Source organism: Tachyglossus aculeatus, chromosome 23 (assembly GCF_015852505.1).
Source record: "Tachyglossus aculeatus isolate mTacAcu1 chromosome 23, mTacAcu1.pri, whole genome shotgun sequence".
NCBI classification, from domain to species: Eukaryota; Metazoa; Chordata; class Mammalia; order Monotremata; family Tachyglossidae; genus Tachyglossus; species Tachyglossus aculeatus.
The window spans coordinates 42,484,937-42,590,501 of NC_052088.1; the positions used below are offsets into that span (position 1 = coordinate 42,484,937).

The following is a 105,565-nucleotide window of genomic DNA, read 5'->3' on the forward strand; positions in this document are numbered from 1 at the left end:
CTAATTATTAATTAGGTTTAATAATCAATCGTATTTAATCATCCCAAGCGCTTAGTACGGTGTTCTGCGCACAGTGAGCGCTCAATAAATAGGAATGAATGAAGCCTGGTGATGAGCCTGCAGCGCTTAGAACAGTGCTTTGCACGTAGTAAGCGCTTAATAAATGCCATTATTATTATTATTATTACTGTAAAGGAGGAGAGGACTCTAATATGCTGAATTATTCATTCATTCATTCAATCCTATTTAATTATTGAGTAGATTTATTCATCTAACTTTTAGTCTAATTATTAATTAGATTTAATCAATCGTATTTAATCATCCCAAGCGCTTAGTACAGTGTTCTGCGCACAGTGAGCGCTCAATAAATAGGAATGAATGAAGCCTGGTGATGAGCCTGCGGCGCTTAGAACGGTGCTTTGCACGTAGTAAGCGCTTAATAAATGCCATTATTATTATCATTATTACTATAAAGGAGGAGAGGACTCCAATATGCTGAATTATTCATTCATTCAATCGTATTTAATTATTGATTAGATTTATTCATCTAAATTTTAGTCTAATTATGAATTAGATTTAATAATCAATCGTATTTAATCATCCCAAGCGCTTAGTACGGTGTTCTGCGCACAGTGAGCGCTCAATAAATAGGAATGAATGAAGCCTGGTGATGAGCCTGCGGCGCTTAGAACAGTGCTCTGCACGTAGTAAGCGCTTAATAAATGCCATTATTATTATTATTATAAAGGAGGAGAGGACTCTAATAGGCTGAATTATTCATTCAATCGTATTGAATTATTGATTAGATTTGTTCATCTAATTTTTAGTCTAATTATTAATTAGGTTTAATAATCAATTGTATTTAATCATCCCAAGCGCTTAGTATGGTGCTCTGCGCACAGTGAGCGCTCAATAAATAGGAATGAATGAAGCCTGGTGATGAGCCTGCAGCGCTTAGAACGGTGCTTTGCACGTAGTAAGCACTTAATAAATGCCATTATTATTATTATTATTACTGTAAAGGAGGAGAGGACTCTAATATGCTGAATTATTCATTCATTCATTCAATCCTATTTAATTATTGAGTAGATTTATTCATCTAACTTTTAGTCTAATTATTAATTAGATTTAATCAATCGTATTTAATCATCCCAAGCGCTTAGTACAGTGTTCTGCGCACAGTGAGCGCTCAATAAATAGGAATGAATGAAGCCTGGTGATGAGCCTGCGGCGCTTAGAACGGTGCTTTGCACGTAGTAAGCGCTTAATAAATGCCATTATTATTATCATTATTACTATAAAGGAGGAGAGGACTCCAATATGCTGAATTATTCATTCATTCAGTCATATTTAATTATTGATTAGATTTATTCATCTAATTTTTAGTCTAATTATTCATTAGATTTAATAATCAATCGTATTTAATCATCCCAAGCGCTTAGTACGGTGTTCTGCGCACAGTGAGCGCTCAATAAATAGGAATGAATGAAGCCTGGTGATGAGCCTGCAGCGCTTAGAACAGTGCTTTGCACGTAGTAAGAGCTTAATTAATGTCATTATTATTATTATTATTATTACTATAAAGGAGGAGAGGACTCCAATATGCTGAATTATTCATTCATTCAGTCGTATTTAATTATTGATTAGATTTATTCATCTAATTTTTAGTCTAATTATTAATTACATTTAATAATCAATCGTATTTAATCCTTAGAAATGATGAATTAAAAAAAAACCCGTTATGATGTACTAACCAAGATGAGGGGCTCTCCGGGGAAGGTCGGCGGAGGGGTGCGTAGAGAAGGATTGTGTCTCTCTATTGCTGTATTGTACTTTCCAGGCGCTTAGTACAGCGCTCAGCGCACAGTAAGCGCTCAATAAATACGATTGATGATGATGATTGAGCGCTTACTGTGTGCAGAGCACTGGACTAAGCGCCTGCACTGTACTAAGCGCTCAATACATAGGAATGAGTGAGGCAGCGAGACCGAGTGGATAAATGACAGTGTCCGGACGTAAGCGCCGTGGGGCGAAGCAGTGATTTGCTCCTGGGAGTCAGAAGGACCTGGGTTCTAATCCCGCTCTGCCGTTTGTTGGCTGTGTGACCTTGGGCATGTCATGGCCCTTCTCTGGGCCTCGGTTCCCTCCCCCGGAAAACGGAGATGAAGACCATGAGCCCTACAGGGGACGGGGACGGCGTCCAGCCCCATTAACTTGTATCTCCCCCAGCGCTTAGTAATCAATCAATCCTATTTATTGAGCGCTTACTGTGTGCGGAGCACTGTACTGAGCGCTTGGGAAGTACAAGTTGGCAACATATAGAGACTGTGGGCTCATAGTCATAGTAAGCGCTTGACAGATACACAGTTTTTATTGCCAATGCCAAAGCGTAGGTGGCTCCGCCACTTGCCCGCTGTGTGACTTTGGGCAAGTCACTTAAGTTCTCTGGGCCTCAGTTCCCTCATCTGTAAAATGGGGATGAAGACCGTGAGCCCCACGTGGGACAGCCTGATCACCTTGTAACCTCCCCAGCGCTTAGAACAATGCTTGGCACTTAGGAAGCGCTTAACAAGTACCACCATTATCATTATCCCCTCAGCACCTGTATATATGTTTGTACATATTTATTACTCTATTTATTTATTTTACTTGTACATATCTATTCTATTTCTTTTATTTTGTTACTATGTTTGGTTTTGTTCTCTGTCTCCCCCTTTTAGACTGTGAGCCCACTGTTGGGTTGGGACTGTCTCTAGATGTTGCCAACTTGTACTTCCCAAGCGCTTAGTCCAGTGCTCTGCACACAGGAAGCGCTCAATAAATACGATTGATTGATTGATTGTCTCTATATGTTGCCAACTTGTACTTCCCAAGCGTTTAGTACAATGCTCTGCACACAGTAAGCACTCAATAAATACGATTGATTGATTGATTGACTGTCTCTAGATGTTGCCAACTCGTACTTCCCAAGCGCTTAGTACAGTGCTGTGCACACAGTAAGCGCTCAATAAATATGATTGATTGATTATGATGATACAGAGGATGACCCCGTGGCTAGAGCACAGGCTTGGGAATCAGAACAACCTGGGTTCTCATCCCAGATCCATCACTTGTCTGTTGGGTGACCTTGGGCAAGTCACGTCACTTTTGTGGGTCTCATCTGTAAATCAGTCAATCAATCGTATTTATTGGGCGCCTACTGTGTGCAGAGCACTGGACTAAGCGCTTGGGAAGTCCAAGTGAGCAACACATAGAGACAGTCCCTACCCGACAGCGGGCCCACAGTCTAGAAGGGGGAGACCGAGAACAAAACCAAACATATTAACAAAATAAAATAAATAGATATGTACAATCAATCAATCAATCAATCGTATTTATTGAGCGCCTACTGTGTGCAGAGCACTGTACTGAACGCTTGGGAAGTCCAAGTTGGCAACACATAGAGACGGTCCCTACCCGACAGCGGGCCCACAGTCTAGAAGGGGGAGACCGAGAACGAAACCAAACATGTTAACAAAATAAAATAAATAGAATAGATATGTACAATCAATCAATCAATCAATCGTATTTATTGAGCGCCTACTGTGTGCAGAGCACTGGACTAAGCGCTTGGAAAGTCCAAGTCGGCAACACATAGAGACGGTCCCTACCCGACAGCGGGCCCACAGTCTAGAAGGGGAAGACCGAGAACGAAACCAAACATGTTAACAAAATAAAATAAATAGAACAGATATGTACGGTCAATCAATCGTATTTATGGAGCGCTTACTGTGTGCAGAGCACTGTACTAAGCGCTTCCAACCGTCTCCAACCTCGGATTCACCGACCCCATCCTCTCCTGGTTCTCTTCCCGTGCCTCTGGCCGCTCCTCCTCGGCCTCTTTTGCCCACTTTTCCTCTGCCTGACGGGGGGCGTCTCCCAAGGTTCAGTTCCGGATCCTCTCCGCTCCCTGGGAAAACCCATTCGCTCCCAAGGCTCCAACGACCATCCCTAGGCGGATGGTTCCCAAATCCACCTCTCCAGCCCTGCCCTCTCTCCCTCCCAGCAACCTCTCATTTCCTCCTGCCTTGAAGACGGCCCTGCTCGGATCAATCAATCAATCAATCAATCATATTGAGCACTTACTAGGTGCAGAGCACTGTACTAAGCGCTTGGGAAGTACAGATTGGCAACACGTAGAGACAGTCCCTACCCAACAGTGGGCTCACAGGCTAAAAGGGGGAGACAGAGAACAGAACCAAGCGTACCAACAAAATGAAATAAATAGGATGGAAATGTACAAGTACAATAAATAAATAGAGTAATAAATATGTGCAACCATATATCCATATATACAGGTGCTGTGGGGAAGGGAAGGAGGTAAGATGGGGGGATGGAGAGGGGGACGAGGGGGAGAGTTAGGAAGCTTGGATGACAGCTGGGATGACACCTCACGTTAAACGTGTCCAAAACAGAATTCCTGGCCTCTCCCTGTCTTTCCTACCTCCGTAGACAGCATCATTATCCTTCCCATCTCGCGAGCCCGTAACCTTGACGTTGTCCTGGACTCCTCTCTCTCCTTCCGCCCACCTGCTCGATCCGTCACCAAATCCCGACGGTTCCGCCCTCACGGTACCGCTAAAATCTGCGCTTTCCTCTCCATCCAAGCCGCTATCCCGTTAATACGAGCACTTCCCCTCTCCCGCCTGGATTCCCGCAGCAGCCTCCTCGCTGACCTTCCGGCCTCCCGTCTCTCCCCGCTCCGATCCGTGCTTCCCTCCGCCGCCCGGATCGTTTTTCCACAAAAACGTTCGGCGCGTGTCTCCCCGCCCTGCAGTAATCAATCAATCAATCAATCAATCGTATTTATTGAGCGCTTACTATGTGCAGAGCACTGTACTAAGCGCTTGGGAAGTACAAATTGGCATCACATAGAGACAGTCCCTACCCAACAGTGGGCTCACAGTCTAAAATGTGAGTAATGTTCGTAATGTTCGTGATTGTTTTTTTTTTTTAGAATAACGAATTCTTCCTTCAGTTCTCTGCTTCCCAAACCTCTGTTTATAGATTTATTACTCTATTTTACTTGTACATATCTACTATTCTATTTATTTTGTTTGGTTAATATGTTCTGTTTTGTCGTCCGTCTCCCCCTTCTAGGCCGTGAGCCCGCTGTTGGGTAGGGACCGTCTCTAGATGTTGCCAGCTTGTGCTTCCCAAGCGCTTAGCACAGTGCTGTGCACACAGTAAGCGCTCAATAAATACGATTGAAAGAATGAATGAATGAAAAGTGGCGAAACCGGGATTAGAACCCAGGTCCTCTGACTCCGAGGTCTTTCCATCCCGCTGCTCTGGTGCTTCGATCATATACGGAGCAGTGTACCACATCCTTTGAAAGCACGCCAGAAGCAAAATAATAATGATGGTATTTGTTAAGCGCTTACTATGTGCAAAGCACTGTTCTAAGCGCCGGGGGGGGATGCAAGGTGATCAGGTTGTCCCACGGGGGGCTCACAGTCTTCATCCCCATTTTACAGATGAGGCAACTGAGGCTCAGAGAAGTGAAGTGACTTGCCCAAGGTCATACAGCAGACATGTGGCGGAGCCGGGATTAGAACCCAGGACCTCTGACTCTCAAGCCCGGGCTCTTTTGTACATATTTATTACTCTATTTATTTATTTTACTTATACATATCTTTTTTTTTTATTTTATTTTGTTAGTATGTTTGGTTTTGTTCTCTGTCTCCCCCTTCTAGACTGTGAGCCCGCTGTTGGGTAGGGACCGTCTCTACATGTTGCCAACTTGGACTTCCCAAGCGCTTAGTACAGTGCTCTGCATACAGTAAGCGCTCAGTAAATACGATTGATTGATTGATTGATTGATTGTTGACCTCCGAGGGTTAAATCCCTAGACCGTAAGCTCATTAAATAGGAAAGCATCTTTGTACTGTTTTGAAATTGGCCTTCCCTCAGGATCAAGGCATACCTGCCTTGCTCCCTCTAGACTGTAAGCTTGTGTGGGCAGGGAATATATATGCCTTCTAACTCTTTTGTCTATTGGACTCTCCCAAGTGCTTAGTACAGTGCTCTGCAGATAGTAAGCACTCAATAAATACCATCGGTTGAATGAATGAATGGTTGGTCAGCTCTCTGGAAGATACTTTGATATGTATTATTCTATCTATTGTACTTGTATATATCTATTCTATTTATTTTATTTTGTTAGTGCGTTTGGTTTTGTTCGCTGTCTCCCCCTTTTAGACTGTGAGCCCACTGGTGGGTAGGGACTGCCTCTAGATGTTGCCAACTTGGACTTTCCAAGTGCTTCGTACAGTGCTCTGCACACAGTAAGTGCTCAATAAATACGATTGATTGATTGATTGATGATTGATGAAGGCTGCGAGCCCCATGTGGGACAGGGCCCAACCCGACTATCCCGTACCCATGCCGGCGCTTAAAACAGGGCCTGGCACGTAGTAAGCGCTTAACAAATTCCACAGTTGTTGTTATCAATGAACTACACCGTCCAGCGCGCTGTGTGTGATTTCCTGGATTGAGAAACAGAGAGGGTTTTCTCTGTGGAAGAAAGAATTCCCCCCGCCTCCCTCTCCCCCTCCCTACTTTCCTGGCAAAGCGATGGGTTTCCGAACATTTCGTCACCCTCTCCGCCCGACCTCGTGGAAGTTGGAAGGGGTGGAAATGTTCCGTATCAATCATTGGTATTTACTGAGCGCTTATTGTGTGCAGAGAGCTATTTATAGGAACATCTGTCTCGCCCTCTGGACTGTGAGCTGGTTGCGGTTGCCTCGTACTCTCCCAAGCGCTTAGTACAGTGCCTTGCATTCATTCATTCAGCCAGTCGTATTTATTGAGCGCTTACTGTGTGCAGAGCACTGTACTAAGCGCTTGGGAAGTACAAGTTGGCACCATATAGAAATGGGCCCGACCCAACAATGGGCTCACAGTCTAGAAGTGGGAAGCAAGACCACAAAACCAAACATGTGGACAGGTGTCAAGTCATCAGAACAAATAGAAACAAAGCTCGATGCACATCATTAACAAAATAAATAGAATAGTAAATGTGTACAAGTAAAATAAATAGAGGAATAAATCTGTACATATGTATATATATATGTATATATATATCTGTACATATGTATATATATATATATACTGGGATTTGAACCTCCTTCCCCTTCCCACAGCACCTATATATATATATATATATATACATACAGGTGCTGTGGGAAGGGGGAAGGAGGTTCAAATCCCAGTACACAGTAAGTAAAATAAATAGAGGAATAAATCTGTACATATGTATATATATATATGTATATATAAATCTGTACATGTGTGTGTGTGTGTATATATATATATATATATATATATATATATATATACACACACATACAGGTGCTGTGGGAAAGGGGAAGGAGGTTCAAATCCCAGTACACAGTAAGTAAAATAAATAGAGGAATAAATCTGTACATATGTATATATATATATATATATGTATATATAAATCTGTACATATGTGTGTGTGTGTGTATATATATATATATACACATACAGGTGCTGTGGGAAGGGGGAAGGAGGTTCAAATCCCAGTACACAGTAAGTAAAATAGAGGAATAAATCTGTACATATGTATATATATATATGTATATATAAATCTGTACATGATATGTGTGTGTGTGTGTGTGTGTGTGTGTGTGTGTATATATATATATATATATATACATATACACACATACAGGTGCTGTGGGAAGGGGGAAGGAGGTTCAAATCCCAGTACACAGTAAGTAAAATAAATAGAGGAATAAATCTGTACATATGTATATATATATATATATGTATATATAAATCTGTACATATGTGTGTGTGTGTGTGTGTATATATATATATATATATATATATATATATATATATATACACACACACACACATACAGGTGCTGTGGGAAGGGGGAAGGAGGTTCAAATCCCAGTACACAGTAAGTAAAATAAATAGAGGAATAAATCTGTACATATGTATATATATATATATATATGTATATATAAATCTGTACATATGTGTGTGTGTGTATATATATATATATATATATACTGGGATTTGAACCTCCTTCCCCTTCCCACAGCACCTGTATGTAGCATCAGCAGATGTGCTCCCTGCCCATAACGAGCTTACAGTGGTATTTATTGAGCACTCACTGTGTGCAGAACACTGTATTAAGCGCTTGGGAGAGCACAGTACATAATGCAATAATACTATACAGTACCACTTTGACAGGCACGTTCCCTGCCCACAACGAGCTGGCAGTCTGGAGGGGGAGCCGGGCATTAAATCTAAAGAAATTTCAGGTAACAATAATTAGTAGTAATAATCGTGGTATTAGCTAAGCGCTTACTGTGTGCCAAGCACTGTTCTGAGCGTGGACACGGCCCCCGTCCCACATAGGGCCCTCACGCTTAATCTTTATTTTCCGACGAAGGAGGGGAGGCCCGGAGAAGTGAAGCGGCTCGCCCAAGGTCACCCAACGGACAAGTGGCGGAGCCGGGATGAGAAGGCCCCGGCGCTCAGTCCACTAAGCCCTGCGGGGTCCTTGTACCCGAACTTGTACTTCCCAAGCGCTTAGCACAGTGCTCTGCACGCACTAAGCGCTCAATAAATACGATTGATGATGAAAGGAAGGACATTGAGTGGAGAGGATGCCCTCCCTCCTCACATAATAATAATAATGATGGCATTTGTTAAGCGCTTACTCCGCGCAAAGCACTGTTCTAAGCGCGGGGGAGGATGCAAGGTGATGGGGTTGTCCCACGTGGGGCTCACGGTCTTCATCCCCAACTTACAGATGAGGCGACTGAGGCCCAGAGAGACTTGCCCAAAGTCACCCAGCTGATAATCGGCGGAGCCGGGATTTGAACCCATGACCGCCAGTTCCGACAGATAATTGTTCTCCCCCACTTCAAAACCTTACTGGAGGCCCACCCCCTCCAAGAAGCCTTCCCCGACTGAGCCCTCCTCTCTTCTCCCACTCCCTTCTGCTCCTTCATTCATCCTCCATCCCAAACCACGTCAGTATAGATAATAATAATGATGGCATTTGTTAAGCACTTACTATGTGCAAAGCACTGTTCTAAGCGCTGGGGGGATACAATGTGATCAAGTTGTCCCATGTGGGGCTCACAGTCTTAATCCCCATTTTTACAGATGAGGAAACTGAGGCTCAGAGAAGTTAAGTGACTTGCCCAAGGTCACACAGCAGACTTGTGGTGGAGCAGGGATTCGAACCCATGACCTCTGACTCCAAAGCCCGCGCTCTTTCCACTGAGCCACGCTGCTTCTCTTATAGATCTGTCATTTATTTATTGACATGAATGTCTGTGTCCCCCCCGCCTTTAGACTGTGAGCTCGTTGTGGGCAGGAATGTGTCTGTGGTTATAGTGTCCTCTCCCAAGCGCTTAGCCCAGCGCTCTGCACCCATCATCATCATCATCAATCGTATTTATTGAGCGCTTACTGTGTGCAGAGCACTGGACTAAGCGCTTGGGAAGTACAATTTGGCAACATATAGAGACAGTCCCTACCCGACAATGGGCTCACAGTCTCAAAGGGGGAGACAGAGAACAAAATCAAACATACTAACAAAAAATAAATAGAATAGATATGTACAAGTAAAATAAATAGATAAATAGAGTAATAAATATATACATATATACAGGTTATATTATGGTTAAATCATCATCATCATCAATCGTATTAATTGAGCGCTTACTATGTGCAGAGCACTGTACTAAGCGCTTGGGAAGTACAAATTGGCAACATATAGAGACAGTCCCTACCCAACAGTGGGCTCACAGTCTAAAAGGGGGAGACAGAGAACAAAACCAAACATACTAACAAAATAAAATAAATAGAATAGATATGTACAAGTAAAATAAATAGATAAATAGTAATAAATATATACATATATACAGGTTATATTATGGTTAAATACATATATACAGGTTATATTTATTGAGTGCTTACACCCAGTAAGCACTCAATAAATACGATTGAATGAATGATAGCAGGGGAGAGGGGGAGGGAGGGAGAAAGTGTGTATGTGTGTTGGTTTTTTGTTGTGTAGAGCAACTTTGTGGTTGCAGCAGGGCCTTTCCCTGCCTTTATTTGGTAGCAGGACGTGGGTGAGGGCCAGGGGAAGGGCTCGGTCACAAGACGGTTGTGTGCTCCTGAAGTGGAAGGACTGGTTTCAGTTCGCCCTGGTTGCATGTATGAGCCGGGCCGCCCTCCTCCTCCTCTTCCTCCTGCTGATGCTGACAGGGCTGTGCTGTGCTGCGCCGGGCTCTGCTCTGGCCTGCTCTGTGCAGGCCGGCTTGGGCAGTCCCTTATAGGGTGCTGGTTGCCCCCCTCCCTCTGTCTCTCACACTTTCTCTCACAGTCCCTGTGTCTCTCATAGTCTCATTTAGTCTCTGTCTCAGCCTCTTTCTGTGTGTCTCTCATAGTCTCATCTCTTTTAGTCTCTGTTTCAGTCTCTCAGCCTCTCTGTGTGTGTGTGTCTCTCAGTCTCTTTCTGTATCTCTCAGTCTCTGTCTCAGTCTGTTGCTCTCACTTTCACAGTGTCTTTCAGTCTCTTTCTGTCCCTCAGCCTCTGTCTCTTACAGTCTCTGTGTCTCTTACAGTCTCTGTCTCTCACTCTCTATCTCTCAGTGTCACAGTCTCTCTCTCACTGTCTCTGCCTCTCACAATTTCTCTCTCAGTCTCTCTCTTTCAGGCTTTGTCTTTCTCAGTCTCAGTCTCTCATATTTTGCCTCAGTTTCTCTCACAGTCTCTGTCTCTCAGCTCTGTCTCTGTCTCCCACAGTCTCTCAGTCTCTGTCTCTCGTACTCTGCCTCACAGTTTCTCTGTTTCTCTGTCTCTTTCTGTCTCTCACTAAGTCCCTGTCTCCTCAGTTTCTCTCAGTTCTGTCTCTCAGTCTGTCTCTCACAGTCTCTGTTTCTCTTACAGTCTCTGTCTCTGTCACAGTTTCTCTCAGTCTCTGTCTCTCACTCGCAGCCTCTGTCTCTCACTCATGTCTCTCAGTCTCTGTCTCATACTCTGCCTCTCAAAGTTTCATAATCTCTCAGTCTCTGTCTCTCATACTCTGCCTCAGTTTCTCTCACATCTCTCAGTCTCTGTCTCTGCCTCTCACAGTTTCAGTCTCTGTCTCAGTTTTTCTCAGTCTCTTTCTCATTTCTCTCTGTCTCTTGCTCAGTCTCCGTCTCTCAGTTTATCTCGTCTCTCAGTCTCTGTCTCTCACAGCCTGTCTCCGTTTCTCTTACAGTCTCTGTCTCTCAGTCTCTCTCAGCCTTTATCTCTGTCTCAGTCTCTCACAGTCTCTCACTCTGCCTCTCACAGTTTCACAGTCTCTCAGTCTGTCTCTCCCCCTTAGTCTCTGTCAGCCTCTCAGTCTCTGTCTTTCATATTCTGCCTCAGTTTCTCTCATAGTCTCTGTCTCTCCCTCTGCCTCTCACAGTTTCAGTCTCTCAGTCTCTCTCTCAGTTTCTCCATTTCTTTCTCATTTCTCTCTGTCTCTCACTCAGTTTCAGTTTCTCTCAAGTATCTCTCAGTATCTCACTCAGTTTGTCTCTGTGTCTCTCTGTCTCTGTCTCAGTTTCTTTCTGTCTCAGTTTTTCTCTCAGTGTCTCTCACAGTCTCTCAGTCTCAGTCTCTTATCTCTCATCCTCTCACAGTCTCTCTGTCTCACAGTGTCTCTCTCAGTCTTTCCTTTATCCCCTCACAGTCTCTCTTGCTTAGTCTCTCATCTCTCTCTCAGTCTCTCTCTCATCCACTCTTAGTCTCTCTTAGTCTCTCATCACCATCTCTCTCTCAGAGTCTCTCTGTCTCACAGTGTCTCTCAATCTCTGTGTCTCTCATCCTCTCACAGTCTTCTCTCTCTCATCCACTCAGTCTCTCATCACCATCTCTGTCTCAGAGTCTCTCAGTCTCTCTGTCTCACAGTTTCTCTCCATCTCTGTGTCTCATCCTCTTACAGTCTCTCTGTCTCTCACAGTGTCTCTCAGTCTCTCCTTTATCTTCTTGCAGTCTCTCTGTCAGTCTCTCATCCCTCTCACACTCTCTTTCATCCTCTCAGTCTCTCTCCCATAGTCTCTCATCACCATCTCTCTCCCAGTCTCTCAGAGCCCATTGTTGGTTAGGTCTCTGTTGCCGACTTGTACTTCCCAAGCGCGTAGTCCAGTGCTCTGCACACAGTAAGCGCTCAATAAATACGATTGAATGAATGAATCTCTCCTAGTCTCTCATCACTGTCTCTCATCTTTCATAGTCTCTCAGTCTATCGACTCACAGTCTCTCTGAGTCTCAGTCTCCTCTCACCCTCTCTCATCGAACTCAAATACACAAACTCCCACTTCCACACAAACACACCCAGCCATATACACACCTCCTTCCTTACCCACATTCCCACACACATACAAATAAACTCCCGCTCCCATTCCACTCCCACGGACCTCCTCCTACACAAACACACACTCACACACACACCCCCCATCCCCACACAAGCCCCCGTCCCCGCCGCATGAGCCGAGCCAGGAATCCCCCGCGTGCTCCTTGTTGCCGCCAGTCTCCTTTCCCGGCCTGGCCCCCGGAGGAAGCGGTGCCGGGAATCACCCTGGGAATTATCATCAATCATCAGTCATATTTATTGAGCGCTTACTGTGCGCAGAGCACTGTACTAAGCGCTTGGGAATTAGCAGGACACGAACCCCGAGGGAAGCTCGGAAGGCCTCTCCGGTCTCCAGGCACTCTCTGCAGGCTCACCTCCCGCGACAGTCGTATTTATTGAGCGTTTACTATGTGCAGAGCAATTGGGAGAGGACAACACAACACAATGGTCACATCTCCTGCCCACAGTGAGCTTACGGTCTAGAGGGGCCAGGGCCAAGCCGTGCCGACTCCGTCATCGACGCTGTTTCATTCATTCGATCGTATTTATTGAGCGCTTACTGTGCGCAGAGAACTGTACTAAGCGTTTAGAAAGTTCTTGAATGCTTACTGTGCGCAGAACACTATACTAAGCACTAAGGAGAGTACAGTACAATCGAGTTGATAGACGCATTCCCTGCTCCCGACAGTTTCCGGTGATGAAGCTGTTCCCCCACCCCCAACTCTTTCCTCAGTTTCCCTCCCCATCTCCCCCCCTCCCCTCAAGAGTTCACCTCAGCTCCCTCCTCTGCCCCAAACACTAGCTTATTTATTTTTTTTTATTTTTATGGCATTTGCTAAGCATTTATTATGTTCCAGCGCTGTAGAAGATAAAAGATAATCAGGTTGGACGGAGTTCCCGCCCCACACGGGGCTCACATTCTTCATCCCCATTGGGCAGGTGAGGGAACTGAGGCCCAGAGAAGTGAAGTGACTTGGCCGAGGTCACACAGCAGACGAGCGGCGGAGCCGGGAGGTCATTCATTCATTCATTCAGTAGTATTTATTGAGCGCTTACAGTGTGCAGAGCACTGTGCTAAGCGCTTGGGAAGAACAATTCAGCAGCAGATGCCCACATGAGGAAGAGGGATACAGATAGGGGTGGGTGGATGGAGGTGGGCAGGGGGAGGATGGGAGGCAGAGGGGGGTGGATTCATTCATTCAGTCGTATTTATTGAGCGCTTACAGTGTGCAGAGCACTGTGCTAAGCGCTTGGGAAGAACAGTTCAGCAGCAAATGCCCACATGAGGAAGAGGGATACAGATAGGGGTGGGTGGATGGAGGTGGGCAGGGGGAGGATGGGAGGCAGAAGGGGGTGGATTCATTCATTCAATCGAATTTATTGAGCACTTACAGCGTGCAGAGCACTGTGCTAAGTGCTTGGGAAGAACAATTCAGCAGCAAATGCCCACATGAGGAAGAGGGATACAGATAGGGGTGGGTGGATGGAGGTGGGCAGGGGGAGGATGGGAGGATGGGAGGCAGAGGGGGGTGGATTCATTCATTCAATCGTATTTATTGAGCGCTTACAGCGTGCAGAGCACCGTGCTAAGCGCTTGGGAAGAATTCAGCAGCAAATGCCCACGTGAGGAAAAAAAGGGGTAGAGCAGGAGGCAGATGGGAGGAAGAGGGGTGGGTGGCTGAGGGCAGGCAGGGGGTCAGAGGAGGGAGGGAGGCGGGCAGGGGCGGCACCCCAGAAAGGAGCAGGATTCGAATGCAGACCCACGCAGCCTTGAACCCGGGGCCTGGGCTCTAACCACTGGGCCATGCTGCTTCTGGGTCCTGCCCAGGTTAATTCCCCCCTTCCACGGGGCTGTGGTGGTGATGATGATGATGGTATTTGTTAAACACTTACTACGCGCCAGGCACTGTACTAAGCGCTGGGGTGGATACAAGTCAGTGGAGCTGGACGCAGTCCCTTTCCAACTCCCAAGCCTCGATCCCCGTTTTCCAGCCAGGACTCCGTGATCTCAGCTCAGCTGCCGGAGGCCAGCGACGGATCCAAGGAGAAGCAGGGAGGCCTAACAGCTCGGGCACGCAGGCCTGGGAATCAAGAGGACCTGGGTTCTAATCTTGCCTCCATCGCTTCGTTCATTCAGTCGTGTTTATTGAGCGCTTACTGTGTGCAGAGCACTGTACTAAGCGCTTGGGAAGAACAAGTTGGCAACATATAGAGACGGTCCCTACCCAACGGCGGGCTCACAGTCTAGAAATCACTTGTCTGCTGGGTGACCTTGAGCAAGTCACTTCACTGCTCTGGGCCTCGGTTCCCTCATCTGGAAAATGGGGATTAAGATTGTGAGCCCCACGTGAGTCAGATCTGACTTCCCAGCGCTGAGAATAGTGTCCGGCACATGGTAAGCGCTTAACATATTTTTTTAATGGTATTTGTTAATCAATCAATCAATCAATCGTATTTATTGAGCGCTTACTATGTGCAGAGCACTGTACTAAGCACTTGGGAAGTACAAATTGGCAACCTATAGAGACAGTCCCTACCCAACAGTGGGCTCACAGTCTAAAAGAGCTTTGTTAAGCGCTTACTATGTGCAGAGCACTGTTCTAAGCGCTGGGGCGATACAAGGTGATCAGGTTGTCCCACGTGGGGCTCACAATCTTCATCCCCATTTTACAGATGAGGGAACTGGGGCACAGAGAAGGTAAGTGACTTGCCCAAAGTCACACAGCTGACAAGTGGCAGAGCTGGGATTTGAACCCATGACCCCTGACTCCAAAGCCCGGGCTCTTTCCACTGAGCCACGCTGCTTCTCAATATTCCATAGTTATTATTATTATCATTATTATTGTGCCTGGCACATAGCAAGCACTTAACATATTCCATTATTATTATTGTAATTATTATCATTATTGTAGTGCCTGGCACATAGCAAGCACTTAACGTATTCCATTATTATTATTGTAACTATTATCATTATTGTAGTGCCTGGCACATAGCAAGCACTTAACATATTCCATTACTGTAGTGCCTGGCACATAGCAAGCACTTAACATATTCCATTATTATTATTGTAGTTATTATCGTTATTATAGTGCCTGGCACATAGTAAGTGCTTAACAAATAACAAAAAAAATTTTTTTTAAAAAAATGAGGCAGGTTCCTGAAGCAGTTGCTTTAGAAACTCAAGGGACCCGCGGAGAACTGGCTTAGAGATTTGGCAAGAGGATTCACTGCTGTATTGGCCTCTCCCAAGTGCTTAGTACAGTGCCCTGCGCACAGTAAGTGCTCAATAAATGCAAGAGAATGAATGGATGAATGAATTACATTTTGACTCCCCTCCTCAAAAATCTCCAGTGGTTACCAATCAATCTGTGCATCAGGCCGAAACTCCTCACCCTGGGCTTCAAGGGCGTCCATCACCTCGCCCCCTCCTACCTCACCTCCCTTCTCTCCTTCTCCAGCCCACCCCTCACCCTCCGCTCCTCTGCCGCCAATGATGATGATGGCACTTGTTAAGCGCTTACTATGTGCAAAGCACTGTTCTAAGCGCCGGGGGGGATACATGTGATCAAGTCGTCCCACGTGGGGCTCACAGTCTTAACCCCATTTTTGCAGATGGTGGAACTGAGGCTCAGAGGAGTTAAGTGACTTGCCCAAGGTCACACAGCAGACTTGTGGCGGGGCCGGGATTCGAACCCATGACCTCTGACTCCAAAGCCCGGGCTCTTTCCACTGAGCCACGCTGCTTCTCTAATCTCCTCGTTCTCGCCCGTCCCGCCATCGACCCCCGGCCCTCGTCCTCCCCCTGGCCCGGAATGCCCTCCCTCCCCACATCCGCCAAGCTAGCTCTCTTCCTCCCTTCAAAGCCCTACTTCCCAAGCGCTTAGTACAGTGCTCGGCACACAGTAAGCGCTCAATAGATAGGATTGAATGAATGAATGAATGACTTGGCTTCCCTTCTGGGGGTCTGCGCGGGGCTCTGATTTTGGGGGGACGGAGCTACCGGATTCGGCCCCCTCAGTCGATCGTCGAATGGTATTTACTGAGAGCTCGTTCTGTGCGGAGCACTGTACTGTAAAAATAAATGAATAAATAAATAAATCCACCCCAGCACTCAGTCCAGGGCCTGGCATACTGTAAGCACCTAACAAATATCGCAATTTATTATTAATAATAAATAATAATAATGGCATTTGTTAAGCGCTTACTATGTAAAGAGCACTGTTCTAAGCGCTGGGGGGGGGGGATACAAGGTGATCAAGTTGTCCCACGTGGGGCTCACGGTCTTAATCCCCATTTTGCAGATGAGATAACGGAGGCTCAGAGAAGTGAAGTGACTTGCCCAGGGTCACACAGCAGACGTGTGGCGGAGCCGGGATTCGAACCCATGACCTCTGACTCCAAAGCCCGGGCTCTTTCCACTGAGCCACGCTGCTTCTCATTATTATTATTCATTATCATTGTTCATTGTCTCATTATTATTATTATTGTTATTACCACACAACAAGAATTAGCAAACCCATTCCCTGCCCATAATGAGCTTACAGTCTAGCTGGGGAAACGGATGTGAATGGGAATAAATAAGTCATTTTTAATATAGAATTTAGGGATATATACATAATGCCGTGGGGTTGGGGCTGGGGTGACTATCCAGTGTGCTCCCAATGTTCGCAGTCTATTTTATTCAACGCCTCCTGAGAGAGAAGCAGCGTCCTACTAGTAATCATCATCATAATAATCGGGGTATTTGTTCAGGACTTCGTATGTGGGTTCTAATCCCGCCACGTCACTTGTCTGCTGTGTGACCTTGGACAAGTCACTTCACTGCTCTGGGCCACGGTCACCTCATCTGTAAAATGGGGATTGAGACCGTGAGCCCCACGTGGGATGGGGACTGCGTCCAGTCCAGTTTGTTTGAATCCACCACGGTGCCTGACATTTCATTCATTCATTCATTCAGTCGTATTTATTGAGCGCTTACTGTGTGCAGAGCACTGTACTAAGCGCTTGGGAAGTCCAAGTCGGCAACATGTAGAGACGGTCCCTACCCGACAAAGGGCTCACAGTCTAGAAGGGGAGACAGACAACAAAACAAAACACGTAGACGGGTGTCAAAATCGTCAGAACAAATAGAATTAAAGCTGTATGGCATATAGTAAGTACTTAACAAATATCATAATTATTATCATTACCGTTATTATTATGTGTCAAGCACTGTACAAAGCGCTGGGGCAGATACAGGGCCATCAGGCCCCACGTGGGACTCACAGTCCGAGTAGGAGGGAGAGCACAGTAAGCGCTCAATAAATACGATTGATTGATTGATTGAGAGTGGGGATTGGATCCCCATTCTGCAGATGAGGAAACTGAGGCCCAGAGGAGCCAAGTGACCTGCCCAAGGAAAGGAGCCTGAGAGGGAGGAAAATTGAACACCCAGTTTTAAAATAAATGTGTTTGCCTGCTAAGAGAGGAAGGGAAGGAAAGAAGGAAGGAAAAGAAAGAGAAAGGAAGAAGGAAGGGAAGGAAGGGAAGGAGAAAGAAAAGGAAGAATGAGAAGGAAAGGAAGAAGGGAAGGAAAGAAGAAAGGGAGAAAGAAAAGGAAGAATGAGAAGGAAAAGAAAAAGGGAGAAGGGAAGGGAGGAAGAAAGGGAGAAAGAAAAGGAAGAATGAGAAGGAAAGGAAGAAGGGAAGGAAAGAAGAAAGGGAGAAAGAAAAGGAAGAATGAGAAGGAAAAGAAAGAGAAAGGAAGAAGGGAAGGGAGGAAGAAAGGGAGAAAGAAAAGGAAGAATGAGAAGGAAAGGGAGAAAGAAAAGGAAGAATGAGAAGGAAAAGAAAGAAAGGAAGAAGGGAAGGAAGGAAGGGAGGAAGGAAAGGAAGGGAGGAAGGAAAGGAAGAAGGGAAGGAAGGAAGAAAGGGAGAAAGAAAAGGAAGAATGAGAAGGAAAAGAAAGAAAGGAAGAAGGGAAAGAAGGAAGGGAGGAAGGAAAGGAAGGGAGGAAGGAAAGGAAGAAGGGAAGGAAGGAAGAAAGGGAGAAAGAAAAGGAAGAATGAGAAGGAAAAGAAAGAGAAAGGAAGAAGGGAAGGAAGGAAGGGAGAAAGAAAAAGAAGAAAGAGAAAGGAAGAAGGGAAGGGAGGAAGAAAGGGAGAAAGAAAAGGAAGAATGAGAAGGAAAAGAAAGAGAAAGGAAGAAGGGAAGGGAGGAAGAAAGGGAGAAAAGGAAGAATGAGAAGGAAAGGAAGAAGGGAAGGAAGGAAGAAAGGGAGAAAGAAAAGGAAGAATGAGGTGGAAAAGAAAGAGAAAGGAAGAAGGGAAGGGAGGAAGAAAGGGAGAAAGAAAAAGAAGAATGAGAAAGAAGAGAGGAAAGAAAGAAAGACTGTTTCCTGGTGGCAGGCTGTGAATGTGGAGTGCTGGAAATAACCCTGTCTGCTTTTACTTGTCCGGTCAAAGTTGTCTGGGTCAGTCACCCCTGTAACCCGGTCAGTGACATGAGTCAGAGCAACCTTTATCCCCTTGGGAGATACATGCTAATTGCATTGGACACAGTCCCTGTCCTATATAATAATCATAATTATAAAATAATTCTAATATTTATAATAATAAAATAAAAACAATTCTATTTATTTTACTTTGTTAATATGTTTGGTTTGGTTCTCCGTCTCCCCCTCCTAGACCGTGAGCCCGCTGCTGGGTCGGGACCGTCTCTATACGTTGCCAACTTGGACTTCCCAAGCGCTTAGTGCAGTGCTCTGCACACAGTAAGCGCTCAGTAAATACAATTGATCGATCGATCGATTAATTATGGTGTTTGAATGAACGAGTGGTGGGGCCAGGATTAGAACCCAGAAGCTCACAATCTTAATTCCCGCTTTCCAGATGAAGGAATGGTGACGCAGAGAAGATAAGTGAGTTATTTACGGCATTTAAGCGCTTACTATGTGCCAGGCACCAAACTAAGCCCTCAGGTTGGACACACTCCACGTGGTCTTGCTCCCCATTCTACAGATGAGCAGACGGAGGCACAGAGAAGTGAAGTGCCTTTTTTTATGGTATCTGGAAAGCGCTTACTACGTGCCAGGCCCTGTACTAAGCGCCGGGGCGGACACAGGCCAGTCGGGTTGGACGCAGTCCACGTCCCTCCCTGACGACTGTGAGCCCCGTTTTACAAAGGAGGGGAACCGAGGCCCAGAGAAGTGGAGCGACTTGGCCAAAGTCACCCAGCAGACGGGGGGCAGAGCCGGGATTGGAAGCGGCGTGGCTCAGTGGAAAGAGCCCGGGCTTGGGAGTCCGAGGGCATGGGTTCGAATCCTGGCTCCGCCAATTGTCAGCCGTTGGGCAAGTCACTTCTCTGGGCCTCAGTGACCTCATCTGGAAAATGGGGATGAAGACGGTGAGCCCCACATGGGACAACCTGATCACCTTGTATCCTCCCCAGCGCTTAGAACAGTGCTTTGCACATAGTAAGCGCTTAACCAATACCATCATTTATTATTATTATCATCTGTAAAATGGGGATGAAGACTGTGAGCCCCCCGTGGGACAACCTGATCACCTTGTAACCTCCCCAGTGCTTAGAACAGTGCTTTGCACATAGTAAACGCTTAATAAATGCCATCATCATCATCATCATTATTATCTGTAAAATGGGGATGAAGACCGTGAGCCCCCCGTGGGACAACCTGATCACCTTGTAACCTCCGCAGCGCTTAGAACAGTGCTTTGCACATAGTAAGCGCTTAATAAATGCCATCATCATCATCATCATTATTAGTATTAAAATGGAGATGAAGACTGTGAGCCCCCCGTGGGACAAGCTGATCACCTTGTATCCTCCCCAGCGCTTAGAACAGTGCTTTGCACATAGTAAGCGCTTCACAAATGCCGTCGTTATTATTATTATTAAGTCCTTCTGCCTCCCAGGCAGGTGTGCTGCCCATCAGGCCGCACTGCTCGTCCTCTCTGCCGTTTGTGCTCCCTGCCTTCCTCCCTCTATTGTGGAAGGCTATTGTGTAGACGCCCAGAGGAAGCCCAAACTTTGTGCGGCTGGTTTCCAGGCGCTTTCACAGCTTCCCTCCGGCTAGAAGGATGCCTGGGTCATCATCATCATCATCAATCGTATTTATTGAGCGCTTACTATGTGCAGAGCACTGTACTAAGCGCTTGGGAAGTACAAATCGGCAACATAGAGAGACAGTCCCTACCCAACAGTGGGCTCACAGTCTAAAAGGGGGAGACAGAGAACAAAGCCAAACATACTAACAAAATAAAATAAATAGAATAGATATGTACAAATAAAATAAATAAATAAATAGAGTAATAAATATGTACAAACATATATACATATATACAGGTGCTGTGGGGAAGGGAAGGAGGTAAGATGGGGGGGATGGAGAGGGGGACGAGGGGGGGAGGAAGGAAGGGGCTCAGTCTGGGGAGGCCTCCTGGAGGAGGTGAGCTCTCAGCAGGGCCTTGAAGGGAGGAAGAGAGCGAGCTTGGCGGGTGGGCAGAGGGATTGGGGGGCATTCCGGGCCCGGGGGAGGACGTGGGCCGGGGGTCGATGGCGGGACGGGCGAGAGCGAGGTACGGTGAGGAGATCAGCGGCGGAGGAGCGGAGGGTGCGGGCTGGGCTGGAGAAGGAGAGAAGGGAGGTGAGGTAGGAGGGGGCCAGGGGATGGACAGCCTGGAAGCCCAGGGTGAGGAGTTTCTGCCTGATGCGCAGATTGATTGGTAGCCACTGGAGATTTTTGAGGAGGGGAGTGACATGCCCAGAGCGTTTCTGGACAAAGATAATCCGGGCAGCAGCATGAAGTGGGCATGTTTGAAAGCAGTGGGGAAGAAGCCACTGGAGAGTGATCCGTTGAAGGTGGCTGTTAGGGAGGGAAAAAGGGAGGGGGGCAAGTGTTTTGATAAGGTGCGAAGGAATGGGGTCGCAGTCGCAGCTGGAGGGGGTGGATTTGGAGAGGAGGCGGGAGATCTTCTCTAGAGACACTGCTGGGAAAGAGGGGAGAGTTGAAGGAGGGGTGGGAGGGCCTTAGAAGGAGTAGGGTAGATCTTTGGGGCGATCACACCTGATGGTTTCAGTTTCCTCCAGGATATAATCAGCCAGGTCAGTAGGGGAGAGAGATGGGGGGGCCTGAAGAGGGAGTTAATAATAATAATAGTAATAATAATGACATTTATTAAGCGCTTACTACGTGCAAAGCACTGTTCTAAGCGCTGAGGAGGTTACAAGGCGATCAGGTTGTCCCACGGGGGCTCACAGTCTTCACCCCCCATTGTACAGATGAGGGAACTGAGGCCCAGAGAAGTTAAGTGACTTGCCCAAAGTCACACAGCTAATTGGTGGAGTCGGGATTCGAACCCATGACCTCCGTGCTCTTTCCACTGAGCCACGCTGCTTCTTGTTAATTGATTAATTAATTAATGGTGGCATTTGTTAAGCGCTTACTATGTGCAAAGCACTGTTCGAAGCGCTGGGGGGGATACAAGGTGATCAGGTTGTCCCACGGCGGGGCTCCCAGTCTTCATCCCCATTTTACAGATGAGGTCACTGAGACTCAGGGAAGTGAAGTGGACTTGCCCGAGGTCACACAGCAGACAAGTTAAATGTCTGGGACAACTGACGGGAGCGATGGGCATGGGTGGCAATAAGGATGGAGGAGTAATTTGGCCGGGCAGAGGAGAGGGCAGAGTTAAAGCACCCAGGTTACAGTCCAACTCGAGTATCTTTAATCTAAACTCGTCGGGAGCAGGAAATGTGGCTACCAACCCTGTCCCGAGGGCTTAGTCCAGTGCTCTGCACACAGTAAGTGCTCAATAAATACCATTAATCGGTCTCGTCTATCTGGCCGCCTTTCCCACCTCCTCCCCCGTAAGCCTGGAACTCCCTCCCTCTCTATCTACGCCGCAGACCACCACTCTTGTCCACCTTCAAAGCATCATTCAGGTCACACCTCCTCCAAGAGGCCTTCCCCGATTAATCGCCCTTTCCCCCGGCTCGCTCTCCCTTCCGCGTCGTCCCTGCGCTTCCATCTGCGACCTTTGGACATTGGCTATTCACCCCACCTCCAAACCCCACAGCACTCACCTACGTATCTTTCAATTTTATATTGCCGCTAAGAAGCAGGGACAGAGCCCGGGACTAGGAGTTGGGTCATCATCATCATCATCAATCGTATTTATTGAGGGCTTACTGTGTGTAGAGCACTGTACTAAGCGCTTGGGAAGTACAAGTTGGCAACATATAGAGACAGTCCCTACCCAACAGTGGGGGTCATGAGTTCTAATCCCGGCTCCGCCACTTGTCTGCTGTGTCACCTTGGGAAAGTCACTTCTCTGTGCCCCATCTGTAAAGTGGCGATTGAGACCGTGAACCCCACGTGGGACAGGGACTGTGTCCAACCTGATTGTACCTGTAATGCAACTCTCCCAAGCGCTTAATACAGTGCTCTGCTTTGTCTTCTTTTTTTTATGGCATTTGTTAAGCTCTTACTCTGTGCCAGGCACTAAGTACTGAGCTAGTCAGGTTGGACACCGTCCATGCCCCTCAAGGCTCAGAGTCTTCATCCCCGTTTGACAGATGGGGGAACTGAGGCCCAGGGAAGTGAAGCGACTCACCCAAGGTCACAGAGCAGACGAGTGGCGGGGCCGGGATTAGAACCCAGGTCCTTCTGACTCCCAGGCGTGGCACGCTGCTTCTCTCCATTACCCCTTCTCTCACCTCTTCTGCACGCACACTGTCTCTCTGTCCTCTCTTTTGTGCGCACCTCGTCCCTCTCCTCTCTCTCACGCACTTTATTCCTCCACAGAATTGCTCTCTCCCCCAGAAAAAGCGCTCTCCACCACTCGCGCCTTCATTTTCCTCCCCAGAACCTCCCCCCCGGCAAACCCCATCTCCGAACCGACAATCAGGGGGGTCCCTGGTGGAAGGGGATCTCGGGGGGCGATGGTCCCGGGGCGGTCGGGGGATGCCCGGCCGACACTCTGAGGCGAGGAAGAGAGGAGGAAAGGGAAGAAAGGAGCCGACGGCTCGCGGGGCGGCTGTGGGTTTCCTTTCGCCCCACGTGTCTGAGGATCCGGCAGGCGGTCTCACCGAAATCCGGGGGCCCCCGCGGCCCGGACCCCGGCGGCGTGGGGGGAAAGGGGACCGGAGGCGAGAGGGAGAGTTGCTGATGCTCCCCAAGGCCCCCAGCCAGGACCCTCCAGGGGAGGAGGAAGCCCCCAGCCGAGAGGGGGGCGGGAAGGGGGGACCCCACCCCGAATGGGGACTTAGTTGAAGGGGGGGAGGGTGTGAAGGAAATGACTCAGATCGCTCCCGAGCTGCAGGCCCACGGTTTAGCCGCCCGCCAAGCGAGGAAGCCAAGCGTGGCCTGAGGGGGAGAGGCGGCACTTGCCCCTGCAGCTCAAACCGGACAGGTCCAAGGCTGGGGACCGGGTCAAGGGGAGCATCTCCCCCCGAGGCCCCCTTCTCTTGGGCCGGGGCCCGGACCCTCAGCTGCAGAAGAGGGCAAGGGTGGGCCCGCTTCCCGAAATCCTGGCACCTTCACGGCCGCCGGGAGAATCCGGGCCCAGAAAACCTTTCCCCGTGAGAGAGGCCACGGCGGACCCCAGGTGGGTGTTGGTGGGTGGGTGGGTGGGTATGGGGGGCCGTGGGGAAAGGACCTTCCCCCGCGACAGCGTCCCTCCCTCACGACGGGACCGTCCTACGTGCCGGACGGCCAGATGAGCCCGTCCCTTCCGAGCCTTCGCCCTTCCTGCCTCTCCCCTCCTCAGGCTTCCCTCCATGGTGGTGGCTTTTCTCTTTGTCTCTCCCCCTCTCTCATGGTGTCGCGGGGGGTGTGTGTGTGACATTTTGGGCAGCCGCCCTGGGTGTTTTCCCTGTCATCTTGGCACCGCGTGGCTCCGGCACCAAATATTCCCGAGGGGGAGGGGGCCGGGTGGCCTAGTGGCAAGAGCCCGGGAGCCGGGTTCTAATCGCTCATCTGCTGTGCGACCTCGGGCGGGTCACCTCCCCACTCTGGGCCTCCGTCACCTCCTCGGTCAAATGGGGATTAAGACCGAGAGCCTCACGTGGGGCCACCTGATTACCTCGTCTCCATCCCAGCGATTAGGCACATAGTAAGCGCTTTAACATTCATTGAATCGTATTTATTGAGCACTTACTGTGTGCAGAGCACCGCACTAAGCGCTTGGGAAGTCCAAGTTGGCACATACCGTCGTCGTCGTCATTATTGTTTCTAGCCACAGGCCGCTCGTGGCTCCTGAAGAACGGCGGCCTGCAGGTCCGACTCCCCACCCCGCTTTCCGGTGGCGTGAATCGGAGGGGCAGGAAGCCTTCATATTTGGGGAGGGAGGAGAGGAATTCGGGACGGGGGGAACCGGCCCGACAATTCGCCGGCAGCGACCGCGGCCCCTCGAGGAAGGAAGTGAGGAGAGGTAGAAAGCGGAGGCCGAGAGCGGAGGAGGGTGAAAGTGAAAGGTCGGCGGGGCCTGCGTCATGGTTGGAGGGAGAAAGATCAATCAATCAATCAATCAGTCGTATTTACTGAGCGCTTACCGTGTGCAGAGCACCGGACTAAGCGCTTGGGAAGTCCAAGTTGGCAACATATGGAGACGGTCCCTGCCCAACAGCGGGCTCACAGTCTAAAAGGAGGAGACAGAGAAAGATGTCCAGGCTGGCCCTTCCACACCCCGTCATCTCCTCGGGTGAAGCGGGCCATTTGTTCGTTCGTTCGTTCACTCGGTCGTATTTATTACCGGGTGCGGAGCACTGGGCTAAGCGCCTGGGAGAGGACGAGAGAACAATAAATAGACACCTTCCCTGCCCACAGCGAGCTCACGCCCACTGAACCCCTGGCTTAGTCGAGAGGACCCCGACTTTAGGGGGAGGGGGTAGATCTGGGCCGGTGAGAAATGGTTCTTGGTGACCTGGGCCTCTCCTGGCCAGGGTTAAATTTAATTTATTATTTATTTATGTATTTATTTATTTATGTATTTATTTATTTATTCATTCATTCATTCATTTATTTATTCATTTTTATTTATTTATTTATCTATTTATCTATTTATGTGTTTATTTATTTATTTATTCATTTATGTGTGTATTTATTTATTTTTATTCATTTATGTCTTTATTTATGTATTTATGTATTTATTCATTTTATGTATTTATTTATTTATTTATTTATCATTTATTTATTTTTATTCATTTATGTATGTATTTATTTATTTATTTTTATTCATTTATGTCTTTATTTATGTATTTATGTATTTATTCATTTTATGTATTTATTTATTTATTTATTTATCATTTATTTATTTTTATTCATTTATGTATGTATTTATTTATTTTTATTCATTTATGTCTTTATTTATGTATTTATGTATTTATTTATTTTATGTATTTATTTATTTATTCATTCATTTATTTATTTTTATTCATTTATGTATGTATTTATTTATTTTTATTTATTCATTTATGTCTTTATGTCTTTATGTCTTTATTTATGTATTTATTTATTTATTTATTTATTTATTTATTTATTTATTTTGCTTGTACTTATCCTACTTATTTTATTTTGTCAATATGTTTGGTTTTGTTCTCTGTCTCCCCCTTCTAGACCGTGAGCCCGCTGTCGGGTAGGGACCGTCTCTCTATGTTGCCAACTTGGACTTCCCAAGCGCTTAGTACAGCGCTCTGCACACAGTAAGCGCTCAAGAAATACGATTGATTGATTGATTAAACTCAGCCAATCTGTGGTATTGGTTGAGCGGGGCACTGTACTAAACGCTTGGGAGGGTACAAGACAGCAGAGTTGGTAGACACGGTCCCCGCCCACGATGAGCTTACGTTAGGAGGTCTGCCTGGAGGCCAGGCCTGAAGGAGAAGCAGTGTGGCCTAGCGGATAGACCACGGGCTCGGGAGTCCGAAGGACCTGGGTTCTAATCCCGGCTCCTCCCCTTGTCTGCTGTGTGACCCTGGATAAGTCACTTCCCGTCTCCGGGCTTCGGGTCTCTCCTCTGTGAAATGGGGATTAAGATTCCGAGTCCCATGGGGGACAAGGTCTGTGCCCGACCTGATAAACTTGTATCTACCTCAGTGCTCAGTATAGTGCCTGCGACGTAGTAAACGCTTACCCTGCGGGCAGGGAATGTGTCTGTGTATTTTCCTAGTCTACTCTCCTTCAGTCATTCGATCGTATTTATTGAGCCATTACTGTGTGCAGAGCACTGTACTAAGCGCTTGGGAGAGGACAGTAGAACGATAAACAGGCGCCTTCCCTGCCCACAACGAGCTGACAGTCTAGAGTACAGTGCTCTGCACATAGTAAGCACTCAGTAATAATAAGTATGGTATTTGTACTTCCAGCTTGTACTTCCCAAGCGCTCAGTACAGTGCTCAGCACACGGTAAGCGCTCAATAAATACGATTGAATGACTGAATGAATTTGTTAAGCTCTTGCGATGTGCCAAGCACTGTGCTAAGAGCTGGGGTAGATACTAGTTCATCAGGTCGGACACCGTCCCAACTCCCCATGGGGCCTCACAGTCTTAATCCCAGTTGAGGGAACCGAGGCCCGGAGAAGTGAAGTGACTCGGCCAGGGTTCCACGGCGGACAAGCGATGGAGCCGGGATTCGAACCCACGACCCCTGGCTCCCAAGCCCGGGCTCTGGCCGGTAGGCCACTCCGCTTCTCCATACGACTGAGTGAGTGAACAAGGACTGTAAAAAATAGTTTAAAAAAAGCGGACTGCCAACTTGTACTTCCCAAGCGCTTAGTACAGTGCTGTGCACACAGTAAGCACTCAATAAATACGATTGATGATGATGATGCTTCTCGATAACGATTGAATGGGTGAACGAGGACCATAAAAAATAGTTTAAAAAAAGCGGGGAGGGCCCAGTCTTGGAGGTCAGTTCTGCTTCTCGATACGATTGAATGAGTGAACGAGGACCGTAAAAAATAGTTTAAAAAATGGGGGGAGGGCCCAGTCTTGGAGGTCAGTACTGATTCTCGATATGATTGAATGAGTGAATGAGGACTGTAAAAAGTAGTTTAAAAAAAGGGGGGAGGCCCCAGTCTTGGAGATCAGTACTGCTTCTCGATATGATTGAATGGGTGAACGAGGACTGTAAAAAATAGTTTTAAAAAAAGCGGGGAGGGCCCAGTCTTGGAGGTCAGTACTTTTTCTCGATAATGATTGAATGAGTGAACGAGGACTGTAAAAAATCGTTTAAAAAAAGGGTTGAGGGCCCAGTCTTGGAGGTCAGTACTGCTTCTCGATACGATTGAATGGGTGAACGAGGACCGTAAAAAATAGTTTAAAAAATGGGGGGAGGGCCTAGTTTTGGAGGGCAGTACTGCTTCTCGATACGATTGAATGGGTGAACGAGGACCGAAAAAAATAGTTTAAAAAATGGGAGGAGGGCCCAGTCTTGGAGGTCAGTACTGCTTCTCGATAACGATTGAATGGGTGAACGAGGACCGTAAGAAATGGTTTAAAAAAAGGGGGGAGGGCCCAGTCTTGGAGGTCAGTACTGAGCTGACCCAGGCCCGGGTGGAAGATGGGGCCTGTCCACGTCGCCGGGGGCACACGGGACCCCCCCAGCCGCACTGACCTTTCGCCTCCCCGTTGCAGGTGCCAACTCCCACGCCTCACGTGACCCGGGGACCATGATCTGAGGAGTCGGAGAGGACCGAAGAGGGCCAGCTCCCTCCTCGCCGTCGTCGGGCCCGGCCATGAGCCTGCAGGCCCAGCCCAAGGCTTCCGGCAAGCGGACGGGCAAGCGCATCTCGTTCTTCGGGGAGCGGGACGCGGCCCCGGGCAAGGAGGAGCGCCCGGGGCCGCCGAAGGAAGGGCAGTACTACGGGGCCGCCGGGCCCGTCGCCCCGGGGGCCGAGCTGCCCCCCGGAAGCCTGGCCCTGCTCGGCTCGGTGGTCTACGGCGCCCAGGAGCGGGGAGAGCCCCTCAGGTGGCAGAACCCGGCCGCGGGGAGGATGCCCGACAGGGGCGACGCGGCCTGGCAGGCGGGCCTGTGGAACCACGGCCTGGCCGTCTACGGGGGCCCGAAGGGGCCCGCTCCCGCCGGGGCGGGGGGCCCGCCCTTCTTCGGCGCCCCCGAGCCGGGCCCGGAGAAGGGGGGCGCGGGCCCGCGGGCCCGCTACGGCGACGCGGCCCGGCTCGAGGCCTTCCACCCTGCGGCCAAGAAGCCGCCGGGCCAGTCGCTGCCCCTCCAGCCCTTCCAGCTGGCCTTCGGCAACCAGGTGAGCCGCCACGTGTTCCGGCAGGCGCCCCCGGGCCCCGGCCCGGCCCCCGGGCCCTCCTTCCCGCCTCAGCCGCAGAAGCAGCAGGCCCTCCCTCAGCTGCAGCTCTTCGAGAACCTGTACCCGCCGCCGCCGGCGCCGCCCCGGCCCCCGCCGGACTACGTGCTCCGGCCGGCGGGACCCCCCCGGACCTTCTCCTCCGCCCGCGAGCTCAACCAGGAGCTGCTGAAGGCCCTCATTCAGGCCCCCGGACAGGCGGCCGTCCTACCTCAGGCCCCCTTCCCGCGCCGCTCCCGCCGCCTCTCCAAAGAGGGGGTGCCACCCGAGGGGCCCGCCCCGGTTCTGACCGGCGGAGGCCCGTTCCCTCAGCGCTGGCCGCCTCCGCCGCCCGGTCCACCGTACCCGCCCTACCCCGAAGGCCCGGCCGTCCAGAGGACGGCCTGCCCACCCCCTCGGCCGGAGCCCAGGGAGGCGCCCCCCGGGGTGCCCGTCCCGGCCCCGGCGGCGGACGGGGCCCGGAGGCCCGGGGACGCCGGGCCCCTGGTGAGGGGAGGCGTCATCCAGAGCACGCGGCGGCGAAGGAGGGTCTCTCAAGAAGCCAACCTGCTCACCCTGGCCCAGAAGGCCGTGGAGCTGGCATCGCTGCAGGACCGCCGGGTGAGGAGGGGCGGGGGCGGCGGGGAGGGGAGGCAGAGGGACCCCGGCGTCCCGTCCCGGCTCGGCCGCCGCTCTGAGCCTCAGTCACCTCGTCTGGGAAACGGGGATTGGGACCGTGGGACGGAGACCGCGTCCAAGCCAGATCCGCTCGTCACCGCCCCGGCGCTGGGCACGGTGTCTGGCGCATAGTAAGCGCTTAACGGTGCTCAGGACAGTGCTTTGCACACAGTAATAATAATAATGGCATTTACTGAGCTCTTACTATGTGCAAAGCGCTGGGGAGGTTACAGAGTGATCAGGTTGTCCCACGGGGGGCTCACAGTCTCCTAACCCCCATTTGACAGATGAGGCAACCGAGGCCCAGAGAGGTGACGTGACTTGCCCAAAGTCACACAGCTGACAGGTGGGGAGCCGGGATTTGAAGCCCGCGTCTCTTTCATTCATTCATTCAGTCGGAGCGCTAAATAAGTCAATAGAGTAATTCATTCATCCAGTCGTATTTATTGAGCACTTCCTGTGCGCAGAGCACCGTGCTAAGCGCTTGGGAAGTCCAAGTCGGCAGCGTCTAGAGACGGTCCCTACCCGACAGCGGGCTCGCGGTCTAGAAGGGGGAGACGGACAACAGAACAAGACATATGAACAAAATAAAATAAGTAGAATAAATATGGACAAGTCAAATAAATAGAGTAATAAATTCGGCACCTCGATTCTGCCCCAGGACAAGCACCCGATGGGCGCCCCGAATAATAATAATGCTGAGCCACGCTGCCTCTCTAGTAAGCGCTTAACAAATGCCATCATTATTGTTAACTATATGTTGCTGACTTGTACTTCCCAAGCGCTTAGTACAGTGCTCTGCACACAGTAAGCGCTCGATAAATACGACTGAATGAATGAATGAACAGGTGCCCCTACCGTTGTGGTTATTATCATTCGTGTTATCATTATTATCATTTATCATTATTATCATGTTTATCATGTTGTCATTATTATCATTTATCTTTTAGACTGTGAGCCCACTGTTGGGTAGGGACTGTCTCTATATCAATCAATCGATCGATCGTATTTATTGAGCGCTTACCGTGTTGCCAACTTGTACTTCCCAAGCGCTTAGTCCAGTGCTCTGCACACAGTAAGCGCTCAATAAATACGATTGATGATGATGATTTAGTGCCCGGAGAAACGTCCGGCCTTGGGCAACTCCAGGCCCCGGGGGGCCAGCGGTCCCTTCAGCCCACTGTCCTCCTCCCATAGCGGCCCCGTCTCCGTAGCTTGGCATCGCCCCGCGTCGGCTCGGCGCCAGGTGTGTGTGCATCATCGTCATCATCAATCGTATTTATTGAGCGCTTACTATGTGCAGAGCACTGTACGAAGCGCTTGGGAAGTACAAATTGGCAACATATAGAGACGGTCCCTACCCAACAGTGGGCTCACAGTCTAAAAGACTGTGCACATCCTGAAGGTTCACCAGGCCGGTGGGCTTGGGGGAGATAAGGAAAGTTTTCCCCTCCACGCCCTCCCCTTCCCAACATCCAAGAGGGGCAGGCGTCTGGGCCCCGAAGAGTGTCGGGGTGGGTCCGGGAGCCGGGGAAGCAGACCCGGGATTGGCTTCTCCCACTGGGATGTGGAGTAGCCACTGGAGTTTTTTGAGGAGGGGAGTAACATGCCCAGAGCGTTTCTGCACAAAGACGATCCGGGCAGCGGCGTGAAGTATAGACTGAAGTGGGGAGAGACAGGAGGATGGGAGATCGGAGAGGAGGCCGATGCAGTAATCCAGTCGGGATAGGATGAGGGATTGAACCAGCAGGGTAGCGGTTCGGATGGAGAGGAAAGGGCGGATCTTGGCCATGTTGCGGAGCTGAGACTGGCGGGTTTTGGTGTCGGATTGGACGTGAGGGGTGAATGAGAGAGCGGAGTCGAGGATGACACCAAGGTTGAGAGCTCGTGAGACGGGAAGGATGGTAGGGCCGTCTACAGTGACGGGAGAGTCAGGGAGAGGGCAGGGTTTGGGAGGGAAGATAAGGAGTTCAGTCTTGGACATATTGAGTTTTTATTATTATTATTATTATTATTAAATCCCCATTTTACAGATGAGGAAACCAAGCAAGTGAAGCGACTCGCCCCAGGTCACACAACGGGCCCTTGGTGGAGTCGGGATTAGAGCCCAGGCCCTCTGACTCCCGGGACCATGTTGGTTCCGCTAGGCCGTACTGCCCCTCCCATCCCTGCCCACAAGGAGTTTCCAGTCTACAGGGCAAACTAATTAAACTAATGGGGATCAGGGAGAGGCTGCTGTATTTGTTTTTCCACAGTGGTCTTGGTTCATTCATTCATTCATTCATTCAGTCGTATTTATTGAGCGCTTACTGTGTGCAGAGCACTGGACCAAGCGCTTGGGAAGTCCAAGTTGGCAACATCTAGAGATGGTCCCTACCCGACATCGGGCTCACAGTCTAGGAGGGGGAGACAGACGACAAAACCAAACATATTAACCAAATAAAATAAATAGAATAAATATGTCCAAGTAAAATAAATAGAGTAATAAATACGTACAAACATATATACAGGTGCTGTGGGGAGGGGAAGGAGGTAAGGTGGGGGGCGATGGGGAGGGGAAAGGGGGGAGACGAAGGAGGGGGCTCAGTCTGGGGGAGGGGGCTAACGCTTACTCTGTGCCAGGCACTGTTCTAAGCGCTGGTTGTTTGTCAGTATGTTTGGTTTTGTTGTCTGTCTCCCCCTTCTAGACTGTGAGCCCACTGTTGGGTAGGGACTGTCCCTATATGTTGCCAACATGTATTTCCCAAGCGCTTAGTACAGTGCTCTGCACACAGTAAGCGCTCAAGAAATACGATTGATTGATTGGTTGGAAGAGGGAGGAGTCCAGCTGACTCTGGGCACCGGTAATCCACCTCATTCGTTCATTCTGTCATATTTATTAAGCATTTACCATGTGCAGAGCACTGTAATACTAATAAAATAATAATAATGGCATTTAATAAGCGCTTACTATGTGCAAAGCACTGTTCTAAGCGCTGGGGAGGTTACAAGGTGATCAGGTTGTCCCACGGGGGCTCACAGTCCTAATCCCCATTTGACAGATGAGGGAACCGAGGCCCAGAGAAGCGAAGTGGCTTGCCCAAAGTCACCCAGCTGACAATCGGCGGAGCCGGGATTCGAACCCATGACCTCTGACTCCAAAGCCTGGGCTCTTTCCACTGAGCCACGCTGCTTCTCTGTACTAAGTGCTTGGGCAAGTACGATACAACAATAAACAGTGACATTCCCGGCCCACGACGGGCTAGACTGTGAGCCCACTGTTGGGTAGGGACCGTCTCTATATGTTGCCAACTTGTACTTCCCAAGTGCTTAGTACAGTGCTCTGCACACAGTAAGCGCTCAATAAATACGATTGATTGATTGAGGAGATAGACGAGATAGAGGTGCAGGGAGAAGGGTGGCGGAAAAGAGAAGCCTGGCATAGTGGAAAGAGCCCGGGCTTGGAAGTCAGAGGACGTGGGTTCTAATCCCGACTCCGCCGCTTGTCTGCTGTGTGATCTGGGGCAAGCCACTTCACTTCTCTGGGCCTCAGTTACCTCAGCTGTAGAATGGGGATTGCGTGAGCCTCATGGGGGACAACCTGATTACCCGGTATCTGCCCCGGTGCTTAGAACAAGTGCTTGGCACATAGTAAGCGCTTAACAAATACCATCCTTTTCAGCTCTTAGAACAGTGCTTGGCACGTAGTAGGCGCTTAGCAAATACCATCATCATCGTTAGAGGAGCCAAAGGGACAGGTTGGGTCGAAGTAGGAGAGTAGTGAGGTGAGGTGGTCAGTCAATCAATCAATCAACCGTATTGAGCGTTTACTGTGTGCAGAGCACTGTACTAAGCGCTTGGGAAGTCCAAGTTGGCAACATATAGAGACAGTCCCTACCCGACAGTGGGCTCACAGTCTAAATGTATTGAGTGCTTACCGTGTACAGAGCACTGTATTAAGCACTTGGAAGAATCGATATTACAATATAACGGACATATTTATTTTATTTGTACACATTTATTCTATTTTATTTTTTTAATATGTTTTGTTGTCTGTCTCCCCCTTCTAGACTGTGAGCCCGCTGTTGGGTAGGGACCGTCTCTAGATGTTGCCAGCTTGGACTTCCCCAGCGCTTAGTCCAGTGCTCTGCACACAGTAAGCGCTCAGTAAATGCGATTGAATGAATGAATGAATATTCCCTGCCCACAGTGAGGTCTAGAGGGGGAGAGAGACATTAATAGAAATAAATTAATTACAGACTCGTACGTAAGGGGTGTGGGGCGGGGGCGAATAGAGGGAACAACTCAGGATGATGCAGAAGGGAGTGGGAGGAGAGGAAAGGAGGGGTTTAGTAGTCAGGGAAGGCTTCCTGGAGGAGATGGGGCTTCGATAAGGCTTTGAAGCGGGGGAGAGTCATTGTCTGTTGGATATGAGGAGGGAGGGTGGTCTGGGCCAGAGGCGGGACGTACTTCAGCTTGTACTTCTGCACACAGTAAGCGCTCAATAAATACGATTGATTGATTGATTGACGTGGGTGAGAGGTCGGTGGCGAGAGAGACGAGATCGAAGTACAGTGGAGTAAAGTTTGCGGGCTGGGTTGGAGTAGGTGAGGTAGGAGGGGGCAGTGGGATGGACGGCTTTAAAGCCGACGGCGAGGAGTTTCTGTCTGATGCCCAGGAGGATGGGCAACCACCGGAGCGGGGAAACGTGGCCTGAACGTTTTTGTAGAAAAAGAATCCAGGCGGCAGAGAGAAGAACGGAGGGTGGAGAAGCAAGATGCTGGGAGGTCAGCAAGGAAGCTGATACCGTAATCCAGGCGGGATAGCAGAAGTGATTGGATTAACGAGGTAGCAGTCTGGATGGAGGGGAAAGGGCGGAATTTTAGCGATGTCGTGAAGGTCAAACTGACAGAATTTCGTGATGAATATGTGGGTTGGAGGAGAGAGGAATCAAGGATCATGCCAAGGTTACAGGCTTGTGAGACAGGAAGCATGGTGGTGCCGTCTACAGTGACGGGAAAGTCAGGGGGAGGACAGGGTTTTAGGGGGAAGGATAAGGAGCTCTGTTTTGGACATGTTAAGTTTGCGGCGACAGGAGGACGTCCAAGTAGAGACGTCGAAGGGCAGAGGAGATGCGAGACTGGAGAGAGGGAGAGGGATCAGGGCTGGAGATGGAGATTTGGGAATCATCCGCATAGAGGGGGTAGTTGAAGCCCTGGGAGCGAACCAGTTCTCCAACGGAGTGGGTGTAGATGGAGAGTAGGAGGGGGCCCACAACTGAAGCTTGAGAGACCCCCCCGCAGTCGGGGGGTGGGAAGCGGAGGAGGAGCCCGCGATAGAGACGGAGAACGAACGGCCGGAGAGATGAGAGGAGAACCAGGAGAGGACGGAGTCAGCGAAAACCAGGTTGGAGAAGGTTTCCAGGAGAAGGGGCCGGTCCGCAGCGGTGGAAGGCAGGCGAGAGGTCGAGGAAGCTTAGGATGGATCGGGCAAGAAGGACATCGTTGGTGATCCGTGAGAGGACGGCTTCCGCGAAGCCAAGGGGACAGAAGCCGGATCGGAGGGGGGGGGTCAAGGAGAGGATCGGAGGAGTTTGGAGAGGAATGATGAGAAGGGAGATGGGGAGATGTAACCGGAGGGAACCGTGAGGTAGGAGGGGGCAAGGTGATTGAGTGTTTTAAAGCCAGTGTTGGATGCGGAGGCGGATGGGCCACTGCCGGAGGTTCATTCATTCATTCATTCATTCAATCGTATTCTTGAAGAGTGGGGAGACCTGAACTGAACTTGGTGGCGAAAACCTTCCACCATAATCAAGTAGAGAGTTTAAGAACCAGATAAGCAGCTGCGTCGTCCTCACCCAAGCACCGAGTACGGTGTTCTGCACATAGCCAGCGCTCAGCAAATACCAACAACATTCGATGGATAAGCGCAGTCCCGACCCTCGGGCTGAGCGTTGGCGTCTCGCCCTCAGGACGAAGACCCCGCGGAAGGGCAGCGGATGAGCGTGGTGGAGTTCGCCGGGTCCTCCCCGCCGCCCAAGCGGGTTCGGGAAGACAGCGGGCTGGTGCCCCTCGTCATCCCCGTCTCCGTGCCCGTGTTCCCGGCGGACCCGCAGGAGGAGGGTCGGGACGCCCCGGGCGGAGGGGGCAGGCTGCCCCACGTCCCCGCGGCCGAGCGGGGACCGGCCGACCGCAAGCCGTCCGTCATCGTCACCCGCAGGAGGTCCAACCGCAGCATGGCAGCCGAGCCGCCCGCCCAGGTCAGTCCGTACGTACCGAGCGCCCGACCGTGTGCAGAGCGCTGGGGGAGGACAGTTGAGCAGGCGCGTTCCCTGCCCACAACAGACTTACGGTCAGTCAGTCAGGGCTATTTCTTGAGCGCGTACCGTGTGCGGAGCGCTGTACCGAGCGCTTGGGAGAGGACAACAGAAAGGAGACGTTCCCTGCCCACAACGAGCTTACGGTCAGTCAGTCAGCCGAATTTATGGAGCGTCTGCCGCGTGCAGAGCCCTGTACTAAGTGCTTGGGTGAGGCGAGTACCATACCACAGACACATTCTCTGAAATGACCTCTCCATCCCTTCCCCACAGCACCTGAATATATGTATATATGTTGGTAATGTCCTCTCCATCCCCCCCACCTTACCTCCTTCCCTTCCACACAGCACCTGTATATATGTTTGTACATATTTATTACTCTATTTATTTTACTTGTACCTATCTATTCTATTTATTTTATTTTGTTAGTATGTTTGGTTTTGTTCTCCGTCTCCCCCTTCTAGACTGTGAGCCCAATGTTGGGTAGGGCCTGTCTCTATATGTTGCCAGCTTGTACTTCCCAAGCGCTTAGTGCAGTGCTCCGCACACAGTAAGCGCTCAATAAATACGATTGATGATGATGATGATGACTGTATATGCTGCCAGCTCGTACTTCCCAAGCGCTTAGTCCAGTGCTCTGCACACAGTAAGCGCTCAATAAAGACGATTGATGATGATGATGATGACTGTCTCTATATGTTGCCAGCTCGTACTTCCCAAGCGCTTAGTCTAGTGCTCTGCACACTGTAAGCGCTCAATAAATATGATTGATTGATTGATTGATTGACAATTAACAGACACATTCCCTTATGGTCAGTCAGTCAATGTGAGTTCTTATAGCGTGCAGAGCACTAGACTGAGCACTTGGGAGAGTCCAGTACAACAATAAACAGACCCATTCCCTGCCTTCAGTGAGCTCACAGTCTAAAGGGGGAGACAGATGTGAATAGAAAGAAAGAAATGAGCGAAAGGGACAGAAGTGGCGTGGGGTTGGGAGTCGGGGATGAATAAAGGGAGCAAGTCAGGGTAACGCAGAGGGGAATGGGAGAAGAGGAAAGGAGGGCTTAGTCAGGGAGGGCCTCTTGGAGGAGATGGGCCTTAATTAAGGCTTTGAAGGCCGGGAGACTTATTGTTTGACATATATGAGGTGGGCGAGGGGTTGGCGGCGAGACGGGCGCGCGGCGAGAAGGTGGGCCTGAGAGGAGCGGAGTGTGCGGACTGGGTTGGAGGGCGGTGAGGTGAGGTAGAAGAGGGCGAGGGGATGGACGGCTTTCAAGCCCATGGTGAGGTGAGGCGGGTCCCCCCAGCCCACCCGCCAGCCTCTCCACACACTAGGTCCTGAGGGTTGCCCAAAGCCATCGTTATTCTTATTATTACAGAGCACTGTACTAAACACCTGGGAAACGGTTGGTACTAGCAGTAATAATAAGTGGGGTATTCATTCATTCATTCATTCAATCGTATTTATTGAGCGCTTACTGTGTGCAGAGCACTGGACTAAGCGCTTGGGAAGTCCAAGTTGGCAACATCTAGAGACGGTCCCTACCCGATGGCGGGCTCACAGGCTAGAAGGGGGAGACAGACGACGAAACAAAACAGATCAACAAAATAAAATAAGTAAAATAAATATGTACAAGTAAGATAGAGTCATTCATTCATTCAGTCAGTCGTATTTATTGAGCGCTTACTGTGTGCAGAGCACTGGACTAAGCGCTTGGGAAGTCCAAGTCGGCAGCATATAGGGACGGGCCCTACCCAGCTGTGGGCTCGGAGTCTAGAAGGGGGAGACAGACAACAAAACAAAACATATTAACAAAATAAAATAAGTAAAATATGTACAAGTAAAATAGAGTAATTCATTCATTCATTCAGTCGTATTTATTGAGCGCTTACTGTGTGCAGAGCACTGGACTAAGCGCTTGGGAAGTACAAGTTGGCAGCATATAGGGACGGTCCGTACCCAACTGTGGGCTCAGAGTCTAGAAGGGGGAGACAGACAACAAAACAAAACATATTAACGAAGTAAAATAAGTAAAATAAATATGTACAAGTAAAATAGAGTAATTCATTCATTCATTGTCGTATTTATTGAGCGCTTACTGTGTGCAGAGCACTGGACTAAGCGCTTGGGAAGTCCAAGTTGGCAACGTATAGAGGCGGTCCCTACCCAACAGTGGGCTCACAGTCTAAAAGGGGGAGACGGAGAACAAAACCAAACATACTAACAAAATAAATAGCATAGATATGTACAATAATAATAATAATAATAATGATGGCATTTATTAAGCGCTTACTATGTGCAAAGCACCGTTCTAAGCGCTGGGGAGTTTACAAGGTGATCAGGTTGTCCCACGGGGGGCTCACAATCTTAAAGTACAAGTAAAATAAATAGAGTAATAAATATGTACACACATATATACATGTATACGGGTGCTGTGGGGAAGGGAAGGAGGTAAGGTGGGGGGGGGGGGAGGAAGGAAGGGGCTCAGTGTGGGAAGGCCTCCTGGAGGAGGTGAGCGCTCAGCAGGGCCTTGAAGGGAGGACGAGAGCGAGCTTGGCGGATGGGCAGAGGGATTGGGGGCATTCCAGGCCTGGGGCAGGACGTGGGCCGGGGGTCGACGGCGGGACGGGCGAGAACGAGGCACGGTGCGGGCACTGTGCTAAGCGCTTGGGCGAGGGCGGTAGAACAGTCGGCGGACGCCTCCCCCGCCCACAACGAGCTTGCGGTCCGCCTCCGGGTAGGGACCGTCTCTCGCCGTGGCCGACTTGGACTTCCCGAGCGCTTAGCCCAGTGCGGTGCCCACGGTCAGCGCTCGGCAGCCGCGATGGAAGGGGGGCAGCCGTTGACCTGTGGGTCCCCCGCAGGGCGAGGACGCCGCCAAGAAGGACGGGGGGGACGCCCCGGTCCGGAGACCGAAGCGGCGGCCCCGGCCCGAGCCCCTGTTCATCCCCCCGAAGGCGGGCACCTTCATCGCCCCCCCGGTCTACTCCAACATCACCCCGTACCAGAGCCACCTGCGGTCCCCGGTGCGCCTGGCGGACCACCACCCCGCCGACCGCTGCCTGGACCTGCCGCCCTACACCCCCCCGCCCATCCTCAGCCCCGTCCGCGAGGGCTCCGGCCTCTACTTCAACGCCATCCTGTCCGCCGCTGGGCTGAGCGCCCCGCCGCCCGGCACCCCCAAGAGCGCCCATCGCACCCTGCTCCGCTCCAGTGAGCTCCCCGGGCCCCGCGCGGGCGGGTGGAGGAGCCGGGCGGGCGCCTGGCACGGGTTCAAATCCCAGCTCCTCCGGTTGTCAGCTGGGGTGACTTGGGACAAGTCACTTCTCTGGGCCTCAGTTCCCTCATCTGGAAAATGGGGATGAAGGCTGGGAGCCCCCCCCCCCCGCCGCCGTGGGACAACCTGATCACCTTGTCGCCTCCCCAGCGCTTAGTAATAATAATAATAAGGGCATTTATTAAGCGCTTACTACGTGCCGAGCACCGTTCTAAGCGCTGGGGAGGCGACAAGGCGATCAGGTTGGCGGGGGGGGGGGGCTCACGGTCAATCCCCATTTGGCAGATGAGGGAGCTGAGGCCCGGAGAAGTGAAGCGACCCGCCCAAAGCCACGCAGCTGAAAAGTGGCGGAGCCGGGATTCGAACCCGTGACCGCGTGGGGGGGGCCTCCGGTTAATCGTAATAATAATGATGGCGTTTATTAAGCGCTTACTGTGGAGCGGCGTGGTTGTCCCACGTGGGGCTCCCAGTCTTAGTCCCGTTTTACAGGTGAGGTAACTAGAGGCTCAGAGAAGCTGAGTGGCCTGCCCGAGATCACACAGCTGAAAAGTGGCGGAGCTGGGATTCGAACCCGTGACCGCGTCGGGGGGGGCTCCGGTTAATCGTAATAATAATGATGGCGTTTATTAAGCGCTTACTGTGAAGCGGCGTGGTTGTCCCACGTGGGGCTCCCAGTCTTAGTCCCATTTTACAGGTGAGGTAACTAGAGGCTCAGAGAAGCTGAGTGGCCTGCCCGAGATCACACAGCTGAAAAGTGGCCGAGCCGGGATTCGAACCCGCGACCTCCGGCTCCAAAGCCCGGGCTCTTTCCACCGAGCCACGCTGCTTCATATTAAGCGCTTGATAAATGCCATCATTATTATTATAATTAACCGGAGCCCCCCGGTTGGAATGAGAAGCAGCGCGGCCTCGTAGCTAGAGCCTGGGCCTGGGAAACAGAAGGTCCCGGGTTCTAATCCTGCCTCACTCCCCCCACCCCCATCTGCTGGCTGACCTTGGGCACTTCTTTGGGCCTCAGTTCCCTCATCCGGAAAACGGGAATGGAGACCGTGAGCCCCCCGTGGGACAAGCGTCAGTGTCCAACCCCATTTGTGTGTTTACACCCCAGGGCTCAGTACAGTGCCTGGCACATAGTAAGCGCTTAACCAATACCATCATTATCATCGTTAATAGTCAGGGAGGGTTGTTTTGGTTCGGGTTTATAACCATGCTAATAATGATCAATCAGTCGTATTTATTGAGCGCTTACTGTGTGCAGAGCACTGTACTGAGCGCTTGATCGAATGACGATAATGGTATTTGTTAAGCGCTTACTACGTGGGAAGCACGGTTCCGAGTGCTGGGTTGGATATAAGCAAATCAGGTTACATTTATTAAGCGTTTACCACGTAATGATAATAATAACGGTATTTGTTAAGCACCTACTATGTGTCAAGCACTGTTTTAAGCGCTTATTTGGGTAGCAAATCAGGTGATGATATTTATTAAGCCCTCTCCGGGTGATCATCATAATAATACGGTATCTGTTAAACACTGGCTATTTGTTAAGCACCTACTGTGTGTCAAGCACTGTTTTAAGCGCTTGGTTGGGTAGCAGATCAGGTGATGATATTTATTAAGCCCTCTCCGGGTGATCATCATAATAATATGATATCTGTTAAACACTATATGTCAGGCACTGTCCTAAGCGCTGCGTCGGAGACAAGCAAATCAGGTTATGCTATCTGTTGAGGATGATGATGGTATTTGTTAGGCGCCTACTATGTGCCAAGCACTGTTCTAAGCGCTGGGGAGGTTACAGGGTGATCAGGTTGGCCCACGGGGGGCTCACAGTTTTCATCCCCATTTTACCGATGAGGTCACTGAGGCCCAGAGACGTCAAGTGACTTGCCCAAAGTCACACAGCTGACGGTTGTTCTATCTGTTCAGCGCTTACTAGGTACTGGGCGCTGTACTGAGCGCTGTTGCGGGGGGGGAGATCCGAGCTGACACAGTCCCTGTCCCACGTGGGGCTCACCCTCTTCATCGCCACCGTGGCTCGGCGGAAAGAGCCCGGGCTTTGGAGGAGTCAGAGGTCATGGGTTCAAATCCCGGCTCCGCCGACTGTCAGCTGGGTGACTTCGGGCGAGTCTCTTCGCTTCTCTGTGCCTCAGTGGCCTCATCGGGAAAATGGGGGCGAAGACCGTGAGCCCCCCGTGGGCCAACCTGATCGCCTTGGAACCTCCCCAGCGCTTAGAACAGTGCTTGGCACATAGTAAGCGCTTTTCACCTTTCAGACTGCGAGCCCACTGTTGGGCAGGGACTGTCTCTATATGTTGCCAGCTTGGACTTCCCAAGCGCTTAGCCCAGCGCTCTGCACACAGTAAGCGCTCAATAAATACGATTGATTGATTGGTAAATGCCATTATTATTATTACTATTTTATCGATGAGGGAGCCGAGGCCCAGAGAAGTGAAGCGACTTGCCCGGGGTCACGCAGCCAGAGCCGGGAGAAGAACCCGGGCCCTTCCGACTCCTAGGCCCGGCCCCCCTCGGGCCGTTCCCTTCGGGACGCCGGGGGTCCCGGTCAAGCCTGGAGGGCGGAGGAGGAGGTGGGCCCTCTCGGCGGGGGCGCGGCGCCCACCCACTGTGGCGTTTGCCTTGCAGACAGCGCGGAGGTCACGCCTCCCGTCCTCTCCGTGGTGGGGGAAGCCACTCCGGTCAGCATCGAACCGTACGTACCCGCGGCCGTGGCCCGTCCCCCGCCCCATTTTTCCGCCCCATCCCGACCGGAAGGGCGCTGGGACCCCGGAGGCGGCGAGGGAGCGTCTAAGACGCCGCGGGCCGTCGTCTTTAGTTGTTTAAGCGCCGTGTGCCAGGCACTGCTGTAAGCGCTGGGATAGGTGCAGGCTGCTGTCCCGCCTGAGGCTCACGGTCCAAGTAGGAGGGAGAACAGGGACTGGACCCCCTTTTTACAGTTGAGGAAACCGAGGCCCGGAGCCTATCACAGTACTAATAATTATTATTATTATCAGCGTCAAGTGCTCACTCCGTGCCAGGCGCCGGGGCGGATGCGAGCGAATCGGCCACGTGGGGCTCACGGTCTCAATTCCCGTTCTCCGGATTAGACTGTGAGCCCACTGTTGGGTAGGGACGGTCTCTCTATGTTGCCAGTTTGTACTTCCCAAGCGCTTAGTACAGTGCTCTGCACACAGGAAGCGCTCAGTAAATACGATTGATGATGAGGAGGAGGAGGGAACTGAGGCCCAGAGAAGTGAAGCGGCTCACCCAGCAGACCGGGCGGCGGAGCCGGGCTTCGAACCCAGCTCCTTCTGATGCCCGGGCTGTACCCACTGGGCCGCGCGGCTTCTCAATCAATCAATCAATTGAGCGCTTACTATGTGCAGAGCACTGTACTAAGCGCTTGGGAAGTACAAGTTGGCGACATACTGGCAACAAATTGGCAACATTTTCTCCCGTAAATGCCGTGGGGCTGAGGGTGGGGTGGCTTTCGGGAGCTTCGAGGTTTTGGGTCCCGAGTGCGAGAGTGATGCAGAAGGGAGAGGGAGAAGGGATGACCTCTCCCCCGCCAGGGCAGGAGAAGCAGTGAGGCCTAGTGGGTAGAGCCCGGGCCCGGGAGTGAGAAGGTCATGGGTCCTGATTCCCGGCTCCGCCACTCGTCCGCTGGGTGACCTTGGGCGAGTCCCTTCACTTCTCTGGGCCTCAGTTCCCTCCTCTGGAAAATGGGGGTGAAGACCGGGAGCCCTGTGCGGAACGGGGACTGTGGCCCACCCGATTATCCCGCATCTACCCCGGCGCTTAGAACGGCGCCGGGCACGCGCGAGCCCGTGGTGGGGTGGGGATTGCCTCTATTTATGGCCGAATTGTACTTTCCAAGCGCTTAGTACAGCGCCGTGCCCGCGGGAAGCGCTCAATAAATACGACTGAATGAAGAGTGAGCGCTTGACGACCACCATAGTTATTACTATAGGGGCCCCCGCCGAGGGTCTCTGCTGGGGGGCGGGTGGGTCGGAGCTGGGGCCGAGGACCGGGACTCAGTCATCCCTTCAGTCCTATTTTTTGAGCGCTTACTGTGCGCACTGGACTAAGCGCTTGGGAGCGTTCCTGTCCCCCTCCCTTTCGCCTGCCTGGCACGCGGTCAGCCCCGTTAACGATGCTCGCCACGCCGCAGGCGGATCAACGTGGGCTCCCGCTTCCAAGCCGAAATCCCCCCGCTGCGGGACCGGACCCTGGCGTCCGGGGACAGGCACGGGGCCCAGCTGGTGTGGCAGCCGTGGAGGGGCCTGGGGGCCGACGGGGAGAGCCAGGGGCGAGGTGAGCGGCCGGCGGGACGGGGGGAAGCCGGGAGGGAGGGAGGGAAGGAGGAGGCCGCGGGCGGGCGTGAACGCGGGCCGTCCCCGTGTCGCAGTGGAAGACCTGCTGACGGCCGCCTGCTCGAGCATCTTCCCCGGGGCCGGCACCAACCAGGAGCTGGCGTTACACTGTCTGCACGAAGCCCGCGGCGACATCCTGGTGAGCCCCCCGGACCGGCGCTCAATCAACCAATCAATCAATCAGTCGTATTTATTGAGCGCTTACTATGTGCAGAGCGCTTGGGAAGTACAAGTCGGCAACATATAGAGACGGTCCCTACCCGACGGTGGGCTCACAGTCTAAGAGGGGGAGACGGAGAATAAAACCAAACTTACTAACCAAATGAAATAAATAGGATAGATATGGACAAGTAAAATAGATTAATAAATATGTACAAGCATATAGGCAGGTGCTGTGGGGAGGGGAAGGAGGTAAGATGGGATGGAGAGGGGGACGAGGGGGAGAGGAAGGAAGGGGCTCAGACTGCCGAGGCCTCCTGGAGGAGGTGAGCTCTCAGCAGGGCCTTGAAGGGAGGATGAGAGCGAGCTTGGCGGATGGGCAGAGGGATTGGGGGCATTCCGGGCCCGGGGGTCGATGGCGGGACGGGCGAGAACGAGGTACGGTGAGGAGATGAGCGGCGGAGGAGCGGAGGGTGCGGGCTGGGCTGGAGAAGGGGAGAAGGGAGGTGAGGTAGGAGGGGGCGAGGGGATGGACAGCCTTGAAGCCCAGGGTGAGGAGTTTTTGACGGATGAGTAGGTTGATTGGTAGCCACCGGAGATTTTTGAGGAGGGCAGTAACATGCCCAGAGCGTTTCTGGACAAAGATAATCCGGGCAGCGGCGTGAAGTATGGATTGAAGTGGAGAGAGACACGAGGATGGGAGATCAGAGAGAAGTCCAGACGGGATAGGATGAGAGCTTGAACGAGCAGGGCCCTCCGCTCCCCGCCTCTCCCCACCCACGATTCCCCCCGCGGGGCGGAGAGGGGCGGCGGGGCGGGTGTCCCCGGCTCCCTTCCTCCTCCATCCCCGCCCCGTGTCTTGGCCCAGGCGACGCTGACCAAGCTGCTGCTCCGGCACCCGCTGTGGCCGCCCGACCACCCGCTGGCGGATTATCACTACACAGGTGGGCCGCGGGGCGGGCGGGAGGGCGGGCACGGAGGCCGGGGGAGGCCCGAGCCGGGCCTGAGCCCTGCCCGCCCCGCCCGCAGGCTCAGACCGGTGGAAGTCGGCCGAGAAGAAGCTCTTCAACAAAGGCATCGCCATCTACAAGAAGGATTTCTTCCTGGTGCAGAAGCTGGTGAGGCCCGGGGGCCCGAGGTGACGCCGGACCCGTCACCCTGAGGGGACTCGGGGTCGGGAGACCCGAGGGGACGCGGGACTGGTCACCCTGACGGGAGCGAGGAAGCAGCGCGGCTCGGTGGAAAGAGCCCGGGCTCTGGAGTGAGAGGTCATGGGTTCCAATCCCGGCTCCGCCACTTGTCAGCGGTTCCGTTCTCTGGGCCTCAGTGGCCTCATCTGGAAAATGGGGATGAAGACTGTGAGCCCCTTGTGACCGCCCCAGTGCTTTGCGCATCGTAAGCGCTTTACAAATGCCATTATCTCCCCCTTCTAGACTGTGAGACCACTGTTGGGTAGGGACTGTCTCTCTATGTTGCCAACTTGGACTTCCCAAGCGCTTAGTACAGTGCTCTGCAACACAGTAAGCGCTCAGTAAATTGATTGATTGATTGATTGATGTGGCGTCGGGAGACTCAAGGAGACGAGGGGGCTGGTCGCTCGGAGGGGACGTGGGGCTAGTTGCCCTGAGACAACGTGGGGCCGGGAGACCGAGGGAACGTGGGGGCCGGGAGGCCCGAGGGGACGAGGGGCCTGGTCACTCTGACGGGACGTGGGGGCCGGGAGACCCCAGGGGACGAGGGGGCCGGTTACCCTGAGGGGACGTAGGGGCCGAGAGACCCAAGGGATGAGGGGGCCGGTCACCGTGAGGGGACGTGGGGGCCGGGAGACCCGAGGGGACGTGAGGGGCTGGTCACCCTGAGGGCACGTGGGCCAGGAGACCCGAGGGGACGAGGGGGCCGGGAGACCCAAGGGGACGTGAGGGGCTGGTCACCCTGAGGGGACGAGGGGGCTGGTCACCCTGAGGGGACGTAGGGGCCAGGAGACCCAAGGGGACGGGAGGGGCTGGTCACCCTGAGGGGACGGGGGGGGCCAGGAGACCCCAGGGGGTGTGGGGCTGGTCACCCTGAGGGGACATGAGGGGCTGGTCACCCTGAGGGGACGTGGGGGCCGAGAGACCCGAGGGGGCCGGTCACCCTGAAGGGACGTGGGGGCCAGGAGACCCGAGGGGACGAGGGGGCCGGTCACCCTGAGGGGACGTAGGGGCCAGGAGACCCAAGGGGACGTGAGGGGCTGGTCACCCTGAGGGGACGTAGGGGCCAGGAGACCCGAGGGGACGTGAGGGGCTGGTCACCCTGAGGGGATGTGGGGGCCGGGAGACCTGAGGGGACGAGGGGGCCGGTCACCCTGAGGGGACATGGGGCCAGGAGACCCCAGGGGGTGTGGGACTGGTCACCCTGAGGGCACGCAGGCCAGGAGACCTGAGGGAACGAGGGGTCCGGTCACCCTGAGGGCACGTGGGCCAGGAGACCCGAGGGGACAAGGGGGCCGGTCACCCTGAGGGGACGTGGGGGCCGGGAGACCCGAGGGGACGTGAGGGGCCAGTTGCCCCAAGGGATCATTGGGGGCTCGGCCTCCATTCCGGCCTGATGGCGGGTGAGGGGAGAGGCCCCGGGCTTGGCCTGGGAGAACCGAGCCAAGACAGAGCCTTCGGGATGGGAGCGGGGGCTCCCACAAAAGGAAAGGAGAGAAACAGTGATTCCTAGTGGGGAGAGCACAGGCCCGGTCCTAATCCCAGCTCTGCCACTTCAATCAATCAATCAATCAATCAATCAGCGTGGCTCAGTGGAAAGAGCCCAGGCTTGGGAGTCCGAGGTCCTGGGTTCGAATCCCAGCTCCGCCAATTGTCAGCTGGGTGACTTTGGACAAGTCACTTCACTTCTCTGGGCCTCAGTTCCCTCATCTGTCAAATGGGGATGAAGACTGGGAGCCCCCCCCCCCCGTGGGACAACCTGATCACCTTGTGACCTCCCCAGCGCCTAGAGCAGTGCTTTGCACATAGTAAGCGCTTAATAAATGCCATTATTATTATCATAGAGCATGGGCCCGGTCCCAATCCCAGCTCTGCCACTTCAATCAATCAGTCAATTAATCAATCATATTTATTGAGCACTTAGTGTGCTCACCTGATCACCTTGTGACCTCCCCAGCGCTTAGAATGGTGCTTTGCACATAGCAAGCGCTTAATAAATGCCATTATTATTATTATTAATATAGAGCACAGGCCCGGTCCCAATCCCAGCTCTCCCACTTCAATCAGTCAGTCAGTTAATAAGTCATATTTATTGAGCACTTAGTGTGTTTACCTGATCTCCTTGTGACCTCCCCAGCGCTTAGAGCAGTGCTTTGAACATAGTAAGCGCTTAATAAATGCCATTATTATTATTGTTATTATTCAGGGTGCTGTACTAAGTGCTAGAGAAGTGGTGTGGCTTAATGGAAAGAGCACAGGCTTGGGAGTCAGAGGTCGTGGGTTCTAATCCCGGCTCTGCCACTTGTCCGCCATGTGACCTCGGGCCAGTCGCTTCGCTTCTCTGGGCCTCAGTTCCCTCCTCTGTAAAATGGGGGTTGAGACTGTGAGACCCCCCCCCCGTGGGACAACCTGATCACCTTGTGACCTCCCCAGCGCTTAGAGCAGTGCTTCGCACATAGTAAGCGCTAAATAAAGGCCATTATTATTATGGGGGTTGAGACTGTGAGCCCCACGGGGGACAGGGACTGCGTCCAACCCAATTACCTGGGATCTTCCTTGGCGCTCAGAACGGCGCCTGGCACATAGGAAGCGCTTAATAAATACCATTATTATTATTATTATTATTATTATTATTATTATTATTATTCAGATCCAGACCAAGACGGTGGCCCAGTGCGTGGAATTCTACTACACGTACAAGAAGCAGGTGAAAATCGGGCGCAACGGCACCCTGACCTTTGGGGACGTCGAGGCCTCTGAGGAGAAGACGCAACAGGAAGAGGCAGAAGTGAACATCAAGGTGACTCTCTCTTTCCCGCCGGCGCTCAGTAAATACCACTCACTGAAATTCGATGTGGGCAGGGAACATGTCGCTCAATAAATACCACCGATTGAGTCATTGTTGGCAGGGGACAAGTCGGCCAACTCTGTTGTCCTGGACTCTCCCGAGGGCTTAGTACAGTGTACCCAATAAGCGCTCAATAAATACCACCGATTGATTCATTGTTGGCAGGGGACAAGGACAACTCTGTTGTCCTGGACTCTCCCAAGGGCTTAGTACAGCATACCCGATAAGCGCTCAGTAAGTACCACCAATTGATTCATTGTTGGCAGGGAACAAGTCTTCCAACTCTGTTGAATTGGACTCTCCCAAGGGCTTAGTACAGTATACCCAATAAGCGCTCAATAAATACCACCGATTGAGTCATTGTTGGCAGGGAACAAGGACAACTCTGTTGTCCTGGACTCTCCCAAGGGCTTAGTACAGTGTACCCGCTAAGCGCTCAATAAATACCACCAATTGATTCATTGTTGGCAGGGAACAAGTCTGCCAACTCTGTTGAATTGGACTCTCCCGAGGTCTTAGTACAGTATACCCGTTAAGCGCCCAATAAATACCACCGATTGATTCATTGTTGGCAGGGAACAAGGATAACTCTGTTGTCCTGGACTCTCCCAAGGGCTTAGTACAGCGTACCCGATAAGCGCTCAATAAATACCACCGATTGATTCATTGTTGGCAGGGAACAAGGACAACTCTGTTGTCCTGGACTCTCCCAAGGGCTTAGTACAGTGTATCCGATAAGCGCTCAATAAATAGCACCGATTGAGTCATTGTTGGCAGGGAACAAGGACAACTCTGTTGTCCTGGACTCTCCCAAGGGCTTAGTACAGCGTACCTGATAAGCGCTCAGTAAATACCACCGATTGATTCATTGTTGGCAGGGAACAAGGACAACAGACTCTCCCAAGGGCTTAGTACAGCATACCCGATAAGCGCTCAATAAATACCACCAATTGATTCATTGTTGGCAGGGAACAAGTCTGCCAACTCTGTTGAATTGGATTCTCCCGAGGCCTTAGTACAGTATACCCAGTAAGCGCTCAATAAATACCACCGATTGATTCATTGTTGGCAGGGAACAAGGACAACTCTGTTGTCCTGGACTCTCCCAAGGGCTTAGTACAGCGTACCCGATAAGCGCTCAATAAATACCGCCGATTGATTCACTGTTGGCAGGGAACAAGTCTGCCAACTCTGTTGTCCTGGACTCTCCCAAGGGCTTAGTACAGCGTACCCGATAAGCGCTCAATAAATACCACCGATTGATTCATTGTTGGCAGGGGACAAGGACAACTCTGTTGTCCTGGACTCTCCCAAGGGCTTAGTACAGCGTACCCGATAAGCGCTCAATAAATACCACCGATTGATTCATTGTTGGCAGGGAACAAGGACAACTCTGTTGTCCTGGACTCTCCCAAGGGCTTAGTACAGCGTACCCGATAAGCGCTCAATAAATACCACCGATTGATTCATTGTTGGCAGGGAACAAGTCTGCCAACTCTGTTGAATTGGACTCTCCCAAGGTCTTAGTACAGCATGCCCAATAAGCGCTCAATAAATACCACCAATTGATTCATTGTTGGCAGGGAACAAGGACAACTCTGTACCAAGGGCTTAGTACAGTGTACCCGATAAGCGCTCAATAAATACCACCGATTGATTCATTGTTGGCAGGGGACAAGTCTGCCAACTCCGTTGAATTGGACTCTCTCAAGCGTTTAGGACAGTCCTTCTCGACCGTGAGCCCGTTGTTGGGTAGGGACCGTCTCTCTATGTCGCCAATTTGTACTTCCCAAGCACTTAATGCAGTGCCCTGCACACAGTAAGCGCTCAATAAATACCATCGATTGATCCTGGCCCCACCACTTGCCTGCTGTGTGACCTTGGGCAAGAAACTTTACTTCTCTGGGCCTCGGTTCCCTCATCTGTAAAACAGGGAGTGAGACCGCGAGCCCCACGTGGGACAGGGACTGTGTCCAACCCGGTTTGGTTGGAACCACCCCAGCGCTTAGTACAGAGTCTGGCACAGAGTAAGCCCCAACAAATACCCCAATTATCATTATTAATAAGTATGTGAATGCTACCAGGGAAGCCCCAACAAATACCCCAATTATTATTAATAGTAAGTACGTGAATGCTACCAGGCCCAACAAATACCCCAATTATTATTATTAATAGTAAGTATGTGAATGCTACCAGGCCCAACAAAATACCCCAATTATTATTATTAATAAGTATGTGAATGCTACTAGGGAAGCCCCAACAAATACCCCAATTATTATTATTAATAGTAAGTATGTGAATGCTACCAGGCCCAACTAATACCACAATTATTATTATTAATAAGTATGTGAATGCTACCAGGCCCAACAAATACCCCAATTATTATTACTAATAGTAAGTATGTGAATGCTACCAGGCCCAACAAATACCCCAATTATTATTATTATTAAGAAGTATGTGAATGCTACCAGGGAAGCCCCAACAAATACCCCAATTATTATTATTAATAGTAAGTATGTGAATGCTACCAGGCCCAACAAATACCCCAATTATTATTATTAAGAAGTATGTGAATGCTACCAGGGAAGCCCCAACAAATACCCCAATTACTATTATTAATAGTGAGTATGTGAATGCTACCAGGCCCAACAAATACCCCAATTATTATTATTAATAGTAAGTATGTGAATGCTACCAGGCCCCACAAGTACCCCAATTATCATTATTAATAGTAAGTATGTGAATGCTACCAGGCCCAACAAATACCCCAGTTATTATTATTAATAAGTATGTGAAGGCTACCAGGGAAGCCCCAACAAATACCCCAATTATTATTATTAATAATAAGTATGTGAATGCTACCAGGCCCAAAAAATACCCCAATCATTATTATTAATAGTAAGTATGTGAATGCTACCAGGCCCAACAAATACCCCAATTATTATTATTAATAGTAAGTATGTGAATGCTAACAGGCCCAACAAATACCCCAATTATTATTATTAAGAAGTATGTGAATGCTACCATGGAAGCCCCAACAAATACCCCAATTATTATTATTAATAGTAAGTATGTGAATGCTACCAGGCCCCACAAATACCCCAATTATTATTATTAATAGTAAGTATGTGAATGCTACCAGGCCCCACAAATACCCCAATCATTATTATTAATAAGTATGTGAATGCTACCGGGGAAGCCCAAACAAATACCCCAATTATTATTATTAATAGTAAGTATGTGAATGCTACCAGGCCCAACAAATACCCCAATTATTATTATTAAGAAGTATGTGAATGCTACCAGGGAAGCCCCAACAAATACCCCAATTATTATTATTAATAGTAAGTATGTGAATGCTACCAGGCCCAACGAATACCCCAATTATTATTATTAAGAAGTATGTGAATGCTACCAGGGAAGCCCCAACAAATACCCCAATTATTATTATTAATAGTAAGTATGTGAATGCTACCAGGCCCAACAAATACCCCAATTATTATTATTAAGAAGTATGTGAATGCTACCAGGGAAGCCCCAACAAATACCCCAATTATTATTATTAATAGTAAGTATGTGAATGCTACCAGGCCCAACAAATACCACAATTATTATTATTAATGGTAAGTATGTGAATGCTACCAGGGAAGCCCCAACAAATACCCCAATTATTATTATTAATAGTAAGTATGTGAATGCTACCAGGCCCAACAAATACCCCAATTATTATTATTATTAATAAGTATTTGAATGCTACCAGGGAAGCCCTAACAAATACCCCAATTATTATTATTAATAGTAAGTATGTGAATGCTACCAGGCCCAACAAATACCATAATTATTATTATTAACAGTAAGTATGTGAATGCTACCAGGCCCAACAAATACCCCAATTATTATTATTAATAAGTATGTGAATGCTACCAGGGAAGCCCCCTCAAATACCCCAATTATTATTATTAATAGTAAGTATGTGAATGCTACCAGGCCCAACAAATACCCCAATTATTATGATTGATAAGTATGTGAATGCTACCAGGGAAGCCCCAACAAATACCCCAATTATTATTATTAATAGTAAGTATGTGAATGCTACCAGGCCCAACAAATACCCCAATTATTATTATTAAGAAGTATGTGAATGCTACCAGGGAAGCCCCAACAAATACCCCAATTATTATTATTAATAGTAAGTATGTGAATGCTACCAGGCCCAACAAATACAACAGTTATTATTATTAATAAGTATGTGAATGCTACCAGGGAAGCCCCAACAAATACCCCAATTATTATTATTAATAGTAAGTATGTGACTGCTACCAGGCCCAACAAATACCCCAATTATTATTATTAAGAAGTATGTGAATGCTACCAGGGAAGCCCCAACAAATACCCCAATTATTATTATTAATAGTAAGTATGTGACTGCTACCAGGCCCAACAAATACCCCAATTATTATTATTAAGAAGTATGTGAATGCTACCAGGGAAGCCCCAACAAATACCCCAATTATTATTATTAATAGTAAGTTTGTGAATGCTACCAGGGAAGCCCCAACAAATACCCCAATTATTATTATTAATAGTAAGTATGTGAATGCTACCAGGCCCAACAAATACCCCAATTATTATTATTAAGAAGTATGTGAATGCTACCAGGGAGGATGACTCAGGCCTTGGGGGGGTGTGTTCATCGCATTTATTGAGCACCTCCTCCTCCTCATCATCAATCGTATTTATTGAGTGCTTACTATGTGCACAGCACTGTACTAAGCGCTTGGGAAGTACAAATTGGCAACATCTAGAGACGGTCCCTACCCACCTCCGTCCCTCACAGAGTTCCCAGAGGTTTTCCCGGGTCCAGAGAGAGGCCCCGAGGCCGGCGCGGAGGGAGGCCAGGAAGGAGGCCTCCCCGGCGGAGGAGGAGGAGGAGGAAGAGGAAGCACCGGAGCGGAGCCGCCGGGCCGCCGCGTGCAGAGCCGCGCAGACACTACAGGCCGGCGAGGCGGTGAGTACGCGCTGCCCCCGGGACATCGGCCGGGAACAATCAATCAATCAATCAATCAATCGTACTTATTGAGCGCTTACTGTGTGCAGAGCACTGTACTGAGCGCTTGGGAAGTCCAAGTTGGCAACAGCACGAGGAGGTAGCGGCGAGACCCCGGGCCTGGGGGCCAGAATGACGTGGATTGTTTTTTTTTTTTTTATGATGACATCTGTTAAGCGCTTACTATGTGCCAAGCACTGTTCTAAGCGCTGGAGGGGATACAGGATGATCAGGTTGTCCCACGGGGGGCTCACAGTCTTCATCCCCATTTTCCAGATGAGGGAACTGAGGCTCAGAGAAGTGAAGCGGCTTGCCCAAGGTCACACAGCAGACGTGTGGCGGAGCCGGGACTCGAACCCATGACCTCTGACTCCGAAGCCCAGGCTGTTGCCGCTGAGCCACGGGTTCTAATCCCGGCTCTGCTGCCTGTCGGCCGGGTGGCCTTGGACGAGTCACTTCACCTCTTCGGGCCTCGGTTCCCCCCTCCTTAAAGTGGGGGTGAGGATAGTGAGCCCTATGCGGGACTATGTCCAACCCAATTAGCTTGTATCCCCCCCAGTGCTCAGTACAGTGCCTGGCGTATAGTAAGCACTTAATACCATCATTATTGTTATTACTTTGAACAGTATCTAGCACAGTCCCTGCACTTGTCCGGGCCTCAGTTCCCTCATCTTTAAAGTGGGGATGAAGGCTTTTAGACTGTGAGCCCACTGTTGGGTAGGGACTGTCTCTATACGTTGCCAACTTGGACTTCCCAAGCGCTTAGTACAGTGCTCTGCACACAGGAAGCGCTCAATAAATACGATTGATGATGATGATGATGATGATGGCTGTGAGCCCCATGTGGAACCAGGGCTGTGTCCAACTCGATTTACTTGTATCCATCCCAGTGCTCAGTACAGTGCCTGACACATAGTAAGCGCTTAACAAATACCGTTATTATTATAGCAAGCGCTTAATAATAATAATAATAATAATGATGATGATGGCATTTATTAAGCGCTTACTATGTGCAAAGCACTGTTCTAAGCGCTGGGGTAGGTACAAGGTGATCAGGTTGTCCCACGGTGGGCTCCCAGTCTTCATCCCCATTTTCCAGATGAGGTCACTGAGGCCCAGAGAAGTGAGGTGACTTGCCCAAAGTCACACAGCTGACAAGTGGCGGAGCCGGGATTTGAACCCGTGACCTCTGACTCCAAAGCCCCTGCTCTTACCACTGAGCCACAAGCGGCTTAACAAATACCATTATTACTTCAAACAATGCGTGGCACATAGTAAGCGCCTCACAAATACCATAAAAAAAACCCAAGCAGTCGTTTGACACTAAACTCCGTCTTTCTCCATCTCCCGCTCCCTTCTGCGGCGTCCCAACTTCCTCCCTTTGCTCTTCCCCTTTCCCAGCCCCACACCACTTATGTCCGTATCCGTCATTTATTGATTTGTATTGATTCTAAGCGCTTAGTACAGTGCTCTGCACACAGTAAGCGCTCAATAAATGCGACTGACTGACTGAATGAGTGATTTCTGTCTCCTCCCCTAGAGCCTGTGAGATTGTTGTGGGCAGGGGATGTGTCTGTTTATTGCTGTGGTATACTTTCCCAAGCGCTTAGTACAGTGCTCTACACACAGTAAGTGCTCAATAAATGCGATTGATTGATTGATTGATTGGCTGACTGAATGAATGATTTCTGTCTCCTCCCCTAGAGCCTGTGAGATTGTTGTGGGCAGGGGATGTGTCTGTTTATTGTTGTAGTATGCTTTCCCAGGCGCTTAGTACAGTGCTCTGCACACAGTAAGCACTCAATAAATACGATCGAAGAGTGAGCGACACATGCCCTGCCCACAGTGAGCTTACAGCCTAGAGGGTGGCCCGGGTTCATTCATTCAGTCGTATTTATTGAGCGCTTACTTTAGCTTACTTGCTAAAAGCAAGTACTTTTAGACTGTGAGCCCACTGTTGGGTAGGGACTGTCTCTGTGTGTTGCCAGCTTGTACTTCCCAAGCGCTTAGTACGGTGCTCTGCACACAGTAAGTGCTCAATAAATACGATTGATTGATTGATTGAAGAGCACTGTACTAAGCGCTGGGGAAGTACAAGTCAGCAACGTAATCGGGTTGGCCTTCCCGGGGCTCACCTGAGCTTCCCTTCCCTGGTCTGCCCAAGCCCGGGCTTGGGAGTCAGAGGACGTGGGTTCGAATCCCGGCACTGCCCCTTGTCCGCCATGTGACCTTGGGCCAGTCACTTCACTTCTCTGGGGCCTCAGTTCCCTCATCTGGAAAATGGGGATGAATGGGGATGAAGACTGGGAGCCCCGTGGGGGGCAACCTGATTACCCAGTGCTCAGCACAGTGCTTGGCACATAGTAAGCGCTTAACAAATACCATTATTATAATTGTTGCTGTTTTATTATTATTATTATTATTATTATTATTATTATGAGGTCGCCCTCTGCTGGCCGAGCCCGAGAGCTGCACAAGGGACCCCCAACCAATCCCCACGCTCCATTCATTTGACGAGAGGGGCTGCGAGGGCGCCCTCTGCTGGCCCACCCTGAGCCCTGCAGGACGGGCCCCGGCCCCAGCCAATCACCGCGCTCCATTGATTGGGGGGGGACGGGAGGAGCTACGAGGGCGCCCACTGCTGGCCGAGCCCGCGACCGGCAGGAGAGTCCCCGGCCCCAGCCACTCCCCGCGCTCCGCTGATTAATTACTGGAGGAGCTGCGAGGGCGCCCTCTGCTGGCCCACCCCGAGCCCTGCAGGACGGGCCCCGGCCCCAGCCAATGCCCGCGCTCCGCTGATTGATTACGGGAGGAGCTGCGAGGGCGCCCTCTGCCGGCCGAGCCCGCGAGCTGCAGGACAGTCCCCAGCCCCAGCCAATCCCCAAGCACCAGTTGATAGGGGGAGGGATGGGAGGAGCTGCGAGGGCGCCCTCTGCTGGCCAACCCCGGGTCCCGCAGGACGGGCCCCGGCCCCAGCCAATCCCCGCGCTCCACTCATTTGGGGGGGGGGAGGAGCTGCGAGGGCGCCCTCTGCTGGCGGCGCCCGCGAGCTGCAGGGGAGTCCCCGACCCCAGCCAATCCCCAAGGACCCCCCCGCCTTACCTCCTTCCCCTCCCCACAGCACCTATATATGTTTGTACGTATTTATTACTCTATTTTATTTGTACATATTTATTCTATTTCTTTTATTTTGTTAATATGTTTTGTTCTCTGTCTCCCCCTTCTAGACTGTGAGCCCGCTGTCGGGTAGGGGCCGTCTCTCTATGTTGCCAACTTGTACTTCCCAAGCGCTTAGTCCAGTGCTCTGCACACAGTGCTCTGCACACAGTAAGCGCTCGATATATACGATTGGATGGATGAGGGCGCCCACTGCCGGCCGAGCCCGCGAGCTGCAGGAGAGTCCCCGGCCCCAGCCAATCCCCGCGCTCCACCCGTTTGTGGGGGGGGACGGGAGGAGCTGCGAGGGCGCCCTCTGCTGGCCCACCCCGAGCCCTGCAGGACAGGCCCCAGCTCCAGCCAATCCCCGCGCTCCGCTGATTGGGGGGGAGGAGCTGCGAGGGCGCCCTCTGCTGGCGGAGCCCGCGAGCTGCAGGAGAGTCCCCGGCCCCAGCCAATCCCCGCGCTCCACTCGTTTGTGGGGGGGGGGGACGGGGGGAGCGGCGAGGGTGCCCTCTGCTGGCCCACCCCGAGCCCTGCAGGACGGGCCCCGGCCCCAGCCAATCCCCGCGCTCTGCTGATTGATTACGGGAGGAGCTGCGAGGGCGCCCTCTGCTGGCGGAGCCCGCGAGCTGCAGGAGAGTCCCCGGCCCCAGCCAATCCCCGCGCTCCACTCGTTTGTGGGGGGGGGGACGGGGGGGAGCGGCGAGGGATGCCCTCTGCTGGCCCACCCCGAGCCCTGCAGGACGGGCCCCGGCCCCAGCCAATCCCCGCGCTCTGCTGATTGATTACGGGAGGAGCTGCGAGGGCGCCCTCTGCTGGCGGAGCCCGAGAGCTGCAGGAGAATCCCCGGCCCCAGCCAATCCCCGTGCTCCACTCGTTTGTGGGGGGGGACGGGAGGAGCTGCGAGGGCGCCCTCTGCTGGCCCACCCCGAGCCCTGCAGGACAGGCCCCGGCCCCAGCCAATCCCCGCGCTCCATTGATTGGGGGGGGGGGGGGGGAGGGAGGAGCTGCGAGGGTGCCCTCTGCTGGCCGAGCCCGCGAGCTGCAGGAGAGTCCCCAGCCCCAATCAATCAATCAATCGTATTTATTGAGCACTTACTGTGTGCAGAGCACTGTACTAAGCGCTTGGGAAGTACAAGTTGGCAACATATAGAGACGGTCCCTACCCAACAGTGGGCTCACGGTCACAGCCGATCCCCAAGGACCAATTGATGGGGTGGGGGGGGAGGCCCCGCCACTTGCCAGCTGTGCGACTTTGGGCAAGTCACTTCACCCCTCAGCCTCAGTTCCCTCATCTGTCAAATGGGGATGAAGACCGTGAGCACCACGTGGGACAACCTGATCCCCTTGTCTGTACCCCGGTGCTTAGAACAGGGCTTGGCACATAGGAAGCGCTTCACAGCAGCAGCGTGAAGCAGCGTGGCTCACTGGAAAGAGCCAATTGCCAGCTGTGTGACTCTGGGCAAGTCACTTAACTTCTCTGGGCCTCAGTTACCTCATCTGTAAAATGGGGATTAAGGCTGTGAGCCCCCCGTGGGACAACCTGATCACGTTGTAACCTCCCCAGTGCTTAGAATAGTGCTTTGCACATAGTAAGCGCTTAATAAATGCCGTCATTATTATTATTATTATTAACAAAGACCATCGTGATCATCATCATTATTATCCTTCCCCCTCCAGGTCCACGACGCCTTCGTCCTGCGTAGCCACGAGCCCAACGCGACCGGGCCGGCGGGCGGCCACGCCGCGGAGAAGGTCCGAGACGGGGCCGTCAAGTCCCGCCGGACCCTGCCTTTCACGGAGAAGAAGGCCGCCGAGCCCCTCGGGAAGACCCAGAACCAGGAGAACACTTTCCCCTGTAAAAAGTGCGGCAGGTGAGAGCCCCGCGACGAGCCCCGACACCCCCCCCGGAGAAACCGTCCCCCCCCCGCCCCTCTCGGTCCATTTGGGAGATCACCCCACAGCCCTTAGGTCCATATCGGTCATTTATTTAATAATGACGGTGTTCGGTAAGCGCTTACTATGTGCCGGGCACTGTACTAAGCGCTGAGGGGGAGGACAAGTGGCGGAGCCGGGATTAGAACCCACGACCTCGTGGGGCCCGGGCTCTAGCCACTACGCCACGCTGCTTCTCTTGTGAGCCCCTCGTGGGACGGGGACTGCTTGACTCAACTTTACCGCAGCGTTCACACCAGTGCTTGGCACATGGTGAGCGCTTAACTGATGCCATCATCATCAGAAGCAGCGTGGCTCAGTGGCAAGACCCCGGGCTTGAGGTCGTGGGTTCTAATCCCGGCTCCGCCACTTGTCAGCCGTGTGACCTTGGGCAGGTCGCTTAACTTCTCTGGGCCGCAGTTCCCGCATCTGTAAAACGGGGATTAAAACTTTGAGCCCCCCGCCGTGGGACAACGTGATTCATTCATTCATTCAATCGTATTTATTGAGCGCTTACTGTGTGCAGAGCACTGGACTAAGCGCTTGGGAAGTCCAAGTTGGCAACATCTAGAGACGGTCCCTACCCGACGGCGGGCTCACAGTCTAGAAGGGGGAGATGGACAACGAAACAAAACATATGAACAAAATAAAATAAGTAGAATAAATATGTACAAGTAAAATAATTAATAGTCATTCATTCATATTTATTGAGCACTTACTGTGTGCAGAGCACTGGACTAAGCGCTTGGGAAGTCCAAGTTGGCAACATCTAGAGACGGTCCCTACCCGACAGCGGGCTCACAGTCTAGAAGGGGGAGACGGACAACGAAACAAAACATATGAACAAAATAAAATAAGTAGAATAAATATGTACAAGTAAAATAAATAAATTGAGTCATTCATTCATTCATTCGTATTTATTGAGCGCTTACTGTGTGCAGAGCACTGGACTAAGCCCTTGGGAAGTCCAAGTCAGCAACATATAGAGACGGTCCCTACCCGACGGCAGGCTCGCAGTCTAGAAGGGGGAGAGGGACAACGAAACAAAACATATGAACAAAATAAGTAGAATAAATATGTACAAGTAAAATAAAGAAATTAATAGAGTAATTCATTCATTCAATCGTATTTATCAAGCGCTTACTGTGTGCGGAGCACTGGACTAAGCACTTGGGAAGTCCAAGTTGGCAACATCTAGAGACGGTCCCCACCTGACAGCGGGCTCACAGTCTAGAAGGGGGAGACGGACAACGAAACAAAACATCTGAACCATTAATAAAATAAGTAGAATAAATATGTACAAGTAAAATAAATAAATTGAGTAATTCATTCAATCGTATTTATTGAGCACTTACTGTGTGCAGAGCACTGGACTAAGCACTTAGGAAGTCCAAGTTGGCAACATCTAGAGACGGTCCCTACCCGACGGCGGGCTCACAATCTAGAAGGGGGAGACGGACAACAAAGCATCTGAACAAAATAAAATAAGTAGAATAAATATGTACAAATAGAGTAATAAATTCAGCACCCTGATTCTGCCTCGGGACAAGCACCCGATGGACGCCCCGAATAATACTACTAATGGCTTTTATTAAGCGCTTACTACGTGCCAAGCACTGTTCTAAGCGCCGGGGAGGTTAACAAGGAGATCGGGGGGCTCCCAGTCTTCATCCCCATTTTACAGGTGAGGGAGCTGAGGCCCAGAGAAGCGAAGGGGCTTGCCCGAAGTCACCCAGCGGGCTCCCCTTGTAACCTCCCCGGAGCGGCGCTTTGCGCGTAGTGAGCGCTTCACAGATACCGCTATTATTGTTATCGCTGCTTGCCCTCCCACAGGGTGTTCCTCAAAGTGAAGAGCCGCAGCGCCCACATGAAGAGCCACGCGGAGCAGGAGAAGAAGGCGGCCGCGTTGAGGATGAAGGCCGAGGAGGAGGAGGAGGCGGCGGCCGCCCCCCAATTCCAGAAGGGACAAGACGGCGGCGGGAGCAGCAGCGAGAGCGGAAGCCCGGGCGCCAGCTCCGACGAGGATGGCGGGCCGTAGCCCCGGGGGCGAGGACTCGGGAGGGCCGCTCCTCCCCGCTCCCCTCCCGTAGGGAGGACGGACGGACGGCATCCGGCCCGGGAAAGGCAACGGAAAATATCGGATTTTAGGGTTTGGGCCTTAGGGGGCCAAAAAACCCCCCCACAATCCAACCAGCTCTTATTTATAAAAGCCGCCGGAACAGGGTGCCCCGGGACCGTCGCCCCGGGGGAGACCGTGGAGCGGTCGGCCTGGTATTTATTGAGCGCTTACTGTGGGATCTCCGTCCTGAGCGCCTCGGAGGGGACGGAATGGGTGGACACGTTCCCCGCCCAGTTAATCGGTGGCATTTAGTGAGCGCCTGCTGTGTGCGGGGCACTGTGTTAAGCGCTTAGGAGAGGGCAGTACGATAATAGACAGGTGCATTCCCCGCCCCAGGCGAGTTTCTAATCTAGAAGACATCAAATGGGTGTTTTGTGTCCAACCTGATGACCTTGTATCCGCCCCAGCGCTTAGAACGGTGCTTGGCACATAGTAAGCGCTTAAGTACCATTATTATTGTCATGACTGTTTAGATTCAGGACCCAAAATGAGTTTTCCACTAAAATACCCCCCACCCAGGGCCCTGGTTTTGGAGCCTCAAGGTGGAGCAAGCTTATTTTTTTTATTTTACGGTATTTGTTAAGCGCTCCCTATGTGCCAGGAAATGGACTGAGCGCCGGGGTAGATCCCAGCTCATCAGGTCGGACGCAGTCCCACTTGGGGCTCCCGGTCGTCATCCCCGTTTTCCGGATGAGGGAACCGAGGCCCAGAGGAGTACAGCGACTCGCCCGAGGTCACACAGCAGACAGGTGGTGGAGCCGGGATTAGAACCCAGGACCTCCTGAGTCCCGGGCTCTTTCCTTTAGGCCAAACTAGGCCTTCCAAGGCACTACAGCCTTTCTGCAGATATCAGAACCCAACCCCCTCCGGAAGAGAGGGTTTTTGATCTCCTGACCAGATCTCCCAGCCACTTAGTACGGTGCTTTACGTTGCCGACTTGTACTTCCCAAGCGCTTAGCACAGTGCTCCGCACGCAGTAAGCGCTCCGATTGGATGAAGGCATTGCACACAGTAAGTGCTCGAGAAATACAATCGAATGAATGATTGAATGATGGAACACCTCTCCCCCCGCCCCGCTTTAGTGGAGAAAATATTTATTTTTTAATATTTAACCTGCAGAGCCCTTGAAGGCGGGGATGAACCTCCTTCTCCCCCTTCCCCCAGACCAAGGAGTGGAGCCTGTTGTTGTTTGGGTGAGTTGGGGGGGTGTCTCGTCACCCCCCCGGCCACGTAACCCCCCTTACCCACCTCCTCTTCAAGCCAGGGGCAGGGCCGCTACTTAGGATGAAATCCTCAGCCCTGTTGACGCTATTTACTGAGCGCTTCCCGCGGGCAGAGCCCCGTACCAAGCGCGCGGGTGAGGGCGGACGACAGACGCGCTCCCCGCAAACCACGAACCGATCCATGTAGCGAGCGCTTACTGAGGGCCGGGCACTGTACTAAGCGCTTGGGAGAGGACAGGAGAATAGAGTGGCTTCAATAAGCCGCTCGGGCCGGAAGGATATTTTCCCCCAAGCCGCCTTTTAAGAGAGCGACGGATACTTCGGGATCCTGTTCCCTTTCAAGGATTTGGGTTTTTAGGATTTTAATGGATTTCGACTGACTTTTACCCCCCCCCCCCACCAAGATGTGGGTCTTTTAAATTCGTTAACCCCCGTGCCAAAACCAGGGTTTTTTAAATGCGTAAAGTTTTATGATTAATAATAATAGCAGCACCGATGACGGTATCTGTTAAGCGCTCCCTACGTGCCAAGCACTTTTAACGTTTTGACGGCCTCCGGGGACTTGCCGGCTTACAAATTAATTGCCGAGCGCCTTTCTGCGGTGAATCAGTCATCCCCGGCACCGGCAGAATCGATAGGTCTTCCGGAACCGGATTTCTGGAAGGTTTGGTCATTTTAAATGGATCGGGAATGTCTCTTCCGTCAGAGACGTCTCCCCAACGGAGATTTGGAGACTGAATTTCGGGTTGATGTTGGAACCCACTGCCCTAAACTGCGGTGGATGCTTTGACATTGCCGTTGGCCAACAGGTAGCCGTGATTTGGTTTTTGGGGGGCACTTGTTTAGCTCTAGCTCTGTGCCAAACGCCATACCAACCGCCGGGCTCGATACAATCAATCAATCAATCAATCGTATTTATTGAGCGCTTACTATGTGCAGAGCACTGTACTAAGCGCTTGGGAAGTACAAATTGGCATCACATAGAGACAGTCCCTACCCAACAGTGGGCTCACAGTACAAGATTACCAGGTCGGACGCGATCCCTGTCCCACGCGGGGCTCACAGCCCAAGTAGGCGGGAGGAGGAGGAGTTAATCCCTGTCTTACAGACGAGGAAACTGAGGCCCAGAGAGGCGAAGCGACCTGCCCGAAGTCACAGGAGACAAGAGGCGGGATTAGAACCCGGGTCCTCAGAGTCCCAAACCTGTGCTCTGTCCTCTGCACACATAAGGGCTCGATTGATTGATTGAGTCTGAGGTAAAATAAATGACGGGTAAGGAAAGGCACAAGAAAATTTTCCCAGCTCCTTCTAGGAAGCAAGCGTGGCTAATTAGAGCCGGTGAGTGGCTGTGATTGGGTTTTAATAATCTCTCAGGAAGAGAAGAAGAATCTGCCTTTCTCTCCTCTCCCTAACCCGTCCAAAGAACCTTCTTCTCTCGCCTCCTGGAGAATTCTCCTCCACGGACATCTGAACTCTAAAAACACCTAAAATCCGTTTTTTTGGGGAAGGATTCTGGTTTCCCTCCGGCAAATTGCTTCTCTTGACGGAGCGCTTGAAATATGGCTTGCTTCCCCGGATTTTTCCAGCTGAATGTTTGTATTTAGTCTTTCCCCGCTGTAGACGCCCACAGCTGCCGCGGTGACCCGCGGGCCCAGGGGAGCAAATCAAGCCCCCGTTTGTCCGACTAAGAAGGGGGTCTCTGTTCACCAGCGGGCAAACCCCTTTATGCCAACCAGTGGGCTCCGTCGCCTCTTTCGGGAGGATCAAAGAAGTTAGATCGATCAATCAATCAATCAATCGTATTTACTGAGCGCTTACTATGTGCAGAGCACTGGACTGAGCGCTTGGGAAGGACAAATTGGCAACATAGATGAGCAACTTGGCTTAGCGTGACCTTTATTCAGCGGTGACATCATTTGAAAAATCGCCGCTTTTTAGCAGTGGCATCCGTTGGAGAGGGCAGTGGGGCCAGGCAGAGGCAGTACTGGTGTCCTTTTTTTAAGTTTTGAATGATACTTGTTGAGCGCTTACTCTGTGCCAGGCGCAGCGCCGGCGCGGATATGAGCTAACCGGGCCGGACACAGTCCAAGGTGTCCACTCCAGCGCTTAGTACAGTGCCTGGCACATAGGAAGTGCTGAACAAATAACACAATCATGATTAGGTATTTACCCAGCCCCGTGGAAACAATTTAGGGCCAAATTCCAGTGCTTCTGCCCGGTCTTTGATCCACATTACGAGCGCCATTCTGCCATGCGTGGCTAGAACTTGTCCCCATCATTAATAATAATAATAATAAAAATGATGGCATTTGTTAAGCGCTTACTACGTGCCAAGCACTGTTCTAAGCAGTGGGATAGATACAAGGTCATCGGGTTGCCCCGCATGTTCTCATACTAACTGTCCACACATTCCCATTCTCCCATGTGGAACCCAGGCCTGGGACTCGGAAGGACCTGGGTTCCGATCCCGGCACCGCCGCACGCCCGCTGCCGTGTGACCTCGGGCAGGTCACTTCACTTCTCTGATCCTCAGGGGCCTCATCCGGAAAATGGGGATGGAGACCCTGAGCCCCGTGTGGGACGGGGACGGCCTCCAACCCGATTAAGTCGTATCTCCCCCAGCGCTTCGCACATCGTCAGCGCTTAACAAGTACCGTAATCCTTAAATGAATTGAACCGGTGATATGAGACGCCCTCCGCCACGCTCCCGCCCTCAGTGGGGAGAAGAGCTACAAAACCGTAGACACGGCGGGGAGAACCCAGGCCCGGAGTCAGAGGATGTGGGTTCTAATCCTGCCTCTCCCACTCGTCCGCTGGGTGCAAGTCGTTTCGCTTCTCTGGGCCTCAGTGACCTCATCTGGAAAACGGGGATGGAGACCGCGAGCCCCACGTGGGACAGGGATCGTGTCCAACCTGATTTGCTTGTATCCACCCCAGCGCTTGGTACGATGCCTGGCGTACAGCAAGCGCTTAACAAATGCCATCGTTATTATTAATTATTATTATTATTAACTTTTCTCACTAGGGCATACTCTGGGGCTAGGAGAAGCGGCTAGGCCAAGAAATCTCAGTTTCTTGAGTTGTCAGAAAAAGAATGCCACACGGCGCACGGATTCGCGGCTTTGACGTTTCCTTCTTTAAATCTAGCACCAGAATTACTTCAGAGAAGAGGGGGAAAGTATTCAGGCCTCTGTAACTATGACACAAATGCTTTAAAAATCACATGAATTATCTATTACTTATTTTGAAAAAAGAGACACTGCCTTTTGCGGGTTTTTTGCCATGAGGCATCCTTTTTAAAAGACTGTTACAGGATAAATCGTGTACATATATATGTATGTATATATATAAAAAAATATATAAAAATATTATTTACCTCTGGCTGTACAGTTGATAGACTTGAGACAGAAAATTTTATTTTTTGTGTGCTTTTTATAAAAAAAATACACTAAAGAGAACCTCGCTGATGTGATTGTAATGCACCGATGTAACTTATTTACTTTTGAATGTCCTTCTGTATCTCGACCTTTTATTAAATAAGGTTTACAAAAAAAGAATTCCAGTTGGGAATCTTCACTGTCCGGGGACGGGGTTTGGGTCAGGCCTGCCTAACGCTTTGAAATGGCCAGTCATTTCGATGTAATTTATGTGGCTGTGACATTCTGAGGGCCTCGGATAGCTTCATTTCTGCCAAGGATGTGGTGGAGGAAACCGGATGTAAGTATATAGCGATAATCAAATCAATCAATGGCATTTATTGAGCGTTTACTGCGTGCAGTAATCGGTCCTGAGCTGAGGGACTCTGGCAGTTTCCTTTTATTCCATTTTTGTCCATAGGGAAGCGAAGGTTTGAGAGGGCAGGGAATGTGTCTCCCGACCCTGTCGTGCTCTGCACGCAGTAAGCGCTCAATAAATACCACTGATGGATTGATTGAAAATTGGCTCAAGGTCATAAAGCTCCTGGAGCAGGGAGGATGATGATGATGATGATGGCATTTATTAAGCGCTTACTATGTGCAAAGCACTGTTCTAAGCACTGGGAAGGTTACAAGGTGATCAGGTTGTCCCACGGGGGGCTCCCAGTCTTCATCCCCATCTGACAGATGAGGGAACTGAGGCCCAGAGAAGTGAAGTGACTCGCCCAAAGTCACCCAGCTGACAATTGGCGGAGCCGGGATTTGAACCCGTGACCTCTGACTCCAAAGCCCGGGCTCTTTCCACTGAGCCACGCTGCTTCTAAATGATGAAGCACGGAAGGCTGGCCTAGTGGCTACAGCCCGGGCCTGGGTGTCAGGAGGACATGGGTTCTAATCCTGCCTCCACCACCTGTCTGCTGTGGGACCTTGGCCAAGTCATTTCACTTCTCTGGGCCTCAGTGACCTCATCTGGAAAATCGGGATTAATAGTGGGAGCTTCATGCGGGGCAGGGACTGTGTCCAACCTGGTTAGCTTCTATCTGTCCCAGAGCCTAGTATAGCACCCGGCACGTAGTAAGTGCTTAAGAAAATACTATTTAAGAAAAAAATCCATCCAAACTCTTTCACCTTGCTTGTTCCCCTCTCCAACTGAATCCTTTTCAATTTTGAAGCCAAAATTCCTGTTACAAAGAATAACTTATTACTGCGAGAAGCTACTGCATCTACAGACTCACAGTCTTTTAATCTCAACACTCCATCCGATCAAATTCAAATTCCTTTTTCTTTCCAGACAATTCACTCAGAGTCATGTTCACTGGCTCGATTACTTCATGGAAAAAAATTCCTCAGATTTTGCCCGGGAAGCATCTACCCCAGCACTTCTGGGGTGGATTCCTTTCAAAGAAAGGAAGAAGGAAGGAAAGGAAGGAAAGGAAGGAAAGAAAGGAAAGAAAGGAAAGAAAGGAAAGGAAAGAAAGGAAAGAAAGGAAAGAAAGGAAAGAAAGGAAAGAAAGGAAAGAAAGGAAAGAAAGGAAAGAAAGGAAAGAAAGGAAAGAAAGGAAAGAAAGGAAAGAAAGGAAAGAAAGGGAGAGAGAAAGAAAGAGAGAGAAAGAGAGAGAAAGAAAGAGAAAGAAAGAGAAAGAGAAAGAAAGAGAGAGAAAGAGAGAGAAAGAAAGAGAAAGAAAGAGAAAGAAAGAGAGAAAGAGAAAGAGAAAGAAAGAGAGAAAGAAAGAGAGAGAAAGAGGGAGAAAGAGAAAGAAAAAGAGAGAGAGAAAGAGAAAGAAAAAGAGAGAGAAAGAGAGAAAAAGAGAAAGAAAGGGAGAGAGAGAAAGAAAAGAAAGAAAGAAAGAAAAGAAAGAAAGAGGGAGAGAGAGGAAGGAAGGGAGGAAAGAAAGAAAGGAAGAAGGAAGGAAAGGAAGGAAAGAAAGGAAAGGAAAGAAAGGAAAGAAAGGAAAGAAAGGGAGAGAGAAAGAAAGAGAAAGAAAGAGAGAGAAAGAAAGAGAGAGAAAGAGAAAAAGAGAGAAAGAGAAAAAGAGAGAAAGAGAGAGAAAGAAAGAGAGAGAAAGAAAGAGAGAGAAAGAAAGAGAAAGAAAGAGAGAAAGAAAGAGAGAGAAAGAAAGAGAGAAAGAAAGAGAGAGAAAGAAAGAGAGAAAGAAAGAGAGAGAAAGAAAGAAAGAGAGAGAAAGAGAGAAAGAAAGAGAGAGAAAGAAAGAGAAAGAAAGAGAGAGAAAGAAAGAAAGAGAGAGAAAGAAAGAGAAAGAGAAAGAAAGAGAGAGAAAGAGAGAGAAAGAGGGAGAAAGAAAGAGGGAGAAAGAAAGAGGGAGAAAGAAAGAGGGAGAAAGAAAGAGGGAGAAAGAAAGAGGGAGAAAGAAAGAGGGAGAAAGAAAGAGGGAGAAAGAAAGAGGGAGAAAGAAAGAGGGAGAAAGAAAGAGGGAGAAAGAAAGAGGGAGAAAGAAAGAGGGAGAAAGAAAGAGGGAGAAAGAAAGAGGGAGAAAGAAAGAGGGAGAAAGAAAGAGGGAGAAAGAAAAAGAGAGAGAGAGAGAAAGAGAGAGAAAGAAAGAGAGAGAAAGAAAGAGAGAAAGAAAGAGAGAGAAAGAAAGAGAGAGAAAAAGAGAAAGAAAGGGAGAGAGAGAAAAAGAAAAGAAAGAAAGAAAAGAAAAAGAAAGGGAGAGAGAGGAAGGAAGGGAGGAAAGAAAGAAAGAAAGAAAGAAAGGGAGAGAGAAAGGAAGAAAGAAAGGGAGAGAGAAAGAAAGAAAGGGAGAGAGAAAGAAAGAAAGAAAGAAAGAAAGGAAAGAAAGAAAGAAAAAGAAAGAAAGAAAAAGAAAGAGAAAGGAAAGAAAGAAAAAAGAGAAAGGAAAGAAAGAAAGAAAGAAAGAGAGAGAAAGAGAGAAAGAGAGAAAGGAAAGAAAGAAAGAAATAGAGAGAGAAAGGAAAAGAAAGAGAAAGAGAGAAAGAAAGAAAGAGGAAAGAAAGAAAGAGCAAAGAAAAAGAGGAAAGAAAGGAAAGAAAGGAAGGAAAGAAAGGAAAGAAAGGAAAGAAAGGAAAGAAAGAAAGGAAGAAAGAAAGAGAAAGAAAGGGAGAGAGAGAGAGACAGATAGACAGAAAAAGGCAGCGTGACTTAGTGGAAAGAGCAGGGGCCCAGGAGTCGGGCAGACTTGGCTTCTACTCTTGGCTCTGCCACTTGTCTGCCATGTGATCTTGGGCAAGTCACTTCATTGTGCCTTAGTTGCCTCATCTGCAAAATGGGGATTCAAAGACCTGCTCCCATTCCTACTTAGACTGTGAGCTCCATGGGGGACCTGATGATCTTGTAATAATAATGATGGCATTTATTAAAGCACTTGCTATGTGCCAAGCACTGTTCTAAGCGCTGGGGGAGATACAAGTTTATCAGGTTGTCCCAAGTGGGGCTCACCGTCTTCATCCCCATTTTACAGATGAGGGAACTGAGGCCCAGAGAAGTGATTTGCCTGAAGTCGCACAGCTGACAAGTGGTGGAGGCAGAATTAGAACCCACAACCTCTGACTCCCAAGCCCGGGCTCTTTCCACTAAGCCACGCTGTTTCCCAGCACTTAGTACAGTGCTTGGCACGTAGTAGGTGCTTGAATATCACAGTTATTTTGCCTCCTCCAGCCCCTGAACGCCACTTTGCACTGCACTGCGATTCATTTATCGCTTTTTCTTTTAAAGGGGTCACTGCACAGACTTTCAAAGCAGCACTTTCCTGAAACGCGGCCCTACTGGAAAGGGCTAAGAACAAAAAAAATAAAAGAGACGGGGGGCTTCAGGGAGGAGGAAGATGGGGATCGGAAGCATTTAATTCACCGTCTCTGATAAATCAATGGTGCCAAATATAGGCTCCAAGTCCCACCTTTCCGAAGCGTCTGCTGAATCATATACGAATCCTAAGACCAGTGAGCTGTTTCCACAGTCTGGGGGGAATTCTAATATTTCCATTCTCCAGACGAGCAAGCAGTTTGAAGATGAGGTTAAAAGAAGCTTAAGACCAGTGAATTACAGCTGTTTTCCGTTTGCGGCCAGTTCTAATATTTCCATTTTTCCGACAAGCAAGCAGTTTGAGGACAAGGTTACGATATATCTTTTTTCCTCCCACTACATTCACCCCCATCCCTATGCCATACAGATAATAATAATAATAGCATTTACTGTGTGTCAAGCACTGTTCCGAACACCGGGAAGGATGCGCGATAGCCGGGTCGGGAGCAGTCCCTGCCCCCCACGGTGCTCACAATCGAAGTAGGAAGGAGAACGGGGGTTGAATCCCCATTTTACAGACGAGGAAACTAGAAAATAAAGTTCTGACTTACCCCGCTGCCGAGCTTCGCTTCTTTTTTAAGGCTGCAGAGGATGTTTGCCTTGGGAAGGGAAGAGGCTGAGAGAGGTCTTGTCTGGTCTTATGCCGTCCCCGTCCGTGGACGCATCTCTACCGGAGCGCCCCGCCTCCATCGTCGCGGGAGCGGATCCGGGGAGTTTTCTTTCTTGGTCCAAATTCTGAAGCGGTTTACCATCGCCTCCTTCCACGCGGTCAGTTCGATTCTCCGGCCTCGACGCCGTCCCGTGCCGTTGCTGCCCGGTACGGGGGAGTTTTGACTTGGAAAAGACGGCCTGCCGCTCGCTACCCACTGCCCAAGCTAGGAATGAAACGGACAGGCCTCTGCTCGACTCTCCGTCCCGTAGCCGAGACGGGTAGAGGACTGGAAACTCCCCAGGTGCCACCCTGAGAGGTGGGCAGAGAGGTAGCACTCAGTTTTTATTGAAACAAAACGGGTTACACCTGCTGATTCTCTGTGCCGGGTTTCTTGATTCCACACACAGGTGAGGGGAATGCAGTTGTCCAGGAAGATCGCTCAGGGGAAAGGTAATATGCTTTTCTGTCCAAATTTACAAATAGCTGCCGGCACACCGTATTTTTTAAAAGCATCCCCAATCAAATCCCAGATCAATGGCATTTGAGCGTTGACTGTGCTAAATCATCATCATCATCATCAATTGTATTTATTGAGCGCTTACTATGTGCAGAGCACTGTACTAAGCACTTGGGAAGTACAAATTGGCAACACATAGAGACAGTCCCTACCCAACAGTGGGCTCACAGTCTAAAAGGGGGAGACAGAGAACAAAACCAAACATACCAACAAAATAAAATAAATAGGATAGATATGTACAAGTAAAATAAATAAATAAATAAATAGAGTAATCAATACGTATTTATTAATAAGTAAATACATTTACTAAATAAATTAGTAAATAATAAGTCCTATAGAGAGAGAGAGATCTTGCAACTTCCCTCCACCACCCATGATGGTATCTGTCTGAAGCATATGCTTCATATGAAGCTAAATGCTTGAGAGAGTACAGTCCAACAGTGTTGGTAGACACGTTCCCTGCCCATAAACAGTTTCTAGTCCAGAGGGGACATTTAAGCCAAATAACAACTACCGATGGCCCACGAGAAATTAGTCAAGGGATGACACAGCCACGAAGCGTTTTTTTTTTTATATAAAATACCACCATTTTATTACTATTTTAAACCAAGTCTCACAAAATAACATTTAGAAACAGACTACATCTAAATAATTTAACAGACATCAAGTTCAGCCATGAAGTCATGCTAGAAAACTCCCGTATATAAAAGATTATTAGATGATTACCAAAGTAGACGTTAAAATTTTCTCCTGACCGGAGGGGGTTCTAAGGAGGCAGGAATTCTGGACTGCCCAAGCGCAGGGAGAATTACCCGCTCGGATGTTACCTTCCACGCGGATGCAGGAGGGTCCGCTAAAGACACCCTCGCTAGTCACAGGGAGATCACCCCGGGTCCTAACGTTTACCATCGCTCTGGTCGGCTTACGTCTCCATTCAGAAAATACATCATTTTAAGTTTCCATTCGGGAGAGCGGGACTCCACACGGCGTCGGAATTTTATCCCGGGGCTCCGAAAGCCCAGCGCGTTCAGGCCGAGGTTACATCCACGGTAGCTGTGGTGGACGCGGGGAAGGGAATAAAGAAAATCCCACTCACGTCACAGTTTCGTGGAGGGGAAGCGGGCGGTTTGGAAGAGGCCGCCGAGCTTAAGAAATAAGCTGGGATTTTCGTGGCTTCTAGGCCAGGGCGGGTATAAATAAGAGGGGCTGCCTGCTTGCTGGGCGTCTGCTCCTTAAACCGTCCTCTCCGTAGACTGAGCCCCAAGGCCCCGGCGGAAGCCCCGAACCGGGGTCTCCTTGGCTCGATCCAGGGATGGAAACGGAATGATTGTGGAGTCCAATAATCGTCACCTTTAAGGGTTCTCCTCCCCTCCTGGGGTCACAGAATGGACGTCTGCCTGGGCCCGTCTGCCTTGTTGTAATCAGACCGACGGGCAGTGGCTAGTACGTATCGAGGCCGCACCTTTTTCTTTTTATGGTACCTGTTAACCGCTCGCTATGAGCCAGGCACTGTACTAAGCACCGGGAACGATACATACGAGATAATCGGGTTGGAAACGGTCCCCGTCCCACGTGGGGCTCGCAGGCTTCACCCCCGTTTTCCAGATGAGGAAACTGGACCCAGAGAAGTGAAGTGACTTGTCCGAGGTCACCCAGCGGACGACCGGGATCAGAGCCCGGGTCCTTCTGACTCCTAGGCTCGGGTTCTAACCACCAGGCCTCGCTGCTTCCCTTGGATAATCGAATCCCACGGGGGCTCACGCTCTTAAGTGGGAGGGAGAATGGGGAGCGAATACCCATTCTGCAGATGAGGGAACTGAGGCCCGGAGAAGTAAAGTGACTTGCCCAAGGTCACGCGGCGGACGGGGGGCGGAGGTGGGTTTAGAACCCAGGCCCTCCGACTCCCAGCCCTAGACTCAAGTCCACTCGGGGGACTTGAGCCCCAGAACAACGCCGACTAAATCGCTACCCACTGGTCGGTATCTGGGGAAGACTTTCCACTAACATCCAGTGCGTAATTTTAAAGTGCAAATCTTCTGAAAAAAAATAGCTTAAACTCTCTCTTCTCTCTCCCCTCATATTTCGCTAGAACGAAACGACAGTGGCTCTTTCCCTCTGACCATTTCCACTCGGGCGAGTAACCGGAACCCAGCGGAACAGAAAAGGACCTCCCTAGTATGACTTTTCTATAACGGTCGATGGGGAAAGCGAGTCACAGACTAACGCTTTCCATCCAAGGACAGAAAAACCCAACCTGCTTTGTCCTTGGCGGTCACTGAGCTGTGAATAAGGTCTGTGTGGATTTGCAGATAGGGGCTGGTTGTGGAAAGGATAAAGATTTTCTTTATTCCCCTAATTCCACATGCTAACTGTAGTATTTGTTAAGGGCTTGCTAAGCATCACACACGGGAGTAGATACAAGATAAGCAAGTTGGACCCAGACAGCTGTCCCCTTGGCGATCTCCAAATGGAAAATCACGTTAAACATGTTCACGTTAGGAGGCGGACAGAAAACAGATAAGGAGGGGTCAAAGCTGACAGGTCTTCAGCACTATCCTGGGAACTCTCAAATCTGGTTTTGCATTTATTATGGATTTTTTTAAACACCGCAACATAAATAACGAACAGAGAAGCTGACCAGAGGCTGCTATGGTAACACACAAAAGTCACACAGCTGACAGGTGGCGGAGCAGGGATTAGAACCCACGACCTCTGACTCCAAAGCCCGGGCTCTTTCCACTGAGCCACGCTGCTTCTCTTGATGTCTGTGTTTCTGGGTCTGTGTGCTTCTGTCCATGTGACAACCTGATTACCTTATATCTACCCCAGCGCTTAGAACAGTGCTTGGGACAGAGTAAGCGCTTAACAAATACCATAATAATAATAACACACAAACCAGACCCTTTATCAGCATTTTCAGCTAAAAAAAAATTCTTCCAAACTCTCCACGGAACAAGCACACCATTAACCTTCAGGGAGATAAACAGATTCTAGAAAACCACCTTCTCTCCCTCTGACCAACTTTTTCATTTTCACATTTTCCGACTCATTTTACCTAGCTGGGTTCCTGCTACTTTCCACTTTGACCTGAGGACAGTCAAGGAGGAAGGTTCTGTGTATAGGATACACTCCCTTCCGCAAACAACCCCTAAGATAACCCAGCCCAAGAGATTTCAGCGCATTCAGAAAGCCCGATTCCTCTTTCTTATGCAGTTTCCCCCGAAAAAGATAGCAGGGTTCAAGGGCAACAAATAAATCGTAGCGCCCACAACAGAAACAGCGATTTTAAAGCTCTTTTTACCGCCTCTGCTGATGTACTTCAATCTTGCCCCAGAAGGACCTCCTGTAGATGGAAAGCTTCATTTCCATGGTCTAAACAGTGTTGACACCCTGTCTTGACCACGCCGGAGCCTGCTTTTGTGACTAAATCTATGAGACTAGCATCGTAACTGCACAGCCACAAAGAAGTAACACAATCAGAAAATTAAATCGTAGGCTCACAGACTCAGAGAGCTGGAAGGGCCATTCCGCCAAAGTCACACCAAGACCAGGAAAGATGAAATATACTCCAATGCCAGCGCCAGAATCTTAATCTTAAACGGGGTGACTAGAACAAGTTGTTCTGCTGCATTCTCTGCCATAAAAACTTTGGTGAGGACTACAACCGAAAGCCAACCAAGTTCCCCGCGTGGACAAAATGCCGACCGCCAAAGAGAGAGCCGTTTTCCCTCCCGATCCAGGGACGATAAATGGACCTTACCTTATGGCCCACTGAGGAAAATGCCCACAGGCAATGGTACACAGGCAGCTTTCCAGAAGGGAATTCCCGCAGTTAGCTGTGCCACCAGAGGGAATGACGAAAAAGAAGTTAAAGCACCTGCCTTGATTTTTTTTTCTTTCACACAATCCACTTAGGGACTGACTGTCAGAGCCGGGATGCTCTTCTAGCGGGAGGGTCTCGAGGAAAATCAAACGCTCCTGTCTCAGGGAGGAAAGGATACTCCCGAGCTCAGGGGCGGATGCTTCCGGTTAAACCCTCCTCCCCGACTTTTCCCCTCTGGCATGAAATGAGCCACAGGGAAAAACAATGGAATCATTTTTTCCCTCCTTTAGAGACAACAGGCACAATTAGGCAGGAGGCCTCGGCCTCCTTTCCCTGACCGGTTCAGCCTCCACCCGTCGAGGCTTATCTAGTCACCGACTTCAGCGACTCAGAGTTCCCGGGGAAGCCGCATCGACTCCTTCCTCAAAAAAACACTCGCCTCGGTGGGATTTTGAAACCGAATCACCCGTTTTGCTACTTTTGGGGATAACCCTCAAAACCTCCGCCCAGGCACTTCAGAAAATCAAGTAACGCTGCCCCCTTCTCCTTACATTCTCTTCCCTCACACCACTTACATTTACGTACTATCATTAGGCTACCTAAATTTGTGCTTCTGAAACCAACGCACTCCTTGAAAAGCCAAAGAGCGCTTATCCCGAAAGTAACCGAGTCCAAATCGTTCCTTACCTAGGTTCGCTCGCCCTACCCTGCCAACGAACATCTTCCCTCGACAAGACAAACTGTCCTCTGCTTTGATTAATGCCACATCCAACATTCAGAACAGACTTTTGATCTCTCCCTCGACCGCTTGGATTCGGCGAGCGTTTTCCGTGGGCCGAGCACCGTCCTGGGCCCCGTACTTTCAACTTGCAGGCACCAATGTCGACAGCGATAGTGTTCTAAGATACATAAAATGGGAAGGGGCCTCCTCGAGGTTTGAACCCTTTCCTTTCAATGCGGCACTTCCAACTGGATTTGGATTTTCTGAGCTCGCTGCTCGTGACAGTAGATCATTTACACAACGACCCCGTTGGCTGCCTTTCTGAACCCAAAAGGTGACGCCCTTCAGTTCAAAATCTATTCCGCTATATAGCACTGAGACGTAAAGAAGCGGCAGTTTGGAAAGGAGGCTTTTTAGGTGCAAAAGGCTGAGGTTAATATTTCTCAAGTATAGTTAAAAAATAGGCCACGTATATGGCCTAAAAAAAGGATCTAAACTGAACAAAGAACCAAAGCCTGCTCTTTTATTACAAGTGACTACAAAAACCTGAAGCTGAAGAGAGATATGAAAGTTGTGTCTCTAGACCAACTAGGAAAAAATGACCTACGCTACAAGGTTTCGTTAGTCTGGGATTCAGTACATGATTGTGACTAAAGATCTCATAGCAAAATGTCTTCTAAAGAGCCATCCCTTCTGAAGAAGGAAACCGAACATACTGAAAGTCATTTTTGGTTACGTTTTCTGAGGCTAGGAAAAGGAGGGGGTGGGGAATAAAAGGGTTTTCTCTGTTTTGCGTTTAAAAATCATTTTGCTCCAAATAGAATCTTTAAAACCGACACTTATACAAAGCTTCTTCTATTATTCTTAAGATATTTAAATAAGTTATTAAAACGAAGTAGAAATGTGGTCTCAGTTCTCTCCTTCTCCCTCTTCCTCATGTTTAATTACCGGTGTTCCTGAGAGACAGAGAGACAGAGAGAATTATTTCTGATGATCCTTGACAAATTCATGTTCTAAACATAATCGACATCTTATAGGTCAACATTAGTTCTGAGGTACGTGGCAGCAAACAACGCTTCTCAGATTCTCTGTAGAAGACTCTCGGGAGGAGTCTCAAAAGGGCAACTTGAGTTGGGATATATTTGAATATACTTATGAAACTCTGAAAAACACATTTACGCATTAGATGGACTAGCCACTTTTCCTCAGGTACTTTTCAGATGAGCTGTTTAATCACATCACATCTGACTCTGGTAGTTCTGGGCAAGAGCAGACCCGGAGGAAGACCCAGGTCAATCCCAAGAAAGGGGAAGCAGCGTGGCTCAGTGGAAGGAGCCCGGGCTTTGGAGTCAGAGTTCATGGGTTCGAATCCCGGCTCCACCGCTGTGTGACTCTGGGCAAGTCACTTAACTTCTCTGTGCCTCAGTTACCTCATCTGTAAAATGGGGATTAAGACTGTGAGCCCCCCGTGGGACAACCTGATCACCTTGTAACCTCCCCAGCGCTTAGAACAGTGCTTTGCACATAGTAAGCGCTTAATAAATGCCATTATTATTATTATTATTAAAACTGGATCAGTTTAGCTTCACCCCAGGATTTTTAATCTTCCAGCAGAGTGGAGAATCAGTGGAAAGTATTTTGATTCCTGTCTGGAATTTCCTGCCAGCAAAATCAGGTAGGCAAAGAAACACAAAAAAAGCAAAAAGCTTTTATGCTAGTTGCCCCGCACACTTGGCTCCTCTGATACTAACTTTCTCACCGTACCTCCGTCTCGCCTGTCTCACCACCAATCCCCTGGCTCACCGCCGACGCCTGGCCCGGAACGCCCTCCCTCCTCAAATCCCACAGACAATGACTCTCCCCTCCTTCAAAGCCTTTTCGAAGGCCCATCTCCTCCAAGAGGTCTTCCCTGACTAAGCCCCCATCTCGTCTTCTCTCACTCCCTTCCGCGGTGTCTTGACTTGCTCCTTTTCTTCTTCCCCCCTCCCAGCCCCACACCACTTATCATTTATTTCTGTTGATGTCTGTCTCCCCCTCTAGACTGTAACCTCGCTGTAGGCGGGGAATGTGCCTGTTCAGCGCTGTAGTGTACTCTCCCAAGTGCTTAGTACAGTGCTCTGCCCACAGTAAGCACTCAATAAATACGACTGAATGAAAGAATGCGGTACACGACTTTTCTCTGTCATCTCCCACCGCTATACAAACACTCACGCTCGGAAAGTGTCATTCACTGGCTTCTAAAGGGACTCACCATCTAGCTTTTTCAGCTTGGGTACACGCTTGGTTGCTTCTTCAACCCAAGACCCCTCCGCGGAATATTTTTCCTCCAGCGGATTGGCCACAAACACCAGATCCTCTAGCAACGGCAGTTCCGCCAGTCTCACAAACTCTGCTGCGAAAGAAAGAGAAATAACTCCAAATGAAAACGCCGCCCGTTAACAGCCCGCTTGCCGAGAGGGCGTCCCTCGACCGAAGAAAGAGACTGCCGCCCTTCGATCCTCTTACTCTCTGGGCGAGTTGGATTCCAGATATGGCAAATGAATGATGAAAAATATATCTGAGCCAAGTGACCGTTCATAGCCAAAGTTAGGGAAAGAAGGAAATTGGAAAAAATACCTCCAGTTTAGACTGCGAGCCTCATTAGCGGCAGGGACTTTGTCCAACCTGATTAACTTGTATCTACCCCAGTGCTTAGTACGGAGCTTGACACACAGTAAGTATTTAAACAAAAATAATGATAATAATACTTCGTCTCTACAGCCAGAATAAGAACAGATGTGGTTTAGTCAAGTCAAACAGAGCCACGGATCACTTCCCACTTCTCAACAATCGGTGATTCTGAAAGACAACAGTGTGTACGGTCCGTAGACATTGATAAAAATACAACAATAACGTGGCTTCATGAGCTACCCCAGCACTTAGAACAGTACTTGACACACAGTAAATGTTTAACAAATGCCATAAAGGAAACACCAAATGCCATAAAAAAAATAAAAAAGTATAAGTCTTGGCTTACCCCATTCTTTCACCATGTTATTAGACATGTAGAGAACCTTCAGTTTCTTCATGACATGAATCCCTTTCAGTTTCTCGATCAGGTTATAGGAGATCCACAATTCTTCTAAAGTCTCCCCCACCGCCTCCTGATTCAGAAGAAAATGATCTCAGTCTTGGAACATTTTCCCCTTCCTCTTAACAAATACCACAATCATTATTATTATTATTAACTGAATACCCTACATGTTCCTTCTCCATTTGATATTCACCCCCTCCCCTTACCCCACAGCACTTATGCTCATATCTTAAACTTATATATTATGAATTATTTATTCCTCTTAATGTCTGTCTCCCCCTCTAGACTGTAAACTCATTATGGCAGGGAATGTGTGTGCTAATTCTGTTGCACCGTCCTCTCCCAAGCACCTCGAACAGTGCTCTGCACATAGTAAGCGCTCAAGAAATATCATTGATTGATTTAGTTCCGCGAAACACAACCAGCGAAAAGTGAATCAGCCCCAGCACAAATAAATGTTTCCAGATATTACGTTTTAAGAAGATCACACCTGAAGAGTCCCGCGCTATTTTGAATAACTCACCAATCCATTCAGGTTTTTGATGTTGTTTCGTCCTAGTGAAAGGATCCTCAGGTTTTCTGCGGTGCAGAAAGAGAAGCTTCTTGGTATCTGTTTACGATCTATGTGTTGCCAATTTGTACTTCCCAAGCGCTTAGTACAGTGCTCTGCACATAGTAAGCGCTCAATAAATACGATTGATTGATTGATTGATTGATTGATTGATAAGCCACTGAACTAGATATGATTTCTCTGGCAATCACCACGTTGAAAAAGCAGCAGCATGGCTTAAATCATACAGCCCGGGCCTGGGAGTTGGAAGGACCTGGGTTCTAATCCCAGCTCTGCCACTTGCCTGCTGTGTGACCTTGGGCAAGTCGCTTTACTTCTCTGGGTGGGCCTCGGCTACTTCATCTGTAAAATGGGGAATAAGACCGAGAGCCCCATGTATTGTACTGTACTTTCCCAAGCATTTACCACAGTGCTCCGCACACAGGAACCGCTCAATAAATATAAATGAACGAATGAATGAATGCGGGACAGGGACAGTGCCCAGGCTGATTAGCTACCTCAGCACTTAGGACAGTGCCTGGCACACGGTAAGCACTTAAATGCCATTTTAAAAAAAGGGCCTGGGTTCTAATCCCAGCTCCGTCACTCGCCTGCTGTGTGACCTTGGACAAGTCACTTCTCTGGGCCTCAGTTACTTCATCCGTAAAACGGGGAACAAGACTGTGAGCATGGGTCCAGCTGATTAACTTGCATCTACCTGAGCGCTTAGGACAGGGCCTGGTGCACGGTAAGCGCTTAACAATACCGTAAAAAAAGTCAGTAAGGTCCAAACTCGACGGTTATCGTTATGGGCGTGATGTGTTTCGGAGGTCTCCCTCGCCATGGCCGGAGTCCTGGGCAGATCTGTGCAGTCCCACGGTCTCTGTGGTCCAAATTTCTGAACTTCCTCTGATTCCCAAGCCCGTGCTCTTACGACTAGGCCATGCTGCTTCCTATATATCGTTCCCTAACTTGCCTAATGACCCTCTCAGGGTGGCACCCGGCGAGTTTCCATTCCTCTACCAGTCTCAGCTATGGAAGGGAGAGTGGAGCAGAGGCCTGCCCATTCCCTTCCTCGCTTGGCCAGTGGCTAGCGAATGGCAGGCCGTCAAAACTCCCCCATGCTGGGCGGCATAACTACGACTGAAGGAATGGGAGAGAGTCGAGGGCAGAGACTCAGGTTTTCCGAACAGAAGGCGGCAACGGTAAACCGCTTCCAGATTTGGACCGAGAAAACTCTACGGATACACTACAAAAACGACTGCAGATGGAGAGTGGGGTGTTCTGGGAGAGATGCGTCCGTGGAATCGCTGTGGGGCGGAGACGACTCGACGGTATAAGACCAGATAACTTGCCTAATGAGTAAGTGGCAAAACCAGAATGGATCCTGGGTTCCGATAATTACTCAGCACTCCCTCTCCGATCTCAGATATGTTTTGAGTTCCTGCGTAAGTCTACTGGCCCAGTGGACGGAGCACGGTCCTGGGAATCAGGGCTCTAATCCCGGCTCTGCCCCTTGTCTGCTGAGTGACCTTGGACGAGTCATTTCACTTCTCCGGGCCTCGGTTACCTCATCTGGAAAATGGGGATTGAGACTGGGGGCCCCAGGTGGGACGGGGACGGTGACCGTCCCGATTTGCTTGTATCCACCCCGGCGCTTAATACAGCGCCTGGCACAAAGTAATCGCTGAATAAATACCATAATCATTATCATTATTATTGCTCTATCCGAATGAGAGAAGACTATCAAGAGTTCTGTTAAATGCATGACAAGTCCTAAACGCCAATGATTTAAAAAATACCTAGTTCACAAATCACGTTATTGCTACAAAAACCTAGGCTAATCATGTTTTTGAATACGCCACAATCATCTGTACAGCAGGCAATCCAGAAACGGGGTCAACTTCTGAAATGGCAGAGCAGTTTTAGAAAATTTATTCCCGCAAGAAGAATCACCTGGCACTGAAATTTCACTTACTCAAGCCATTGAGGTTGGCAATTTTTTCGATGCAGTTTGTAGACAGTGACAGTTTCCTGAAAAACAACAGCAGTAATGACAAACCCATATAACATAAAGGGGAAATCTGCTTTAACGAAAGTAGCAACTGCAAAAATAAAACCCCTTATTAGAACATTTTAGCCAGATTTCATTCTCAGTATGAGCTGCTGTGGGGAGAGAACGAGTCTACCAATTCTGTTCTACTGCCCTCTCCCAAGCGCTTAGTACAGTGTTCTGCACATAGTAAGAGCTCAATAAATACCACTGATTGATTGATTCGTCTATGCAGTGCCTTCGCATTCCTGGTCTCCTATTTTTTTCTTGCGTCCAACCTGATTAGCTTACAAGCACTTAGTACAGTGCCTGCACATAGTAAAAAAAAAGAACCAACCCACAAAAAATATGCTAAAAAAAGAAAACAAAACCCACAAAACCTGAGGTGACTCTTCCCTGTAATCATGTGCCCTCAAATTATTAGAATGGCCAGAGGATTAGATCACCTCATGAGTATGATTCAACCTAAAGGTAGATGAGAAATACATCCCTTCACTCTCCTCAAACAATGCCACTTCAATTGCTCTTTTCCTTCTTCCCTCTCCCCAGTGGAACTTCCTAAAAGATAATAATGGTATTTGTTATTTGTGAAGTGCTTATTACGTGCCAGGCATTGTACTAGGCGCTGGGGTGGATACAAGCATATCGGGTTGGACACAGTCCCTGTCCCATGTGGGGCTCGCAGTCTCAATCCCCATTTTATAGATGAGGTAACTGAGGCCCAGAGAATAATAATAATAGTGACGGTATTTGGTAAGCGCTTACTATGTGCCAAGCGCTGTTCTGAGCACTGGGGTAGACACAAGGTAATCGGGTTATCCCCACGTGGGGCTCCCAGTCTTAATCTCCATTTTACAGATGCGGTAACTGAGGCACGGAGAGGTTAAATGGCCTGCCCAAGGTCACACAGCAGACGAGCGGCAGAGCCGGGATTAGAACCCACATCCTCTATTCCCACTCCCAAGTCCATGCTCTTTCCACTAAGCCACGCTGCTTCTCTAGACAGGTGACATGACTCGCCCAAGGTCACACAGGCCATCCTGAGAGGGTCGTTAGAACCCAGGTCTTCCTGATTCCCACGCTCTTTCCACTAAGCCATGGTGCTTCTCATTATTTGGCCTTTCCCAAGAGATCACGGATTTTCTGCTTCCCCAAGTTAGGATAAATCAGATGCAGTGAATAACAATAATAATAATAATAATAATAATGATGGTTTTTGTTAAGTGCGTACAGTGTGCCAAGCACTGTTCTAAGCGCTGGGGCAGATACAAGGCTAACGGATTGTCCCACGTGGGGCTCACAGTCTTCATCCCCATTTTACAGATGAGGTCACTGAGGCACAGAGAAGTGAAGTAACTTGCCCAAAGTCACACGGCTGATAAGTGGCAGAGCTGGGATTCGAACCCACAGCCTCTTGACTCCCAAGCCCGGGCTCTTTCCACTAAGCTGCTTCTCTAGTGAAGAACCCACACGGTTGGAAACAACGCATCCAAGAATCAACCAGTCGATGGTATTTATTGAGCGCCGTGTGAGGGCACTTTTGCTAAGCGCTTGGGAGACAACAGAATTGGTCGAAACGTCCCCAACACCCTTTCAAACCAAGGATGGCTGGGATCGTGAGTTGGCACTTCTCGGGAAGTATTAGGTTAAGGAACGGGAAGAGGGAAAGAGGAATCCGCCGGCCCATTCCAGAAATACGGAAACAAAAGAGCGACCGTCCAGTGCTGACGACCGTTCGGTGAACTTACTCGCAGTTGACGAGGGTGGACAGGGTTGCATCCATCTTCTCTACAGGGGGAATCTGGGCATAAAGCTTCACCTCTTTGGCTTCCGACGCCTTCTGGCCTGATTTCTCTTCCTGGAAAAAAAGAAAATACCGGCCGACCGAACAAACAGAAGAGTTGGACTCGCCGTGGATTCTTCCATTTTACCTCAGAGATTTTTAATGCCGATCCTCTATAATAATTCTCCGTGGTATTTTATGCAGCGCAACTCCCTCACTGAATCGAGGCTCGTTCCTGAAAACTTCCATTTCATTCATTCGTTTGTGTTTATTGAGCGCTTACTTTGTGCAAACGGCGTGGCTAAGTGGAAAGAGCCCGGGCTTTGGAGTCAGGGGTCATGGGTTCAAATCCCGGCTCCGCCAACTGTCAGCTGCGTGACTTGGGCAAGTGGGCCTCAGTTCCCTCATCTGTAAAATGGGGATGAAGACTGTGAGCCCCCGTGGGACAACCTCATCACCTTGTAACCTCCCCAGCGCTTAGAACAGTGCTTTGCACATAGTAAGCGCTTAATAAATGCCATCATCATTATTATTATTACTAAGCGCTTGAAAGAGTATGATATTCCAATAATAATAATGGTATTTGTTAAGCACTTACTATGTGCCAAGCACTGTTTTAATCCCCCAAACGCCTCCCTCCCAAGCCCCTGCTAACCTCACCAACTCCTGGGTTGGTAAAATGGAAACGGCGTGGCCTCGTGGAGCGCTTAGTGCAGTGCTTGGCACACAAGAAAGGCTCAGTACATCTGATGATGTCGATGTACCTCTAAGCTTAATAATAATACTACTGACGATGATTATCATGGTAATTGGAACTCACCCTCCTCACCAGCCCCTCAGCACTTACGTCTTACGTTTGTAATTTCTTTATTTATATTTTAATGTCTGCCTTCTCATCTGGACTGTGATTGTCTCACGGGCAGAGAACGGGACTGCCAACTCTGTTATTGTTTTTGGTACCCTGTGTGCTAGTCACTGTACTAAGCGCTCAGGTGGATACAAGCAAATCCGGTTGGACGCAGTCCCCATCCCACATGGGGCTCGCAGTCTCAATCCCCATTTTCCAGATGAGGGAACTGAGGCCCAGAGAGGTGAAGTGACTTGCCCGAGGTCAAACGGCAGACAAGTGGCGGGGCCGGGATTAGAAACCAGGTCCTTCTACTCCCAAGCCCGGGCTCTATCCACTAGGCCATGCTGCTTCCCTGTGCTCGACACATCAATCAATCGTATTTATTGAATGCTTACGGTGTGCAGAACACTGTACTAAACGCTTGGGAGAATTCACTACAACATGGCAGACAAGCTCCCTGCCCAAAACGAGCTTACAGTCTAGAGGACCCCGGGATCCTACGGGGAAAACAATCTGAATAGCTAAGCTGAAAGCCAATTCATCAAATCTAAGGGGCCACTGGCTTTAAGTCATTATTCTTAAACTCTTATAAAGTTCGAAAAATTGCTTATGTACTCACCCATTTGGCTAGGGCTTCTTTGATTGTCGTTGCTTTTGCCTAAACACAAAAAAAATCATTATTATTATTATTAAAAAGGAAATGGGGTCACTGGACTTACTTCTTTGCTTCTTTTAGACTGTGAGCCCACTGTTGGGTAGGGACTGTCTCTATGTGTTGCCAATTTGTACTTCCCAAGCGCTTAGTACAGTGCTCTGCACGTAGTAAGCGCTCAATAAATACGACTGATTGATTGATTGATTGATTTGCTGGTCTTGCCACACTTTGCCTATTTCTTTGCCCCACCAATTTTCTGCCTCTGATATTAATTGGCCGGCCTCCTCAAGCTAAAAATCCTAGCCTCTTCTCAGTCAGTCAATCGTCTTTATTGAGCGCTTACAGCGTTGAGAGGACTGTAGTAGGTGCAAGGGGGAGTACAGTACAAAAACAGACACATTGCCTGCCCACAACGAGCTTACAATCTCTAGATCACAAAGTTGCATTCTTGGATGTTTTACTCTGGTAGGGTTGCATCTGCATTTCTCCCAGGAAGCTGAAGAACGAGTGTTGGGAATTGAAGTGTTTGTTTTTAAGGATGGTGCTGGTTACACCACCAATAATTAGGGTCTTTGTTAAGCACTTACTAGGTGACAAGCACTATTCTAAGCTCTGTGGTAGATGCAGAGTTTACAGAGCTTAGGGTGGGGGGAAACAGACATGAATAGAAGGAAATAAATGACAGATCCGGACTAATGTGCTGTGGGGTGGGGAGAGGGGAAGAGCAAAGGGAGCGAAATACAAGATGGGATAAAACGCTTAGTACAGTGCTCTGCACGTAGTAAGCGCTCAATAAATACGATTGATTGATTGATTGATTAAAACGGGGGCTAGTGAGGTGGGATGGGGAAATGCTGTGAAGCAGCAAGTCCTAGTGGAAAGAGCCCGGGCCTGGAAGCTGGACGACCTGGGTTCTAATCCCGGCTCTTCCTGGTGCCCGCTGTGGGACTTTGGGCACTTCAGTTCACTTCTCTTTTACACTGTGAGCCCGCTGTTGGGTAGGGGCTGTCTCTCTATGTTGCCAACTTGTACTTCCCAAGCGCTTAGTACAGTGCTCTGCACACGGTAAGCGCTCAATAAATACGACGGATTGATTGGTTCTCTGTGCTTCATTTCATTGCTTTTAGACTGTGAGCCCACTGTTGGGTAGGGACTGTCTCTATGTGATGCCAATTTGTACTTCCCAAGCGCTTAGTACAGTGCTCTGCACATAGTAAGCGCTCAATAAATACGATTGATTGATTGATTGATTTCGCCTGCTTTCCCTCCTACTTGGACTGCGAGCCTCATGCGGTACTTTTCTATCTATCTAATATATACGGGAAGTGGGGGATATACATATATATGTGTCACACACACGCCACACATTTTCTAATTGGGGCATAATCCACAATTACAATGTTAAGTGCCCAGAAATGATTGCGGTAGATGACCTGGGATGCTAAAAATCAGGCAGGTGAACTACATAAAAGAATTCCAGTTATTTTAATACCCTTACAAATGCCAAAGATGCTAATTGAATAACACTAGAGAACAACCTAAATCGCTCGTCTCTACCCCAGCGCTTTCAACAGTGTTGGACATATAGTAAGCACTAGACAGATACCATAAAAAAAATCAGTGAAATATGAAATTTAGAGCTCCGCTTTCCAACACGCCCGGGTCTCCCCTATCCTAAGAGGACCTTCCCTCGACCCCCCTCCGGTTATCACCCCATCTCCCTCCTACCTTTCCTATCCAAAGTCCTTGGGCGAGTGGTCTCTACCCGCCGTCTCAAATTCCTCTCCTCCGATTCTCTCCTTGACCCCCTCCGATCTGACTTCCATCCCCTTCGCTCCACCGAGACCGCCCGCTCCAAGGTCGCCGAGGATCTCCTCCTCGCCGGATCCAACGGCCTCTACTCCATCCCGATCCTCCTGGACCTCTCGGCTGCCTTCCACACTGCTGACCACCCCCTATTCGTGGAGAAATTATCCAACCTCAGCTTCGCTGACTCTGGTTCTCCTCCTATCTCTCTGTCTCCTCGGCGAGTACAATTCCGGCACCAGATGGAGACCATTCCCACCTAAACGGGCTGATTTCCCACCTAAACCCCGTGGGCACGGAATGTGTCTCTTCATTTTTATATTTTACTCTCCCAAGCAGTTAGTCCGGTGCTCCGCACACAGTAAGCGCTCAATAAATGCGACTGAATGAATCGGGTGACTTGTTTTGATGTCTGTCTCCCCCCTCCCTTCTAGACTGTGGGCAGGGATTGTTTCTGTTTGTTGCTGAACTGTACTTTTCAAGGGTTTAGTGCAGTGTTCTGCACACGGTAAGCGCTCAATAAATATGACTGAATGAATGACAAAAAGCTCCCTCTGATGAAGATTTTTTAAAAGTAAAATTTTGGCAGAGAAGCCGAAATTCCTTGAGGTACTTTTCTATTTATATAATATATATGGGAAGTGGGGGATATACATATATATGTGTCACATACATGCCACATATTTTCTACTTGTGGCATAATCCACAATACAATGTTAAGTGCCCAGAAAAATCAGGCAGGTGAACTACATAAAAGAATTCCAATTATTTTAATACCACTTTAAATGCCAAAGATGCTAATTGATTAACACTAAATAACGAAGATCTGAAAACTCCTCCCTTGACAACTCACCACACCAAGAGGAAACAATTAGCATATCTATTCTATTTATTTTATTTTGTTAGTATGTTTGGTTTTGTTCTCTGTCTCCCCCTTTTAGACTCTGAGCCCACTGTTGGGTAGGGACTGTCTCTAGATGTTGCCAATTTGTACTTCCCAAGCGCTTAGTACAGTGCTCTGCACATAGTAAGCGCTCAATAAATACGATTGATGATGATGATGAATTTGCTGAGGCTTACGGTAGACACTTTGAGCATTACCCTGGTTTTTCCTACGAACATATATTCCGTCCATCGTATTTATTGAGCGCTTACTGTGTGCAGAGCATTCAGTCGTATTTATTGAGCGCTTACTGTGTGCAGAGCACTGTACTAAGCGCTTGGAAAGTACGATTTGGCAACAGAGAGACAGGTCCTGCCCAACAACAGGCTCAGAGTCTCTAATGGAGCGGGGGTACTGTACTAAGCACTTGGGAGAGTACAATCAATCGAAAGTATTTATTGCGCACTTACTGTGTGCAGAGCACTGAACAAAGCGCTCGGGCGCTTACAATCAATCGCATTTTTTGAGCGCTTAGTGTGGGAAGAGCACTGTACTAAGTGCTTGAGAGAATACAATCAACAGATGGTATTTATTGAGCGCCTACAGTGTGCAGAGCACTCTACTAAGCGCTTGGGAGGGTGCAACCCATCAACGGGATTTATTGAGCACTTCCCGTGCGCAGAGCACTGTACTAAGCGCTTGGGAGAGTGTGCTTTGCACATAGTAAGCACTTAACAAATGTCATCATTATTATTATTATAATTATATGTTAATTATATAATTGTACTTATATTATTATTATTATTATTATTATTACAATCAACCCATAAGCGGAATTTATTGATTGCTTCCTGTGTGCAGAGCACTGCGCTAAGCACTTAGGAGAGTGCAATCAACCCATAAATAGCATTTGCTGAGTGCTTCCTGTGTGCAGAACACTGTACTAAGCGCTTGGGAGACTGTAATCAACCCATCAATAGTATTTGCTGAACACTTCCTGTGTGCAGAGCACTGTCCTAAGCGCTTGGGAGAGTGTGTTTTGCACATAGTAAGCGCTTAACAAATGTCATCATCATCATTATAATTATTATTATTATTATTACAATCAACCCATAAGCAGAATTTACTGATTGCTTCCTGTGTGCAAAGCACTGCACTAAGCGCTTGGGAGAGTGCAAACAACCCATCAATAGTATTTGCTGAGCGCTTCCTGTGTGCAGTGCACTGTACTAAGCGCCTGGAAGAGTGCAATCAACCCATCAATAGTATTTGCTGAGTGCTTCCTGTGTGCAGAGCACTGTACTAAGCGCTTGGGAGATTGTAATCAACCCATCAATAGTATTTGCTGAACACTTCCTGTGTGCAGAGCACTGCGCTAAGCGCTTGGGACACTGCAATCAACCCATCAACAGTATTTGCTGAGTGCTTCCTGTGTGCAGAGCACTGTGCTAAGCGCTTGGGAGAGTCCAGTCAACCCATCAGTAGTATTTGCAAATCCCGGCTCTGGCAATTGTCAGCTGTGTGACTTTGGGCAAGTCACTTAACTTCTCTGTGCTTCAGTTCCCTCATCTGTAAAATGGGGATTAATACTGTGAGCCCCCCGTGGGACAACCAGATCACCTTGTAACTTCCCCAGCGCTTAGAACAGTGCTTTGCACACAGTAAGGGCTTAATAAATGCCATTATTATTATTATTATTTGCTGGGCGCTTCCTGTGTGCAGAGCACTGTGCTAAGCACTTGGAAGAGTGCAATCAACCCATCAATAGTATTTGCTGAGTGCTTCCTGTGTGCAGAGCACTGTGCTAAGCGCTTGGGACAGTGCAATGGACCCATCAACAGTATTTGCTGAGTGCTTCCTGCGTGCAGAGCACTGTACTAAGCGCTTGGGAGAGTGCAGTCAGCCCATCAATAGTATTTGCTGGGTGCTTCCTGTGCGCAGAGCACTGTACTAAGCGCTTGGGACAGTGCAATCAACCCATCAACAGTATTTGCTGAGTGCTTCCTGTGTGCAGAGCATTGTGCTAAGCAGTTGGGACAGTGCAATCAACCCATCAACAGTATTTGCTGAGTGCTTCCTGAGCGCAGAGCACTGTGCTAAGCGCTTGGAAGAGTGCAATCAACCCATCAATAGTATTTGCTGAGTGCTTCCTGTGCGCAGAGCACTGTACTAAGCGCCTGGAAGAGTGCAATCAAACCATCAATAGCATTTGCTGGGCGCTTCCTGCGTGCAGAGCACTGTGCTAAGCGCTTGAAAGAGTGCAATCAACCCAACAATAGTATTTGCTGAGTGCTTCCTGTGCACAGGGCACTGTACTAAGCGCCTGGAAGAGTGCAATCAACCCATCAATAGTATTTGCTGAGTGCTTCCTGTGTGCAGAGCACTGTACTAAGCGCTTGGGAGAGTCCAGTCAACCCATCAATAGTATTTGCTGAGTGCTTCCTGTGTGCAGAGCACTGTGCTAAGCGCTTGGGAGAGTGCAATCAACCCATCAACAGTATTTGCTGAGTGCTTCCTGTGTGCAGAGCATTGTGCTAAGCACCTGGAAGAGTGCAATCAACCCATCAATAGTATTTGCTGAGTGCTTCCTGCGTGCAGAGCACTGTACTAAGCGCTTGGGAGAGTCCAGTCAACCCATCAATAGTATTTGCTGAGTGCTTCCTGAGCGCAGAGCACCGTGCTAAGCGCCTGGAAGAGTGCAATCAACCCATCAATAGTATTTGCTGTGTGCTTCCTGTGTGCAGAGCATTGTGCTAAGCGCTTGGAAGAGTGCAATCAAACCATCAGTAGTATTTGCTGGGCGCTTCCATGTGTGCAGAGCACTGTGCTAAGCGCTTGGCAGAGTACAATCAACCCATCAATAGTATTTGCTGAATGCTTCCTGTGCGCAGAGCACTGTACTAAGCGCCTGGAAGAGTGCAATCAACCCATCAATAGTATTTGCTGAGTGCTTCCTGTATGCAGAGCACTGTGCTAAGCGCCTGGGAGAGTGCAATCAACCCATCAACAGTATTTGCTGAGTGCTTCCTGTGTGCAGAGCACTGTGCTAAGCGCTTGGGAGAGGCCACTGTAAGAGAGTTAGTTCCCAACGGGCGAGGCAGACCCCCCCCATCCCCCCACCCCGCGTTATAAGAAGCCCCGTCTTAGAGAGCGCTCACCATTCTGCTCCGTTGCTATCGTCACAGCTCTGGTTGCTAGGGAACCCCACGGGCTACGGCGCATGCGCGGCAGGGCAGCACCGCCCCCGCCGTGAAGGGAGTCGCCCGCGCGCACGCGCGCTGTGCTCCCGGGCCAGCCGCCGCGGGGCGTTGTGGGACGGCCCCACCGCGCAGGCGCACTGGGCTCGGGCGGCTGAAGGCCTCAGTCAGGCATCTAATAATAATAATAATAATAATAATAATAATAATAATAATAATGGCATTTGTTAAGCGCTTACTATGTGCAAAGCACTGCTCTAAGCGCTGGGGGGGGGGATACAAGGTGATCAGTTTGTCCCACGTGGGGCTCACAGTCTTCATCCCCATTTTCCAGATGAGGTCACTGAGGCTCAGAGAAGAAGTGACTTGCCCAAGGTCACACAGCAGACATGTGGCGGAGTCGGGATTCGAACCCATGGCCTCTTTGTTAAGCGCTTGCTATGTGCCAAGCACTGTTCTAAACGCTGGGGTAATAATAATGATGGCATTTGTTAATCGCTTACTATAATAATAATGGTATTTGTTAAATGCTTACTATGTGCAAAGCACTGTTCTAAGCGCTGGGGAGGTTACAAGGTGATCAGGTTGTCCAACGTGGGGCTCACAGTCTTCATCCCCATTTGACAGATGAGGTCACTGAGGCTCAGAGAAGTGAAGTGACTTGCCCAAGGTCACACAGCAGACATGTGGCGGATCCAGGATTCGAACCCATGACCTCTTTGTTAAGCGCTTGCTATGTGCCAAGCACTATTCTAAACGCTGGGGTAATAATAATAATGATGGCATTTGTTAATCGTTTACTATAATAATAATGGTATTTGTTAAACGCTTACTATGTGCAAAGAACTGTTCTAAGCGCTGGAGGATACAAGGTGATCAGGTTGTCCCACGTGGGGCTCACAGTCTTCATCCCCATTTTCCAGATGAGGGAACTGAGGCTCAGAGAAGCGAAGTGACTTGCCCAAGGTCACACAGCAGACATGTGGCGGAGCCGGGATTCGAACCCATGACCTCTTTAAGCACTTGCTATGTGCCAAGCACTATTCTAAACGCTGGGGTAATAATAATAATGATGGCATTTGTTAATCGCTTACTATAATAATAATGGTATTTGTTAAACGCTTACTATGTGCCAAGCACTGTTCTAAGCGCTGGGGGATACAAGGTGATCAGGTTGTCCCACGTGGGGCTCACAGTCTTCATCCCCATTTTCCAGATGAGGGAACTGAAGGTCAGAGAAGTGAAGTGACTTGCCCAAGGTCACACAGCAGACATGTGGCGGAGCCGGGATTCGAACCCATGACCTCTTTGTTAAGCGCTTGCTATGTGACAAGCACTGTTCTAAACGCTGGGGTAATAATAATAATGATGGCATTTGTTAATCGTTTACTATAATAATAATGGTATTTGTTAAACGCTTACTATGTGCAAAGGACTGTTCTAAGCGCTGGGGGATACAAGGTGATCAGGTTGTCCCACGTGGGGCTCACAGTCTTCATCCCCATTTTCCAGATGAGGTCACTGAGGCTCAGAGAAGTTAAGTGACTTGCCCAAGGTCACACAGCAGACGTGGCAGAGTCGGGATTCGAACCCATGACCTCTTTAAGCGCTTGCTATGTGCCAAGCACTGTTCTAAACGCTGGGGTAATAATAATAATAATAATGGCATTTGTTAATCGCTTACTATAATAATAATGGTATTTGTTAAATGCTTACTATGTGCAAAGGACTGTTCTAAGCGCTGGGGAGGTTACAAGGTGATCAGGTTGTCCCACGTGGGGCTCACAGTCTTCACCCCCATTTTCCAGATGAGGGAACTGAGGCACAGAGAAGTTGAGTGACTTAACCAAAGTCACCCACCTGAAAAGTGGCAGAGGCGGGATTTGAACCCGTGGCCTCTGACTCCAAAGCCCGGGCTCTTTCCACTGAGCCACGCTGCTTCTCTGTGTGCGAAGCACTGGGGTAATAAAAATGATGGCATTAGGGACCGTCTCTATATGTTGCCAACTTATACTTCGCAAGCGCTTAGTACAGTGCTCTGCACACAGTAAGCGCTCAATAAATACGATTGACTGATTGATTGATTGATTGATTTGTTAAGCGCTTACTGTGTGCGAAGCACTGTTCCAAGCGCTGTGGCGGATAAAAGGTGATCAGGTTGCCACGAGGGGTTCACAGGCTTCATCCCCATTTTACAGATGAGGGAACCCAGTGAGGTGACTTGCCCAAAGTCACCCAGCTGACAAGTGGCAGAGGCAGGATTAGAATCCATGACCTCTGGCTCCTAAGACCGGGCTCTTTCCACTGAGCCACGCTGCAAGGTTTTCAGACTGTCCCACGTGGGGCTCACAGTCTCAATCCCCCTTTTCCAGATGAGGGAACTGAGGCCCAGAGAATAATAATAATAATGGTATTTGTTAAGCACTTACTATGTGCCCAGCACTGTTCTAAGCGCTGGGGGAGATACAAGGTAATCAGGTTGTCCCATGTGGGGCTCGCAGTCTTCACCCCCATTTTACAGATGAGGTCACTGAGGCACAGAGAAGTGAAGTGGCTTGCCCAAAGCCACACAGCTGAGAAGGGGGGGAGCCGGGATTAGAACCCACGCCCTCTGACTCCCAAATCCGGGCTCTTTCCACTAAGCCAGGTGGTCCATCTTTGCCAAGAGGCCTTCCATTCATTCATTCTTGAGGGCTTACTTGAGTATTTCTTGAGCACTTACTGTGTGCACAGCACTGTACTAAGCGCTTGTGAAGCCCAGTTCAGCAACAAATCGAGACAATCCCTGCCCACAACAGGCGCACAATCTAGGCTCACAAATACCATCATCATCATCATCATCAGAAGGGGGCTGCCCTGACTAAGCCCCACTTTCCTCTTAATAATAATACTAATGATGGTTTTTGTTAAGTGCTTACTATGTGCCAAGCGCTGTTCTAAGCGCTGGGGTAGATGCAAAGCAATCAGGTTGTCCCACCCGGGGCTTACTGTCTTAAGTCTTTTAGACTGTGAGCCCACTGTTGGGTAGGGACTGTCTCTATGTGTTGCCAATTTGTACTTCCCAAGCGCTTAGTACAGTGCTCTGCACATAGTAAGCGCTCAATAAATACGATTGATTGATTGATTGATTAATCCCCATTTTACAGCTGAGGTCACTGAGGCTCAGAGAAGTTAAGTTGCCAACTTGTACTTCCCAAGCGCTTAGTACAGTGCTCTGCACCCAGTAAGCGCTCAATAAATATGATTGATTGAATGATTGATTGATTAAGTGACTTGCCCAAGATCACACAGCAGCCAAATGGCGGAGTTAGGATTAGAACCCATGTCCTCTGACTCCCAAGCCTGTGCTCTAAGCCGTACTGCTTCACTTCTCCCACTCCCTTTTGCGTCCCCCTGACTTGCCCCCTTTGCTCTTAGCATTTATGTACTAATAATAAGTGTGGTACTTATTAAGCGCTTACTATATGCCAGGCACTGTGCTAGGCGCTGGGGTGGATACAGGCAAATCGGGTTGGACACAGTCCCTGCCCCACGGGGGGGGGGGGGGGGGGGGCTCAGTCTCGATCCCCATTTAACAGATGAGGGAACTGAGGCCCAGAGAAGTGAAGTGACTTGACCAAGGTCACCCAGCCGACGAGTGGTGGAGCAGGGGATTAGAACCCATGACCTTCTAACCCAGATCTGTGCTCTATAAAATATACGACGGTATATTTCCCCCCATCTTACCTCCTTCCCTTCCCCACAGCACCTGTATATATGTATATATGGTTGTACATATTTATTACTCTATTTATTTATTTTACTTGTACATTTCTATCCTATTTATTTTATTTTGTTGGTATGTTTGGTTCTGTTCTCTGTCTCCCCCTTTTAGACTGTGAGCCCACTGTTGGGTAGGGACTGTCTCTATGTGTTGCCAATTTGTACTTCCCAAGCGCTTAGTACAGTGCTGTGCACATAGTAAGCGCTCAATAAATACGATTGATTGATTGATTGATTGACTTGTTAAGCGCTTAACTACGTGCCAGGCACTGTACTAAGCAATGGGGTGGATACAAGCTAATCGGGTTGGACACAGTCCCTGTTCCCATTATGGGGCTCACGGTCTCATTCCCCATTTTACAGCTGATTTTACCTGTTCTTCCTCCCCCTTAGACCCTGAGCCTCCTGTGGGCCAGAAACTGATTCCACCGTAGATCCCCCAACGTTCAGTCCAGTGCTTAGCACACAGTCAACTCAATTACCACAATTACTGCTAGCACTTTTGTAAGAACCACTTCAAAGACTCCCTTTGACACCTCTCCTCCATGCTGGTGAGCTCTGGGAGGATAATAATAATGATGGTATTTTTTTTAATGGCATTTATTAAGCGCTACTGTGTGCAAAGCGCTGGGGAGGCTACAAAGTGAGCAGGTTGTCCCACGGGGGGCTCACAGTCAATCCCCATTTTACAGATGAGGTAGCTGAGGCACAGGGAAGTTGTGACTTGCCCGAAGGCACACAGCTGACAATTGGCGGAGCCGGGATTTGACCACTGACTAAGCGCTTACTATATGCTAAGCACTGGGCCAGATGGGGGATTTTTGTACCTCTATGGGTCAGGAACTTTTTTATTTTTCTGCCAAACAGCCTGCTTCTGGTCCTTGCTCTCAGCCTTTTTGTCTCTCTTTTCTCACCCTTCTTCTACTCCTTAAAAATGTTGCCAGGTTCATCCAATTAAGTGCTTACTCTTACTATACTGAGCGTGTGGAATAATAATAATAATAATAATGATGGCATTTGTTAAGCGCTTACTATGTGCACAGCACTGTTCTAAGCGCTGGGGGGAATACAAGGTGATCAAGTTGTCCCACGGGGGGCTCACAGTCTTAAACCCCATTTTACAGATGAGGTAACAGGCTCAGAGAAGTTAAGTGGCTTGCCCAAGGTCACACAGCAGACGTGGAGGAGTTGGGATACAATTTGCAAAATGAAAAGCTGGCACCTGTATCCACGGAAACCCATAATGCCCTAAGCTCTTTTCAGGGCAATGTTACCACTGTTTATTGTTGTACTGTACTTTCCCAAGAGCTGAGTACAGTGCTCTGCACACAGTAAGCGCTTAATAAATAAAACTGAATAAATGAATGAATGAGACCTCCAACTAACTGTGGCCCACGATATTCACTCACTCTGGTCATGCATTTTTTTCAATCCTCCCAAGAAAATATCTCAGTTCGAGATTTGGTTTCTCATTATCTGAACTTTCTTGCAACTTCTATCCCGGATCAGGGCTGGACCTGAGAAAACATGCTGCTTTAACTATCATTTACAAAACAGCTGCTTCTCAAGATTAACAGGCATAAAGCAAGGGAGGGAAAAATCAAATAATAATTAAAAAAAACACCGACCCATGAAAAATCTGGCTCTGGTCTAAGCTCTTTTCCTTGAGATTCCCAGAAGCTTTTGTGGGACAAAATCTGTTCCCAGGCAGTTCAGAAATTCTATCCCCGAGCACATCTGTTCTGTCCAATAGAGTATTCATTGTATATTAAACCTAGGAAACCCACCTAATTACAAATATACTTTTTTCTTCATCATCATCATCATCAATCGTATTTATTGAGCGCTTACTATGTGCAGAGCACTGTACTAAGCACTTGGGAAGTACAAATTGGCAACATATAGAGACAGTCCCTACCCAACAGTGGGCTCACAGTCTAAAAGGGGGAGACAGAGAACAAACCGAACATACTAACAAAATAAAATAAATAGAATAGAAATGTACAAATAAAATAAATAAATAGAGTAATAAATATGTACAAACATATATACAGTTTTTTTCTTGCCACCAAATAAAGATATCCACAAGTTAATTCGTGAAGAAACTTTTTTCACAGCTTTCTTCACTTTTCTCACAAACAGGACTGCAAAAAGTGATAGGAAAATTGTTCCTATGAACTACGATTAGCTGGGTAATTTATCCCACATCCACATTGGGTCTCCTCACTTACTACAGATAGTAATTGAAAGGTAAATCTTTTATAGGTGCATCTTCAGGTGGATCTATAGCCAAACGCTATAAAGAATAAGAATTTGAGAGGAGTTAAAAGCAAAATCCAGGCATCAAAATCAACTGTGCCATTCATTTTTTAATTGTCATAAAATGGAACTAAATGAGGAAAACAAAATAAACTTAAAACCACAGTAAGACATGCCTGCTTTTAAAACATGTGCAAGGTTTGGTGTTACTATCCCTAATTGAAGGTCTGGTGCAAAATGACTGACAAACAAATTATTTTACGTTCCGCTTGTTTTGTTTTTTTTAAGGCTACTTATAAAATTTAGGTGTCCACCCAAATCACATTAGGTTAAAGTATGGAACATCGTATCATTAACATACCTGTTTACGTTACGTAACCAAGAATGGAGAAGTAATAACTCAGAACACTGGACCGCATCTGAAATTTGAAAGGCATCTTTTGCGATTTCAGAAGAGCTCAAAAGAGTTCATTTTCTCCATCATCCGTATATAAATTCCCAAGCAAACAGGTTTCCCCAGCTGAGATCTTTTCTTTCTCTGATACCACATGTGTTCAAGATCTACACTCTCTGCGGAAAAAATATCAGAATTACAAATACATTCTAGTACTTTCACCTACAGTGGAACATTAACTTTTTATATTTATTAGAGAATCATTAACACAACCCAAATCAGAATCTTTCAATCTTCTGCTTCAATGAAATATACAAAAATTAAACGTGACACTAGAGGCAATAGCTTTTAATAGCGTTGTGGGCACTTGGAAAACTCCAAACGATTGGCTCGGCCTATTGTAAATAAGCTGTGACAAATCATTACAACTATATAAAAGGCAGAATTTTGAGGATTTTGGTTCATGGTGGTCTATTGGCGAGGGTCAGTCCCGCTCTAGACTGTGAGAAGCAGCGTGACTTAGTGGAAAGAGCCCGGGTTTGGGAGTCAGAGGATGTGGATTCTAATCCCGGCTCCACCACTTGTCTGCTGTGTGACCTTGGGCACGGCACTTAACTTCTCTGTGCCTCAGTGACCTTATCTGTAAAATGGGGATTGAGATTGGGAGCCCCATGTGGGACAACCTGATTACCTTGTATCTATCCCAGTGCTTAGAACAGTGCTTGGCACAAAGTCAGAGCTTAACAAATACCATTATTATTATTATTATTATTATTATTATTATTACCTCTAGACTGTGAGAAGCAGCGTGGCTTAGTGGAAAGAGCACAGGCTTGGGATTCAGAGGTTGTGGGTTCTAATCCCAGCTCCGCCACTTGTCGGCTTTGTGACTTTGGACAAGTCACTTCCCTTCTCTGGGCCTCAGTTCCCTCATCTGGAAAATGGGGATGAAGACTGTGAGCCCCACGTGGGACCACCTGATCACCTCTCCCCCCATTCTGGACTGTGAGCCCATTGTTGGGCAGGGATTGTCTCCATTTGTTGCCGAATTGTACTTTCCAAGCGCTCAGTACAGTGCTTTGCACCCAGTATGAACTCAATAAATACGATTGAATGAATGAATGAATGATGAATGAATTATTATTAAGTCTTTGTTGGGAGGGAATGGGTCTGTTTATTGTTGCACTCTCCCAAGCGCTTAGTACAGTGCTTTGCACACGGTAAGCGCTCACTAAATACTAATGAATGAATGAATTTGGGGTACGAAAGGAATTTGGCACTTTTTAAATGTAAAATCTAGAGGAAAAAGAAACATTTCAAGAGTCTAAGGCTGAGCTATGAGAAGCGAATCAGATGACAGCGCGCTTGTACAGGATTATTCTCAGGCCTGCGTTGTGCTGCCCAAGGAAATGGGAATTTTTTTAACCAGGAATTTCCACCCCCACCGTGGGATCTCGGTCACCAGCCTTGGGAAAGTGGCTTCTCGGAAACCGACGGCTACAAAAAGACACCCCGACAAATGTTTTGTTTTGTTGTCTGTCTCCCCCTTCTAGACTGTGAGCCTATTCGTTCATTCAATCATATTTATTGAGCACTTACTGTGTGCAGAGCACTGTACTAAGCGCTTGGGAAGTATATATATATATATATCCCGTATATATGTTTGTACATATTTATTACTCTATTTTACTTGTACATATCTGTTCTATTTATTTTATTTTGTTAGTATGTTTGGTTTTGTTCTCTGTCTCCCCCTTACAGACTGTGAGCCCGCTGTTGGGTAGGGACTGTATATGTTGCCAACTTGTACTTCCCAAGCGCTTAGTACAGTGCTCTGCACACAGTAAGCGCTCAATAAATCCGATTGATTGACTGATTGATTGATTGATTACAAGTCAGCAACATATAGAGACGGTCCCTACCCAACAACGGGCTCACAGTCTAGAAGGGGGAGACAGACGACAAAACGAAGGGTAGGGACCGTCTCTGCACACAGTAAACGCTCAATAAATACGACTGAATAAATGAATGAATTTCATCTCTGTCCACCCCAAAAGCCGGCTGGTATTTACTGAGCACTTCCGGTGTGCGGAACACTGTACTAAGCGCCTGGGAGAAGGCAACACCCCAATATCGCAGACAGAACGAGGTTACGGTCTTTGTTTCCTAATATTCAACCGTATTTATCAAGCGTTAGTCGCGGGGCCTCAAGCAGACGCCTAAACCAGAGTCCAGTTGAGAATATTTCCGGGGAAGTCACAGGACTCCTAAAATTATAATTTTGATATTTGTTAAGCGCTTACTATGTGCAAGGCACTGTTCTAAGCGCTGGAGAAGCACCCAATGCTTGGAACAGTGGCTGGCACTTAGTAAGCGCTTAACAAATGCCATGAAATTAAAAAAGCACGTCAAAGCAAAGGTGACTAAGAGAAGCAGGTGAAGTGTGTGGTGAAAACCCGGCAGATTTTACTGGCGGGGAAGCACTGTGGCCCAGTGGGAAGAGTCCGGGCCTGGGAATCACAGGTTGTGGGTTCTAATCCTGCCTCTGCCACTTAATAAAGCACTCACGAGCCAAGCACTGTTCTAAGCGGTGGGGAGGTTACGAGGTGATCAGGTTGTCCCACGTGGGGCTCGCGGTCTTCATCCCCATTTTCCAGATGAGGGAACTGAGGCCCAGAGAAGTGAAGTGACCTGCCCAAAGTCATGCGGCTGACAAGCGGCGGAGCTGGGATTTGAACCCATGACCTCTGACTCCGAAGCCCGGGCTCTTTCCACTGAGCCACAGCGTAGGCCCCGCCCCCTCTGAGGAGGCCGGGAGGGCGCGCGCCCCCGTAGGCCACGCCCACCCTGAGGCGCCCGGGCGGGCGCGCGCCCCCTCTGAGGAGGCCGGGGTGGCGCGCGCACCCCGTAAGCCCCGCCCACCCTGAGGCGCCGGGGCGCGCGCGCCCCCTCTGAGGAGGCCGGGATGGCGCGCGTGCCCCCGTAGGCCACGCCCACTCTGAGTTGCCGGGGCGGGCGCGCGCCCCCTCTGAGGAGGCCGGGAGGGCCCGCGCCCCCCGTAGGCCCCGTCCACTCTGAGGCGGCGGGGCGGGCGCGCGCCCCCCGTAAGCCACGCCCACTCTGAGGCGTCGGGGCGCGCGCGCCCATCTGAGGAGGCCGGGATGTTGCGCGCCCCCGTAGGCCACGCCTACTCTGAGGTGCCGGGGCGGGCACGCGCTCCCTTTGAGGAGGCCGGAGTGGCGTGCGCACCCCGCAGGCCCCGCCCACTCTGAGGCGCCGGGGCGCGCGCTCCCTCTGAGGAAGCCGGAGTGGCACGCGCCCCCCGTAGGCCCCGCCCACTCTGAGGCGCCGGGGCGCGCCCCCTGTAAGCCACGCCCACTCTGAGGCGCCGGGGCGGGCGCGCGCCCATCTGAGGAGGCCGGGATGGCGCGCGCCCCCCGTAGGCCCCGCCCTCTCTGAGGAGGCTGGGTGGCGCGTGCGCACCCCGTAGGCCCCGCCCCCTCTGAGGAGGCCGGGATGGCGCGTGCACCCCGTAGGCCCCGCCCTCTCTGAAGGGGCCGGGCTGACGCGCGCCCCCTTAGGCCACGCCCACCTTTGGGACACGCCCCCGGGCGCGCGCCTCTCCCCCCCGCTGTTTCCCGCCCAATCTGAGGGGGGCCACGCCCTCTCCGTGCGGGGGGGGGTCAAATGGGTGCGCGCCGCCCCCACCCTTTCTGAGGGGGGCCGGGCTGGCGCGCGTCCCCGCCAACTCTGGGCCAGGCACCGCCCTCTAATAATAATAATAATGGCATTTATTAAGCGCTTACTATGTGCAAAGCACCGTCCTAAGCGCCGGGGAGGGTGATCAGGTTCCCCCACGGTGGGGCTCACGGTCTTCATCCCCATTTTACAGATGAGGCGACTGAGGCCCAGGGAAGTGACTTACCCCAAGTCACCCAGCTGGCAATTGGCGGAGGCGGGATTTGAACCCACTGAGCCACTTCCCACTGAGCCACGCTGCTTCTCCATGAGGGAGAGGCGCTCTGCCCCGCCCCCCCACCTCGCACGTGGTTCCCGCCCATCCTGGGACACGCCCCCGTGCGCGCGCCGCTCCCCCGCCGGTTCCCGCCCAATCTGAGGGGGGCCACGCCCTCTCTGGGGGGGGCCGGGTTGGCGCGCGTCCCCGCGAGCTCTGGACCAGGCCCCGCCCTCTATGAGGCAGAGGGGTGGGCGCGCTCTGCGTCCTATTTCCCGCCCACTCTGGAGCAGGCCACGCCCTCCCGGCGGAGGGGCGCGCGCCCCGGTCACGTGGTCCCCGCCCATGGGGGGAGTGGGGCGCGCGCCCGCCCTCCCCTTCTGAGGGGACCGGGTGCGCGGCCCCGCGCTGTCACGTGGGAGCGGGGTGGCACGCACCGCCCCCTCCCTCCAGGCCCCGCCCACTTTGAGGGGGCCGCGCTTAGTCCAGTGCTCCGCACACAGTAGGCGCTCAGTAAATACGATTGATTGATGGACTGTGAGCCCGCTGTTGAGTAGGGACCGTCTCTCTATATTACCGCCTTGGACTTCCCAAGCTGTGCACACAGTAAGCGCTCAATAAATACGAATGAATGAATATATAATGAATGAATATATATAAGGCCCTGCTGAGAGCTCACCTCCTCCAGGAGGCCTTCCCAGACTGAGCCCCTTCCTTCCTCTCCATCTTACCTCCTTCCCTTCCCCACAGCACCTGTATATATGGATATATGTTTGTACATATTTATTACTCTATTTTCCTTGTCCATATCTATTCTATCTATTTTATTTTGTTAGTATGTTTGGTTTTGTTCTCTGTCTCCCCCTTTTAGACTGTGAGCCCACTGTTGGGTAGGGACTGTATATGTTGCCAATTTGGACTTCCCAAGCGCTTAGTACAGTGCTCTGCACACAGTAAGCGCTCAATAAATACGATTGATGATGATGATGATGATATTTATTACTCTATTTTACTTGTACATATCTATTCTATTTATTTTATTTTGTTAGTGTGTTTGGTTTTGTCTCCCCCTTTTAGACTGTGAGCCCACTGTTGAGTAGGGACTGTCTCTATATGTTGCCAATTTGTACTTCCCAAGCGCTTAGTACAGTGCTCTGCACACAGTAAGTGCTCAATAAATACGATTGATGATGATATGTTTGTACATATTTATTACTCTATTTATTTTACTTGTACATATCTGTTCTATTTATTTGATTTTGTTAGTATGTTTGGTTTTCTCTCCCCCTTTTAGACTGTGAGCCCACTGTTGGGTAGGGACTGTCTCTATATGTTGCCAATTTGGACTTCCCAAGCGCTTAGTACAGTGCTCTGCACACAGTAAGCGCTCAATAAATATGATTGATGATGATGATGATATTTGTACATATTTATTACTCTATTTATTTTACTTGTACATATCTATCCTATTTATTTTATTTTGTTAGTATGTTTGGTTTTGTCTCCCCTTTTAGACTGTGAGCCCACTGTTGGGTAGGGACTGTCTCTATATGTTGCCAATTTGTACTTCCCAAGTGCTTAGTCCAGTGCTCTGCACACAGTAAGCGCTCAATAAATACGATTGATGATGATGATATATTGTACATATATATTGTACATATTGTACACATATATATTGTACATATATTGTACATATTGTACATATATTGTAAATATATTTGTACATATTTATTACTCTATTTTACTTGTACATATCTATTCTATTTATTTTATTTTGTTAGTATGTTTGGTTTTGTCTCCCCCTTTTAGACTGTGAGCCCACTGTTAGGTAGGGACTGTCCCTATATGTTGCCAATTTGTACTTCCCAAGCGCTTAGTCCAGTGCTCTGCACACAGTAAGCGCTCAATAAATACGATTGGTGATGATGAATGAATGAATATGAATGAATGTTTGTTCTCATTCTCCCCTCCCCCCCCACGTTTGGCTCCCCTCAGGCCGAACAACGGTTCCCAGAGTCCTCTGGGGCCGTGGGGGGTTATGGGTAGGCGAAGGTGGTCCTGGGGCCGGTCCTGGGCTGTGGCTTTATGCATTGTACATATTTATTCTATTTTACTTTGTTAATATGTTTTGTTCTGTTGTCTGTCTCCCCCTTCTAGACCGTGAGCCCACTGTTGGGTAGGGACCGTCTCCATATGTTACCAGCTTGTACTTCCCAAGCGCTTAGTCCAGTGCTCTTCACACAGTAAGCACTCAATAAATACAATTGAATGAATGAATGAATGAATGTTTGTGCATATTTATTACTCTTCATTTATTTTACTTGTACATATTTATTCTATTGATTTTATTTTGTTAATATGTTTTATTTTGTTGTCTGTCTCCGCCTTCTAGACTGTTGGGTAGGGACCGTCTCCATATGTTACCAACTTGTACTTCCCGAGCACTTAGTCCAGTGCTCTGCACACAGTAAGCGCTCAATAAATACGATTGAATGAATGAATGTTTGTGCATATTTATTTGTCTTCATTTATTTTACTTGTACATATTTATTCTATTGATTTTATTTTGTTAATATGTTTTATTTTGTTGTCTGTCTCCCCCTTCTAGACTGTGAGCCCGCTGTTGGGTAGGGACCGTCTCCATATGGTACCAACTTGTACTTCCCGAGCGCTTAGTCCAGTGCTCTGCACACAATAAGCGCTCAATAAATACGATTGAATGAATGAATGAATGAATGAATGTGCATATTTATTCCTCTTTATTTTACTTGTACATATTTATTCTATTGATTTTATTTTGTTGTCTGTCTCCGCCTTCTAGACTGTGAGCCCGCTGTTGGGTAGGGACCGTCTCTAGATGTTGCCAACTTGTACTTCCCGAGCGCTTAGTCCAGTGCTCTGCACACAGTAAGCGCTCAGTAAATACGATTGAATGAATGAATGAAGGAAGGAAGGAACTGAGGTCCAGAGTAGTGAAGTGGTTTGCCCAAGGTCACACAGGGATTGGGGCGCGCGCCCCGCAGGCCCCGCCCCCCCACCTGTTTCCCGCCCTTTTCTGTGGGGCGGGTGGGCGCGCGCGACCTCTTTCCTGGTGCCCGGCCGCCGCCCAATCGGAAGGGGGCACGTGACAAGCCCCCGCCTATCACGTGGGAGGGGGCGTGGCCTCCCGATTTGGCGCCTTTTTCGCTGAGGCCGTGACGACTGAATGCAAAGGCCCGGGTCGGCGGTGTGGGCTGGCGTCAAGGTTCCGCCCGCCCGCTAGGCGGCGCTGCCCTCAGCCGCCGCTGCGGGGCTGTCATCGCCCGACCTCGCCACCAGGGGGCGCCCAGCCCTCGTCTCCTGCCCCGCCCTTCAGGGCGCCCCCCAGAGGATTGTTAAGGTAAATTAAGATAAATCAAATGAAGCTAAATTTAGGTAGGCTAGAAGTTAAATTGAGCTAAACTTGGATGAATTAAATTATATGTTGCCAATTTGTACTATATGTTGCCAGTTTGTACTTCCCAAGCGCTTAGTACAGTGCTCTGCACATAGTAAGCGCTCAATAAATACGATTGATGATAAGTACAAGTTGGTATGTATATATGTATGTATTTAGTACTCTATTTATTTTACTTGTGCATATTTACTCTATTTTATTTTGTTAACGTGTTTTGTTTTGTTGTCTGTCTCCCCCTTCTAGACTGTGAGCCCGCTGTTGGGTAGGGACCGTCTCTAGATGTTGCCAACTTGTACTTCCCAAGCGCTTAGTACAGTGCTCTGCACACAGTAAGCGCTCAATAAATACGATTGAATGAATGAATAAATGAATGATGATAAGCTAACGTCAGTGAAATTAAGTTAAGCTAAATTCAGTTAAATTAAGCTAAACCGATAAATGAAGCTGAATTGGGCTAAATGAAATTATGCTACATTACGTTAAACTAAATTAAGCAATTAGTCAGGCTAATTAACTGATTCACTTAGCTTAATTTAGCTAAAATGAACTTAAATTAAGCTAAACAGATAAATTCGGCTAACTCAAATCAAGCTAAATTAAGTTCAACAGAGAGATTAAGCTAGATTGAGCTAAATTAAATTTAGCTAAATCAGGTTAAGCTAAATTAAGATAAATTAGTGAAGCGAATGAATTAATTCACTTTAGTTCATTTAAACTAAGGTAAGCTAAAGTTAAGCTAAATTAGGTTTGGCGGCCTCCAAGGGCTAAGTCGTTCATGCATTCATTACATTCACTCATTCGATCGTACTGCATCAGCCTCCTCCCTGATCTCCCATCCTCCTGTCCCCATTTCAGTCTATACTTCATGCTGCTGCCCGGATCATCACCTCCTCCAGGAGGCCCTCCCAGACTGAGCCCCCTTTTTCCTCTCCTCCTCCCCATCCCCCCCGCCCTACCTCCTTCCCCTCCCCACAGCACGCTTGTATGGATTTATTACTCTATTTTACTTGTACATATTTACTATTCTATTTTGTTAATGATGTGCTTCTAGCTTTATTTCTATTTAATTCTGATTATGACACCTGTCCACGTTTTATTTTGCTGTCTGTCTCCCCCCTCTTGACTGTGAACCCGTTGTTGCGTAGGGACTGTCTCTATATGTTGCCAACTTGTACTTCCCAAGCGCTTAGTCCAGTGCTCTGCACACAGTAAGCGCTCAATAAATTCGACTGAATGAACGAATGAATGAATGCTGTGCACACAGTAAGCACTCAATAAATACGATGAATGAATGAATTTATTGAGCAGTTACTGTCCAAGTAGGACTAAGCACATGGGAAAGTACAATAGAACAACAGACACTTTCCTGTCCGTGACGAACTCAAAGTTTATGCCCTTTTCCCTTTAAGTCCTGATTTCGGTGGCGATGGGAAATGCCGTCAGTTGTTTTAGGGTTTTTGTTAAGCTCCTACTCTGTAGTCAGTCAGTCATGTGTATTGAGAGGTGACTGTGCATGGAGCAGTGTACTAAGTACTGGGGAGAGTAGTAAAAATAATAATAATCTTTGGGGTATTTGCTAAGCGCTTACTGTGGGCCAGGCCCTGTTCTAAACGCTGGGATGGATACGAGGTAATCCTGCTGGACATAGTCCCTGTCCCACACTGGGGCTCACAGTTTTCATCGCTGTTTTACAGATGAAGGAACGGAGGCGTAGAGAAGTGAAGTGACTCGCCCAGGGTCACGCAGCAGACAAGTGGCGGAGCCAGAATGAGAACCCAGGTCCTTCTGGCTCCCAGGGCTAGGCTCCTTCAAAAGCCAACCAAAGTTCAGCTGCCTCCATAGGCACGTCCAAAACTTATGCTCTTTTCCCTCTAATTCCTGATTTCTGTGGTGATGGGAAATATCCCCAGGTTTTATAGGGCTTTTCATAAGTGCTTACTGTGTGCAGAGCACTTTCCCTCCAAACTGCTACCTCATTAATACACTCACTCATCCTCTCCCGCCTGGTTTACTGCATCAGCCTCCTTGCTGACCTCCCAGCCTCCTGCCTCTCCCCACTCCAGTCCATACTTCACTCCGCTGCCCAGATCATTTTTCTACAAAAAAGTTCAGGACACGTCTCCTCGCTCCTCAAGAACTTCTAGCAGTTGCCCATCCACCTCCGCATCAAACTCCTCACCATCAGCTTCAGGGGAAGAGTCACCGTCTGTGGGATTTGAGGAGGGAGGGCATTCCAGGCCAGAGGCAGGATGTGGGCCAGGGGTCGGCAGCAAGATAGACGAGATTGAGGTCCGTAAAAGGTTATCGGATTGGATACAGTCCGTGTCCCACATGGGGCTCGGAGTCTTAATCCCATTTTATCAATCGGTTTTATTTATTGACCACTTACTGAGTGCAGGTCACTGTATGAAGTGCTTCTACAGGTGAGGTAACTGAGGCCCAGAGAAGTGAAGTGACTTGCCCAAGGTCACCCAGCAGACAAGTGGCAGAGCCAGGACCAGAACCCAGGTCATCTGTTTTGTTTTGTGTCTTCCCCGTCTAGACTGTGAGACCATTGTTGGGTAGGGACCGTCTCTCTATGTTGCCAACTTGGACTTCCCAAGCGCTTAGTACAGTGCTCCGCACACAGTAAGCGCTCAATAAATATGATTGAATTGAATGAATGAATGACTCACTCCCAGAGCCATGCTCTATCCAGTAGGCAACACCACTTCCCAATTTATTCCTGGTTCACTTGGGAAAGGGGGAGTTGCAAAGCACCTGGCCTGCTGTTGTCTTGTCTCATTCCCTCCCTCCACCTCCTCCTCCTGGACCACTCCCGGCATGTGTAGTGGGGGAATCTTTTCTCCGAAAGTGTGGGAAATGTTGTTTCCCAGGTGGGCCCATCTCTATTCCCTCACCCCCCGTGCTTCCGTGCCAGGCCTAAGCAGAAGAGTACAACGTTGTGGGCAGGGAATGTGTCTGTTATATTGTTGTG

The 105,565-nt window shown here is 49.5% G+C and overlaps 2 protein-coding genes across 5 annotated transcripts; one reads left to right on the forward strand and one right to left on the reverse strand.

Annotated features, from left to right (window-relative positions):
- Positions 1–23,973: 23,973 nt before the first annotated feature.
- MIDEAS (mitotic deacetylase associated SANT domain protein) lies at positions 23,974–60,417 on the forward strand. The gene is made up of 13 exons (XM_038765587.1): positions 23,974–24,030; positions 28,060–29,342; positions 35,350–35,637; positions 38,560–38,908; positions 41,619–41,685; positions 43,144–43,286; positions 43,381–43,484; positions 44,373–44,448; positions 44,534–44,622; positions 47,345–47,494; positions 52,380–52,550; positions 57,429–57,622; positions 59,517–60,417. Exons 2-13 carry the CDS (start codon positions 28,161–28,163, stop codon positions 59,719–59,721), a joined length of 3,018 nt encoding a protein of 1,005 aa, XP_038621515.1. The 5' UTR covers positions 23,974–24,030; positions 28,060–28,160; the 3' UTR covers positions 59,722–60,417.
- A 10,820-nt stretch (positions 60,418–71,237) lies between these two features.
- DNAL1 (dynein axonemal light chain 1) lies at positions 71,238–99,161 on the reverse strand. 4 transcript variants are annotated; one of them, XM_038765884.1, is made up of 9 exons: positions 99,123–99,161; positions 95,165–95,373; positions 82,861–82,899; positions 81,357–81,466; positions 79,534–79,589; positions 77,529–77,584; positions 76,949–77,075; positions 76,184–76,324; positions 71,238–74,888 (listed from the first exon to the last, which is right to left on the reverse strand). In XM_038765884.1, the coding sequence occupies exons 4-9, from the start codon at positions 81,389–81,391 to the stop codon at positions 74,842–74,844; spliced, it is 462 nt and encodes a 153-aa protein (XP_038621812.1). In that variant the 5' UTR covers positions 81,392–81,466; positions 82,861–82,899; positions 95,165–95,373; positions 99,123–99,161; the 3' UTR covers positions 71,238–74,841. The 4 variants fall into 4 exon arrangements, with proteins under 4 accessions (XP_038621812.1, XP_038621811.1, XP_038621810.1 ...); XM_038765883.1 differs by lacking the exons at positions 95,165–95,373; positions 99,123–99,161 and adding an exon at positions 88,744–88,792 and having other exon boundaries at positions 76,184–76,321; XM_038765882.1 differs by lacking the exons at positions 95,165–95,373; positions 99,123–99,161 and adding an exon at positions 88,744–88,792.
- Positions 99,162–105,565: the final 6,404 nt, after the last annotated feature.

Bases quoted from the DNA above. Each gene is read 5' to 3' on its own strand.
- MIDEAS (XM_038765587.1), top strand. From the start codon at position 28,161: ATGAGCCTGCAGGCCCAGCCCAAGGCTTCCGGCAAGCGGACGGGCAAG. The intron at 29,343-35,349 runs GTGAGGAGGGGC...TCTCGCCCTCAG, and splicing joins CATCGCTGCAGGACCGCCGG to GACGAAGACCCCGCGGAAGG. The intron at 41,686-43,143 runs GTACGTACCCGC...GCCACGCCGCAG, and splicing joins ACTCCGGTCAGCATCGAACC to GCGGATCAACGTGGGCTCCC.
- DNAL1 (XM_038765882.1), bottom strand. The intron at 79,590-81,356 runs GTAAGTTCACCG...GTTGTTTTTCAG, and splicing joins TCCACCCTCGTCAACTGCGA to GAAACTGTCACTGTCTACAA. The intron at 77,585-79,533 runs GTAAGTGAAATT...TCTGCACCGCAG, and splicing joins TGCCAACCTCAATGGCTTGA to AAAACCTGAGGATCCTTTCA.